At 26.5% G+C, this 144,179-nt stretch overlaps 4 protein-coding genes and 2 long non-coding RNA genes across 12 annotated transcripts in view; 4 read left to right on the forward strand and 2 right to left on the reverse strand.

Moving 5' to 3' along the window:
* Nucleotides 1-11,911: 11,911 nt before the first annotated feature.
* Nucleotides 11,912-12,771, forward strand: LOC135924826 (uncharacterized). The gene is made up of 3 exons (XR_010571420.1): nucleotides 11,912-12,000; nucleotides 12,042-12,215; nucleotides 12,332-12,771. It is a non-coding gene; the product is annotated as an uncharacterized LOC135924826 (long non-coding RNA).
* A 15,165-nt stretch (nucleotides 12,772-27,936) lies between these two features.
* On the forward strand, nucleotides 27,937-103,752 carry LOC135923925 (LIM domain and actin-binding protein 1-like). Of its 7 annotated transcripts, none has more exons than XM_065458944.1 (11): nucleotides 27,937-27,972; nucleotides 33,593-33,818; nucleotides 94,341-94,578; nucleotides 95,159-95,219; nucleotides 95,523-95,604; nucleotides 102,170-102,364; nucleotides 102,422-102,851; nucleotides 102,891-103,063; nucleotides 103,107-103,219; nucleotides 103,261-103,409; nucleotides 103,453-103,752. In XM_065458944.1, exons 1-11 carry the CDS (start codon nucleotides 27,952-27,954, stop codon nucleotides 103,565-103,567), a joined length of 1,803 nt encoding a protein of 600 aa, XP_065315016.1. In that variant the 5' UTR covers nucleotides 27,937-27,951; the 3' UTR covers nucleotides 103,568-103,752. The 7 variants fall into 7 exon arrangements, with proteins under 7 accessions (XP_065315016.1, XP_065315010.1, XP_065315011.1 ...); XM_065458938.1 differs by having other exon boundaries at nucleotides 103,261-103,384; nucleotides 103,428-103,752; XM_065458939.1 differs by having other exon boundaries at nucleotides 94,341-94,572.
* Nucleotides 57,729-61,460, forward strand: LOC135923131 (uncharacterized). The gene is made up of 2 exons (XM_065457720.1): nucleotides 57,729-57,864; nucleotides 57,934-61,460. Exon 2 carries the CDS (start codon nucleotides 57,934-57,936, stop codon nucleotides 61,402-61,404), a length of 3,471 nt encoding a protein of 1,156 aa, XP_065313792.1. The 5' UTR covers nucleotides 57,729-57,864; the 3' UTR covers nucleotides 61,405-61,460.
* A 3,981-nt stretch (nucleotides 103,753-107,733) lies between the features above and the next one.
* On the forward strand, nucleotides 107,734-109,417 carry LOC135924882 (uncharacterized). The gene is made up of 3 exons (XR_010571434.1): nucleotides 107,734-107,884; nucleotides 108,995-109,045; nucleotides 109,122-109,417. It is a non-coding gene; the product is annotated as an uncharacterized LOC135924882 (long non-coding RNA).
* An 8,169-nt stretch (nucleotides 109,418-117,586) lies between these two features.
* LOC135924255 (piggyBac transposable element-derived protein 2-like) lies at nucleotides 117,587-118,822 on the reverse strand. The gene has a single exon (XM_065459307.1). It carries the CDS (start codon nucleotides 118,820-118,822, stop codon nucleotides 117,587-117,589), a length of 1,236 nt encoding a protein of 411 aa, XP_065315379.1.
* Nucleotides 118,823-133,269: 14,447 nt separating this feature from the next.
* LOC135925437 (ubiquitin-conjugating enzyme E2-17 kDa) overlaps nucleotides 133,270-144,179 on the reverse strand; it is a 15,136-nt gene continuing 4,226 nt past the window's right edge. Inside the window, exons 4-6 of the mRNA XM_065460754.1 lie at nucleotides 143,679-143,756; nucleotides 143,517-143,622; nucleotides 133,270-133,823 (exon numbers count right to left, since the gene is read on the reverse strand). Of these exons, the coding sequence (XP_065316826.1) occupies nucleotides 133,684-133,823; nucleotides 143,517-143,622; nucleotides 143,679-143,756 (324 nt within the window). The 3' untranslated portion in view covers nucleotides 133,270-133,683. The remainder of the gene's footprint in view (nucleotides 133,824-143,516; nucleotides 143,623-143,678; nucleotides 143,757-144,179) is intronic.

Genomic DNA, 144,179 nt, shown 5'->3' on the forward strand with positions numbered 1-144,179 from the left:
TCATAAAATGTTATCCAAGCAAATTGGCTAAAATTTAGAATTAGAATTGCTTATAAAATATATCTAAATTATTTCCTCAATCTTATATTCAAATTTTATTAAAATTTTCTAAAAATATACAATGATCTACATCAAAATATACAGAAAAAATATAAATATGCTAGATCCGAATTTGACAATAACTAGTTTTCCAAGCATAAAGATGGTTTCTTCCTTCAAAGACATTCAATTCTTCATTATCACATTTATCCCTTTTGAGAATAACTGCTCACATGAAGCCGAAGATCTCTGAATGGACAATATATCAGTTGTTATTTTCGACAACACGGGAAAAAGGTTACTAAATGGAAAAAGGATTTTCCTAATCAAAGAATAAGAACTCGTCAACATAATTTAGTTATTCATCTGCGGAGTAAAAGAATATTGGAAAGAAGCAGACATTCCAGAAAAATGTTTAGACTTTTTTATAACACCGAAAATTTGAAGAGATTTATCATACCAATAAAAAAATTAAAAATATAATTAAAAACTATACTGTCTAATATGAAAGTTCTACAAAAGAAGTTGATGTAACAGAATTCAAGGCTTTATTGGGAATTCTTTATTTAGCTGGAATTTTTAAATCTAAACATCAAAATAAAATAATTATATTTATTAGTTTATTTTGTTAAGACGTTTCCCTTTCCATTAAACTTCTTATCAGAAAATTTAATTTATGATTTGATTTATGAATATATAAAAATAGGAAATAATAAAGTAAAACTAAATGATATCCAATATAAAAATTTAATTATTTCTTTTTTATTATTTATTTACGATTTACGAATATTAACAAAAAAAATAAAATATTTACGAAAAATTACGAATATTTATAAATAAATAATTTCAAATAATACGAATAATCTCAAATAATATAAATAATACAAATAATTTCAAATAATTTCAAATATACGAATAATAAGAATAATTTCGAATAACAAATAATTCGAATCGAATAATAAAAAGTTAATTCATATTCTATTCGAATTTCGAATAGAATAATGAATACACGAATCAAATCGAATTTCGAATAACAAATAATTCGTTTTAGGCCTATTTGAAACTATATATCCAAAGCGTGGAAGAGTTGAATGAAATTAATATATAATCTTCTTAAATATAAATATTTATTTACTTTGGATCAAAAGGATGCGTCCATTCTTCGTTAAATTTCAGACTGGTTATTGAGGAAATTACAATGTTTTTATTCTCTGAATGCAACTTTCCCGTGAATATAAAAATAATTGTTTTTTATTTGTTTTTGACAAATCTTTCTTAAACTCTCTGGTGATTTTATCCTTCTTTAATGTAAATGCATTTTGGGTTTTCAATGTTTATAAGGTTTGAATAAATTAATAAGAGCCAATTAATAAAGCCGACAAATTTAGGGGTTTTCTCAGTATCTCTCTCTTCATTTCATTTCTTATCAAATTAGGAAACAAAATGTTTTCAATAATATCAGATAATTTTCAAATATCGGGGGCATCTCCATTTTTTCGATAAGCCGTTGAATTCTTTTAGCAATTCTGTCATATTGAGGAATTTCATTGTTTAAAATTTGCTCAATAGATTTTAACACTGGCTATCATCTTTGAGTCTAATAAAAATGGTACTTATCATTTGAAAAATGAATAATGGTGAGAATATATAATTTTTATTGCTATTTTATAAAGCTAAGTTAATTTTGGCTGCTAAAGTGATCATGGGATATTTTTCACTATTTTCATTCTGAGCTACATTCTTGCAAAATACCTTATTGTTATCTGTATAAAAATTTAAAATTAAATAGCTATGAAATTTATTATGTTATAAAATTCATATTTTTTAGTAACACTTACAATTAGAAAGAAATATTATAATTGAGAAAACCAAAATACTATTTTGAATTGGGAAGACCATCATTTTACAATATCTGATCAAGATAATTAATATTTCTGATATTCGTATATAAATTATTCTTAGATAATTACAAAAACTATTTATTACTAAAATCAATTTCACCTGAATAAACATTACCTTATTACAAATTATTTTTACTAAGCTGACACCTACATTGAGTTTGCTATCTAATTTATTGCAAGTGATTTTAGCTATAAAAAGCTTATTAAACATTTTCAAGATTATTAAGAAAATAATTTAACTATTTACTGCATGATCTTTTTTCGTCTTAGGAATTTTTCAGAGACTCCTTCTGACGTGTATATTAAGAATTATAATAATTTTTTTTTAAATTAATTATTTTTTATTTTAAACACATGGGTCACATAAAGTACATAATGTTGCAATCTTTTGGAATACGAATGATAGATTATATTATCAGGCCCTATTCTAGATTCCACTATAGAACGTATACGATTTTATTCAAAAAATACCACATAGCAAAATATACAATTATCAAAAATGTTCATAAAATTAAATGGAAGATAACATTTATAGCTGGAAGAAATAAGTTGATATATAGCCAATTATGCTTGTTTAATGATTGAGCAGTGTAAAACTAGCAAATAAAGCATTAACAATATAATTTTGGTTAAGATGTATTTTTAAATACCTTAAAAACTTTCCAAATTAATCGCTTATGTTTTTCCCAATACTAATAAACCAAGTTATCATTTCTTATATAACTACTCGTATGTTTAACTGATTTAATAATCTTTAATGGTAAAAAATTGATTCGCAACTCGATGTGGATGATCTAAATTGATAAAGAATATTTGAAAAACACTTGAAAATGCATTTTTTGTATTGGTATAGAAATTTGACAAAATCTTATGTAACACAATTCATATAATTTTCTAAACTTTTAACAAATAATTTTTTAACAATTTCAATTTCAATTATTAATCTCTCTTTAGTAATATTGGTTGCCAATAAAGGTTTTAATTGTTTTAGGTCTATAAAATTAATGGCTATCTTGATTCAAATTTTATTTTAGCTAATTATTTTATATAAAAAAATTGGAAAATGGATCTTCTTCTTTTATGTATTCTGCATTTTTAATGTTTCTCTATACAAGAACTTTATTTGGTAAGACCCATTTTGGTATAGATTTGATTCACCATTCTTTAAGTTATGGATCCCACAAGGAAGGCAAAAAAGTGCATAAGCTTCGATTAATTATTTAACCTATACGTACTTATAAAACTTTAAAGAAAATCTTCTTCCATTATTAATAACTCTTTTTGAGTGAAGTTGGTATTGTTGTTCTGAGTTGGGTCGATTTTTAAAAACGACCCGATAAAAATTTTAGCCAAAATAATATTATTAAAGTCTTGTCATTTGGCAAGTAAATGTCCAGACCTTCCTGCCATCTATGAGCTAGTATTTTTTCCTCAAAACATAGTTTCTTTTTGCAAAGAACTATTCTGTACCTAATAAATTTTGTAAAAGTCATTATATCACTGAAAAAGATACTATTTAACTAAAAAGGCTATAAATTGGTATGAAATATGATAAAACACTTTTTATGGGCATGAAAACAAAGAGTAATTAATATTTTTAGCATTTCACAAGTATAACACATTTGAAGTAAATTTTTGCATATTTGCCATACTTTCACAGACTCAGGTCTGACTCTTTAGACCTTTCTATGCAAATGACATTGAACCCACCCCCCCACCCTCTGTAGAAATTATAAAATAAATACTGACTATGTGTGTTCGCTATTCAATGACTAAATTAATTCGTATTCTCTCCCCATGACCAATGTTCAGATATGCGCTCAAGAATCAAAGCAAGGTATATGAAGCTATCATAATATGTATATGTTAAGCAAAAATACGTTGATGATAATTACTTTATTACCGCCTATAGTGCTGACTTCTAAAAATTATTTTAGAGAAATAAGTAAAAAACATATATCGTATTACCTTTAATAATAATATTTCAATAACTACATCTGGTCAAATTAATTTTTAAAGTCATCATCTATTAAATTTTTAATTTCCAAAATTTGATTTGTTTATTGTTGTTACTGTTGTTAAAGGCCATTGCCTTCACCAAATTTCGGCTAGTTAATTTCGATGATGTAGTTCCTTAAAACACCGTTTAACAACACTAGTTTACATATGTAAATCTGAATAAATAATTTAAAAGTTGAGTTTTTTAAAAAAAAATTATGAAATTTTGCATATGTAACCGACATGATAATCAATTAATATGTGTAATATCTTATAAAATTGACTGGAGTTTATAGGGTAGGTATTTTACATATGCTTGGAGTATATTTCCGATAAAATCATTTCAAATTTAAAAATCGCGGTAAATAAATTATTTAAAGTTGGAAACAAAATAATTTGTTGCGCGCGTTTATAAATTTGATGATCCGATTTTGCAAAAAATGCATTCTAGTATGTGTGAAATACCTATCCTATCATTCAGATAATTTAGTCATGAACATTTGATTTATTTTAAATTTATATACTAAAATTACACTAAATTTAAAATAAATTACCCTTGAGCCCATTATGGACTAAAGGCTGGCTAATATAACTTATAATCTAAGATAATCATAAATTTGTTTTGTGTGACAAATTGTTGAAGGGTCTAAATTCTAAAAGAAGTGAACCTAACCTTTTTATTAGTAATTAATCCTTTAAAACTTTTTTTAAAATATTTTAATTTAATTTAAAACCATTTATTGAGACATTAAAAAATGGGAGTTACTAAGATCTAGACTTGTTGTGCATTAGAGTTGCCATTTTTTTAAAATGACTTTACTGGGAGTAGAATTCAAAAATAATTACACAATATTTTTTGAGACAATATAAAATTAAAAAATTTTCCAAAATTTGATTCAAAAAATATCTCAAAAAATGGCAATATATACAAAGGGATGTATTAGCAGAATAAGGCAGGCAGTGGCACGCAGTGCTCCCACCGATTTAAAAATATTTAAAGTGTCCACGCCATAATTTTTTATATAGGGGCACTATTTAAATTTTCTTTATAATAGTATTTTCGCATATTATTAATATTTTTTATCATGAAATAATCATTATAAAATATTTTATAAACAAAATGATAGTAAATTAATGTAATTTAATTCAAAAACGGACTTTACGCGCCCTAAATAATCTTTTGATTTTTACTAAATGTAGTGGGTTTGTTGTCTAATAAATGAGTATTTTATTGGTATTAAGACTTAACCTCACGGGGTAATTTGGTCTTAAAAAATTTATTTTAATTTTTTTAAATACCCAAGCCGGGCCGAATATTTTAAATAGTCTATTTTAATCGGTTCTTAAAAAAGAATATTGCCTTGCTAATAATTTATTGTCAAGGAAATTCAAATAAAAGTTGTAAATAATATTACAATTTAATATAGAAAATTATTATCATGGTAGAGGAAAAATGTAGATAGCAACTTGATAAAAATGCAAAAATAATAAAAACTATTGTCCTCCTGCTAATTCGATAATATACCTTTTCTTTAAGACCATCTGCTAATACTAAGTTGTTAAATAATCGGCATTGGTTATTATTTTTATACCTAATTGAACTGGAATCGAAAGATGCAAAGGGGTTAGGTTATACCTTACTAGATCTTCTTAAATCAGTTGCGTTTTCTGAAATTATTTTGCGAAAATTTTTTAAGAAATCTGATGCAAAAAAGCAAATTTCTGCACTACATCCAACGATCATTCATTGACATTGTTTTTTTAGACACAATATATAGATTATATAGCTAGTATTACAAAAAAGTGGTTGGATCTAATAGCATCTGAATAGGGCCAGTTGCTGAAGATTGGAAGGGTAGGGGAAGTCGGGGGTATTATGAGCCCAAGGTTCTAGCTAACCTTGGGGAGCACTCAACTCTAATGGTTAATTTTTTAACAATATATAACTTCACTATGAATATCAATTATAATTTTTTTTTAATAGGATCACATATAAAATTTTTATAACACAATGTATGACTTATATCCTTAAACTCACTTCTTTAAATGTTGCAATTTATCAAAAATAATAATGGTTTTAATTGTCGGATAACTATTTTATATAAAAGAATAAATCCCATTCTTATAAAATTAATTTATTTGAATAAAAATATGTTTAAACTACCACAAATTAAATCTTAAAGATATTGATGGTCTGGAGTAGAGGTGGGCGCGGGCCTAATTTTTTATTCACGGCTCGCCCGCTCACGGTGGCAATAAAAAATATTCACGCCCATTTACGCTTGCCACTAAAAAATTTTCGACCCGACTCGCCTGCTCACGAAAGGCAATATTTTAATTCATGTCCGAAAATTCACGGTGTTTTTAAATTTTTCAAAACTTTAATGCTATAATTTTTTACACTTTTTTGAATTTATTCTATTTATTTCTTTAATTCCATAATCCATAATAACAAAAAATAAATACATATTATAAATCCAAATTTTTACTTAGAAAAGAAGAATGTCTATTTTTTTTATTTCAATTGTGTACGCCTTTCCTCAAATAGGCGATTGGCTACAGAAAATAACCTTTCACTAGAAACCGAATTTGCCAGAGCTGACAAAATTTTACTCTCTAATTTTCTCAAAAAAGGAAATAAATTTTCCTGCTTCCAAAACTTCAAAATATTGCCATGATTATTTGTTTTATGGGATGAATCTTTTAAATTCACACAGCTTTCATCGGTAGATGTTGATGCTTCATCAGATTCATCTAAAAATATGTTTCATTTAGAATATATGGTTTTTTATGAATGTAGGATGAATTAGGAAAGTTATAAATGACAGTTGGCATTGACTTATGTATGTCATCTTTATATCATTTCACATTTTTAACATTGTTTTGTAAATATCTTCCTTTTCTTCGTCTATTTAAGACTTAAGGCTATTGAAATTAGGATCTAGAATTAAGCCTTCCTTAAGTGCTTGAGAATAAATTTTAAAGTTTAAGTAAAAACGCGACAAAACACCTAAACATAAAAAGAAAATAGAACTAGGAGCGTGAAACCAGATGTTGTTTATAAAATGCCCGAATATTTTTTGTTTTAAAAAATTTTACTTTTATAAAAAAGAATTAAATTAAATTAGAAAATATGTATTATAATTATAAATTTGAAAAAATTAAAATTTCTGGGATTCACGGGAAATTCATGTTCACACCCGATCATGGCCGGGAAAAATTTTGGGAAAGCCCGTCACGCCCAGTCACGCCCAGTCACGCCTAATAATTTATAATTTATTTACACTCACGCCGTGACGACACGATGGGTCACGCGTAATACGGCCCGCTCCCACCTCTAGTCTGGAGCTACTTTTCAGAGATTCATAAGATCTTTTAAGTGCCATTTTTAAATTTAATTTAGCATATTGAAATTTGATATTTATTTGATCTTTTCTCAATTTTTTTTTCTTCTCATTTTTAATAATTCTTTTTAGGAATTATATTTAATTTTCACAAAGGGCTGTGCCATGATTTTCATTGAATATCAATTCAGCCTCCAACGTAACTAAATAAACTCTATTATATTCTTTTATCCACAAAGTTTTCATCAAAAAAGTGAGCTCTATGAGGCATTTGAATTCGTCTCGATTTGAGCCTTCAATATTTTACATATATATTACGCATGACTAAATATTTTGCTCATAAATGGCAAAAAGGCTTAGAAATATATTGGCTTTTATTATCTGCAGACTTGTTATTAAATCCATTTAAAAAGATCGAATCCCGATCACAATCTTTTCAAAAAAAAAGGAAGATCGAAATCCAAGATCGACCTTTTTTAAAAAATAATTTAAATTTCTGAAGGAAATTACTGATCGATGCAAAATTAACTAATATAAAAATAAATTAAGTATGGTATTAGTGTAATTGAATAATATATATAAGTATAACAATTAGAATATATTTATTTATAATTAAAATTAGCCTTTAATAATAAAATTTTTTCAAAGTTATTAACATTTAAACATCAAAGTCTTTCATTAAGCACATGTTTAGCTTTACCAAACAAGCGCTCCACAGGAGCACTTGTTGGCAATGGTGTGTTATATTCAATAAATATTTTTTAAATTAACATAAATATTAAAAATATTCATTGAATTATCATTTGAATAAAAAAAATTTATTAATGGAACGAGCATTTTGTGATGAATTTTTTCCTAAAATATCTTTCATCCATACATTCATTTGAAGCATCTGCATGTGGTTGATCCTGCATATTTTTCAAATGGGCAATTAACCTTTCTTTTACCAACAGATTTTGTGCCAGATTAATATATGGCCAATTTAGCTTAATTTTTGGGAGAATTATTGCTGCCAATATGTTACTATCATCATATAGTGAAGGAAATTTATATTAAGAAATGATAATTAATTTATAATACATCAATAGAGGATGTATTATCTTTTAAATCTATTTAGGAGGACATTATTAAAAATAATAAATAAAATTTGTAGGCTTTAAATTTCCTTCTAGATAAAATTTATGAAATTGTTGAAATATAATGGCTATTGTTACTTGCAACTATTGTTGCATTTAAAAAATTATAAAAAAAGTAAAATTTTCATTTTTTAAAGAACGCATGTTGTTTTTTTTACCATTAATAATATTTATTTATTTCAAAATAATTTTCTTTTTATTTATAAATAAATATATTTTTTTTCATAAATAAAAATTATTTTATTAAAAATTAGCTCTCCATTTTTTTTTATAATTAATTAAAGTCAAATATGATCGAATTAAACCCTACTGGAAATTGTGAAATAGATACTATTGCAGGTAAAAAATATATTTTTTTAAGCCAAATATTTTTTATGGTATTAGTCCCTCCTATGATCGAATCAAGCCCTCCAAATTATTGACTCTAAAAGCTTTTAAAAGAGTCAACCTTGAAATAAAATATTCTTTTAATATAACTTATGAAGATTTCAATGTTAGTGAAAATTTATGTAATTGTGGTTTCCAGCAGAGGTATCTTTTACCTTGTAAACATATTTTCAGATACAGGGAAGATAACAATATCTCCCTCTATGATGATTCCTTATGTGCTTTAAGGTGGTGGAAGGAATACAATTTATACCCATATTTAAGTGAAAATAGTATAAATTATGAAGAGGAAAGCGATGATAATATTGATATAGAAATTATTACAAAAAATACTAAAAATAAATGTGAATTAACAGATATAGAAATATATAAAATGACACAAGAATATTTTCAAAATAATATTGGCAACTTTATTAAGGAGCTACCAAATGACCTGATGATTATATGCTTTCAGGAATTAAAAGAAACATGTGAAAAGGTATGTAACCTAGAATATCTTAAAAGCAAAAAAAGAATAAATACATTGGAAAACAAAGAGAATATTAATAGTTTACCATCATCTTCTAATTCCTTAGTTAGTTAAAAATTTAAAAATGCCTGAAAAAAAAAATAGAAAAAAATGCAGTACACTATTTTTAACAAAAAAAAGCTTTAAATAAAGAAATAGATAATGAAATCGATCTTTCTATAATGCAGGATATCACGAATCAAGAAAATCTACAATTATATAAAGAGAATCTAGAACTACCCAAAGAAAATCTACAATTATCCAAAGAGAATATAGAACTACCCATACAGGATCAATTACAATTACCTAAAACCTTGTCATTTCACAAATTGCATTCAAAATTATTATAATTGTATCTATTTTTATTATAATAATATATTTAAATAGTGTAATCATATTTAAAATACAAATGTTATGAAAAAGAAATAAATATTTGCTAAAGAGTCTCAATTTATCCAGTTTATTGTAATGCTTATAGTATAAAAAGAATTAAGATATAATCTATTTATCTAAGTTTTGAGTTGTTTTTTTGGTCATTTTCATGGAATTCTTCTGCTATTATCTATTTTTAGTGTAGACTAAATATATATTGTGAAAATTAGATTAAACATGAAAAATTTAATTAATTAGGAAAAAAACATATTTATAATTTATAGCTTAATAAAAATATTTGCTTATGAAGAGTCTCAATTTATCCAGTTTATTGTAATGCCTATAGTATAAAAAGAATTAAGATATAATCTATTTTGTTTTTTTGGTTATTTTCATGGAATTATTCTGCTGTTATCTATTTTTAGTGTAGACCAAATATATATATTGTGAAAATTAGATTAAAGATGAAAAATTTAATTAATTAGAAAAAAAACATATTTATAATTTATAGTTTAATAAAAATATTCTTATGAAGAGTCTCAATTTATCCAGTTTATTGTAATGCCTATAGTATAAAAAGAATTAAGATATAATCTATTTATCTAAGTTTTGAGTTGTTTATTTGGTCATTTTCATGGAATTCTTCTGCTATTATCTATTTTTAGTGTAGACTAAATATATATTGTGAAAATTAGATTAAACATGAAAATTTTAATTAATTAGGAAAAAAACATATTTATAGCTTAATAAAAATATTTGCTTATGAAGAGTCTCAATTTATCCAGTTTATTGTAATGCCTATAGTATAAAAAGAATTAAGATAAGTTTTGAGTTGTTTTTTGGTCATTTTCATGGAATTCTTCTGCTGTTATCTATTATTCGAAATTATAGCTTAAAAAAGAAAATTTAATAAAAAAATATTGACGTTAATTAATTATAAAAAAAAATGGAGAGCTAATTTTTAATAAAATAATTTTTATTTATGAAAAAAAATATATTTATTTATAAATAAAAAAAAAATTATTTTGAAATAAATAAATATTGTTAATGGTAAAAAAAAACAACATGCGTTCTTTAAAAAATGAAAATTTTACTTTTTTTATAATTTTTTACATGATACGTGATATTAAGCGCACTAGCCCTAAACGTCGTACATATAGCAAAAGTTATATATACAACAGAGCAACGCTTGGTTCTCTTATGAAAAAACCCATCAAACTGGGATAAAAAATGCGAAAATAATTAAGAGGACCATCCACGATTTTTGGGCAGGCCGCAGTTACCTGTGCGCGTAAGTGGCAAAGCCACTCACTTAAACGCCCATGGGAAGTAAAAGGGACAGATAAAAGCCCATGCCCGATTAAGTAAGTTTTGATTATGGAAGGGTCATATTGGCAGTTACAATTTACAATTTAAGTCTTAGGAGTAACTATAATGTTCATATAATCTGTAAATAAATATGATTAAAATAAAATAATATTTACCGTTCTCACTTCAAATTTTCCACCGGAAGTATGTTAATTTGATCTTTATAATTTTTTAAATGCAACAATAGTTGCAAGTAACAATAGCCAAATATAATATATGGTGGAATGGAAGTTGATAAAATATGATGTTAATAGATATTTTTTAAAAAATAATATTTTAATACAATTTCTAAAATTTTATTTATTGCTTTTTAAGTAAAAAAGTAATTTTTAAAAGGATCGGGATCGAATATTAAAAAAATCTAGATCACGATCCTTAATTTAAGTCAGGATCATAAATCCGGGAAAATTGACAAATTTAGGATAGAAATCAGGATCGGCGCTCTTTTGATTCGATCCTTTAACAACTCTGATTATCGGAATCTTGAAGTTTTGATCAATAATTTACTGGCGAAATTAAATTAGCAATTCTCAAATCTAGTCGTTTCAAAATTGATTAGAATGGGGTAATGAAAAAATATAATTGCATATCTTTTCCAATAGTTATCATTAACATTAAAAAAACTCCACCTTTTTCTGTTAGATTCAAATTTGAATTTTAAAATAATCAATTAAATTTGAACCATCCTTTGATCATTTTTTGTTAAGTGTCATAATAGTATTATGAGACTTATAAATGGGATTTTTAAAATCTTGTATTGATACCAATTAATTTAAGATTGTTAATGAAAAATTATTATTATTCAGTTCATACAACCCTTAAAATGATTTCTGACATATCAGATATCTAATATAATCATTCTCGTGACATGCGGTTTCGGTAAAGGGCCATCTAATAAAAAGTTACTAAAATGATCTCTAAAATATGTATTTGTTTTATTATTTTTGGTAAATTAACTGTACAAGTATGTGCTACAATTTTATTTTAGGTACTAAAATAAACTTATATAATACTCGCAAAAATTCAATATCATGTTACACTTGCACAAGTCCACCTTATCCTGGAGGTGGAGTTGACTTTGACAAAGATATGTGTAAATCTCAAATTTGTAATGGGCTGATTGACAAGCAGAAATGTGTTAAAATTATTGAAAAAATAGAAGGTGTTTTATAAGGATTTGAAATATATTTTTGATGATTCCTTATTTCAATTTTTATTATATAAATTTTATTTAAAAAAAAAACAAATTATTTTATAATTTTTTTTGCTGCTGCAAAGGTCAAACAAGATATACAAGAGCTTGTCTAGATGTTATATATAGTTCTTCTCACAGAGAAGAAATTCCTGCAGACACATACAGGGGTTGCAGAAAAGCTTCCGACAAAATATCCAGACCTGGAGATCCATATGTTAGACAAAAACCTAAATTCTATGAAAAATCTTTTTGTTTTTGTGATGAATGGGACAATTGTAATAGTGGAAATTTTGTTTATATAAATATTTTCATTCTTTATATTATTATCTTTATTAACATTATCTATTATATTATTTGATTCCTTAAATAATTTTTTTTAATTATGCATTTAAATGTAGTTATTAAAAAAATTACTTAAATTAAATCTCTACAATCATTTCAAAATTTTTTGAAATTATTTTTCTACACATTCAAATAACAAATTTTATATTATATGTATATTTTAGTGTGGATGCATGTTAAATTTTTTAATAAAGGACGAAGTATAAATTATCAACTCTAGTTATTTGGGGCTTTGAACCTGGATCATAGGTTATTTTTATTAATCCAAATCATTTTCAAAATTATATATAAAAAGATATACCAATACCATCTTTTTAACCAATTCCACTGATATACAGTTTCAAACTCTAACATATATTAGTTCATAAAATGGTTTGGCTTGAACCATTAAAAAGTGGTTCAAAATTTTTACATACAAATTTATTAGAATTATTTAAAGAAACATATTTACAAATTTTTCTATCATTATTCCCTAAAAAATATTATTAAGCCATAAACGATTGAAATATTTTCAATTATATCTATAGAGAACACTTTTATAAATTAACTTGGGTTGTTGGCATTGTCAAATAGGAATATACAAAAGCATCCAAAAATAATTACTACACTTATATATAAACTGATTATAATAATCTCTAAAAGAGTTATGATATGGTTTAAACAATTTTAGGCCAGGTTTGGATAGCTTTTAACACTTGAGTTTATTCTGTAAATAATAATTATGGTTTGGTCCTTGCTATTATGATAGGTATCAGTCAATAACCAGAGTTGGGCAGATCCTTAGAAAATAAAAAATGATGATATAAGTATCTTATTATAATAACAAAAAGATACAAAATATAAGATGCTTTGCTAATGATAGATCTTTGTTACAAGATTTTTTTTATGCAAAAATTTCTAAATTCTTTGAGCACAACAAAATAGTCTGATGATTCACATATAATTAGACCTGTGCGCTGGCCACTGACCTTTTTTAGTTACACCCAAAATGCCGCCGTTTAAGAAAATCATGCTGGTGTGCCGCCAATAGAAATTTCTTTCACATTTCATGCCTTTTTATTCTAATAATTGGTCAGCATCATTCTTGTAATTTTTTTAATGTCAATAAGGATTTTGATGAATTTTTATTTAAAATCATAATTATATTGAATTCATTATAGAATTCAATCAATCTAAAATTCCAAAAGTTACCATAATTATACATATTTTTAAAATGGATGCATCTACATTTAATAATTCTATAAATAATTTTAGTATCCTAACTCTGGATAATAAAAAATCTATAGTCTGGAAAATTTTTTGCAAAATAATTATAGAAATTATTACTGCTCTAAGATATAAAACTGCAGAGGTTGAATTTGAATTCGAGGAAGATCAAAAAAATGTCTAAGTACGTACAATAGATTTAACATATCTTGACAGCATTGATCTATACCCAGATACCCGTTTTCAAATTGGCAATTCCAATGATAATAACAATAATTCTACACATATGAAAACCTTAAAATTAAATGTCCCAACATGTTGGCATAGTATATGCTAGAAAGCATATTTGGATTAAATAAGAATTTAATTAATAATGTTTTGAATTTCTCAAATTATGAATCTGAGCTGGTAGAAGAACGATTAGTTTCAAAATTTAAAGAAACAGTCGAATTTCTTTACAAAAAGGGCCTACTTTAAACTTGGCGTTACTTTTTACAAGTGAAATTGAAACAAATTTAATAGTAAATGATAGTGATAGTTCTGAAATCATTTCACTTAAAGAAAATATGCTAAAAAAACTTGCGTTACGATTTTCGGTGTGTAATCTGCAAGTAATAATATATAAGTATATTCTTTTATTTTTTAATTAAAATTATCTTGGTATTGGCTTCTCTTTTAGATCCAAGATTTCAAAAATTGACAATTGTATCAAAGTATTTAATAGAGCAAAATTGTTCAGCTTCAGAATTTATAATAAAACATCTTAAACTTATAGAGAATAATGATAATCTGGTATAGGAGGATCAAGATGAATTATTTAATTTAAGTATTTGACAAAATTGGCAAATAAACATTCAACAAATATAAATTATGATTCCAAGTTAGGTGACTTAGAAAAAGAATGCTACAGTTTTCTTGGAAAACGATATTCACAAGATATGGACGTTCTAAATTTTTGGAGAGAGAAGAAGAGTAAACTTCCCAATCTTGCCAGGCTCGCCAAAAAATCTTTGCATTCGGGTAATTAGCACACCTAGTGAAAGAGTTTTCTCTACCGCTGGATTGACGTTAAATTCAAGTGGATGATTATTATCCCGAAAATTTAAATAAAATAATTTTTATACATGATAATTATAAAATTACGAAATCGATTTTGCATTTATAATGAGTTTTCTATTAAATAAATATTAAAAAATATGCCGAGATATCTGTAGAGTAATGTATATCCGTATTTTTTTTAAATAATAAGCAATTAAAAAAATTTATGTTATAAAAATTTATAACTGTGCCGATTTACGCCGAATTTGTTGACGGCGGCTAAAAATCGGCGCGCCGCCGGCCTTCGATAGGATTTTTTGAAAATTGCCCCGGCCGCCGATAGTTTAGTCGGCGCTCAGGTCTACATATTATTAACATCACTTACTCCTGCAACTTCTATAAAGGAATATTGTATGACCCAAAAATAAAATTGGAAATTGAGAGATGTATAAACTAAATAACAGAAATACATAGAGTAATACCATATGTAAATATGCTTATTGTTTCAATGAGCTAAAAGATAAATGACATTAAATTTGAACTTATACTATTCTTCAACATATTTTATTATTCATTCCATAACTACCCTTTTAAAATGTAACTTTTTCATGTATTTAATTAAAAATATAAAGAAATCACATAAATAGAAATTTTATTTATAGCTGGCGATCTTTGCTTATATAAAATCCAACCTTTAAAAAAATCTGAAGACCTTTTTTTAAAAAATCAATGGTTTAAATGTATGTCATTGGGATATGGTGCGAAATCTCGCAATTTTAAATCATTTATTGAGGAAGATTTTTAAAATTCTTGATTAATGAAAATGTATTCCAGCATGTTTAGGATACCTATATAAATTTCATACCACTTTTTCCATAAAATGAAGACTTGAAGACTTGTTCAAATCATATGAACATTATCTGAAATTCACAGTGTGGTCACTATACATTATGAAATACTTTTCCGGTCAAAACAGATTTTAAACATTTAAAAATACCCTCTAGTAAATGATTTAAAATTGAGATTCTGAATTTCCATGGATTTCATATCTCAATACAACATATAGTATTACATCAATACGGCAAATCTTTTCCCGCGAGTGTCGATTACCACTAAAAAATATTTCCGCGAATGCATTACCACCAAAACATCACGAATGCAATTTCGCATAAATATTGCCACGAATGTAATAGTAATTTATATATAAATTTATTTATATATGACAAATGATTAATATAATTAATAGAAAATATCAAAATTCCCTTGATATTTGTACATTTTTTCTATTTTATAATAATTAGTTCATAAATAATATATTTTTAGTCTTTTTAAATATTTTGGAAACTCATTTTGTAACCTTTGGGATGTGCAGGGCCCATATTTTTTTTTGCCGGATTTTATTTTTAAATTTTAAATTCTAACAAATTTACCAGGTTTAAAACTCTGTCAAAGTGAATAGAGACCAATTTTAAAAACCCTGCAAGTTGACCCGAATCTGGGCTAAAAAATTTAAAATTGTTAAATAATCTGATTTTGTTTGTTATCCCTTTCGGTGAAATAATTTTTATTATATATTAACATTTTTTTTTATATCATATTAACATTACATTTTTTTGATATCAATTTGTATTTAAATTTAATCGAACATATTTATTTTACATAATTGGTTATTTTTTGATTGTTAAAAAAAAAGATATAAAAGGAAAATTGTTTTTGGTTAAAATGAGGAAAAATATAATGCAATTTATAATAATAAAATAAAAGAGAATTCTGTCTTATTCTAATAATATAAATAGACAAATCTATGTTAATTTCTTCAAATATAATGTTTTCTCTTAGGAAAATGATAATTAGAATTTCTGTGATAATGATAATTAGAATTTCTGTGATAATGATAATTAGAATTTCTGTGATAATGATAAAAGCAATTAGTGATTAGTACTTCATTTAATTTCATTGAAATAATTTTAATTTTTGTTTATAAATTAAAAATTTCGGACAGGGCCCGGGTTAAATTAAAAACTTGGAGCGGGATCGAGTGTCATTGGGCTCAACCGATCATTTTTTATAACAATCTTAAGAATAATGGAAAATATTTAATTAAAAAAATTAAAGTAAAATTGATGTTATAAATGAAATTTTTTATTAAATTTATCAACAAGGAATCCAAAATAAAATATAGTTATGCTTATTTCTACGATAAAGAATGAGTAAACAAATTTTTTAATAAAATAAATCCAAGTTGGCATAATAACTATAAAAAAGTTATTATTATATTAAAAAATAAAGATTGAATATTTTACAGGTGGGCCTAACGGAAGACTGGCAAAAGTGATTATCAGGCCTATAAAAGTGGACGGTATGGAAGCGCAGTTCCCCCTGTAAAATTAAATAATTAAATTTATTAACCGAGGGGGGAGGTGTAAGAACGATTGCATCCAGTTTTCTTCCGGGGGGTAAGCTAAGGTTAGAGTAAATTTATTAAGAGAGGGTTATCTATTAAATTTATAATGAAATAGGAAATAATGTATTGCTGTAAATAAATACAATAAAATATAATATAAAAGATAATTTTATTTATAAAAAAATTTTCTTACTAATTTTTAATAACAATTGTTTTTCAAAATTTTCATCTTATACAGGAACGCTTGGCAGTTAATATGGCATTAGCTATATTAAAACACATTCTACAGGGGCAGATGAGGGGATTGCGGTATTATACTTTAATAAGCAACTTTTTTAAAGAGGGGAATTTATTAAGAACATTTATTGTTTTGTCCTTTGGTTTCAAAAAATTGAATTAGTTATCCTCCTCATCCATTCTCTACTCTATTTATAAAAATATTAAATTTATCATTTATAGCATTTTTATATTGTAAATAAAAATATAAAATCCTAGGTATAGTAGATTCATAGAAATCATTTTTATATTAAAACTTTTATATATCATATAAAAGTTAAATCCCTGATTAAAATAATAGTGATAAGATTATAATTTAAAAAATGACATTAAAAATAAATTCTAAATGAAATCAACCAATTTCTATCTATGTATATGATATATAAAATTTAATGATTTTTACTTAGAACAATCTAAAATAAATTATTAACTAGTTACTTAGTTATATTATATAAAAGAAAATAATTAATATTAAAATCAAATGTCTTAAAATTGGAGATTGAAGATTTTAAAACTGATATAGTACTTTTTGGGCACTATTGAATTAGTTCCTTCAGTATAGGATGTTACTGTAAAATGTTTAACATATTTGGGCAATAAATTTTCAGAATCAGATGATGATGAAATAATAATATCCATACTTATGTTAATCTAATAAATTAAAATATAAACAATCATATTGAAATTAATAAACTATAATAATGGCTTGTAAATAAAATGGAATGTGAAAAATGAAAAACAGCATTAAAAAATATAAAAATTATTTAATTAGTTTCATTTTTAGTTACACGTTTATAAATATCGAAATATTTTTTATAAACTCATAATTCTTATAATTATTTATACCATATAATTTTCAATACATACAATGTTTACTGTTTTTTGTCCGTGTAAATATATACATTTTTAATCTATTTAAATTAAAATACTTAAATCATTAAATAAAGTTTTACTCTTGTTCCTATATCATGACGTTTGTAATATTTAGTGAAATCTTGGAGAAAAAATTGAGATGGCAATGAATAAAATTAATAACCTAAAATAGAAAGAATTATATATAAAATTAAACACCTTTGAATAAATCATCCTTTCATTTATTTCATCAAATAACAAAATTAAATACAAAGTTAAATCATAAAATTAAAGCAAAAAAATATTTAGAATTAAAGGTTAAAAAATTAAAAACAATAAAAATGAAATGAACAACTTGAAAAAAATTAAAAAATAAAAGTTCAAAATCTTAAAATTATTCCAGCTTCAATTCGGCGCAGTGTCAATTCAGTGAGGCGTCAATTCGGTGCAGTGACAATTCGGCGCGGCTTCAAATCGGCGCGTATTTAATACAGTTGCAATTTATTAGTAAAAAACGAAGGGATCATTAAATAGAAGTCATGTTGAGGGTTGGATATCAAAAAAAATTCATTTTATAAACAAATATTTATAGGTAGTCGGCGTAATTTTTGTCAAAATCGTCATTCGAAAATAATGATCGTATAAGATCATACAAAATACCATTCAATACCTGTTATATTTTATAAATAATTAATAATTTTTTCTCTAAAAATGTTTTAGTAAAAGTCATTTTTTGAACCTAGGAGTCTCGAAATCGTGGTTATCGATGGGGCTAGTCAAATCAAGTAGTTTATTAGGCTTCTTATGAAATAAAAAAAAATTCAGATTTTAATATAAATTTAAGTAGATGTTTTATTTATATAATATTCTATTTACAACTATAACAAATAAAATATTTTTTTTTTTTGGCAGGGTTTTGTATAATTGAATAGCATGACAATATGCTTGAATCTTTATCTAATATGTAAATAATATTATTATGATTTTTTTAATACCTTTTTAACAGATAAACCATAAAACGTTTTACTACATGAAAAATATTAAGCAATTTTATTTTCTTCATCCTCCTCAAAAATTTTTGTTTATTATCTTGGTCTATCTTGGACATATTGCCAGCCATTTTATATTTTTTATAATATCTTTAAAAAAAATTTGCAGGTAATAAAATAAATAATAAATTTACTCAAAATTTATCTAATTACATATTTAAGTATATAACATCATTTGATTTTATTATCAGGCCAAAATTATATCCTGAAAACTAAAATGTTCATATCCAATAAAATGTATTAATTTGAATCATATTATATTGTCAATTATAATAGATAGATATATAAATATGTTTGCTAGATATAATTAATTTTAAATACTTGATCCTATTATCAGGCTAAAATTTATTTATGCAATATATATTATATCTATTACAATATCACAATATATATATCACAATATATATATCACAATATATATATATCACAGTATATATATATCACAATATATATCATAATATTTATATATATCACAATATTTATATATATCACAATAATATTTATATCACAATATATTATATATATATGAAGATCTTAATTTGCAAGATATTTATTTAGGTCTTATATTTTATTAAAATTGAAATATATTATGAAAATTACATTAATAAATTTATATAATAATAATTATTTTATATATTACATTTATAAAATATTATATTTTAACCTGTAATAGATGATAAATTTCTTGATTCATCATTTTTCTACAGTTTTATAGCTTCTTCATAATCCTTTTAGTAAAAATTTTTCTATTTTGAATTTTGCATATATAATTACATACCACAATAATATTATAAAAAATAATTGATTAATTGCTCCAACAAGCCACAAATCTACTCAGGGGCCTCACTAGCCTCTACCATCTCGGGGCTAAACTAAATAAAAATATAGGGGGGGGGGGGAGCGAAGCCCCCCATACTTTCTATTTTGCGGGCCTTCGGACCGCTTTTGCCTGGCCTTGAGTTTTATATTAATATATTATACACTTTTAATTGAAATTTGCTAACTCTGAACAATTCTAAATTTCATCTTCTGCCATTTATAATGTATACAAATAATAAAACAATACAAGACATTTCTAAATATATTATTTTTTAATACAAAATATTTATTCATTAAGTATTTTCGATTGCGATTTTTGTCTAAAGAATTACAAGTGATAAATAAGGTTAACCTCAATTGATAATGGTTTTTAAAAATCATCAGGACGACATAATTCTAGCAACCTATATTGACAAAAGGTCATTAAATATAACGTTGTGTTACCATTTTAGACAATGTTTTATAGAATTGACTAATAAGGAAAAATAGGCCTAACCAAATCAATAATTCTTAAAGAGGATAATTTAAACGACTAATCCAAATCATAAGACTATATGGGATAATGATAAATACTGCCAAGTCAACGTATAGCAATTTTAAATACTAACCTAATTTGCTAAATACAGACTAAAATTTATTAAAATGTAATAAGACTCTTATTATTTAACATATATTATAACGGAATCACGTGGTCGAGTCCGGCCTCGTAATCACCAAGTTGGAATAAGAAAAATATCTGAACTTTGTTGGGATTTGATCCCAGAACCTATAGGCATTGCAAGGATTTTCCTAAGGGGGGGGGGAATTAACAAATTACTAGGGGCTTCACCCCCAGACCTTATTTGGGGCGGTATTCGGCCTGATTTTGGCCGGCCTTCGGCCGGGTTACCTTAGTCTATATATACTCATAAAATATTTTTACAAGATAGGAGGTTAATTTTAATAAAAAAAAGTAAGTCTGGAACAAATATGAAATATATTTTTATTAGTTTATATAAAATATAATAAATATCTTATATATACATTAATATAAAAGCATGGTAATAATTTATTCCAAACAAGTATTATAAATTTATTTATAAAAAGTAAGTAGACATATAGTTGATATTCCTCTATTATATAGAATTAGTTACAAAATACTAAGTAAAATTCCATTTTACAGACATATTTGAGAGTTAGAGAATATATTACAGTTAATATTATAACAAATTTTACTAATCAATGCTCTTGATAATAATTATAGCAACAATTTGCATTCAATTATTTAACACCATCTAAATATTTTAAATTAAATAGGATATTATAAATTAATCGTTATATTATTCATCCCACAATGTCTTTAAAAGATATTTTCTGACCTTATCAATATTTTATAGTTTTCTGTAAAATATAAAATTCGCTATATTGGTAAAAATTACTTGATTGTCATATGGTAATTGATAAAATTAGATATGCTGTAAATCTATATAACATTCCACTGTTTGTATTGTGCTATAATTTTTTTATTAAATTTTTGATATAATTTTATCAATAGTTTTATAATTATATTTTACTTTTATTAAGATAAATAAATTAAAATTACTCACTTTGTAAAAAATTATATTTGATATATTATATTATTTAGTAATTTATTATTAATAATTATAATACATTTCACTTTTCTCTTAAGACTTATCTTTGGCTTATATTCCATTTCTTAAAAATCATTTTTGGTTCACCTTTTTATATATAAATGCTTTTTTCCAAAAATGTATAAATTATGATGAATAGTTTTATAAAAAAATATCAACTTTTACATTCTTTCTTTCAAATTATTGTTTAAGATATATGCATACATTTTTGGGGGTCAGGGAATAGGGGGAAGACAAGGGGGGTATTTTTTATTAGTTTATAATGACATTCACAAAAAGTGATAAATTTCTGAAGGGGGGGGGATTTCCCCTTGCCCACTACTTGGCTACGCCTATGCCAGAATCATCGAATTGGTAAGCGACGCTCTAGCCGACTAGGCTATAGAATATTTATAATAGTCACCAAATATATTTTAAAAATAAATTTTCCAAATGAATTTATTAGGTATTAGATTAAGGCGATATGGTGGTTAGACTTAGATGACATTCAGAAGCTAGATGAGCAATTGAGAAAATTATTGTGAGATATTATATTTCTAATATATTATCTTTCCATTTTAATGATAAATAAACAACTAGACAGTTGATTATTATTGCTCATCTAAATTATGTAATCAAATGATCTCAGCACCAGGAGTAATATTCTTAAACTACATAGCTAAGCAAATAATAGATGCTGGTAAATTTGCAATCATAGCCATGACACCAATGACATATATGTCATTGCATGACACTCACTATGTAAACTATATTCATAATTTATTATGTTATATAAATTGATAAAACCTAAACACTAAAAATGTTTAGAAGAAATAATTATGCAAATATATTGAACCTTAAGTTATTCACACGGTAAGGATGCCATATTAGAAATTAAACATTTTGTATCTATGAAATAAGTAACAAAGTGATATGATCTATATTATTGTCGCACCATTGAAATATTATAACTTAAAAGAAAGAGTAGTTTGTAATAATATCAAAAATATACTCATATTAAAAATTTAACTAAAAACTGTTTTTCAAAGAAGAAAAATATTCCTAAAAACACGTAAAAAAAAGAGAAGTAAAGATAACTAATAAGATTACATCCATTGTGAGATGAATAATAAGATGTTATATTTTTAAATAAATAGATGGCTTTAAAGAATTGAATGCAAATTGTTACTTATATCAAAAGCTTTTATTAGTAAAATTTATTAAAATATTAACTGTGATATATTTTATGACAAGTCTGTAAAATTGACATTTTACATAATATTATATAACCAATTATATTTAATAGAGAATTATCAACTATATGTTACTTTTTATAAAGAAATCTCTTATACTTAAACCTTAAAAATATTTTTAGGAAGAGGCATGGTAATTAAATTTAAAAATGAATATAGTTGATTAGTGATTTTGAACTCGGATAATTACAATATTAAATTTGTTAATTTCAATTTATAAATAAGTATATATATCTAATTAGGGTTAAAAAATAATTTAAATAATAAAAATCAATTAAGCTTCAACTGTTAATGCTAAATTAATATTTAGACATTATGAGTGATATTGATATTCCATTTTAAACACAGAATTTGATTGCAAGCTAATATAGTGAATATAATTTATATGTATTATTCTAATTCAATCTAGTCTAATAAATAAAATTGGACTCATTTAATAAAAATTCAGATAGTCTTATTAATTTTTAAATAATAAAATATAATTTATATGAATTAAACTAATCTTATGATTAAAATAGCACTTATTTAATAAAAATTTAGATAGTCTAATTAATTTTTAAATAATAAAATCAAATCTATACATAATACTTTATAGAATTATGAAAGAAATTGTTCAGGAAGCTATCAAAAAATTTTTCTAGTTCAGTGGGATATTAGGAAGCCATTAAGAAAAATTTTTTTTTCACTTTAGCGGGCTACTCAATTTTTTCAGGGGGTAATAGCACCTACGCCCCCCCCCCCCCCAGTGACGCTACTAATTCTACTAATCTCAGTGGTTGTAATATGGCTAATATGATATTAACATATATATAAGCATTATATATCTATCTGAAACTTTTCCAAATATAAAAATAGATGTATAATCATATAATGTCCATTTTGTAATGCTTAAACTTTAAATTTTTTAATACAACCTAATAATATTAGGTGAAAATATTGTAATTCTCGTCAAAACCAAGTCATGACAGATAAAAATTCAAATTGCTAAAATAAATTATTTTCATACCCAATTATGGATATTATAGATTTCTATTTTAGAACAAAATTTTAATTTTTAATTGTTACTGGTTTTAAAATAAAATTCATTCAACCGACAAGCACCTTGCGCCGATTAGCTGGTCTCACCTACTCTGATTTCTTTGGGGACCAATTTATCATGTTATATATGTTGATTCACAAAATTAAAATTATTTTTTAGAAGTTAGGAATTAACAAAAGAAAATTAGAGATTATTTTCCAATTATATCCAGCGATTGTATTAATTTAGAAAATAATTATTGACTTAAAAATAGATTTTCTAGACTGATTCATTTTATAGATTTAGTAAAAATCTAGAAAATAATTCCATTAATTATAAAAAATAAATATCATTTTTAAATCAGGGTTTCGAACCGAACCGCGAAATAGGAACAAACCATTAATTTTCTAACCTAACCGAACTTTTGTAAAAAAATATAATAAGAGCGACCCTAACTGATATAAATATTCTTGAACCAATTTAAACAGTTCACAACAGTTTTTTTTAAATAATTAATAATTATTAACCTAAATTTGAAATTGTAATTTTCCTTGGGGGCAATTTAAATTCGTGATTTTTTATCAAATTAAAATTTTTTATACTTAGCTATTTCCATATCAATAAATACCAAGTTTATTGTTTTATATACTCAATTTAATAGAGATTAGTCAAATTACTAGTTAATTAGATAAGAAATAGTCTTCATGATCAAAAGATTTTTCTCTAAGAGGAATATTTTAAAAAATTCAAATTTATAAAAACCGGAACGAACCTAAAAGAACCGTTATAAATTCTAAACCGAACCTAACCTAAATTATTCTTAAAAAAACCGAAATGGAACAAAATCTTTATAAAATTTTAAACTAAAAACCGAACCGAACTGAACAGCTGTACTTAAGAGTTTGAAACTGTGGTTTAAATAATTTGATCTTTTATATCAACATTATAGTCTGCGAGGTAAGACCCGGCAGTGCCCGGCACGTACCCGGCCCGAAAATAATCGGGCTTGGACGGGGCCTAATATTTTAAAAAAAAATTTGGGCCGGATCGGGTCGGACCTTGGGAATTTTTTTAAATATATCTTAATTTATCAATTTTATACTGAATTTTTTATGTAAAACAAAAATATTTGATTTTATTTATTGAAACTAAGCGATATATAACATAAGTCTTTTATTTTGAGTAATTATAAAAATTAATTTTTTAGTAAATTTTTTTAAAAAAAAATTCAGGTTCGGGCCGAGCCGGCAAAACTTTTTTAAAAAAATTTCGGGTTCGGGCTGGGCCGCAAAACTTTTTTAAAAAAAATTTCGGGCCGGGCCGCTTGAAAAATTAGGCCCGATGCAGGTCAATAATCAACATATCTTACATGGCAAGTTGGTCCACCAAAGAAATCGGTGTAAATATTGGTTTGTTAATTTTTTTTGATGTTATTGAATTTTTATTGATATTACAAATTTAGTAAATAAAAAAAAATGTGAAGAAATAATTAATAGGACAAACATTCTAAATGACCACTATTTAATCATTCTTTTATTTTGTACTAATAAATTCATAATAAATTTTAATTGAATTAGATACGCGCCGAATCGAGGCAGCGCTGAGTTGAGGCTGCACCTAATTAACGCCGCGCTGAATTGTCGTGCGTCAAATTTTTTGCCCCGAATTTACATGGAATCTTTCTGAACATATCATTCGCATATGAAAAATATATAAAAACTCTCCTGAACCTGATAGTTTGTGAATAAAATTGCTTCCATAATTACTTATGTTACGTTCCGAGATAACGTTAATAAATATATTGTATGGATTAAGAGGAAATTGTTAGATATTCCGAGAGAATTTGCAGAGATTGTTAAAATAGTAAAGTGAATGTTGTAGAAGTGAAATTTAAAAATAAAAAATAAATATTCAAATATACTAAAATATAAAAACTAAATATTAAATTTAAAAATTACCATACAATAATAATCAAAATACAAATTTAAATATTCAAGTACAATAACTATTCAAATATACAAATTAAAAAAACCAAATACAATAATATTCAAATATACAAATTTAAAAAATACCAAGTACAATAATACAACATCACCCTCCTTAAATATTATCTTTCTATAGAGTTTTTATCCTGTTCTCCATCTCCCCGCACCGATAAAAACGCGTTATTATTTGATGTTAAAACCGCTGTGGGACAATACCTCAACTTAGGCATCCCCCCACAGGACCAACACTCTAATCTGCAAAATAATGCCTGAAATGCAAATTTTTTAAAAAGAGAGCATTTTTCTACAAATAGTGAAAACCAAAATTTTTATGAAAATTACTATAACCAAAGGCCTAAAATAAGTGTACCAAAAGACCTCCAATAAGTTTATGGGGAAAACTATCATCAAATAGTGACACCTTCTCCCCCCCTCCTTGTCACAATCTTAGCTAAGCCTATGGAACAGAGATAAGGGTTCAAGAGATTCTAAGAGTTGGCCAAGCCTAATTTAATTGAGATAATAATTAATTTTACTGTGACGATTGGCGGAACAATTTGAAATACAAGCAAACTAATTTCTACCTTTAGGGTCAGGGACTTCTGCACACCCTTTACATTTATGAGGTAAACATATGTTGCAACCTATTCTTATTGTTACCCTCAACTCCTAAGCATGATGTTGGATATAAAAAATATCTTATGCGATATTATTTTTTATGTTGAATACACAAGGGAAAAAATGATTTTTTTATAAACAATTTTGTTTTAGACTTGGCAAAGTAATCAATAATATTACAAAAACGTTGAAAAAATTTTAAAATTGATAATGTCAATTTTCTTTAATCCAAGAAAGAAAGAGTGATTTTTAAATAGATTTTAAACTTGATAAAATTTTTGGCCCAATAGATGAGTATTACAAACCTTCAGTAGTTTAAAATAATTTATGCCAATTATAATTTACCTTTGAGTAAAAATATTAAAACTTTAAGATAAACCAAATTTTATTATCTATTTTAATTTCTTTGTTAGTTAAAAATTTCAATTTATTTGTTGTGGAATAATGAAAATTAAAACAATTCCTTTTAAACTAATCCCAACCGTTTTGTAATAATCATTTACTACCCAAACTATTTTACCCGGTTTAAAGTAAAGAATTTATTTTAAAAAAAAATATATATAAAACTGTCCAGAATGGTTTTGTGATACTTTTCTATTACTCTAAACCTGTTAGCAGGTATAAAATGAAGTTGCTTAAAAAAATTCAATTTTTCTCTTGTGGAGTAAAGGAGATTATTTTTATCGATTTACACTATATCCAAAAGGCAGTGTTGCTCGTTACTTCCAAAAGTAGCGAGCCAAGACTAAGGTTTAAAAAAAGTAACGAAAAATTTACCGGGTTTTTTATTTTCTGGTATGGTGAATTTTTTTAAAATAATATATCTATTCTTAATTTTTATAGTTAGTAAAGAAAATATTTTAGGCCCGGGCTGAGTATTGAAAATTTTTTTAGGCCAGGTATATTAAAAAAAATACATGGGCCGGGTCTGGTTTAGGTGCAGGTCTCTGATATAAATATTATCAATAAAAAAAAATGAATTTTAATTTTAAAAGTATTTTATAACAACTGTCCTACATTTTAGTATATCTCAATTTTTAAAGTGGATTTTGAAAATTCAAAATAAAAAAGTCTTACTCAAATTTATTTCAAAAAGTTTATAGTATATAAATTATAAAATAATTAACTCTTAAACATATGTCACTATATTTAACATATTTACGTTTTATTTTTAAAAATTATATCTGCTTTTTAATGTTCATTGTCATTTTTCATTTATTAATAATCTTTGTAATGAAAAACAAATCACAAAGGGTAATGTTTAATGAATATATTTATATGTCCAATAATCTAATATCTGTACAAGGTGGCCGAATTTAATAAATTCTCTAATTATAACTATAATTAATATTTATAATTCAAGATATCTAAATATTTTTTATTATAAATTCACTGAAACGCTTTAAACCTGGGTTCAAAAAATAGAACTGATGACAATTCGGATTTGCAAAATTTATCTAAACAGGATTCAGGAACGGTTTTTGGTTTGAAAAATAAATCCAAAAACTAGGATTCGCTACTCCGGGTTTAAGTTCGGTAGCTCACCTGCGGTATTCTGCTTCCCCGTTTTATAGGGAAGAATATCATTCGTGAGAGTGAAAGGGAGATATCTGACAATTCATAAATGAATGAGCTGAATTTAGGTATGCAATATTATTAATGATAAACTTATCAATGGCAGAAAGCCATTTAAGGCAGGGACAAATTTAGAGTCCCTTGAGGTCCCGACCTTTAATTTAAGTTTATATAAGATTTTAATGATAGATTAAAAAAATAATAGTTTTTATGATTTGAAAAATTATTTTTCTGAATATATTTTTTTTCGATATTGATAAATATTAAAATATTTGTCATTACTTCCATCTGTTTTATATTAAAATTAGAAATGAAAACTTTTTATATAATAACAATATAAATTTTTTTTTTATGATGAACAATATATAATTCATAGGGCTTCAAAAGTAAATTCTTATTATATAGTAAAATTATCTGAATAAGTAAGTGTATTATATTGCTTTTTAATATTTAGTAATTATATCTAATAATTATTAATACTTAAAAACTATATAAATTCAAAAAATTTTAGATAACTTTGGACTAATCTAATTTATCTAATTATTTTCTATTCAAATAAAGTGCTGAAGAAATCTTAAAAATCAAATAAATAAACAATACTATAGTGATAGACACATTTATAATAATCTATTTTAGATATAAATTATTTCTTATAAATTATATTTAAAAATAAAATAAACGAGGCGCTTCCCAAAGATGCTATAATTGTATGAGATCTCCATTTGACCTTTTCTATCCATTGTAAAACACTTAGCATCAGCATTCAATTCCTAACACTAGTTTAAAATTAGCGCTTGAGTTAAAAATAAGCTATTATAATTGTTTTCAATTTCACCGTAACCAATCCATCTTATTTTGGAATCGCATTTTCCAAAGATGCCATAAAGTCTATTTGACTCCTTTATTATTCTATCTTTACTAAAAATTATATGAAAAGCTACAGCCATCGAGTCTCATATTTGAAATATGATAAAAATTTATTTTTATAATGATAGTAATCTTTTTAGATTTTTCGTTTATTTAATTTTTTTATTATAATTGTTTTAGTATTCTTAGATCCTTCATTTTATCTTGATTCTTGATATACAATTTGGTAATTCGTATTTTGATCATAACTTTATATTATTTTTTTACTGTTTACAAAACAGATTGAAGATTCAACTAAAATACTTGCTATGCATTAGATATTGATATTGGTAAACTTAATGCTCAAGACTTCATGTGATGTAGATTCATATCAAAATGAAAATATAACTCGATTCAAAATATAATGTAATATCTATAAAGATCATAGAATCATAAGATAACAATATTTTGAATTGGAGAAAAAGAAACCTTAATGTATTTAGACGTAATTGAATTTTGAATTACAATTTAAAAGCCTATATTTAAGAATCGGCCTGAGGCTTGCCATTATTTTTTTTCGTTTATAAGTATATTTTGTTTTATTGACTGCAAAAACAGATTGATGAATTAGTAGGAACAATCAGGCATTAAATATTAGTTCACCCAGATATTTAGTGCTTCAATTTTACTTCTATCATGTTGCTTCTTGGAATTTTTTTGGCAATAATGCTTTGTTTTTTAATTATTTTGCCAATAATGCGTTGTTCTTTAAACTATCTACAAAACGAGAAGCAATAATAGATACTCATTAATTATTGATATAAATTTCATCAAATGTTTGGCTGATTTAACTAAGGAATATATATCATCATTTTTATTTGGCTTGTATTTCGGTTACTTTTTTATGGCTGGCAAAAATGATTGAAGAACTAATTAAGGCATTAAATATTAACATAAACCAGATACTTAGAACTTCAATATTCTCCGTTCTGGCATGATACTAATTTTGACGATTTTTTTCTTAATTTTTCTTCCTCTTTGAACCATCTGCCAAGCACAATAAAGCAATAAAACACCTATGGGTTAGCATTATTTTCATAATCTGTGTTTCCAAAAGCTTGTCTAACCATGCTTAAAGCATGATGTCTAAATTTTCAAGTACTGTACTATATACTAACGCCAACCAGATATTCAATTCCAATTTTTTTTCCAATGACTTTTTTCTTTATACTTTTTACCAAACGGATCAAAATAATATACAATTAAGTACTAAAGACGTGTCCTGGTTCGTTTTATTTTTAAACTTACTGTTCAGCCCAGGCTAGATTTTAACTTAGGACCCCCTATTTTGGTTCTTTAAATGTGTACAAGCTGGCCTATTTAAGGAAGACTTAATCACTATCGATAAGTTCACCTTTTCAATTTTTAAATCTAAATAGAATGAAAATTGGGCAAAGAGCATAATTTTAAAGATTCAAAAAGTTGTTCTATTAGTACAATATATAATTTTATATTTTTTGTAATTAAGTGTCTATGCCATGCCTTGGTAATGGTGTTTTATCAAGTAGGATAACAACCAACTTCATAGTGATTAACTTATAATATATGCAAATTAAAACAAATTGTTCGAATAACCTATATAGTTCAGTTCTATTAATGACAGGTCAATAATCGGAAGGTCTGATAAATCTTGGAGAAATTTTTTAAAATTATATGAAAATGAATTTGATAAAAAATAAAAAATACAGGAACTGTAAAAAAATTGAATTTAATAGTTAGTTACCGGAATTATAAATGTACAATAAAATAAATATAACTAGCTATTAATAAAATGTAAATGCTAACTTTGGTTTTATTTTTTTGGAAGCTATATGGATTGATAAATAGAATATGTTTCGAAATAAGATGAACCAGGACACGGCCTAAAGAAAGGCATACATATCATTATACTTAAGTGTTTGGTAGTCATTATAAAAAAATTAAAACTATAAATATATAGTTATAAATTATAGGGTAGTTTTATATATATTATATATACACTTTACCTTTATATCGTAGAAATTATCAAGAATTACTACAATTATTAGTAACCATATGATAAAATTTAAAATGAAGACTCTCGAAATATCTAAATAAGTGACATTAAGCTTTTTTAAAATCCAGAGATATATTTAATGAAAAATAATCAATAAAGATGGTTTCAAGTTTTATGATTTCTTATTAAAGCAATAAACAGAAAATTTAAGAAAAGGAAACCGTATTTATTAATGAATGATCATAGTAGCAGGCTACAATTTAATCATTAAATGCAAAATAAAAAAAATATATTATTTAACAAAATTAGACTCCAGAATAAATATTCTCTATTTTCTCTGTCCGGCCTAATAATTATTTTGCCCTGCCCGGCCCAAATAAATTTTTTTTAGACGTTACTTACCCCAGCCTAACCGGACCAGGCAATGCAGATCTCTAATGATTACGCAATAAATATATTATTTATAATGTTTGTATCATTGCAGATAAAATATAATTGGAACATTTTTGATATGATGATATAATATATTTTAAAAAATATATTAAAACTTATATAATAGGGGGAAAATTAGGAAATTTTTTATAGTAGTAGTATAAAAATCGAGTTGCAAAAAGTATTCGTCAGAGTATTTATTTGTGCAAAACTATTCGTCAAAGTATTCGTATTTAAACACTTATTTTGGAAATTTTTTATTAATTTATTTATATTATTTTTTTTATAATCAAATACTTTTTCTGGAATGTATTTGTATTTACATTCAAGCATTTTTTAGAATTGTCCAACCCTGGTCGTGTCTTATATTTTTATGAAATTTAAGGATTATTATTATGCTATCTAATTGAGATTTTTAAAAAAATTATAGAAAGGGAGGGGGGGGGGTTGATAATTTTCCTTGTAAATGATACAAGTAGAGATCTGCAAATCAGGGTTGGGCAGGACCGGGTCTTTTTAAAAATAATTTGGGTTCGGGCTGGGTTGGGCATAAAATTGTAAATATGATATCATTATATTTTATCAAATAAATTGATATATTTTAAAATTCTTGCAAGAAACAAGACGCTAATTATTTTTATTTGTAGAATATTTTATTTAGTATTAAATTTTTCTATATTTAAATATATTCGGGCCGGATAGGGAGGTCAAATAATTTTCATTTGTATTTCAAATTGGGCTTTTTGGGAACCGGGCCGGGCCTGAGAAATTAGGCCCGATGCAGATAACTATCAGGGAGTACTCTACATGAGATTTTAGCGTCATTGGCTTAGGGGTTTAAAGATACCTAAGCCGAAAGCCTTCGTTATTTTAGTTTTGCCATAAATGAAACAAATATTTAGTTCTATAAAATAACTTGTATAGTTTTTAATTTGCAATATCTTTATATGTTTTTGATAATTTTACCATATTAAACTGGATAAATGAAGTCCAAAATAAGTGGAAAAAATGGGATTTGAAACAAAGGAATTAAAGAGTGAGGATTTGCATCCGCAAGGAGCATATACCTACCCGTTTAGCACGTTATATAGACGTTAAACCCACAAAAAAAACAAATCAATCGAATAATTTTATATTCTTACGAATTGAATAATTATTTCGTATTCTTTCGAATCAAATATTTCTTTGTTTGAGTACGAATAATAATTATTTGATTCATCGAGTATTCAATTCGAATTGAAAATTATTTTTTTTTGAAAAAATATTTTCAAAAGGGAAAAAATGAAATATTAATTTATATGGCAATAATTAAAAAATTAAAAGTTTCAATATTTATGTAAATTTCATATATTTAAAAACAATATCGAAGTCTATGAATAAAATCGAATATCGACTAGTTACGAATATTGACTATAATTTTGAATAATATATAATATCTAATAATTTCACTTATGAATAATTTCGAAAAATCAAATAACTTCGAATAACGAAAAGGTTATTATTTGATGAATAATTTTTTCCGTTAATCCGTTATTTCTTATATTCTGTTCGTTATTGGGTTATTCCTACTAGTTACGAATAAAATCAAATAACTAAATACTTCAATAATGGACCCCTATGGTATCACATATAACATTATATCAATAATTCATGTGCGGTCTCTTAACAATATTTGAACTTATCATGCTGTTTTGCTTTACATAAAATTGGTTCACATTGGATTAAATTCAGTTTCGATATTGCTGATTGCAAAAAAAATTTTGTTTTAGTTTAAAAAAATAACATTTATAATAAATGCTATATAAGTACAAATCTGGGTAATATCATTTTAATTTACAGATAATTTTGTTTATTTAGTAATATATTTTATTTTTCTTACTGCTAAAGATTTTATATTGTTTTTAAATAAGTTTTTTAAGGGTATAATTTTTATTCGTGATTTTATGAGTATACAAAAATTAACTAAAATATTATATTATTTATAAGTTGACTATGAATAAAGGGAAAGTGTCTGGAAATCAGATAAATATTTATCCATTCCAAAGTGATTCTTCAAACAAAAATGTTAAACGAGGAATCCCTCTGCTCAGAAACAATGATCATCAAACAACGCCAACAGTAATATCTAAGATGAATTTTCAAGATTTAACTTTCCAACCAGCAAATCAAGTTATGCAAGCTAATACCCAAGAAATGTTATCTCAAAAAAGAGGTAAATAAACGATATTTTTATTTATTTATTTATTAAATTTTTGATTTATCAGACCGAACGTAATTTTTTTTGTTTAAATAGATTTTTAAAATTACCCCCCCCCCCCCGTATCAAATTGAAACAGAAGATTTATAATGATTTCAGATATCGTCGGCCTAGAATTGGAATGATCCACTTGCGCAAATGTTCAAAATGAGAAAATCAACATTATAAAATCAAATATAGGAAAACCTTATTGATCAATTTTGACAAAGCTATAACTTTGGCAAAAATTAAAATTTTTTAATCTAGTTTTTATTTATATATATTGGGAATAAATAAGTTATTATCCACTTCTAACTCAATGATAAAAATTATGGACTTACAGGGTTTCCCATTCAAAAAAGGAAAAGACCCATTCAAAAAAGGAAAAGTTTCAATCATAAAAGGAAAAGGTCCTATCAAAAAAGGAAAAGGGTTAATCATAAAAGGAAAAGGCCCGAACAAAAAAGGAAAAGTGTCAATCAAAAAAGGAAAACTCTTAAAAAGAAAGGAAAAAGTCCGATCAAAAAAGGAAAAGTGTTAAACAAAAAAGGAAAAGGTTCAATCAAAAAAGGAAAAGTGTCAAACAAAAAAGGAAAAGGTTCAATCAAAAAAGGAAAAGTGTAAATTGGAAAAGGAAAATTACCAAAAGTAAAGGAAAAGTGTCAATCAAAAAAGGAAAATTCCCATTCAAAAAAGGAAAATCGTAATTTTTTAAAATAAATTACTAATTTTTCAATTTTTCTTAAATTTTTATTTATTTTTGTCATTCCTTCTTATTTTATTTCTAACTTTTTGCTATTTCTTTACTTTATTTGTATCTTTTCTCAATTTATTTTTCTTAATATATCTTTTCTCACTATATCTTTTCTCAATTTTTTTACTTCTCATTTTTGATAATTCTTTTATATTTTAAAATAATTTATAAATTTAAGGTCCATTTATTTAACAATTCTTTACGTTTTTTTTTCATCATACATACAATATTCTTTTTATGATTTTTTCATTGTAATTTTTTAGATATATTTCTAACCTTTTCAATCTCTTCATTTTTAATCTTTATTTTTTTGACCTATTCTCAATTTCTTCTCATTTTGATAATTTTAAAAATAAAAATTTAAGAATGATTATTGTATTTAATTGCAATTCCTAAATTAAATTAATCGTTTGGTTATAAATGTACCTTTTAAAATTAAATAAGTTTGAACTGTAATACCAAACGATATGTAAATTAATAAAATATAATCATTTTTAAATTCTTATAATTGAAATTATCGAAAATGAGAAGAAAAAAAATTGAGAAAAGCTCAAAATAATAAAGATTAAAAATGAAAAGATTAAAAAGGTTAGAAATGTATGTAATAGAAAAAATCATAAAAAGAATATTGTATGTATGATGAAATAAAAACGTAAAGAATTGTTAAAAAAATGGACCAAAATTTATAAATTTTTTTTAAAAATGCAAATGAATTATCAAAAATGAGAAGAAAAATAAATTGAGAGAAGATATAATAAGAAAAATAAAGTAAAGAAAATCGCAAAAAGTTAGAAATAAATTGAGAAAAGATTCAGTAAGAAAATAAATGAAATCGCAAAAAATTAGAAATAAAATAAGAAGGAATAATAAAAATAAATAAAAATTTAAGAATAATTGACAAAAAATTACGATTTTCCTTTTTTGAATGGGAATTTTTCTTTTTTGATTGCTTTTCCTTTCCTTTTGGGAATTTTCCTTTTTCGATTGACACTTTTCCTTTTTTGATCGGACCTTTTCCTTTTTTGTTTGACACTTTTCCTTTTTTGATCGGACTTTTTACTTTCTTTTTGGGAATTTTCCTTTTTTGCTTGATACTTTACCTTTTTTGTTTGGGCCTTTTCCTTTTATCATTGAAACTTTTCCTTTTTTGAATGGGAAACCCTGTATATCTAAAGAATTCATATTACAATAAAGCGTTGTTTATTCTTTTTTATTCGACTATGAAAATGTTGTCCACGGATCAAATTTTTGTGGGTAATTTGAAAATATCGCAATGCGGCGAAACGATAACTGTTTAAGGTGCAGTTTACTCCCCTTCACGATTAAAAGGGCGGAGAAGAGGCCGCTAATAAGCAAATATATTGTCGGGAATTACAGTAAAATAAAATAATAAATATTTATAAATTGGGAATTAATATATTATCAAAGTTAAATAAAATAATAAATATTCGAAAATTTGTAATATCATTAAATATAATTTTTTGGTAGAAAATAAATTTCAGAATTAATATATTATAATATTCGAAAAGATTATTATTAAATATAATTTTTGAAAGAAAATGAGTTTCATAGAAGAATTATTCGATATTGGTTGTATTAGGAGGAAAATAGATAGGCTTACAAGTGTCAAAAAATTATTTGGGGATATTGTTATTAAAGTAATCGCGGATATTATATATTCATTAATTCGAAATCGTTTTTCAGAGGGATGACGTGATGCTTCTATATTATTCAAAAAAATATAATGATTCGAGTATATGAATACGTTTTCGAAAATTAATTCGTGGTGGTATATTCAATTGTAATCGTAAATAAAACGAATTGAACGGCGTCCTCCTATGGACAAAAACGCTGCATTTCATTATTCTTATTCGTGAGACGAATCAAACGTCGTCCTCCTATGGACGAAAAAGCTGCATTTCTTATTGGAAGTTCTTAACAAAGACGAATCCAATGGCGTCCTCCTATGGACAGAAAGTCGAATTTCTTAATTTTTATTATAGGGGTAAGGTGATATGAAATATTATGATTAATGATGATATGATACGAATTTTCTGTCAATTAAAAGCAGGGTTGGCATGTAGGTCAATTGACTGGAGGAATTTTTGACCGGTCAAATTCAGTCAAATACTCTAAAATATTATTGGCGAATAAATATTTTGATATAAATAACTAGTAACGCCATTCGTTACCTTCATCTAAAGGTAACGAGTAACGGTAACGCGTTTCTTTTTTTGAGTAACGGTAACGCGAAATGTTACTTTGATCGTTACTTTTTATTTTTTCTTAAAAAATATCAATAAAAAGAAAAACATATTTTATTGTATCAAAAAATTATTTTTATTTATTTTTTATTTTTTAATTCTTAATATTAATAATTTAAGCCGAGTTTTAATTCATATCAACCACTTCCAACATTTTTTTAAAAATTCTCGTTGTTAAATTATCAATCGAAATTAATATTCAATCAAAATTCAAAGTAAATATAATGATATTATTAATTAATTTATAATTTATTTTAAAAGAATATTATGTCCATAGTACTTACTTCTTCAGATGAAGAAGATTTAACCCTTCCCTGGCCCCAATTTGAATTATATTTTAAACCAATTAAGAAAATTAATTTTACCTCTACACTTTGTAAATGTAAATTATGTCTCAACGCAAATATTTCAACGTCAATGTCAAGTAGCTCAAATATAAAAAAACATTTGAAGGTAAAGAATGAATTAATATTGATTCCTTTATCCAACACACACACTAGAATATTTTCTAATAAATTTTTTTTGATCAGGAAATGAATGAAGATCTCTGTGAAGATGATCTTTCAAGCTTTTTTCAAAATAAAGATATTTCCTTAAATATTTTTATAATTCCCCGAATTGAAATTTTTGTTTATTAAATATAACACCACTCTCCCAACCTCTGCGCCAATTGAACGTGTGTTTAGCACGGCGAAAGCGCTCATGTATATCTGATCAAAATTTTGAAAATCAATTGTTGTTAAAAATAAATAAAAAATTGTTACATAAAGATGTTATCTTATAATATATTATTTTTGTATAATTTTATTCATAATATAATTATACTAGTAGATAGCCCGTCAAAAATGACGGGGAATGAAAATTTTCTTCTTACTTTTATGCTAGATGTTACCTGTTATTTGAAAATAATATCCAATTTTTATTCTTTTTACCCCCTCCCCCCTTTAGGCCAGGTTCAATCCATTAAAACTAAGTGTAAATACTATGGTTTGAGTAAAAATAAATTTAAAGCATTTACTTGATAATACCAATATTATTTGTTAAATATTACTGATTACTTATACCTAATATTTAATATTAAGAAAAATTCCCAGGCAAAGTCCAAAGCTTAAAAATTCTTCCAAGCCCAATGAAAGATCATAATAATTTTGGTAGTTGAGAACTGAAATAAAATATTAAAATAATCATAATGAATTTAAAAATACAATCAAAATTTAGATTTTCATGGGCCTTGATTTTTTGATCAGGTCAAGCCCATGCCTTCAAAAAAATTTGTTTTGGGCCAATGTCTGACCTATAATTAATAATAAAAAAATTCTCAAGCGTCCAAGCTCATAATAATTTTGAAAAATTTTCCCCAAGCCCAGCCCAGTATAATTAATAAAAATATTTTCCAAGCCCAGCCCAACCCATAATAATTTTATAAAAAATTTTTCTCAAACCTGGCCAACCGATAGTAATTTTCAAAATTTTTTCCCAAGCCTGGAGATAGGTAAATCTCTAAAAACCATATCTATTTTTTAGTTTATTTTAACCCAGCTCACCCCAACCAAGGCCAACTCATTAAGACTAAGAGTGAATACTATTGTTTTGAATAAAAATATATTTAAATTAGATTTTACCTGAGGGCCATATAAATATTCTGTGTTAAATATTACACCTATGCCTAATATTAAAAAAAATTCCCAAGCCAGGTCCTCGCACTTGGTTTTCTCAAACCCGCAAAAGACCATAATAATTTTGATAGTTGAGGACTGAAATAAAATATATAAAAAGTCACAATGCATTTAAAAATACAATCAGAATATGAAAGTTGCATGGGCCTTGGTTTATCTTCAAAAGAAATTTTCAGGCCAATTTCTAGCCCATATTTAAAATTAAAAAATTTACAGGAATCTTAAACTATAATAATTATGAAAAATGTTTCTCAAGCTATGTCCAAGTCCAAATGGTGAAAATATTTCTTAGCCCAGGAAAACCCAAATAATTTATTTTGAACCAGAAAAATAGGTCTGATGTAAGGGGTTTATAAGAATTAAATCTGTCTAATTTCAAAATTATCATCAAATGAAGAGTAAATATCTGATTTACCTATGATTCTACTGGTGAGCTCCTGGTATTTATATGAAATTCATGAATACATATTAAAGTACCATGCTGAAAATATGTTCATCCTAATTTAAATTTTAAACAAACCAAATGATTTATTACTTAGTTACAAAATATAAAATTAAATTTAAGAAATTGTTATAAAATTACAATAGAAAAAATAAAAAGATGTGTCTAAGTTAACAAATAATAGGAGGTTAACTTCAATCATAGTTTAATTATATATAAGTAAAACTAATAGGTTATACATTTAATCAAAAATGTTATAATAAGTTATGAATAACATACATTCTACAATTATGAAGTTATGAGTAAATATACAAAATTTCCTATCTTATGAGGTGTTATTTAAAAATTTATATTTATTTTGGGGTTATTCTAAAATTTTTCATTATTTTTATAAAATATGTTAATGATATATTTAGTAATTATATTTATGTTATTTATTTGTATTTGTAATTTATAATCTAAAAATTTATTCTTGCTAGATAAGAGTTTTGTGTTACCAAGGTGTGCTTTGTCCCTTCCATATCTCTCTTATCTTTCTGAAACCCTAATATAATGGTATAAAATCCTAAATAAATTCAAGAATTAAAATAGTATTTAAATAAATCTCTCCTATTGAATTGGTACTTGATGCATTTAAAGTTCTATTTACCCCTAAATATTCAGGAATATGTATAATATTAGGTGTGTATTCAGTGCATTCAATGCACAGGCAAAATTTTAAAAATGTCAAGTATTAATTAATTTACGAAAGTTGCATGGGACATGGTTTTTTGATCAGGCCTGGCTACGTTTGTAAAAAAAATTTCAGACCTACCTATAACCCATATTTAAATTCAAAAATCTTAAAGCACCTTTATTTTAAATTTTATCCAAGATTTCCATCACATTTTTAAATTTTGATATTTCTAATACATGCTCACGGTATACATTGCAACAATTTTACCTCTTTTTCTCTTAAATTTTAATATTTATATAAAATTTATTAATAAAGTATATTTAATACCATGCACACAAACTAAATAATTACCCTTCAACCCCATCAGCTAGTATGGTAATAATAAACGGCAGAATTTTAAAAATATCAGCTATTAATTAATATATATGTAATTAATATTTTAAATTTAATTATATTCAAGTTGGTGCATGCGTAAAGAGCATACGCCTTTGAAACTTTAATATATATATAATTAATATTTTAAATTTATTTATATTCAAGTTGGTGCATGCGTAATGCATATTGCCGAAACGGGAGGCTTGTGTTCGATTCTCGTAGAGAGCAATTAACATTACACTAATAGTCTCCTTAAATTTAAAATACATTAGGGAGATACGAAAACGATCGTGTTTTGATTATGGAGATAAAATTAACATTACACTATATAGTTTCCTTAAATTTAAAATACATTAGAAAGATACGATCGTGTTATGATTATGGAGATTATATATATTAGATATGAAAATTTTATTATAAAATGATCTTATTTTATATGTTCTTTTTGTATAGTTTTATTTTATTATATATTGTCGGAAAAAAATAAATATTTTTTTGCATTATATATAACTTAATTTTTTTAAGTAACGAGTGTTGCTTTTTTGAAAAGTCGGTAACGCGCGTTCCTTTTGTAAAATGGTAACGAGTAACGGTAACGCGTTCAATTTTTCAGATGTAACGAGTAACGGTAACGCGTTTCTTTCTTGTAGTAACTTTTAAAGCACTATAAATAACTAGTATGCATTAAAAGCATGTTTATCAATCTTCTTAGGTTACAATGGATTTAAAAAAAAATTTGCATCATGAAGGAATTGTTTTAATAATAATGTTATATTAAAATTTAAAATATTTTGTAATATAAAAAAAAATTTTTTTTATTATACTAAAATAAATATAATAATTTAGCGAAGTGAAGTCATGCTTTATTTTTTAATAAATTAAAATTTTATTTAATATTTAGAGGAGTATAAATTATATTAATTCTCATTTATTTTATTTCCACTTGCTACATTTGAATTTATAAATTAATTTTCTTTTTAGTTGTTCTGGTCAGATTTACAAAATAATTTATTCAATTCTAGTAAAAAGCTTTATATTATATTATATTTTATATAATATTAAGCCAAATTATTGAAATAATTGGTTGATAATTATAAGATTATTAAGATTGATTTACTTTACAATAATCAAAATCTTTTATAGTTAAATCTTAATATTGGTTGATAATTATAAGATTATTAAGTTTGATTTACTTTACAATAATCAAAATCTTTTATAGTTAAATCTTAATATATTGGGGATTATGGTCAAACCAAAGCATCAAGTTTGGAAGCATTTCCAAGAAGAACGCAATGGTAAATCAGTTAAAGCGGTATGCAGGTTTTGCACTTATTACACACGTTGATAGAATGGTCAAACATTTATTAAGCAGCTGTACTATGTGCCCTCTCATAATTAAGGAATAATTTTATTCAATTTTCAAAATATCAACTTCTACAAAAAATCACACAAATGTAATTTGTAATACTTCTAACTCTAATGAAGAATTGGGTGAAATTAGTGGGAATGATTATCAAATTGACAATATTTTGTCTTGTGACTCAGGAAGATGTGATTCCATTATCTCTGATCAATCTACAAGCAAGACGATTAAATGTAAATCTCAATCTTGTATAACCAGTTTCATTGATAGAATGAATCCCAAAGAAAAAAATGAGCTCGATTATTGTTTACAAAGTGTTCCACATCACTGAAAATCCCTACATCCAAGAATTTTTTAAAAAAATGGCGAAGACAGCTGGTTGGATATTTTCTAGACAAAGCATCAGGAGATATGGAGGTGAGAGTTGTAGATACAATTGATAAAGCTCCTTACTTATCAATTGTAACAGATGGCTGGAGCAACATCAGAAACGAGAGTATTGTTAATTTTATGGTGATGACACCTGTTTCAGTTTTATACAAAATTTTAATTACTGAGGAAATACGTCATACGGCAGATTATATTGCTTAGGAATTTAAAAATGTAAATGAATTGAATCCGATATTCTTGAGTTATTGATAATGCCGCTAACATGAAAGCAGCCTGGAAATTCTAAAATCTGAATCTGCTTATAATCATATACAATGTTATGGTTGTGCAGCGAATACAATGTAGTTATTCTTTCACGATTTTGAACGATTGAACGACTTCTGTTACCATGTTTCAATAATTAAAAAAATTGTTAAATTTTTCAAGAATAAACACATACCAGCTGCAGTATTTTCCCGTAATAAGAATCAACATGGTATACCATCTACATTAAGTACAATTAGCCAAACAAGATGGGCATCGTCAATAAAATATAAGGAGAAAATACAAATATGTAAGACAGCTCTGAAAGCATCAGTTGTTGAAGAAGCTGTATATGATATTTGTCCCATAGAAATTAATATATTAAATGAAGAAATATTTTGTACAAAAAATTTAAAATTTTTAGCAATATTCCAACTAATGTTAATTTGGAAAAACACATAATACAATCATGTCATGATTCTATATTTTCTTCACCTGAAGAAGAAAAAAAATTAAAGTTATTGTAAAGAGAAAAAATGATTTAAATAGATATGCTCACAATGCTGCTTATTTATTGGACCCCCAATAAAGGGGAGCACCTTACTAGTACTGAATTTGATGAAGCATATGATATAATACAAGAATTAGGTATTTTAGGTGGTGATAATCAAAATATTTTAAGTGTTATACTAAATTTCAGAAGTAAAAACGGCATATTTAATAGCCAAAATATGTGGAAAGTGGTAACTTCCATAAGAAACAATAAGATTTAGGCCTCAAGTTGGTGGAATGCACTTTGCTCACCTTGCCCATTAAGAGAAATAGCTAATATTTTACTAACATTTCCTAGTTCGACTTCTTCTTTAGAAAGAAATTGTCGGTTTGGGGCAATATTCATACGGAAAACAAAAATCGATTGAAGACTTCTACAACAGAAAAATTGGTAAGAGTATATCATAATTTAAGATTGATTAAAAATATTAAAGAATAATGATATTGAATTTGAATCGGAACAAAACTATGCCACGGAGGGCGAAACATAACTATGGAATGAATTAAAAAATATTATTAAATTTAATATTACATAGATTCATTATATTATATACAAAATAAAGTTAATATTGGCGTAATAATATTTAAATTTGACCATATTTGACCGGTCAAATACGATTCAAATCGAATGACATGAAAGATTCAGGCTAAAATTCATTAATCATTATATGGATCACTGTTGATATTTTTGGAAAATGATGTTCAACAAACCCGTTGGGAAACAAACTAATGCCTCAGGCTGTATGATATGACGACTACTTGAATATTTAAACAATGATGTTTAACCAAGCCGCGGAGAAGCAACTATTGCCCGAATATTATGGGATTATAGTGACCGACAAACCTTGGAGTTACATGAACATCAGAATTTAAATGATTTTATAAATTATTGTATACTATGCAGTGTTGTTAAACGCTACTTTTAAAAGTAGCGCGCTATTAGCTACTTTTTACGCTACTTGATTTTTTTTTTAAATATTTTTTTTACGTAACTTTATTTCCACAAATAAAATATTGATATAAAAACATGACTATAATTTGTTACATATATATATAATTTTTCAATAATAATAACATTTCGGTACTGTCATCCCCAAGTCTAGAGCGAAGATCAGAAAGTATAAGCTTTGCCATACTAAATAATCGTTCAGCACTAGCACTTGAGGGCAACGCAGTATTAAATTTAATAAACAAACTTTTTATATGAAAAAAATCATCAAAAATATTTAAATTAGTATTTTTCGATTTAAAAAAAGCATCTAGAGGTTCAATAATATTATTATTATTATTATTTATTTCAAAAAAATCGTCTATGGAAGGCTGCGGTTTCGATCTTGCTATAGTATCGTGGTTAGGCATGCCATTTTTTAACGTTACCATCAGCCTATCAAGTTGCCCTTTAGATTCAGTCAAATTAATGTATGGCCAATTTAACTTGAAACTAGGATGAACGATAGCAGCTATTACATTATCATCATCATACAGATCTTGAAATCTAATTTATATAAAGCGATTGTATTTATAATAAAAAGAAAATTTATCTGAGATTTAGATTCATTTATAAAAAAAATATTAAAATAGCAATAAATTATGGTATATAAAAATTTTAAAAATATAATTATTATACACAAGATAATTAATAATATATTAATTTTGAATTTTATATTAATTAATAATTACTATATATTAATATTATAGATTGTGTTGTAAATTAAGCTAATTTAAATTATGGCTAATCAAGCAATAAATCATTTATTTTATATAATTGTATAATAGTAAATAAAAATAAAGTTTTGACCTTTTCTCAATGCCTTTTAGCATAGACTCTACCAGTGGTTGGCAAAATTTTAGATTATTGATTCTTTTGAGCTTGGTAATTAATATACTCAGTGTGGGCACATAATATCCCATGCTCATATTATCTTGCCCTTCTAAGATTTTAAGTGAGGCAGCAACATATTGCATAACCTAAAAAATTAAAATGGTTAAATATAATATAATATTATTTATTAATTCAAAATACTTCAGTATATTCTTTAATAAAAGTATGCTCCTCCACATTAAAATACTGTATTCCCATTTGATCCAATATATAATTCATTTCCATTTTTTTCTCATCTAGAAACAATGCTAAAAGTTTCATAGCATTGTAAACACTATTCCATCTTGTAGTGTTTGGTGTCAATAAATAACGTCCTAATTTTTTTTTGAAAATATCAGACGTCTTTCCAAAGAGCTTGGCATTTAGAAAATGTAGATCTTGATACTCTTTTAAAATCCTCATTTAATAATGCTTCTTCAGCATCCACTGTCGCAACTAAATTTAGGTTGTGGCAGGGACAACGATGATGGCTAGGTAACATAGAAGACTTTATTGAAGATCCTAAATATTATAAATTTTATTTTATATTGGTGAAAAATTAAATATATAATAATTTAAAACCAAGGATGTCATGAACATCAATTATCTCAAACTCCATTTCATCATCCTCTTGTTTTCCATCTTCAATATTTTTGTCAGGAATATTACTAGTATTGTTATTATTATTATCTTCCCCAAATATTCTATATTATTTATATCATATTATAAAAAAATTATAATAAATTTAAAACCTGAAGGCCTTCAGGAAATTGGACCCATTATCCGTAATCATCTTACAAACCTTGTTTTGAATTTTGTAAGACCTATGGATTTCTGCAATAATATTGGCTAGAATGTCATAAGTCTGACAGCCAATTATTCTCTTTAGAGCTAACGCTACAGATTTTCGTTTAAGATTTTTGGGATCAATCCAATGTGCAGTTACTCCAATAAGCTCTAAAAATATGACATATTATAAATCAGAAAATAAACATTTTTACCTTCTATTGTGAGTCCAGCAATCTGCCGTTGTACAGACGTAGGAGACATCTGATAGATTTAATATCAAAGATTCTTCATTCCCTTAAAGCTCTCCAAAATTCTTGCCATCAATGTCTGCCGGCAAAAATATCTTGGTCCGTGGAGAAAAAGTGTTTATCATCTTTATAAAAGAATCATTATCCACCAAGGATAATGGTTGAACTGTATCTATTATAAAGTTCATAATGACTTTGTCAGCCAATTTTTGGGATACACCAGGTGTTGATGAATCCAAATTGGTTAATTTTGTTTGTATTAAATTTGATTTGGAAGTGGGTTTATCTTCTTCCATTACCCCAAAATTTTTGAGATATTTTTCAATTTCTTTATAATTTGAAGTGTGCACAGTCTAAAATTATAAAATACTTAGAATAAAAATTATGTAGGAGATAAGTAAATAAAAATGATTGAAATAACTATTTTAAAATGTTTTAAATAATTTAGATAAAATTTATGAATATATAAAAAAATTGATTGGTTTTTTATTTTAATTTATTTTAAAAATTAAAGATTAGCCTATACATTGATATTAAATTTGTTTAATATATTACCTTTAAATGTTTTTTCAAATTAAAGCTGCTCGTATGATTTGAAGAGATAATTTTGCGGCACATCTTGCACCGAAACCGATATCCAGTATTAATTTTTTCTTCAAGGTTAAAGTATTTCTTGAATTTTGGGAAAGGATCATCTATATTTTGCTCATTTTCCAAAGAAATTTCAATATCTTTAACAATCTCACACATAACAAGATTTATAATGCTTAATATAAAATGTAAAATGAAATATAAAATAAGATAAAAGCAAGGACATACCAATAACGGAATTTCAAAAATATATAATTTAATGAATGCGCGAAATATAAATAAAATACAGATTGCTATTTAACAACTGTTTATATCTAATATATAACACTATGTATATTTTTAATATAAATTTAAATTTCAAAATTAAATTAAATTAAATAAATGGATTATAATTTTAGATTTTATAAAAAATATATTTTAATAATTTTTAGATGTATTTATTATGTAAAATTGAAAGTAGCAAAGTAGCGCGCTACTTAGCTACTTTCTAAATTAGTAGCGAGCTACAGCTATCGCTATTTTTTTAAAAAGTAGCGCGCTATAGCTACCGCTACTGAAAAAAGGAGCGCGCTATTTTAACAACACTGATACTATGCAACGTAATGTTGTACCATTTTTTTTAATATAAAGACGCTTGACCGAATAAGGGTGGGCGTGTTTTATTCACATAATGTAAATAAAATTTTTTAATAGCTGTATTAACATCGAAAGAGTTTTATAATTATTAATATTATTATTACATTGAAAAAAAATTGTAAAAAGATCACTTTTTTATTTATTCGTAAATTTAATGTTTAATTTATGTTTAAAAAAATAATAGTTGAAAATTAATTATAGTGTATTGCAATCAGAGGCGATACTTTTAAATTGAAATAAAATATTTGATATTTTTAAATATTGAATTTTAGTAAAATTTTCATAATTATACCAGGAGAAGTCATGTCACTTCACAATGGAGCGTTGTTTATTCTTTTTTATTCGACTTATGAAAGTCTTGATAAATTGAGCAACTTTCTAAATTGGGTAGAAATCTTGGTCCCAAAGGTGTCCAAATTAGACATGTTTTAATGTATTTTTAAAATTGAAGCATTATTTTTAAGAGATGGACTTCTTCATTAGCTATAATTCTTCTAGTTTTTAATTCACTCTATAGCTCATTGTGGGAGGGGATATTAGGTTTGGGCATTCTCATAAAAATTTCTAGTTAAACGATTCAGCCGAGCGAGTTTAACCATGACTCAAGTCGAGTTTTTAGTCAAAAAATCGATTTGTTTTTACAACTCAATCATGAATTGAACTTGAGTCATGAACTGAGGTCGAGACTTGAGTTCTGAACAGTCTTGAACAATGGATTAACTTAAATTTTATAAAACTTGATTAAGGGAGATGGGGTTAAGTAAACTCCGGGGCTTGGCAAACCACTTAATCTCATTTTAAAATTAAATATATCAGAAGGTTAAAATTTTATCCTAATATAGTTTTTATTAGTTTACATCTATAGACGAAAATATTTTGAAATAATAAATTATTAAAAATTTTCAAAAGATATTTACATGACAGAAATTTAATTTTTATTAAAATGTATAATCATTTACATGTAAATTAAATTTTATAGCAAAGTTTAAATACTCTTCTTTAATTTGGGAAAGTTTTATGAGTATTTATTATGTCTAGATATTATTTCAATCATGAATGGTCAATTTAGAGCTATCGGGGCTTGCTAAACCATGCACGTCTATGGCAGTTAATAATGAAAATAAATTTAAAATCTTGAAAAAGCAATTTTATGGCTGTTTATGATTGGTATTTAGGATTTATGCTAATAAATCCCAATCTCTCTTTAAAATCCATATTTTTTTTATGTCCAAAATGTTTATTAAAATAACCAAAATTAAGTTTCAATTTTTATATATAATTAGCTTCATTTTATATGTATTATGATATTTTGAACAATAATACAATAAAATTATTCTATACATATCATTATTAATAAATAAAAATTCATTTCAATTTATTATGGCTTAAAAATACTAATGGTTTAGGAAGTTACTTGAAGTGATTTGCCTCACCCCGCTTTATATAATTAAAAAAAAATGGTTAAAAGACTCTTAAAATATTTTTATAAGGCACCTTTATAGAGTATAGTTTTAGGTATCTAATCATATATTATAATTTATATTATCTAAAAAAAACCAGGAGCCATAGCCAATTTTGTAAAAATCGGTTTGACTAACCCCAGTCTCCCCTACTTATATAAGTGCTGTTTATTATTGATTGTGTCAAACACAGATCCGGGGCTTGGGTTTAAAAATCGACTAAACCAACTATGAGCACGTACCCCGAACACAGACCCGGGGTTCAGACTAATATATTTTAAGTTGTTTTTTCTTGACTTGAAATCTAGCAAGCAATATAGTTCGTAAGGGTACCAATCAAGCCTTCATAGGCCTTACATTTACTCAGTATTAATTTCGCCGCTTTTTTGATATCTAACATAAGAATTAATGTTTCATCTAAAAAAAATTCCCATCGAAGCGACAAATAAAATCGCCATCCCAATAGTTGTATTTTCTGATGAAACTTCGCGTTATCTTGAAGAAAGGTTTAAGGAAGGTTTCAATTTCCTTTAAATATTTAGCCTCATTGGCATTAATATAATTCATCTTTTGGAAGATATTTTTCCCCTAAACGTTTAATGGCATATAAATTCTAGTGTTGTTAAAAAGCCCGATTTATTTCGATTTCAAAGGGGCCCGATGAAGATTTTATCTAAATGGTATTAAGAAAGCATCGAGATTTTGCGAATAAATGTTCAAGCATTTCTGACAGTTATGTGCAAAACCTATAGCCTTACTAAATGTAATTTAGATTATTAACTTAATCGGGCTATTTTTTAAAAAAATTTCCGAATCGGGCCTTTTAACAACACTAATAAATTCTTTAAAATAAAATATATTATAAAAAATACATTTAAGATTATGCTTAAATTACTTTATTTGTTTTAGATATCATTCTTATAATTCTATCTAGTGACCACGTCGATGGGTAATCGAGTGCCACCAGAGATATCCATATATTTCTGCATAAACCTGGGCAACAGGTGAAGTGTTTTCATCAATTTATGTATTTTTTCTAATATGGGTCAAAAATAATAAGCGAATCTTGAACGATTTTAATAACATAAGTTATGCATATATGAATATAGAAGGGCATATTGTATTTATTCATATAATGATTGATCATTATATCTGCTGCACTTATGATATTTTTAGCATTATCATGAGTCACCGCCATAACCTTTTGAATCTCATTCAAGAGATTTTAATAAATAAATGGCTATATCTTGTTCGTCCACCGTGCGGGTGAGGCAGTTCTATTAAATCAAGAAGGTAATTTTTATTTTCCATCAGTTATATAATGTATATTAATTGAATTGAACAATAGGACTGATTCCTCTCCAAATATCCGTGAAAAAAGAATTTTGAGGTGCCCAGATATTTCGTAGCAGTTTCTCTTGTCCATAATTTTTTCGTTATAAATATAAAGCAAAAATATTCTTGAATTCCATAGTCAAATTTGTTGAATGATATATTATTAATAATCAAATGCCTAAATATGAGCTTACTTAAATGTTTGTTTTCCTCTGGTAGTAGTTTTCTTATACCCAATAGTTTAGGCATTACTTCAGTTTGGCAAATGCGTGGGATATTTTAATATGATTTATCAGGTTGGCTAAAAAATATTAAAAATAGATTTTAGAAATATATTATAATTCCGTATGGAGATTGTAGAATTTATCACGAGAATACACATTTGCGCCAAGATTTATTAGGTTGTGTTGGAACATATTCTTTATATTAAAACTGTTATTATCTATTGGTAGTAAAAGAGCCTTTAGCTATTATTGAAATAAAGAGCTATCAGATATGACAGATAATTAACTCAAATTATTCTCTTGGCTATCCATAAGCTCTTCAGTGTATATAAGATCTGTCTATAATAAACAGTTATGATAAAAAAATGCCCACGAGGCCGTAGCTTCGTCAGTCCGCCCCTGGTCATATAATAATTGCACTAAGAAAAATATTTTAAATATTTATATATTTTTTATATGCTTAGACAATATTTTTAAATTTTATATTTATATATATATTATTCCTTTTCTTCCTCCCCAGCCCTCTTGATGAAAGAAAAAATATTATTTACTTTTCTTTTTCGGATCGCGGGGTATATTATTATTATTTTACTTTTTCTAAACAAAAGATAGGATAATAATTTGTACAATTGATTTTTTTTTATAATATACTATTTTTTAAAAAAAATTGATCCCCATTTTAGATATCTTTTAATCGTATAAAAATCAAACATTTTGATAAATTAGTGTTATCCAAGTCAGCTGGGATTCTGTAAATTAGACTAGCAGTATATTCCTACTGTTTTCTAAATCAGCTGTAACATATTATATTTTAAATAATATATTTTTATAAATAAAAATATATATCAAGATCATCCGAATCTGTAGGTTTTGGTATTAATATTTGTATTACATTATGAAAATAAAAAAATTTATTTTTTTGAGTTGAAGTTTTTCCTATTGTCATCAAAAAATATAATTATGCAAGATATTACAAGAAAGGTTAAATAGTCCTTTAGGGTTCTGGACCCGAATTCTGGTTCAGAAATTTAAAATTGTTTGGTTGGGTATTTTGATTCACCGACCAAACCCCATTAAATTCGGGATAATATGGACCGGGCGGGTTCGGACCTCTTTTAGAAAATCGATTTTCGATTAAGTTAATCTTATCAAAATTTCTGTTAAATAGAGTTTATTCCTGAACCCAAATTCGGGTCCACAACCCTAGTTATCAAATATTTATTTTTCACCCCCCCCTCCCTCCACTGATTGAACTTTATATACACCATATTAAAGTCGAACTAGCCTTATTTTATACCATCCATCATCATATCAATATTTGGTGCTGATTATATTATTCCTGACCCCCTTAGTAATAGCTTCACCTATTGAGAAGTGGTGCTTGGCTTGATATCTATTCAATAGATCTAATTAGCTATCGATTGATAAATAGCCATATTCAAGAAAAAACAATTTAAAATATATTGGTCTGCACTGTGCTCAGGCTGGTTTAGTCGATATTTAGACCCCAGCCCCGGATTTTCACAATCAATCAATAAAAACACTTATATAACTAATCGAGTCATAAAATTTAAGTTAACCTATGAGTTCACGACTTAAGTTCAGAACTTGAGTGATAAAAATGAGTCGACTAATCGACTCAAAATTAGACTCGAGTTTTGAGTCTAGTTATTGCGACTTCGACTTGAAGTTAGGAGAACTCGACTATTTTAAGCATTATTACATTCCCTTACCAAATAATTGATGGCATATTTAAAAATATTGTGGTAAAATATTTTATATAATTTATTTTAATAATTGATAAATGTTATTTAAAACGATAGTTATAATTTATTGTAGGACTAAGGCCTTTTTAGCCTTTGACATTCTTTGACGATTCCTTTTTTGACCTATTGGAAATTTGTCTCATTAGGAAATGTATAAATATTACACCTAACAGCTAGTGCTGATAGGTGTTCGAAATTTTACTTTTTAAAATTTGGGTATACGAATAAAAGCTTATCAGTCGTCTTCGTGATTGAAACAAATTTCATTCACGTTGAATGCATCTTTTTTTTAATCAAAATCAATCCATGTTTTTGAAATTCTTCGATGTGATTATTCTTTCTAATAATATAAAAAAAAGAATAATGGCAAAAATGTGTAATAGTTCTTAATGATATAGAATATCTGAATAGCAAATATACAAATATTAATTAATAAAAAAAAGGTTTTATTAATAAATCCCTTATTTATAAATTTAACGTCCGAAAACACATTTTTTTACTATAAATATATTTTACTTTTCAAAAAAAACCTTAAATTTTAATATATATACATAAATGATAAAACTGCAATAAAAGGAAGACATTACCGTGAATGTATTATCGCTAATGCATCATAGCGAATGTATTATCGTGAAGGCATTAGAGCGAATGCATTATAGCGAAAATATTATCGCAAATGCATTACCGTTGGATTATTATCGAATGCATTATAGCGAATGTATTATCACGAATGCATTACCAAATTATTATCGCGAATGCAATACAGCGGATGTATTATCGCGAATGCAATAACCTAAAAACTCGGCTATGCCGTTTTGGAATTGGGTATAATTAACCGATCTACACTTATTGGAGTAATTTGATAAATGCACTCATTAATAATTTTAAATGCAAATAAAACAAAAAATAAAATAATACCCATCAAACTAATCCCTTACAAAAATTAAGTTTAGTTAAAAAATCACTAGAACACTGTATGGCTGATATGATCAATTTCTGTCAAAATCATCATAGGTCCGAAAATAATTGTATCTGAATTTACAAGATACGAAATGATAGTTCAAACCCTTACCTACAAAATTTAATATAGTATACTTTTTTCTCAAATTTAATTTTAGTAAAAAGAAAATTTCTTATTTCAAACCGTAAACTCCTTATCAGAGTAGGGAAAGATGAATCAAAAAGTTTAAAAATGAGTTTATGGGGATTTATTTTTAAACATTCAAGTATTTATAATATGGTTAACCTGTCTTTTGGACCTCGATTAAAATTCGACTTTTAAAATATGGATCTAAAATAAAATCCAATTGATATAGTGGTTGCATGATAAGTCTTTGTTTTATAAGTGACCTCGTTTTTTTATAGGTTTTTTGCATTTGTATAACCTTCCGAAGTTGACAAAATTTTATTAATTTTAGGTTCTATAGACCAAATTTTATTATATCAGACTTTGAATATTGATAAGAAAATATTTATTTGCATATAGGGATTTTATTTATTGATAATAATTTGTTTAAATATGGTTGGTTCATAGACATATACTTAATTTCATCATATGATTATAAGAAACTTTGTATCATGATATACACTGATTTCCATAACATTGTAATGTCTTTCTTTAGAAAATGTCTAAGCTTGATATTTGCAGCAAATTGCACAATATTTTAGAAACTCTTTTACACATAATTGGAAAATATTATCAATAGATTTTACATCATATATTATAATACTACTCCCTTTTTCCCCCACTCCCTTCATACTCTAGCATATCAAAATTAGAACAAAGGAATACCAAATACAAACTGCCCTTTTTAATTTTAATGCCAATCTTGAGTTTTAACCTTATCCCCCTTGGTAAAAAGGCTTGTTCGCGACAACACTATTTGAATGGTTAAGCGTCCTTTTATTATTGGTAGTTGGTAGTGTTGTTGAAAGGTTCTATTTGAGTCGATTTCTAAAATGGCTAATTCAATATTTTAGCCCGAAAAATATTGCCTAAGCCTCAAAATTTCACTAATAGATGTCCAAATCCTTTTGCCATCTATGAGCAAAATTTTATGGTTTGAAATTTTTTTTAGAGGTATATTGAGTTAGCCGTTTTTAAAAATAGGCTAAAATCAAGCCGTTTAACAACATTGCAAGTATAATTATCATTAATATTTTAATTTCTTCGTATAGGGCTAATTATTTATTCGAGCTTTCCTGTTGGGAAGGGGAGGGGGTGCTTCTTAATAAGAAATTTCATGATTAAAGCAATATTTCTGCATAACATAAGGATTTTCATGATCTAAGCTTCCTGAGAAAGATATCTTACATTGCTATCATATTTTTTTACAGGGCCTTGCTTTCTACTGTAAAAAGAGTCAAAAAAAAATCAAGAGCCTTAGCTCTATTTTCAAAAAAAAATGTTTTTAAATCCAAGCAACCTTAGCTTAATTTTCAGGTTCAACTAAGTCTGTCTAAAGACCGATAAATATAAAATTGTAATTTTATACAAACTTCCCGATATAGCAACTGATGAATTCATTTAAGATGATGCATTCGCGATAATGCATTCGCGATAATGCATTCGCGATAATGCATTCGCGATCATACATTTGCGCTAATGCATTCGCGTTAATGCATTCGCTATATTAAATTTGCTTTAATATTTTCGCGATAATTTATTCGCTATAATGCATTAGCGGTAAAACTTTTGCTGCAATGCATTCGCGATATTGCCTTCGCGGTAATATATTCGTGATAATGAATTCGCGCGATGTAATGTATTCGCTATAATACATTGGTGATACTACATTCGCGATACTATTTTCTCGGTATTGCATTCGTGCTAATGGATCCGCTATAATATTTTCGCTGTATTATATTCTCTATAATGCATTCGCGTACATTCGCGATATTATAAGGCATTAGCGGTAATATATTCGCTTTAATGTTATTTCGCGGTAATCGACATGCGGTAATGCATTCGCGATAATACATTTCGCGCTAAAATTTTCGCGGTATTGGCATGTAACCATAAATTTGTATAAAAACTAAATAAAACATAAAATAATATAATTTTTTATTACCCATAAATATAAAAAAAATGCAAATATAAAATATAAAATAAATAAATTTATATTATATTGTAATTAAGTTCCTACCCATCCAGCATTGTTAAACGACAATTCGGTAGGATCTAATTAAGCTGCGATTTATTTAAAAGTTATATTTTATTAATATAAAAGCAAGTTTTATAAAATTAAAGATCGTGTTGATGGTTGATTCGCAGAACATTTACCCTATTGATTATTGTATAAATTTTATCCTGCCAACAGATTATGGAATTTTTTATATACAAGAACAAATCTTATAACATAATATTGGTTACAGGTGCATAGCCAGGAATTTTCTACGGAAGGGGAAAGCATGCTTTTTTTGCAGTTTCTTCCTTGTAGCGCAAGAAATCTCAGAAATAATTCTATTCAGCAAATTCTCTCTCTATGGATATCTGAACATTTCATACACTTTAGAAATTTTGCCTAATCATATTATTAGTAGGATAAATTAAATAGAATTTTTTTTGGTTGATAAAATTTATACCCATTAGTGTTTAAAGTTTAAAAAAAATGTAAGAAAATATACTTTTGTATCGTGGGATAAAATATTAATGCACAGGAAGAAATACTTATCTTTTTGCTAAAATTTAAAATAGAATATAATTTATTTGAAATAGAATACTTTACAAATCACGATCCATGAAAGCTTAAATATTTTGCTAGTTGAGCGCCTGTTAACTATATGATTATTTCAGTCTATATAGCCCAGTAATTGAATATTGTTTGTAATTCAAATATAAAAAGGATATAATTAACATTAATAATTGATTTAATTTTTAACCTGAATGATGATAAGTAAATAATATTTTAAAAAAAAATAATTTCTCCGTAATTTATAGAATAGTTAATTTAATAGTTCAAAGTTCTGATCTTTTTAATATTTAATTGTTTCAGTCTTTTAAGTTGACATATTTGATAAATTAATTTTTATATGGAAGATTTGTAAGAAGTTTATTTCCTTAATTTTATTTGTTAATTTAGCATTACAGAATAAGCTCATAAAATTAATTTATATAAATGATGATTTAATTTTGTGATCTTTATGGGGCTTAATTTTAAAACTTGGCCCAGAATTTCGGGCCCAATCGATCTTGAAATTTTTTTTTATTTGTCCCCGAAAAGCCCTACCCGAAATAAAAATTAATTGTTACTTACGTCTGAATTTAATTAAATATAGAAAAATTAAGTATTTGTTTAATTGTAAAGAAAATATTCTACAAATAAAAGATTGGAGATCTTTAATTTAAATATCAGTAGATATTCAATTCTAATTCCCATTACTATCTTATTTTAAGATCTTCTGTTATTTTTCAATGCGGAAAAGACTTACATTTATGTGTATAATAAATAGGTGTGAAGTGAGATGAAAATAATAGGAATTTGTCACGATTAAAGTTTGATTTATCATCTTCATAACTAGTCTCGTTTTATTTAATAAAAGTAGAGCAAATTGAATTAAAAAGCTCTTGTTAATCATAAAAGAAAAAAGAAATGATTATATGGTTAGTTTATATTTGCAAAGCAAACAATATAAACCATTTGGCATAACAAGTAAGTCTTTTTATACTTGACCTTCAATTGTTCATTTACAAATCGTCACAATAATTTTTGAGATGTGATATCTTATATAAAATATTCGCTATTTTTACCTACATATAATTTTATTTACCAATAATTGTTTTTTTTAATACTATCCACCGAGTTTAGTGAATTGAATGTTTATTATTATATTAGATCAAGGTTTTTAAACCAATGTAATTATTTTTAAAATTTATATAAAATATAATTATTTTTTTCTTAAAAAATGCTTATAAAATTGATGATGAATGCGAAAAGAGCGATTAAATCGATATTATAACTATAAGACCCCGATTTATTTTATTTTCAAAATTATATAAGTAAATTGTAAATTGAAATAATTTTCCTAAAAAATTGTTTTTGCTTTATCGCATTTACAAAGGTTAATTATAATTTATGTAAAAAAATATTTAAAAAATAATTTAACGAAAACAAAAAACAAAATCGATGACCTTACAATTATTTCATGATAGGAAGGAAATATATATTTTTTAGATATAATACATAATACAATGGAATAAATCGATTCTTTCTTTTCATTTTTGTAATTTCACTTTTTAAATTGGAACATGAATTTGTATTTTTAGTTAGACCAAACCAAGATAACAATCAACTCGTTCCTTATTTATTGTTATAATAACTATGAAAATAGAATACCTTTTATAAAATGGTGTCCTCTAAAAGATTTGTCATTTTATAAGTATTATATTATATCCTTGATATCATTATTTCTCTTTATTTTTTTATGATTAAAAATATTAATCTTTAAAATTTATAATTATGTTAGATTTGGAAATGATTTTATTTCATCAATATAAATTTGATATTTTTTTGGTTTTAAAATTTCTATACTAATAATACTTTGATATCATTACTAAAGTAGGCACTCGAAATTTATTTGATTTTAAAATTACTATAATGTGGAATAATAATGGTTTAAATTTGTCTATAAAAAAATTCCTTATATATAGTCAAGATTTAACATTTTTTAGTCATTACACCTATATGTTATTATATTAACCCGAGAATATAATCGAATTTATATTACAGAGACAGAGTTAGGTATTTAAAATATTTTAACTTTATAACTAATATCTCCTTTGCCTCATTATAAATATCCATTATTCTATGAAATACATCTCTAATTTTAAATGTTTATTATTAAAAATTAAAATTTGATTAAATCAGGATATAAATTTATAATTTAATTTAAATTTTAAAGACAAATAGAATATAAACTTAACTTAAGTTATCATATATACACCTTGATTTTTTAACATGGATTCATGATTGATTAATTAATTATATAATCGATTAAGGAATTGGTTTTATATTACGCATAATAAAGTTTTCTTAAAAAATTTATGTCATCTTACAATATAAGATTATGTAATTTTTCGTTATATTTTATTACCTATATAATTTTTATGAAACAAATATTATATATTATAATTATGAGAAAAAAATAAACAAATAAATAAGATATTTACCTTTCAGGTAAAGTCAAAAACATTAAACAATTTTTTTTTATATTTCCATCTATTATAATTATTAGTTTTTTTTCGATAACAATAAATAATTGTATCAAAATATAATCTATTAAATATTTTAAAATTTTTATTTCGATAAACAAATATTATCCACTGTTCTTCACATACTTATCTATTGAATCTTAAAACTTTCCACAATTTAAAGAAAGTAGTAATTATGTTTTTTTAAAAAATATATCTCTTTAACATTTAGTTTAAATACACTTTAAATTATTAGATGAATATTCAAACATCCACACAGGATACCGGTCTATCAGGGTATTCATTATCTCCAGATTCTGTTAGGAATGAATCATCAGATATTTCGTCATTTACTCCTTCAGTCAATAAATTTAAATGGTTTAGTTCTGACAAAAATTTAAAAAAACATGATAAATATGGAAAAACTGAGGCAACAACAGACTTTCAGGATGTAAAATATAATAAGAAGCACGACAACTATCATCTCTCAACTCATGACCAAAACTTTATATCCTCCATGAGCGCAAATGATAAAAAGAACCAAGTCAGTGATTTTTTGTACGCTAAATCTCCGATGTATGATTACAAAGAGGGCGTATTATTCCAAACTAATTATAATTGGCCAGATAAAAAAACTTTCAAAGATGAAAATGACTATATTGTTCAGCAAAACTTTGAAAGAGATGGATTCCAAGAAAGTCATGGAAAAATGGAGAGAGAAACTGGAGACAAAAGAGGCACCATCTCTCGAGAAACTTGGTCAAAAATCGGGAAAGACAAATCAATCCGGGAAGAAAATTTAAAATTCCAACATTATGGGCCTATATCCAATTTACCTACTGCCTTACCCCCAGAAAGTAAAGATAAAATTTTATCAACTTTATATGGCGATGAGCGAGCCGGAAAACTTTTGGAAGAGCAAGATTTAGTCTATAATAATCGTTCTATATTTCCGAGGAATATTGAAGATGTCCTGAAAAATGAGAAAAGATACGATGGGTATTCACAAGAATCTGATAAGGACAAAGTTACGACAACTAAAGAAAATATAGTAGAGCAAAGCTATTGCGATGAGTATATAAGTCAGTCTGGGACCAAGCCTTATATCGTACAACAAATACCAACGGAAACTTTATATAGAGAAACGTCGGACAACGGAATCACTGAAAAGTACTACCGTAAAAATATCGAAGATGAAAATATCACCTATTTTGGGCATCCTTCTTTGGCAGCATCCACCATCAATTCTTTTACCGAAAATACATATGCATTTGATAAAGAAAAAGAAAGATTGAACAATAAAATATCCCTCACAGATTCAAACGATCACATGATATCCATTCACGGCGGTAACAATAAATATCACCGGCAGAATAATACAAAAGAAATATCCGAAGGCACTTTTAAAGAAAAAATTTACAAAAAAAACAAAATGATCGAAGAAGAAGTATTTCTGCCAAATGGTTCTTGCTATTCATCCACGGTCGTGCCCCTCAAGAAAAATGCATCGGTTCAATATGAGATGAAACCCTCTTACAGGGTTGTGTTCGAAAAGCTGACTAGAAAAGAACGGATTACTGAACGTGAAGCTTTGGACAAGGAAAACGCGGCGACTCAAACATACGTTCCATTCCTTCCTCGTCCATCTCCGCCCATAATTAAGGAAATCAGTATGTCAACTCCTTCTTTGGTTGATGAAATCCAAATCCAAACACCCACACCCCCTCCACCTATTATCATCGTTGAGAAATCTGAAGAAAATTACAAAGAACTCTCCAAATCTTTAGGAAATATTGTTTTGAGTATCAGGGATTTGAGTGATAAACTTGACAAAAAACTCGAAGAACCTCCTCCTATTATTTTACCTCCTATGATACCCGAGAAGGCTAAAATACCAATATATATTGATTCCGATAAAGATACAGTATTCCGACCAAAGGTTGAAGAGGAGCAAAAGATAGATCGTTACTATATAGAGACGGATCGTCCTATTGCCAAGGTGATTGACACCCCCATTGTTAAATCACAAAGGAAAAACATGAAAACACGAAAAATTAAAAAAGTGAGGATGGAAGAAACTGAAAACATATTGCAACAATATCCCGATTACCAAATTAATCGCAGTAATTTTTACTTCGGGGACGGTTCGGAGGCTGCCTTAGAAACTGGAAAAGGAAGTTTGAGTAAAGCCACTCATTTGCAAAATGGAGATATCGCAAAAGACGTATCAGAAGCATACTACGTTAAAGCATCTGTTAATGGAGGTCCATCTAATTATAAACAATATATGGCTTATGAGCAAAAAGCATCAAGAAAATTTGAGCTTCCCAACATTGAATTACCAAACGAATCGGACAAAAAGATGATAGATCAAAATTATGGGGGAAACATATATAAAAAGTTGGATTCACCTGATGGAAAACTTATAACTCATACACATATGATGAAAGAAAAGGCTGAAAATACACCCGATAGTAAGGCGAATATTATAGAATCAGAAGATGAGCCTGAAGTCGTAGAATTTTATAAAAAGACACAAACTCACAAACACAAAAAAATTGTTATAAAGTCTGACGCTGGGGGCACAGAAAAGATAATAACGGAAAATATATATGACCCACCTATTATAATTACTAAAAGCTCGAGATCTTCCGACGGTAATGATAACATAAGGATAGAAAAGGAATTTAGTCACGAAAAATCCAATTATAGAGGTGATTCTTCGCTCTACAATAATAGACAAGCAGAATGGGCTAACGAGAAATATAATTCGAATTTTGGGCCTCAGAATGAATCATTCGTTTCCACAAACCTGTCTTCGAAAAAAAATGAACAAATATTAGACGATGACTCCGGCATCGTGAATTCATCGCCACCTTACCCTCCTTCAGTGGGAAACTTTTCGCCTTCTTTGAGGAGAGATTATAATGTTAGCAGGACACCGGAAAATATAACGTTGATACCTAATAGGTTTAGAGATTCTTACCAATATCGAGAAGGGGGCAGTAATACAAATGTAGACAAAGAAGGCAAATATTGGCATTTCAATGAATCCAACAAGCAGTATCCTTATCCAATAGCTCCTAAATATAGAGATAATTGGCATGGAGGTTATAGGCCAACAAATTATGATAAAGCCTGGGAAGATTTGAGCGAGAGACAAAGCCAAGTTGATGACAGTGAATCATTGCGAAATTTTTCTCCCAACATCGATAACAATTACAGAACCAATAAACTTGGCCCAAATAGATTAGATATTGAAAAAATGTCAAAAGAAGAATTTAAATATAAAAATCCCTATCAATATTCCTATGATCAAGTTAAAGAAAATGGGTTTAACTCTAATTCGTCACCCGAACGTGGTCCATTTAACGAAACAAATCACTATCGATCCGATTTTCAACCCAATTTTTATGTGCCAACTATTCCAGCCGTCAGAAATGATAATAGAAATACGCAAATAATTGATAGGGATGGTAATTTGACATTAGATCAAAGACCTGATGGCAATTTCGAAAAGTGGAAATATGTGTATAAGGATGATAAAAATGGTGAAATAATTGAAGAACAAGGGAAAAAAACTTTTAATAAAATTTCTGCCAATAGCAGAAAAGAAATGGATAAAGAATTTAAAGTTATTAACACTCCCGAAAAGAAAAAAATAGATTTTTCTACAAAATTTTTCCCTAAAAACAATTATGAAAATAAATATCGCATTCAAGCCTGAATGTTAATTTTATCAATATTTTAATATCTTTTTCAATGAGCGTTGGTTAATAATTTAAAATTTTTTAGTTATAAAATCATGATTAAATTTTTATTTATTTTATTTTCGAAATAAAGTTTATTATTATCGATTTTCATATTCTCAGATTTTAATGTCCACTTATTTAAGTATTTAACTTTGATAATTATTTCAGCTATAAGATTCAAAAAAGGCATTCTATAAGAATATTTTGCTTGTTTTCTAATGGCTTATTTCAATCCTTAATAACTCCAAAATAGGTTAAGTTACCTAGTGTCGGTCTCCCTGCGAAACCTCGTAACTAACATTTTTTAAAAATTTTTCAAGGATAAAAACGTACTTTAGGCTAAATCTTCGCAAGCAATTAAAAAAATATAATTTTTAAGTGCAATCCAATTTATTTAAAAAATAAAATAAAGTCTGAAATATAATTCTATGATAGAAAATTATAATATTTTAACACTGACAAAAAATATTTCTTTTATGTAATTCATTTTAATTTTTATTAAAAAATTTTATACCCTAAAACCAAGACAATTTTAGCATTTTTTCGAATATTTTTAATAATTATAATGTATATCATGAGCAATATATCAAATAAATGCTATCCTATTCTATCAGATTTGTAGGTGTTATAACTAGATTAATTATTTGTTGGTTTTTATATAATCTTTTTTTTTGCGAGTGAGGGCTTAGAACACGTCAGATCAAGCACGTAGTATCATTTATATTAATTAAAATATACGTTATTTTATCGTTACTTATATTTATACTACTAGATAACCCATCAAGAATAGGAATCAGGAATTTTCCTTTGTTTGATGACAACTGAATTCTAAATTTCCTCTTTATTTTATATTTGTATGAACAAGAAATGCGCCTATATTTTAAAGAAAGGTAATTAAAATAATTTCCGTTATTTCGATATTTGGTGACACTTAATAATGAGACATTAATCAAGACGACATTTATCATGACGGCATTTATTATAACGATACTTTATCACTTAGTAATTTGATAACATGACACTTCATCGTGTTAAAATTGAACCTGCGACACTTTATCATGCGACACTTTATCATGCGACACTTTATCATGCGACACTTTATCACGTGACATTTTATCATGATATCCTTGATCACTGAATTTTATTTATTTGAAAAGTTAAGTTTTGATGATATATGATTTTTTTTTATTTTTTCGTTTCAATTTCGTTATTTAAAAAATTTTTTTTTCGAAAATTAAAAAATGTGATATAAAATATAAATATATAAAAACATTATATAAGCATAAGATCAGTGAATGGATATGCAGTTGGATTTACATATTTCAAGAAATATTCTCTGCTTGAGTTAAAGATTTTCATTGAGGTTGCAGGAGATGTAAGAAAGTTTTCGCCTAAAGTTTTTAGGAAAAATTATACTTCAATGACAAAGTTACCGAGAATAGAAGTGACAAAAGATAAAAATATGGCTTTTCTAGGGAAGAATATTTGAGAAGTTTATGTCAAATCAGTCTATACTAGTATAGTCCCAAACTATTGATAGTCGTCTAGCCCAGTGAGTCAGTGTTATTTTATATAAACGTTTGCTGACTAAGGTATTGAGTCCTATCAATTTTAGCATTGATAGTATGAGAGCAGTAGATAGGGTCTTATGTATGATAGTATTTATTGCACGATGACGCGGATGTCTGTCTTTTAAGTATCTGCAATGTAATGAATAGGGTCCTTTACTATTGAGAGTCTTGCATAAACTGCAGATGTGTGGGATGACTATATTTGTCTTGAGACTAAGGCCAATTATGATCCATAGTTCTTGTGGTGCCCATATTCTTACTTAATTATCATCTTATCTATGAAATATAAGCAATAAGAATCAATTTCATTTATAGGCTTTTAGTAAGTAATCATAAATCAATATATCACAAATAAAAATATAAATATAAATATAAATAAAGAATTTAATTGCAGGAAATATGGACAATCGTTTTAAAAATGTGATTGAACCAAAATCCCATAATTTAAAACAAACACATCTATAAACTCGTTTTTTAATATCTTCAATTTATGAGAGGTATGGTGTTGCACCTTTGAGATGATTTGATAAAGGGTCTTATATTTGTGCATATCTTTTTAAACCTCTCTAATCAAAGCATATGGCAAGAACATTAGTGAATTACGTATAGCTATTAAAATTAGTGCTTTAAACGTTACTTAAAAGAACGTATTATCGTTACTCGTTATATTGTGAAATAAATAACATGTTATTCGCTATTCAAAAATAGTAACTATTAGTGTTACATAAAAAATACTAAATATTATATATAAATACTCATTTTATTTATTTTTTCTCCCATAGAAAAATTATACAAAAAATAATATATTTTAAGATATTTTTATAATAAATTTTATTTATTTATAGCAATTGATTTTCAAAAAAGCGCTTAGTCCTCAACAGAGCTTTGGCTGTGCCAAACACTACAACTGGCGCAGAGAATGGGAAGGTTGTATTATATTTAATAAAAAAAAATTTAAATTGGGAGAATTTTTTAAATATATTATAAATCTTTATTTTCGAAAAAACTTATTAGATAATTTTCATAGAATCTTCATTTAGATCCTAATCAAATTTTTTTATCTTTACCAGAATTTTAATCTCAATTCATATTTTTACCTTCATTAGAAATTTGAGCTGCTTGACATCGAGGTTGAAATATTTGAATTAGAGTACAATCTCCACTTAAAAAGTGCGAACTTAGTCCCCTCAATTTTCTTTATTGATGTTAAAATCATACTTGTGCCAGAGCAGAGTTAAACCATCTCTATTTGAAGAAATAAGCTAAAAAAAAATTTCCCATATTTTCTTTTTCTAAGAAAAGAATTTAATGTGAATACGTTGCCGTTACTCAAAAAATATAAAGGTGTTAACTCATTACACGCTACCATTTAAAACTAGTAACGAATAGCGTTCCTTTTCCCAAAAAATGTAGCAACGTTATTTTATTGATGTTATTTTAGAGTACTAATTAAAATATATAATATATACACGGTTGTAGTTTACAGGGTAAGATATTATAATAAAAACAAAAAGTTAAAAGAATGAAACAATATGTGTCTTTATTTTTACATAATATTTAAAAAATAAATGACGATTCATTAATATATAACTGTTATGTTCTACCTCCCCCCCTCTTGTCCCGTATTTCTTTAAGTTTTTCACCACTTATTTCTTTTGTTTTCCCATCGTCCTTTTTTTTATATTGATATTATACCTTATTTTTATATTGCATTTGAAACTGGTTCTTACCAGTTTCATAAGATTGTATCGCAATTAAATAACAACTTTTTTTTCCCTTTTTGTTTTAAAAATTATAAAGGTTGAAAAGAAAACACCTTTTTGGAGAATTATTTTCTTTCGTTTTGAAAATTTATATTTTTTGGTAACATCGATTTTACTTTGTCAAATAAACTTTGAAAATAAATAAACTTTGAAAATATTATTTTAACTACGTTGTCCAAGTGATTCCATCGACCATCCCGGACCCCCGATCACGGACTGTATTTTTCCCATTCAGACTGGGGGACCCATCGGTCCAAATACTACAATAACAAAACAAAACACTACAAAAATACATATGGTAAAATTTTAATGTAATTTTTTTGCATTTACAATTTTTATATTACTTAAATTTTTTTATATAAAATACAGTTTAATATTTTTTTCAAATATTTATTATATGACATCCTGTTTATTCTAATTCACAAATGTTTAATATACGACAAATTTTATATAGTAACACGAATAATACAAATTCATTTACATCAAATCCTGATCCTATTTATTCTAATTCAATACCTAATATATCTGCTACAAATAATTCCCATTATATCAATTCTCCCGTATTGTATAAAAACATTGAATATAGCCAGAGAAAAAATATTTTTCTTAGACGAGACAGGCATAAATTTACATGTTGTACCTGTTTACGCCTAGCTAACTTTTGCATTGATTAATTTTCAAAGATTTTAGGAAAAAAACTCTATATCTCCGGCTCCAAGAAAAATCTTTATCTCAGGCAAGAATATCTCTAGATCCAATAATATTTTTATATTTATATTTTTTTAATCTTTATCATATAGTTTTTATATATAATTATTTTTAAATTTTTTGCCTTTTAAACAGAATAAAAATAAATACATATTTAGAAATAGAAAATATTTTCAAAATTTAACTTTTCAAATAAATAAAATTTAGTTATCAAGTATATCATGATAAAGTCTCGCGTGATAAAATATTGCTAGGTGGTCTAAAAGTATATATTTATCGCTTCCACTAAGCATAAATTTTTCAGCTACATATACATTTATGCATTTGATTTGTAATTTATGTTGTAAAAAGAGTATACCTTTGCTAGGTACGAGTTTTGTAATAAAAAATCGAAAATAATATATGCAAAACCCTCACCGAACCAGTGTAATTTATTTTAGATAAATAACAAATGCATATGTGTAAATGAAAATGTATCGAAAAGATTTTTTTATTTGTATGTAAATAAATTTTGCTGAGAATATAAAATTGATATCTTGAAAATAATTTTATTTGCAAATATTTTCCAAATAATTTCTGCAGAGAAGTACTAAATATATACTTTTCTAATATATTTTAACAAAATAAAAGGAATGATTCTGAATTATCTCTCATTAAAATATAGGTACAATTGTTGTTCATTCTTTATAAAATAAAGTGGAAATTTCTGATTCATCATTATCAAATAAAGGAAAAATAAATATCTGATTCCACAAAGTCATTCTTGATGAGCTATCTCCTCTTTAATATATCGCTTAGAAGATATTTAAATATGCTTAGGTTGTAAAATCGCATCCATTTTCCCTCTGCTTTAAATCTTTAATTTTTTGGAATCGTAAAAATTTGGCAATTTAAATAGATTATCTTCATAGATATTTTGAATTTTAAACATTTCTATTATATTTAATTTAAAAATCAGCAAAAAATCGTTTATTATCTAGTGACAATAGTTAGGTATTTATTAATAGGGATCTTTGAAATAATATATTTTAATTTTAAGGATATAATGTGCGCCGCCGCCGATGATTTTTGACCACGCTGAAGCCGCCGCCAAAAAAGTGTCGGCGCTCAACACATTGCCGCCGATGTAAAAATTCGGTGGCGTGGAGGCGTGATACATATTTTTTATTATTAAAAATAAAATTTTTATATATTATTTATGTATTGTAACTAGAAGAAAAATAATATTAAAAATTTTTGAATTATTAAAATATGATTTTATTTTTTAAAATTAATAAATATTATTTGCTATAAATTTGATTTGTAGCAATACATATAATACACGTTTGCTCACTTTGGGCAGGTCCGTGACAACGTGCTAGATAAGATAAGATTAGGATAGTAAAACAGAAAAGGTATTGATATTAGTTTTAATTTAAAATTCAATTTTTTATTAAAATTCATATACAAATATGATAAAATATAATTATTTAAAAATTAACATTAAAATATAAAGAATATAATAAAATATGTCATATATCAATTTAAGTTAAAAAAAAATACAAATGAATGTATCTATAATATATATAAAAGCCTTGTCACAAAATCATATCACACTTTTCATGTCCCACTTTTCATATCACACTTTATAATATATATTAAAAAAATCATTAATTTTGAAAAGTGCCTATGGCCCAATCGGGCAAGAACTTCGCTTACAGGATTATTGGACTTGGGTTCGAACCCCGTTAAATGTTTTTTTTCTTAATCTGGTAAAATATTTTTTTTTCTTAATCTTACAAAATTAATCTATAAAATATGTTAATAAAGTATATATTTAGTAATTTTAATTTATGTGTACAATTAAAAAGTCTTTTAAATTAAATTTTTATTCATTTGTATTTTATAATTTAAAAATTTATTATTGCTTGATGAGAGTTTTATGTTAAAACCCTTAAGAAGTATCCATTCCACATTGAATTTTATACAACTTTATATCTCTTAATTAGGTGATTTTTATGCATAAGTAAATATTTAAATCTCTCTTATCTTTTCTGAAATTGGCCTTTCTACATGCATTCCATAGTTTTGTATATTTTCTCATAACTTCATAATTTAATTGTAGAATGTATATTTTTCATAGCTTATTATAATATTTTTGATTAAATGTATAACTTTTTTGTTTTACTTATATATAATTTGACTATGATTAAAGTTAACCTCCTATTATTTGTTAACTTAGAATATCTTTTTATTTTTTCTATTGTAATTTAATAACAATGTCTTAAATTTATATTTTGTAACTAAGTAATACATCATTTGGAAGGGTGGTGGTTTGTTTAAAATTTAAATTAGGATGAACATATTTTTAGCATGGTACTTTAATATGTATTCATGATTTTCATATAAATACTAGGAGCTAACCAGTAGAATGATAGGTAAATCAGATATTTCCCCTTCATTTGATCCTAATTTTGAAAAATTTTCCCAATAATATAAATGGCAAAAAATTATATACATATTATACAGATTTAATTCTTATAAACCCCTACATCACACCTATTTTTCTGGATCCAAGAAAAAAATAAATTATTCTGAGTTTTCCTGGGTTTGGGAAATATTTTTTACAATTAATATGGGCTTGGAAGTAGCTTGGGAAACATTTTTTAAAATTAATATAGTCTTAGATTCCTGAAAATTTTTTAATTTTTAATATGGGTTAGAAATTGGCCTGAAAATTTCTTTTGGAGGCCAGGCCTGATCAAAAACCAAGGTCCATGCAACTTTCATATTCTGATTGTATTTTTAAATGCATTGTGACTTTTTATATATTTTATTTCAGTTCTCAACTATCAAAATTATTATGGACTTTTTGAGAAATTTTTCCCAAGTGCGAGGACCTGGCTTGTGAATTTTTTTAATATTAGGCATAGGTGTAATATTTAACACAGAATATTTATATGGCCCTCAGGTAAAAGCTAATTTAAATATATTTTTATTCAAATATAGTATTCATTCTCAGTATTAATGGGTTGGCCTTTGTCTGAAGTAGGGGTATAAAAAATAGATATGGTTTTTAGAGAATTACCTATCTCCCGGGTTGGGAAAAAATTTTGAAAATTACTATGGGTTGGCCAGGCTTGGGAAAATTTTTTTTATAAAATTTTTATAGGTTGGGCTGGGTTTGAAAAATATTTTTATAAATTATATTAGGCTGGGCTTGGAGAAAATTTTTCAAAAATATTATGAGCTAGAATGCTCGAGAATTTTTTCATTATTAACTATGAGTCATACATTGGCCTAAAAAAATTTTTTGCTGGCCTGGGATCGGCCTGATCAAAAAACCTAGGCCCATGAAAATCTGATTTTGATTGTAATTTTAACATTATGATTATTTAAATATTTTATTTCAGTTCTCAACTACCAAAATTATTATATTCATTGCACTTGAAAGAATTTTTCAAAATTATTATGGCTTTGTACTTTCTGGGAATTTTTTTAATATTAAAAATTAGGTATAAATGAATAGTAATATTTAACAAATAATATTGGTATTATAATTTAATTTAACCAAACCATAGTATTTACACTTAGTTTTAATAGATTAAACCTGGCCTGAAGGGGGGGGGATTAAAAGAATAATAATTGGATATTATTTTCAAATAGGAGGTAACAACTATCATAAAAGTAAGAAGAAAATTTTCATTCCCATTTTTGACGGGCTATTTTTATAAAAAGAAAAAAAAACATTAAAAAAAAAGAAATATCAAATGACGAGGTCAGGCCATGATGTTTTAAATATTTGATAATTAGATCTTTTTATCGATACGGCCATTTTCTGCTTGAGTTTGTAAAATGGAGAAAGCTATGATTTTTTTATTGATTTGGATATTGTTTTGATTATTCTTTTAATCTTAATTTTTATTTTAACTTTAAAATATTTAATTATTTTATAAAAGAATATTTAAATAAAACTGATCTTATCCCACATTTAGAATTTTTTATGGCATAATATTTTTATTATTAACTTTTTATTATGTAGAAATATGACATTATTTTAGATACAAAAGATTTACCAGATAAAACAACACTTAGCCGGAGTGGATTAGATGATGTGTATTTATCAATGAAAGCATACATATGTCAACAAATTAATATAGGTCCTAATTTTTTGCTATAACTTTTGATATGTGGACCGACAAATATAGACGGCGAAATTATATTATCTTTACTTTTCACTAAATAGATAATAATTTAAATATTCTATTTTATACATTTGCGACACATCATGTTACTCACCCCTGAAACTATTCTTTCCGAGATAGAAAAAGTTTAAGATGAATTTGATTTGAGGTCCAAGAAAATTCAAATGGTTACGGTTGCAGGACCCAATGTAAAGAAAAGTGTTCGTCTAAGAGAATATGACCGTTATTTATGTTTGGGGCATGGATTACATAATCGACAGTCAATGGAATAAAAAAAAAGTTAATAAAATAGAAAATCTCATTAAAAAAGTGAGAGAAATTATATTTGTCTTAAGATTCAAAACAACGGTTTTTGAAAATATAAACGATATCGAAAATAGAAAATGTTTTGAATCGATATCATTTACATCGGATATTTTAGATTTGGATGATAATGATTCTTTTTATGAAGATCGTTTGAGGTTTGATGATGATAGTGAATATCAAAAATCATATGAGAAAAAACCTTAAAATTAAATGTACATGTTGGCATAGTATTTTAATAATGCTGGAAAGTGTGACTGACGATAACAAAAAGCCTATAAATATTCTATTAAATAGAATGGAGAAACCGGATCTCAAATTATTTAACACCGATTGGGACATGGTGCATGAAAAAAAACTGTTGAATTTGTATACGTCCAAAAAGGAGTTACTATAAATTTATCCTTATTATTTCGTAGTGAAATTAAATATCATTTAATTGTAAAAGAATATGATAATCCTCCCATGCATCCCTTAAACAAAATATGCTTACTAAATTTTGATCATAGATTTCCAATAACCGATCTTCAGGTAGTATGTTAAAATACATAAATTATTTTTTTTATATTATTTCTCTTTGTTTTATTTTACTTAGGTGTTAGGAGCACTTTTGGATCCTCATTTTTAATCTATAAACATAGTAAATGAATATTTAAAGGAAAAAAATATTACTCCGGTGCAATTTTTATGTCAACACGCTACCTCTCTATGGCCTTACACGGACGAATTAACCGATTGTGAAATGATGGAAGTTGCTTCAAAATTCGATTATCTTACATTGCTACGAAACATTCATCTATTCATAACAATAATCTGAAACAACAAGACTATTTAACTAGTTTAGAAAAAGAGTGTTATTCATTATTTTCGCCTTATAATCTTAAATTTTTGGAAGAAAAGAGCATTGGATCTTCTTAAACTTTCAATATTAGCTAGAAACATGCTGTGCGTTCCAGCTACGAGCACACCCAGCGAGCGTGCATTTTACATAGCTGGGCTCACTCTGAACTCTAGAAGATCATTATTATGTCCTATAAATCTAAATAAAATTTATACAGGATAATTTTAACTTAATAAAATCATTAAATTATATTTATAAACATAATAAAGCTTAAATTTTATTTTATAAGTGTTTCCAAACAATTTATAATTTTAATTTAAAAAAATTTAAGTTAGAGAAATAATTGACGCCGCCGTGCCGCCGTCGATTTTTGTGGCAGCGTCTAAATCGATTAAAAAGAAACGCCTCCGCCGATAATGCTGTCGGCGCACATGTCTAGATATACTCCAACATCATTTTAAAAAATATCTTCTTCATATAATTTATTTATTATTTTGTAGTATCTTTAACTGATATTTGTAGAATTTTAGCCAGATATCCAATATCTTTAATTTACGTTTGAAACTATTTGGAATTGGATAATAATTCAGAAATTGCAAAACATCCTTTATTTTACTTTATTATAAAATCCTTTTATATCGTTTGTTCAAATTCACAAATAATGCAAATATAATAAATAAACATTTATAAAAATAATAAATAAGCAATTAGTGTCAATCAGCGCCGTGCCTAGACTTTTGGCGGATTAAGACAAAAAATAATTTGGCAGCCCCTTAAGAAAATACAATTTACCTAAGCTTTTTTGATAATTCTTTGCAAGAGAACTAAAAGCATATATACTTTATTAAATTTATAAATATTTTCTATTGAAGTTACAGAGAGATTAACAAGTCGGTCCTGTGAAACTCGTAAGTAAGTTTTAATTAATTTGAGCGATAAGTTTCTCTATGCGGATGCCACGGTAGTTGGAAAGGTTAAAGTAATCCTTAATACAATGGATATTGGTAAGCCTCATTTAACCCATTAGTGTTAATATAGCGTAAAATTTCCAATGGAGTTTTAATGGGATGCTTGCTTAATATTAATGTATTCACTAAAAGTTGTAATTTTATTAGTAGATCTTGCTGATTAATATCGCTTTCTAACATATCCAGATCTGTTAATAAATTATGTAATTGACAACATTTTTCTGTCTGGCACATTTATTAATTCTAGTATATTGAATAAGAATCTAAAATGATTTTTAAAGAGCTTTAACTTCTGGAAACGTTCCTCCAACGAATTTTTCGCTTGATCTAGTGATACATTTAAAAATTCAATCTCATATTTTTTTGAAGATCATGTATAGGCGTGTCATCTCCTTGGTAAAAAAAAATGTTTTTGAACTTTCCGTCTATAAATTAATGTTAATGAAGGAAAGTACTGCTCTTCTATAATCATTTCCAATTCCTGTGCAAGCTTTTTCGCTAAGTTAAGGGAATTCTGAAAACCGTTTTCCTTAAAGCGATAAAATATCTTGAGTATTTTCTATAAGTGTAATAGTTCTTTTCAATTCAATATTGTCACCTTGCATAACCTTACTTGCTAAATTCACCTGGGTTTATATATAAACCAGATGACAAGAGTTACCAAAAATGAAAACTGTCTTAATTCTTTAGTCAATAAAATGGCTCATGTGCAACATTTGGACTCATTAGATCGGGTAGTCTATTAGTGCATCAATATCACCAACCTAATTTTTAATGACCCTTGCACTCTCCACCTTACGCTCCCATAGCGTTTCAGGTGACAGGTTTAACGTAAAATTATCTATATGATCCTTCAAAATTTGCCATGGTTGAAACGAAACGAAACAGAAAATATATATATTCGTTGGATGACGCCAAAATAATTTTGTGACTAATGATGATCGTGTCATGTCATCAAGTAGCAGGTTTAAACTAAGGCAATCACAAGACATAAAAGAAGCTCTCCGATTTATTTGCAATATTCGAGCCCTTCATAACATTTTCTCATATTTGATATTTGATCCATTATCGCAACCTTGTCCACGACATTTTTTTTTCTCTAATTCCAATTTTTAAGTTATGGATAAAAATAATTCTACCATGACCTTGCCAGTACTGGAATCAATTTTTATAAAGCCAAAGAATCCCTCATTTATTTTAACGGAGTTGTTAAGATCTATATATTCTATAACTACCGTTAATTGCTCCTGGTAGATTATGTCTGATGTGCAGTCTAATATTACAGAAAAGAATATTGCGTTTATAGCATCAACAATACTATTTTATCTCCTATCAAGTTAATAACTTCATTTTAAATGTGATTTTCAAGGTAATGATTATGAACTTCACTATTCTTAATTCGACGATTGTTGTCGAATGATATTAAATCAATTTTCGATAAAAAAAATTAAATTTCTTAACTATAAAATAAATGAAGTGTTTTTTTTACTAAAATATAAATCAAATTTTTTGTTATAATATATATGACCAGACATGCTAAACTTTTTTCAAAATTTATACATAGGGGAGACTGGGGTTATGTAAACCCCGGGGCTTGGCAAACCACTTAATCTCATTTTAAAATTAAATATACCAGAAGGTTAAAATTTTATCCTAATATAGTTTTTATTAGTATATATCTATGGACAAAATATATTTTGAAATAATTAATTACTAAAAATTTTATTTAAGAAATAAATTATTGATGAAATTTTCAAAAGATTTTTACATGACAGAAAATTTTTATTAAAATATATAATTATTTATATGTAAATTAAATTTTATTACAAAGTTTAAACATTCTTCTATAATTTGAGTAAGTTATATGAGTATTTATCAAATCTAGATATTATTTCAATCATGATTTGTGAATTTAGAGCTAGCGGGGTTTGTTAAACCATACACGTCAATTATGGCAATTAATAATAAAAAAACTTTCAAAATCTTGAAAAGGCAATTTCATGGCTCTTTATGATTGGTATTTAGAATTTATGCTAAGAAATTTTAATCTCTTCTTAAAATTCATATTTTTTTATGTCCAAAATGTTTATTAAATTAGCCAAAATTAAGTTTCAATTTTTATATATAATTAGCTTCAATTTATAAGTATTATGATATTTTGAACAATAAAACAATAAAATTATTCTATACATATCATTATTAATAAATAAAAATGCATTTCAATTTATTATGGCCTATTAAAACCAATGGTTTGGAAGCCCCTTGAAGTGGTTTGCCTCACCCCGCTATAGGGGCTTGTTGAACAAAATTTTCACTTTTATTAAAAATAAAATTTAAAAAAAATGATTATATTCTTAAAATTTTTTATAAGGCACCTTTATAAAGTATAGTTTTAGGTATCCAATCATATATTATTTTTTATATTATCTATAAAACAACAAGAGCTATAGCCAATTTTGTAAGGTTCAACTAACCCCAGTCTCCCCTAGATTTTTTTACAAAAAAAAAGAATAATAGATTGCTTGTATGTAGTATATACAAAAAAAATTCTAATTTTCAAGAAGCTAAAAATAATTGGGTTAAAATTACATAATTCGGAGGGCCCTAAAATTATCTAATGCTCGCCCCCCCCCTCGTCTGCACGGCCCTGCTGTTAATACGTGTTATTACTTCTTGCAATAACTCTCTGAATAATAAAAAAAATTGGTCGGCTTTTAAGGGTTAATGAAGAGTATATAATTTTTATAATTTTCTGCATGTTTATTTTTATTGCATGTTCCAATTGTAGTTTTAGTTGCGTAGTGAATTAGTAATTGGGATTACATTTTCAACATGAGAAATAAAGCCTAAGTATCAGACAAGTAATTTTCAGAAAAAACTTTTAAAATTGAAATTTTAAAAATATTGTCTAACGGATCGAAAAAAATTTAAGAGATGTGAGTAAGGTATTGCGGAAGATTTTAGAAAATTTTTAAAAATTGGGGAATAAATTAAGGATTCATTAATGAGGTATCTTTAACAAAAGATTAAAAAAATTGAGTCATCAACCTAAGCAAGAAGATTTTTATTTTAAAAATTAAAATAAAATAAGACACAATTATATTTCTAGGGGAACGATCCATCTCTAGCAGAGATTTTCAAAGCCCGATCATTTAATTTATAAGTAAAAAAATGCAAGACCTCGCAAATCTCTGATTTTTCGTAAAATTTTAATAGACCACCCCGGACATTAAAATTATGATATATTTTTTGAATTTAAACTAAAATTTGAATTAGTACTATTTGAAAATATATTACAATATGCTTATTTCCTTGTATTTTAAGGTTTCTCTTACTAAAATACTGAGTCTATAAATAATATAGTAAATTCATAAAAAATTAAACAGGTTATTTATAATATAATCCAGTTACAAATATACAATACAGATATCAATCATAATTGATTTATAAAGCAGTTTAGAAATGGATAACCATAGAAGTGAAATTTAAGAGCTTTAATTGGCAGTGGGGGAAAAAATAAGATATAAATATTATTTAACACGCCGGGAAACTTGTGCAATTTAACGGGCTAAAGCGGGCTGGACCGAGTTCTACAAATCTCTGATCTCAAATCTTGAGATCATCGCAGCTTAAGTGGGTGTGTTACTACTGTATTTGCTGATTATGCCACGCTGACAAAAAATTTTAATACATTAGCCTAATTTAAAAAATAAAGAATTACAGTTACAGGCATATCCAACCCATAACGAAGTTTGGGTTCATATAAAAATTGGGGGTTAAAGTTTCAGGGGTTCGTAAAAAACAATAATATCGGCTCATTTTGAACCTTTAAAAACCGGGTCCTTTTCTCATAGGAAGTTATTAGAATTCTGTAAAGAGGAGCATATTTTTTACTAATAAAGAATAATGAGCCATATATAAATTAAATTTAAATATTTTCATTGATTCTTTCCTGCAAAATTATATCTATGAAGAATGAATAAATTATATGGTTAAAAACACTTTCATAGATAACTGGGGTAGTTGGCACCCTCAAGTTTAATATAAATATAAATTGAATAATACATAATAACTCATTAATAAACAATAATCTTTAAAAGTGCTAGGATAACAAAAGTTTAAAACCGGTTCACATACACTTTTGGAAGTTCGGTTCATGTTAGAGGGTTCTGTAAATAATAACTGTAACTACCGATTTAATGGTTCGGTTTGAGCTTCTATAACACTTTTGAATAAGAAGATGTATAACAGGCGCGTAACCAATGAGGGGGGATTTTACCCCCCCCCCATCGCAAATTTGACTGTTTTCATAAATATCATTTTAAGCAAATAAAAAATTTACCCCCACCCTCCCTCCCCCGACAAAATTTTGAAATATCAATCAGAGTTTATCTTTGCTGCTAGTTGCATTAATTAATTATTTTCCTATAGCTCACTACTTTATAGAAATTTAAAAAAACCAAATTTAGTTTTGGTTCAGGTTATTGATTTGGCGGAAAATGTATATGAACAGGTAAATAAGATAGATGAATATTTTAATAATATTTCTCTAGACGTTCGAAAGTTAAATCTTATGATATAACACTAATTAAACCTCATCTAGCACTTAGGCAATTGATGAAATATAAATGTAACTCAACTGAAGAATATTATATCCATTTTCATCCCATTCTTAGATACTTTTTTATCGCAAATTAAAGTTTTTTAGATAAAAAAACAAATCTTTAGCAATCTTCAAATTTTATTACCTAAAGACCCTTCTTCGTTTTCTGATGCCACTATTGGTAAAATTAAATATTTAGTAAAATTTTATTACTATGATATTGATACTGAAATCAATTTAATCAGTGAATTCGAATTGTGGTATAAATATTTACTAAGTTTGGCTATTTTACCTAAGTATGCTATTGATGCGTTCAATCAGTATAAGAAAACCTTGGCTCAATTTCCAAATATTTTGAAGTTGTTATATATTCTTGCATATTTGCCTATTACAACATATGAAAGGACCTTTTCCAACTTAAGGGTTGAAAATTTATTTACGAAATACTACTTCCGAATCTCGGCTAAATGGGTTAGCTATGTTAAATATTCACAGAGATTTGGTTCCAACTAGAAACGAAATTCTTGATAAATTGGCAAATTTCCGGCGAAAATTAAAAATCGCATTATAATTATAGTATATAATAAATTTTTTGAAAAATTTAGTATTTAATAAGAAGTTGTAAGAATTTAATTTTTAAAAAAATTTCTAGTCAATATTTTATACGATTACATGTCAATACCGCGAAAATTTTAGCGCGAAATGTATTATCGCGAATGTAATACCGCGTAAGTGTTAACGCGAATGTATTATAGCGAATACATTACAGCGAATGAATTATTGCGAGTGCATTATCGCGAATGTATTATGGCTAAAGCATTATCGCGAATGCATTGCAGTAAAAGCTTTATCGCGAAATAGCGAATGAAGTACCGCGAATGCATTATCGCGAAAATATTAAAGCGAATTTATTATAGCGAGTGCATTATCGCGAATGTATTACCGTGAAAGCATGATAGCGAAAGCATTATAGCGGATGCATTATAGCGGATGCATTATAGCGGATGCATTATAGCGGATGCATTATAGCGGATGCATTATAGCGGATGCATTATAGCGGATGCATTATAGCGGATGCATTATAGCGGATGCATTATAGCGGATGCATTATAGCGGATGCATTATAGCGGATGCATTATAGCGGATGCATTATAGCGGATGCATTATAGCGGATGCATTATAGCGGATGCATTATTGCGAATGCATTATCGATCGCGAAAATATTAAAGCGAATTTATTATAGCGAATGAATTATCGTGAATGAATTATCGTGAATGCATTATAGCAAATGCATTATAGCGGATGCATTATAGCGGATGTATTATAGCGGATGCATTATAGCGGATGCATTATAGCGAATGCATTAACGCCAATGCATTGGCGCAAATATATTAGCGCGAATGTATTATCGCTAATACATTATCTTAAATGAATTACATCAGTTGCAATATCGGGAAATGAGTTTGATGAAAATTATAATTTTATATTTAAATTTTATATTAATTGATTGATAAATAGGCGTTTAGTTATATTTTTCAATTAAATTTGGGACAGGATAGGCTCAGCCCTAAAATTTAAAATAATAGCTAGGCTTGGGACTAAAAATAAATAAAAATTTTGGATAGAGCTTTGGCTGAAAAAATTAAATTTGCATGCGTTATTTTGAATAATTTTGGCTGTATTTTATAAATTGTTTTATACGGAATTTATGACTAGTAAATTAATATAAATGCTTATGATTTTACTACGGATTAAAATATAATTTAAATTTATTTTTTAAAATCATCTCGGGTTTTGTAAAAAAAATATATGCTGTTATACTATTTGAAACCGTTGTTTAATATTGACTGCTGTTCTTCTACTAAGGGCAGTTATTTAATAACACGTGCACCCGTTATAAAACGACTGCTACCATAATTTTTTGAATTCAAAACCATTGGTGATCCCTTATTTATTTTTAAAATCAATGTTTTAAAATAATAGGGATAAAATTGATTTTGATTGTTAATAATATTCATTTCTTACTCAAAAACACTGACGGCCATTTTCTATAAAAATGAATGTTTGAAAATAACTTGGATTACTATGACTACGATTAATATATGATTGCTAATAAATTAAGTTCTCGCTTAAAAAATATTGGTGATCATTTTTAAATAAAAATTGATTTTTTGGAATTAAAATGACTGCGATTCAGGCGCGTACGCAGCGGGGGTGGGGCAGGGGGACAAATCCTCCCCCCACCCAAGCCAAAAAATGCAGATGCCGGATATTTTTCAAAAATATTATTGTTATATTAATTTATATATTTGAATATTTATTCCTATCTCATATATATATACTAGTAGATACCTCGTCAAAAATGACGGGGAATTAAAAAATTTTTCTTACTTTTATGCATGTTACTTGTTATTTGAAAATAATATCCAATTTTTATTCTTCTTACCCCCTCATCCATTCAGGCCAGGTTTAATCCATTAAAACTAAGTGCTATGGTTTGAGTAAAAATAAATTTAAAGCATTTACTTGATAATACCAATATTATTTGTTAAATATTACTGATTACTTATACCTAATATTTAATATTAAGAAAAATTCCCAGGCAAAGTCCAAAGCTTAAAAATTCTTCCAAGCCCAATGAAAGATCATAATAATTTTGGCAGTTAAGAACTGAAATATAATATTTAAATAATCATAATGAATTTAAAAATACAATCAAAATTCAAATTTTCATGGGCCTTGGTTTTTTGATCAGGTCAAGCCCAGGCCTGTAAAAAAATTTGTTTTAGGCCAATGTCTGACCTATAATTAATAATAAAAAAATTCTCAAGCATCGAAGCTCATAATAATTTTGAAAAACTTTCCCCAAGCCCAGCCCAATATAATTTCTAAAAATATTTTCTAAGCCCAGCCCAACCCATAATAATTTTATAAAAAAAAATTTTTAAACCTGGCCAACCGATAGAATTTAAATTTTTTTTCCAAGCCTGGAGATAGGTAAATCTCTAAAAACCATATCTATTTTTTAGTCTATTTTAACCCAGCTTACCCCAACCAAGGCCAACCCATTAAGACTAAAAGTGAATACTATTTTTTTGAATAAAAATATATTTAAATTAGATTTTATCTGAGGGCCATATAAATATTCTGTGTTAAATATTACACCTATGCCTAATATTAAAAAAATTCCCAAGCCAGGTCCTCGCACTTGGCTTTCTCAAACCCGCAAAAGACCATAATAATTTTGATAGTTGAGGACTGAAATAAATATATAAAAAGTCACAATGCATTTAAAATGGTTTTTTGAACAGGCCTGGCTATGTCTGCAAAAAAAATTTCAGACCAATCTATAACCCATATTTAAAATTCAAAAATCTTAAAGCACCCCTATTTTAAATTTTATTCAATATGATTTCCATCATATTTTTAAATTTTGATATTTCTAATACATGCTCACAGTAAACATTGCACCAATTTTACCTCTTTTACTCTTAAATTTTAATATATATAATTTAATAAAGTATATTTAATACCATACACACAAACTAAATAATTACCCTTCAACATCTATATAATTAATATTTTAAATGGTGCATGCGTGAAACTTTAATATATATATATTTAATATTTTGAATTTATTTATATTCAATTGGTGCATACGGTAAAGCATATGCCTTTGAAACGGGAGAGAACAAAAAATTAACATTACACTATATAGTCTCCTTAAATTTAAAATACATTAGGGAGATACGAAAACGATCTTACATGATCATGGAGATTATATATATATTAGATTTAATTACATTTATTTTTCACATTCATCTACTATTTTATCAATTAATTTCGATTTCAAGTTTTCCTTGGCGTAATATTTACCTATTATTTTCAAATTTTAGTGGCTTAATATTTATCTAAATTTCTAGTCAAATAATAATTCCCTGAAACTCCTTGTCCAACAGGGAGAAAGAAATTGCAAGCTTGTCCAACGAGATCTAGTCTCCGCCATCAAGCAGTAACAGCTTTTATGGAGTTAGAAGAGTCGATTATTAATGTTATTACTGAAATATCGTAATGTCTTGAAAGAAATATTTCCTCAGAAGCAAGAAAATTATTGGTTTCAATACTTATTCCAAATTTTTTTCCTCATTAGAATGTATTATTTAATTATAAAACTATTTTATGTAATACTTTTGAAAAACTTGACATTGACTTGATTTTAGAAGATGAGAATAGCGCAGAGCATTTTATTAGAACTCAAGGAAATTAGAGCTAATGTTAATTCATATTTTAAATGTTATTGTTGAGTCAAAAGCAGAGCTATACTTATTTAATATTTGTCCCGCTCGACTTGCAGCAAGCAAACTCATCGTCAAAACATTAATATAAGATCAGTAGAAGAGTATTATAAAACAAATGTCCCCTCTCTTAGATACATTTTAAACACAAATAAATGAATGATTTTTAATTCATCATGCAGCACTTACCAATCTGCAGATATTACTTCCACAAAAGCCTTCCCAACCTTTTTCCATGGTGATAAAAAAAAAAATTTGGTAAATTTTTATCATGAAGATTTAAAGTAACTTATGATGTCTTATTAGCTGAATAACTATGGTTGATACAGTCCCAAAAAATGCTATGGATGCTTTGCATTATTTCAAACACATTTTAGATTATATTCCCAATGTATTAAAATGGTTATATATATATTAGCAACTCTTCCCATTAGTAAACTAATGAGAAAACATTCTCTTTTTTATGAAGAATAACAGAGCCCTGCAGAGATACCATTTGCAGGGCACGGCCCGGATTTTTTTCAAAATTTATTTTGGCCCAGCCCGGTTTTTTTTCTAAAAAAAATTTTCAGGCCCAGCCCGGCTTTTTTGAAAATAAAGTTTAGGCCCCGAATTTTTTTACAATAAATTATTATTTTTGATTTTTATAGCTAATAATGGCGATTTCAAATATTTTTAAAATAAACCCGGCCCGGATATACTTTTTAAAAAAAAATTCGGGCCCGTCCCGGGTATATTTAAAAAAAATTAAAATACGGTCCGGCCTGGGGGCCTTACTGCAGGTCGCTGAAAAACGAAGTACAACTTCTGAAAGTAGATTAAATGGTTCGGATCTTTTGAACATAGGCATTTAGAGCCAAGCAAGGATGAGATAATTGAAAAATTAGCTCAAAACATACAAAATACAATTATTCCTAATAAACTTTTTGTGTGTTAATTTATATTTCCAACATTTAAATTTTTTATATTATATATATAAATTTTAAAGGCTGAAAATATTCAAATTTCAATTTTGGGCCATTTATGTGATTCATATGGTGGTTATATTTTATATTTTATAATTCACATTTATTTTATAGTTTTTTTAATGCCGGTTTATATATATAATTTTTTATAATTCACATTAATTTAAAATTGCGTAATAGAAAAGTTATTAGTCCTAATAAATTTATGCTTAATATTTTTAAATAACTATATTTCTTAAAAAATTTTATTATCCCCTTCCCCAGACAAATTCTTGCGTACGCGCCTGCTGCTATTAATACAAAAAATTTAAGAAGCAAGAAATCCTATCCCTCCTTCTATTGGGCGTTATTTTTAAAATATAATTTAAATAATAAAAAAAATAAATCTATAGTAAGGTTGTTATAGAGATAAGCATCCGGCTGTAGATCAACATAATGGGAACACGTCTAGCCAATTTTTAAATAAATAAAGATAAATGAGGGTCTTAAGTTATTTTTTGTCAAATATTAGTATTTCAAATTTTATAAAAAACGACTTAACCTAATTTTTAAATATCAAGTGACGTGTTATAGTTATAAAAATTAAAAAACGCTACGTTAAATAAATATAAAAACGTCAATTAGGCTGGTTCTCTGGTTTTTTGAAAAATCTGAACTTGCTAAATGAGTTACAATATAATTAGAGTCTTAAAAATTTCCTTAGAGAAAAAGAAATTCAGTGAAAAATATGATCGACCAGGAACTTCCAAAAGGTAACAAATTTATGGTTGCTAATATATTTAAAAAAACATATTAATGATGAACTTCTTATTATAAAGTAAGTGGATAAGTAGCAAAGAATTTTAATACTTAATGCATTCGCAATAATGCATTCGCAATAATACATTCGCGATATTGCATTCGAGATAATACATTCGCTGTAATGCATTCGCCATAATAATTTCGCAGTAATGCGCGGTAATGCATTTTTCTATAATAATTTCGCGGTAATGCATTCGCGATAATAATTTTGCGGTAATGCATTCGCGGTAATGTATTTGCTCTAACACATTCGCTGTGATGTATTTACGATAATGTATTCGCGGTAATACATTTGATGTAATGCATTCGCGATGTTTTAATATATTTTTGTATTAAAATTATATGCGATCCCTCTTAAATAATCATTAATCGGACGATTTACATAGTCAGATACAATTAAATATATTTTCAGCTGTATACCGATACACTTTTCTTGATCTTGGGGGTTGCTTACCAGAAACATATTGTTCAATTTTTGCTTCGGTTAACGATTGTTTTAAACTTACAGCATCTAAAAATTTCCAAATAGAGGGATGGACTGCTATTTGTTTTTGGGATTCCTTCCAATGTAGCAGCGTATTGATTCCAAAGGGGAATTGGAAACCTTGGTGCTTGTCTCTCTCCATTACGAAGAATTTTACCAATATAATTCGCTTCATAATATGTAATATAATACTCTTTCGTTGTCTTGATAAAATAGTGTTTGTAAAAGTTCATAAAAGGCATCAACTACGTCATCCACGTGAACAAATACAAGGGAGAGCATTTGTCTAATTTTTATTGACATTTCCTGCATAACTATCTAAAACTAAATAATGTGCTAGTAACTCGCTATCACTTCGTATGTGTCTCCAAATCGCTTGGGTCATTTAAAAAAACCCCTGAGGGAAATGAATAAGTAAAGGCATTTATTTCCGCCTCTCAAAATTGATTATTACCGATATAGGATTTATATTATTTTGTAATCTTAATTTGGTGATAGCGCAAAAATTGTGGGTACATTCGTTTTATGATATAGGACATGGAAGGTCAAAAGTTGGTGAGAAATTAAGGGGGTTGTCTTAAACGTGTCATCCCGGTGACTGGCCATCAATGTAAGGTTTTGGGTGGTGGCGAATATCAAAATTTTTGGCAGTTCCGATTGCAAATGCTTGCAGTCATATTGAAGATTCTAGAGATATCGGATCTAGATCATAACTATTCGCCGGGCTAGAGAACCTATAATCTAGCCCGCTGAATGGTCCGTTTTATAGACGAGATGGGTGTAAGAGCAGCATGAATGGATAGGGAATCTTCTGCTATTGCAATGCTTATTTATTTTTTGAGGTGTATCAGTCACCTCAATGGTACGTTTTTTAATGTTATTTAGTCATTCGGGTTTTAAGGTCTCAGTGCCATCTAACACATGATTATGCTTATCTATATGAAGAATGACTTTAAGACTCTACACATTTCCATATTATTTTTTGATTTATAGTTCTCTTTCTTAAATATGTATTGATCATGAACAAGTTGTTTTGATCCACGTTCACTTATAACATAATTTAAAGGTTTTAAAAAAAAAGTAAACAATAGTATAAATGATATACAGAAATAAGATTATTAATATTTACCTTTAAACAGGAATTCTCATAAAATTAGGCGTGAAAAGGGGATTTAAGATTTAACATAATCTTGGTTATTCTTACTTATAAAATTTATCAGGGGGTATATTGTTTTTTTAAACTTTTATAATTTTTTTTGTTGTCTAAAATTAGACGGGAAAAGGGGGATTTAAGATTTAATATAATTTTGGTTAATCTTATAGTATTTATCAGGGGGCATAATGTTTTTTTAAACTTTTATAATTTTATTTTCTATTAGTATATTTATAATTTCAATACCTAATATAAATAAATAAAAAGATTGCGCGTTAATTCGTTTTTGATTATTTTAAACCTTTCTTTTTCATTCTTTCTTCTATGCGCAAAATCTCCAGGCTTACATAATATTGGCTACTAATTAACATACCTTATAATGTGGTAAATTGTCCACCAAAAAATCGGTATTTGTTATTTTTTTTGGATATTATTAAATTTTATTGATAACATTCAAAATAACTTCTATTTAACCATCCTTTTTTATACTAATAAATAGCAGCTGTATTCGATACTCGCCGAATTTTCCGCTCCGAATTGACGTGGAATCATAATTTATGATTAAAATTAAATGTAATTAATATAAACGTGGGTTAGAATATTAATAAAAAGATTAAAAAATTTTTAGATATTTTATTATCTACAAAATTGTTAGACTCAAATATTTATATTTAAAAGGTCAAAAAACTCATTTTTGCTGTTTAAATTTCATATATATATATATAAGTTAATTTAGCCCAAATGGTTTTACTTCATTATTTTCATATCTCCATGGGTAATTTATAAATTTTTTTATTATTGGATTTAAATAAATTCGACCAAAAATGGACTAATGAAATGATTCAAATAGTTATAATCTGTAAATAACCCACCAATCAAGTTTTAAATAAAATAAAACGAATCCTCACAAATGTCATTCGCCTTTTTACATTGTCAAAATTATTCCAAATGCTTTAAAGCGCAATTTAGTATATTAAGAAAATCATTTCATTTAAAGTTTTTATGAATTTTATATAACAAATAAAATATTAATACAATACCACAAAATGCACAAGAAAAACATAGAATTGAATATATTAAGATTAACTTTCAACCAGCTGCTCCCTTTTTTCATTCTCATTCAATTCATACTTTTTGTTTTATAATACACACACATAATATGCTTTTCATTAAAAAAATATTTTATAAATATTACAAAAATTACAATTGTGTAATATAAAATCAATATTTTTAAGAACGTTTAATATAAGTCGATTATAATATATATATGAAAATTGATAATTAATATAATGGTCATCAAAACATATGATTTAGACGATATCTTTTCTGATATTCACAAAGGTTATATATTCGAATATTTTATGTTCTTACTTTTTCTTGATTTTATTTTATTATGAAATTGATATGTTCAAAAAAATGACAATTACTTTTTTTTAAAACTCTATAATGATTTAAATAAACATTTTCAAACCATTATGAGTTCTTTATAATTTTCTTTTAATTATAGCCTAAATGAAGTTAAAACGGGGGGGGGGGAGACTTTATTTGACTTCCATCCCTTAAAATTTAAAGTGCGCCTCATCCTAAAACTATACCAAATTAGATTTATATTGATAGTATCAAGTTTTTATTAGGTAAAACCTTTAATTATATTTATCCCCCACTCCATCTCCCTATAGAATAGAAATAATAAACTATTAAATAATAATTTTTAAAATATAATAAATATCAGCTGAGAATTTTTTTGATGATAACTGTAATCTAAATTCACCAGAAAAACCATTGTGTAAAACCCAGAGTTGTTAAACGCTACTTTTAAAAGTAGCGTGCTACCGCTCAAAATAAGTAGCGCGCTATTAGCTACTATTTTTTAAATGTAGCTTTAGCTACTTTTTATAAAAAAAATTTAGAAACAAATTTGTTTTATTTTTTGCTTATAATGTAATTGTATAATAAATAGTATATAAAAATCAACATTTATAAATATCTAATATATATAATCTACATAATCAAAACACGATCGTTTTCGTATCTCCCTAATGTATTTAAAATTTATTGAGAATGTTAATTTTTTGCTATCTACGAGAGTCGAACCACGTTTTTAAGGCGTATGCTTTAGGCATGCACCAACTTGAATATAATTAAATTTAAAATATTAATTATATATATATTAATTAATAGCTGATATTTTTAAAATTTTGCCGTTTATTACCATAACTAGCTGACGGTGTTGAAGGGTAATTATTTAGTTTGTGTGTATGGTACTAAATATATTTTATTAATAAATTTTATAAAAATATTAAAATTTAGGAGAAAAAGAGGTAAAATTGTTGCAATACAGTGAGCATTAAGAGTATTTGAAATATCAAAATTTAAATTTGTGATGGAAATCATATTGGATAAAATTTAAAATAGAGATGCTTGAAGATTTTTGAATTTTAAATGTTTGACATTGGCCTGAAATTTTTTTTTTGCAGACATAGCTAGGCCTGATCAAAAAAACCAAAGCTCATGCAACTTTCATATTCTGATTGTATTTTTAAATGAATTATGACTTTTACATATTTTATTTCAGTTCTTTACTACCAAAATTATTATGGTCTTTGGCGGGTTTGAGAAAATTTTCTCAACATGATTATGAGCATGAACCTGTTGGGAATTTTTTTATATTAGATATTAGGCATAATATTTATATGGGTCTCAGGTAAAAGCTATTAAATATATTTTTACTCAAAAAATAGTTTTCACTATTAGTCCTAATGAGTTTGTTTTGGTCTGAAGTAGGATTGAGCGGGATTAAAAAGAATAAAAATGAATATGGTTTTTAGAGATTTACCTATCCCCAGGCTTGAGAAAAAAATTTCAAAATTATTACGCGTTGGCCAGGTTTGAGAAAAGCTTTTTAAAATTATTATGGGTGGGGCTGGGCTTGGAAATTATTTCTATGAATTATATTGGACTGGGCTTAGGGAAAATTTTTTAAAATTATATCAGCTTGGACGCTTGGGAATTCTATTATCAACTATGGATCAGACATTGACCTAAAACAAATTTTTTTGCAGGCCTGGGGACCTGGCCTGAAGGGGGGAGGGGGTTATAAAGAATAAAAAGATATTATTTTCAAATAACAGGTAACAACATCATAAAAGTAGGGAGAAAAACTAACTAATTACCCCTCAACCCCGTCATTCTTGACGGGTTATTAGCTAGTTAAAAAAATTTATATAATAAAAATAAATATTATGGTAATTTGTTGCATTTTAATAATAAAATCATTAGATTATCATTCCCAAGTCAAGAGCATCGATCAGAAAGTATAAATTTTGCCTTACTAAATAATCTCTCGACACTAGCACTTGAGGGCAAAGGAGTATTTAATCTTATAAACATATTTTTAATATAAGATAGATTATCAAAAATACATTTGAGTATTTTTTGATTTAAAAAAGGCGTCGAGTGGATTTTCTATTATACTATCTTTTATTTCAAAAAAATTATTAGTGGAAGTCTTCGCGTTTGTAACTGGGCCATCTTTGTTTAGGGTGGGACTATTTAACTTCACCATGAGCCTATCGCGTTGATCTTTAGCATCATAGGAATTGATATATGGCCAGTTAAGTTTAAACCTAGGATGAATCATTGCCGCTAATACATTTTCAACATTATATAGGTTGGGGAATCTAAAAGTTAGAGTATTTAATCATAAAATTTTATAAATTTTTTAGCTTTAAACATTAAGTTAGAATAAATTATTCAGTCAAAATCAAAACAATATAAATTTTATTTACCTTCTCTCAATGCCTTTTAACATAGAGTCTACTTGGGGCTGGCATAGGATTAGATTATTCAATCTCTTTAATTTGGTAGTTAGGATACTTAAAGTGGGAACATTATACCCTATCTCCATATTATCCTCACCTTCCAAAATTTCAAGGGAAACAGCCACATATTGCATAACCTAAAATTAAAATATGAAATTGAATCATTATTAAAAATTACTTCTGTATACTCTTTTATAAAGGTATGCTCTTCATCATTAATATATTGAATTCCAACATGATCACAGAGAAAATTCATCTCTACTTTCCTCCAGAAAAAATGCTATTAATTTGATTGCGTGTTATACTGAGTTCCATCTAGTATGGTCAGGAGTTAATAAATTCCTGCCTAATTTTTTTTAAATATGTCTGAGCCTTTAGAAGATTTGTTCTGCATATTCCATAGAGTTTGACATTTATAAAAAGTGGATCTTGATACCCTTTTAAAATCTTCATTATTTAGGGCTCCTTCAGCATCCACTGTTGCTATCAAATTTAGATAATGGCATGAGTATCTCTGATGATTCGGTAACATTGAGTTGGAGTTATTTGAAGATCCTATAGAATATTGATTAGATTAACATGTATAAAATAATTAAAACCTTCTTCTAAGATCTCATTAATATCAAGAGCATCAACACCTATTTCCTCCTCTTCCAATACATGTTGACTATTATTCTGTATCTCATCATCAGCATTATCCTCACCAAATATTCTATATTCATATTAAATAGGACAAATTATTCATCCAGTTTTTAATAGAAATGTGTAGTAATATTTATCGAAAATGGAGTGGAAAAATCATTTGATAGGTATTCTAAATTTTTAACCTCAGGAATTATGATGTAACTAAGGAAAAATATTTTATCAAATGAATACATTGAATTCCCTATACTGTATGGCAATTAATAAATAAAAAATAAATATAGTAAAAATCTAATCATCCATGAAATATTCAAAAACCATATCTTATTAAATGTTAGATTAGCTAAATGACACTGTGCAATAAACTAATGAAATAGTCAATCTCTGTTTTATATTTTATTAGTTAAATTCACTAATTTTTTTTAAATTTGATATAATATTACTAAAATATGTGTGTATTTAGTTAATAAAAATTCTATATATAATGTGAAATATTAGACAACTTTTAAATAAATACTGAAAAATTTAATTAACAACTTAACTTCATTTAATTTTATTACTCTAAGTATTTTATAAATTAAATAATAACCATTCCATTCTGGTTAATTTACTGCCCCAAAAATCATAATTTAAAATAAATAATAAAAATTAATTTATAATATAATTTGAAGACTTTCAGGAAATTAGACCCATTATCGGTCACCATCTTGCAAACTTTTTTATGAATCCCAGAGACCTGCGGGCCGGGCCCTATTTTTTTTCGTATATTCTAAGACCAAATATTTTAAATCGCCATTATTAGTTATAAAAATCAAAAATAAATAAAATATATTTTAAAAAAAATCCGGGCCGGACTTTACAAATGGTATCTCTGCAGGTCTCTGATGAATCCTAAAAGACTTGTGGATGTCAATAATTTTATTTGCAAGTGCATCGTATGCTGGTATCCTATATCCTTTTGAAATGCTACAGATTATCTTTTTAAAGTCCTAGGGTCTAGCCAATGGCCTGGATTTAGGTTTATAATACAAATTGAAAATATATTTCAATTAATAAATCATAAAAACTATAATTAATTATGATATTATATTTAAATTTTCATGTTTTACTTACATTCATTATATTTTTTAAGCTACTTTCAAAAAAAGTAGCGCGCTAAAAATTAAATATAATTACAAAAAAAGTAGCGCGCTATTAGCTATGGCTACCAAAAAAGATAGCGCGCTACTTTAACAACTCTGGTAAAACCTAATTACTGATATGAAACCAATATCAAATATAAGGAAGTAAGTAGTACACGCCTGTGACATTATCACATTATATCATGCAATATTCTTAGTTTAAAAATCATTATTTTTTGATTTTTTAAAAGTAAATGAGAAAATTTTTAATATGTGTGAGTAAATATGGATTATTAAGTAACATAACAAACATACTTTGGTTCAAACCCCACCCCATAAAAATTTTTTTTATATTTAATAAAATTTTATTTAAATTTATAAAATTATAATAAATGTTTGAAATTTAAAAAACAACTATATTTATGTCTAATTTATTTTAAATAATAATTTATCTACAAGTATTTAATTATTTTTATATTTTTTTAAATAAATTGTATAATGTTGTATTTACAGCACTTGAATTTTATATATCAAGCAAGGAAAAAGATTCAGCAGATGCTGAGAATGTTTTGCAGACTATTATTAAGCCACGATTTTTAATATCTGTGTTTATTTTTTATTTAATTATACATATGATTTTAACAAATTGCTACAAAAAATTGATTTGAATTTAAGGAAGGTTATGAATAGAGCAAAGGATATTGTTGAAATATTAACAAATATCAAAGAGAATATGGATGAAAAATTTCATGAAATGTATGAGAAAGTAAAGGAGATTGCTAATATGCTTGGGATGTTTTAAACCTAAAGTAGTTTCTAAACAATCCAGTCTCTCAAAAATTGTTGCATCTACGATTGAGGATTTTTATGAAATAAACATTTTTATTCCCCTTATTGATATATTTTTATTTCAATTAAAGGAAAGATTTATTAGTCATAATATTATTTTTAAAAGATTTTATTTTCTTTTGCCGGTTGAGTCTAAACTGTTAATTACACTTGAAACACGAGAGGATATTAAGAAAATCTCCGCTGTTGCTTTATTAGGCTCATATGAAAAGTTACTTTTTTATGTTGAATTTTAGTATAAAAAGCGTGACAGAATAAAGTATTCTTTGACACCAAAAAATGCTCTGCAGGCCCTTTCCATGTGTAATTGCACTTTAGATTCCTTGCCTATCAAAACATTATAATTATAGCTACCTTACCAATTAGTACATGCACTAATGAACGGTCTTTTTCAACTTTAATAAGATTAAAAATTTAAAATACCGCTAGTGTAAAACGTTAAAATGGATTAGCCTTATTAAATATTTATAAGGAGATTATTCTAGATATGAAGCAAAATCCCAGTGAAAAGTAGACCTCTCTTTTTAAATTTAAATCAAAAAATTGAAATGATTATATTAGTTTTAATATATAATATTATAATCAAATTTTTTCTTTAAATAAATTCTTAGTTATAACCTTTATATAATTTTTGTATTAACTCTTAAAATTTATGCAATTAAAATTATTTTAATCAAAGTACTGTGTATTATTAATATTTTGATAGTCATATTTTTTTAAATACCATTATTTGCATAAGAATTACTTATGTTTTATTTTAAATAATAAAAATAAATACATGATCAAATAAAGGAATGTTAATTAATCTAAAGTATTTTTATATAATAAATAAAATATATGATGAAATACTCTCTAAAATTTCCTTCCCCCCATGAGAAATACGCCACTGGTCATTTGCATTGATGTCATGTTTGCCGTTGCGCCCCTGTTTCCCCTAAGCCTTATCAATGAATAACTCGAATCATTAATGATTCTTAAGATTATAGATACTTTATTGCATTGTAGTTCAAGGAAGAGAGAGAAATTCTCCTTCTTTATTAAATTTGCCGGTTATTATAAAAATCATTTTATATAATTAATCACAGCTCCTAAAGTATTATGCTAGAGAGCTACAGTTTTTTTATTTTGCAGATGAGGGACATATGAATCTATAATTTGCTCTGTTTTGTTGATGTTTAAACGTTTTACTCCGGTCTCCCCTACTGATACCTACATCGCATATATCCAATTTACATTTATTTATCACATTCATAGCAAAAATAAATACGCTTATGAATTAATATCGATTTCAAATTTTACTTGGCTTTAATTTATCTACCATCTTAAAATTTCCTACCAAATCATTTTACACTTTTTCACTGCAAAACTAAAGTATATTATTTCAAAAAAAGGACATCGATTTGATTGAAACTATCAGAAAAGCCGAAAGCATTATATTGGAACGTATGAAAATTAGGGTAAATGTATATGAAAAATTTCATAAATTATCTGTCATTGTTGAGCAAAAGTAGAGGTCTATGAATTTAAGATTTTTCCACCTCGACTCGCAACAAGACCAGCCCATCGTTTTGGCAGTCGAAGAATATAAATAAATCTCTTTATCTCCCTCTTGGGTACTTTTATGACTCAAATGAATAAAAGTTTCTTGATTACAGTTGGCACTTATAAATCTTCAAATATTATTCCCGCAGAATCTTTCCGAAACTATTTCAAATCTTGATAGAGAAAAAAAAATATTCTTAGATTTTTATTCTAATTTTTACAAACGGTTAACTTAATATTTTAGCCGGAAAAATATTACTAAGGGAGATTCCGCTAATAGATGTTCACAATTTTGTGCCATCTATGAGCAAAATCTTCAGGTTTGAGTATATTTTTCTGGATAAAATATTGAGTTAACCGTTTTTAAAAATCGGCTCAAATCGAGCCATTTAACAAAATTACTGATACTACCTCTTAAAATCGATTGTATGAGTTAGCCATTCTTAATATACATAGGGAGTTGACACCAAGCACTTATGAAATCATTGAAGCTCAACCCGAAAGAGGATTGAATTTTACATTTAACATTGTAAATTTATAATTTCTTCTTAGAATATTTTTTCTCATTTTTAATACACCATATTTTTTTCATGAATACTTTATAAATATATATACATGCAATAATTCTTAATATTTTTGTGCAAATCTATATTTCTTACATTTTTTTAAAAAAATATAATTTAATTTAAATGCTTAAAAAATTTATTTTTTTGCTAAGTTCTTCTTCCAGACCTTTATTTTATCTTGATTCATACTCCGCGATTGTATACATTGAATATCTTTTAATTAATTTATATTTAAATTTGTGTATTAGAAATTGTCAATATTTTATAGTAGTCTTAATATTATGAAACAAGATATTTTTAAATAACTCCTATAATAATTTTTATAAAAAAAATATACCCCTCTCCCTATTATTACAGCGAATTCCTGCGTAAATGCCTGGGGTATATGGTTAATTAAAGGTTTGAGTATGAATTAGGTAGGGTTAATATATTTTTTATAACAAATCTGATAGGTCATGTGATTGTAGACAGACTAATAAAAATTTTAATGAGGTAACAGGAATTTAATTAAATTGAAGTTAAATTTATTAAAAAAATTTAAATTTTACAATACTCGTCTAAATCAATATTCTACAATTGCAAAACTAAATTAATTATTTACCAAAAAACAACAAAACGATTTAATATATGTAAAGTAAACTAGATATTGAATTTGCAACATGTCTTTTCCATAACTCAATGTTTGTATTGGACGAAATTATTTTAATCTTTAAATTTTGCTTCTGCATTTAAAATGCCTTCAAGATATTTACTCAGTAAATAAATTAAACAATAAATGTGAAAAGATTTTAAAAAAATAGTAATCGAAAGATTACATAAAATTAGTGATGGGTGGACAAATATAAGAGGGGAATGCATTATAAATTTTATTATAGCAATGCCAAGCAGAATATTCTATAAATGAATTACAGGGACCATATATATAAGGGAATATCTAATTAATTTATTAAAGAAATAGGAAACACAAAAATTAACACTTCCATAGCAAATTAAAGATTTCCACTTAAAAATTAATGGCAAATGCCAAAAGGTTTATAAAATATGTAAAATTCAAAATTTTCTTGAATTATTTCGAAATTTAAAGAAAATTGATAAGGTAAAAATGCTGGTTTGTATAAAAGAAGATCTCCAGTTAACAACTTCTGCAAATGACAAATTGTTCGATTACAGATGATCAAGCTCTAATTTGGAATCGTTTTAATCTTCAAATGAAGAAAATGATGAAATTAATTGAAATCATATTATACTTGTTTAAATACTATGAATAATCTATATTTTTTAATAAAACATGAAAATAATCAATATTAACCTATAAATATACTTAAAAGCAAATTTCCCGTTTTTCCCCGTTGCTTCCCTAGTTTCCCCCAAATTTCTCCTGATTATTATTTCCTGGGAAATTAAACATATCTAGTTAGAGGTATAAATTATCTATAAATAATAATGTAAATGAAGTAAGGGAGGCAAGGGTTAGAGAGTTACCCGACAAATGTAAATGAAGTAAGGGAGGCAAGGGTTAGAGAGTTACCCGACAAATTATTTTTAAACCAAAATTTCCACTTACATTTTTAAAAAGATTAAGATTCCCAACTAGATTTTTGTAAAATAAAGAGATATTATCAAAAAAATATCATATAGTCTTAATCAAGATTTTGGATAATATTTGCATATAATGATATATGTCTTTAGAAAATCTATAACAAAATTTGTTTTTACTAAAATTAAAAATAGAAATGAATGATTATAACAACGGTTCGTCAAATAAGACAAACAATATGACTGCGGTGATAAGCGACGAATCAAAAAATGATTATGGCCTTGAGGATGATTCCGAGGAAAGATCATCAAAATTGCACAATATTTGGGCTCGATTTGAATCTGGTCAAATCGAAAAGGTCGAAATCAAGAAAAAGCAATCGGCCGAAATCAAGGAACTTAAAGCCGATATACGCAAATTGAAAATGTCCAAGTTTTTCTATATTAGTTGTCATATATTATTAAGCGTATTTTAAAAAATCATATCTGGTTATTACGTAAAAATAGCATCCGGAAACCTTCAGAACCCCTTGAAGACAAATCTCAATAAAATAAAATCTCCAAAACTCTCAGAATATTTTCTTTATACAAGGTTTTCAATTAAAAAATTAAAAGAGTCCGATTAAAAAAGGAAAAGATCCGAGTAAAGGTTCGATCAAAAATAAGAAAAGGTTCAATCAAAAGAAAAAAAACTCACACCTGCCCGTTGCCTGATAGCTTCAGTTGGGATGTGGAGGGGGGGGGAGTTTATTTTGGGGTCTTATATTAATATAATTATTTATTTTAGGAGGGGGGGGGATATTTTTTAAGCCATTAGAAACAAATTTGGAGTCCGAGTTATTGTCTGCGGGACATTTTGGCCGCGAACATCATATCCGCGGGACATTTTATAGGTGATATTTTGTGTCAATATGACATTCAAACCTTTGAAAATTTTACGTTTCAATTTTAAAGCTAAATTCTTTTTTAAATTTACCTATTTTTATAATTTGAATATTCCCTAACAAATAAAGATTACATGATGATTCCTCGGTCGATTCGGCATCTCAAACTAAATTAGAACAAATCGAAAACGTAAATTTGTATTTATTTATACACAAATATCATTATAATTTAATTATTTTGCGGTCATAGGCTAAGTAATATCATTAACTAAATAGCAAATACTCATTTTCTACTATTTGGCTTTAAGAAATTAAATGTTTGAAAAATTAAGAGATCTCATTACATTACATATTTTTAAAATGTTTATATCCCTTCATTAATTTTTATTGTATCATAAAATGCTTCTCGATTTCATAAGGATATAAATATTTATGAATTTCTAATCTTTTACCAAGCTAATTTAATAAATTGTTGTTTGTAATATAATATAAGGAAAAACTGTTGGAACTGGAGTTGATCAAAAGAAACCGACAAGAAGAGCTATCAAATTTAAGGCAAAAATTTATTAATTTAGGTAATTTTTAAAAAATTGCGTCTTGAATAATTCCACGTATAACTCATTGAATTGTAGAAGAATGGCCTCTTGAAAATTGATCTCCAAATAAAACATCTATAAAAATTGCTCAATTCTCTCAAAATTAAATTATATGGCTCTCGCTCCAAGGCTGAGCCAATTTTTCAGGCTCGCGATCCAAAGCTGAGCCGATTTTTTCGGCTATAAACTAGGCTAAGCCGTTTTGGAGGCAGCTTGAGTGGAGCGATTTTGTATCACTAACCAAAAGGAAAAAATTATTAGTAACAAGATCTTGGACAATCTTACAGGGTTTCCCATTTAAAAAAGGAAAAGTCCCAATCAAAATAGGAAAAGTTTCAATCATAAAAGGAAAAAATCCGATCAAAAAAGGAAAAGGGTCAATCATAATAGGAAAATGTCCGATCAAAAAAGGAAAGTTTTTTTTACTATATCTTTTCTCAATTTATTTTTCTTCTCATTTTTGATATTCTTTTGTCTTTTTAAAAATAATTTAAATTCTGCTATTTTTCTTCACTGCTTCTACTCGATTTTTTATCTCAGTTTTTAACAATTCTTTCCTCTTTTTTCATCCTACATAACAATATTTTGACTTTTTATGATTTTTTCTCCTTATATTGTAATCTTTTACATACATTTTAACCTTTTCATCTCTTTAAGTCATTTTTAATCTTATATTTTTGATCTTTTCTCAATTTTTTTTTCTCATTTGATAATCTTTTTAGAAATTATATTTAATTTTCACTAAATTTTTAGCAGACAATTTTTTTTATATAGAATTGTTTACATATCAAATTATTTAATTACAATTTCTAAATTAAATTAATCGTTTAGTTATAATGTACCTTTTTAAAATTGTAATAAGTTTGAACTGTAATACCAAACGATATGTAAATTAATAAAATATAATCATTTTTAAATTCTTAAAAAAATAAATAATAAAATTATTTTTAAAAAAGTGAAATGAGAAGATAAAAAAAATTGAGAAAAGATCGGAAAAACAAAGATTAAAAATGACTTAAAGAGATGGAAAAGGTTAGAAATATATGTAAAAGATTACAATATAAGGAGAAAAATATTAAAAAATAAAAATATTTTTATGTAGGATGAAAAAAGAGGAAAGAATTGTTAAAAAATGACATAAAAAAGTAGAAGCAGTGAAGAAAAATAAGAGAAAAAATATATAAATTCCTTTTAAAAAGGCAAAAGAATCATCAAAAATGAGAAGAAAAATTAATTGAGAAAAAATATAGTAAGAAAAATACAAATTTATAATTTTTTAAAAAAAAATTTAAAAAATAACTATTTTCCTTTTTTAAATGGGAATTATTTTGATTGACATTTTTCCTCTTTTGATTGGACTATTTTTTGTTTGACACTTTTCCTTATTTTATCAGACTTTTTCCTAAACCTTTATGACCATTCCTTTTTTGATTCACCTTTCCTTTTTTGACCGGACTTTCCTTTTTTCATTGAACCTTTTCCTTTTATGATTGACACTTTTCCCTTTTTGATCAGACTTTTCCTTTTATGATTGATACTTTTCCTTTTTTGATTGGGACTTTTCCTTTTTTGAATGGGAAACCCTGTAAAATTAAAAAGGGAATGAAAGCATTTATTCAGTTAATTTTATCAATGTTTAGATCATAATTGTATATTAATTTAATCAGTGTGGTAGACAGTATAAAGAAAATTGCTAAAATAGATATCGTGCTAAAATGAAAAATATAAAAAACTATGTATGTATCTGGTGTGCGCTAATATTTAATGCATGCCGTACTTTCAAATCCCCACTCAAGTATGAGAACTACGAAAAGAAACTGAATTATGAAAACTATGGCGTCACGCTCTAAGTATGAAGTGAGCCAGGCAAAATATAAAAAAATTGTCAAGATTGGCATCATGTAAAATTTGGTATAAATCTGATATTAAGACGCAGTCATCACTAATTTTAAAGCTTAAGACAACATATAATGCTTACAAAGTATCTTCAACGCTTGGAAACAGAATAAATAAAAATGAGAGTTAAAAAATATTAAAATTACTAAATTTGATACCAGGATTAAAGATAAACGAAAAATCTAGAAGCACCAAAACACATGAAATATTAGACTTGATGTGGTTGTAGCCTTGACACATTTATATTTAGTAGCGGTGACGGTGACGGTCATATAAAATAGTTATTGTGATAATATTAGAAAATATGATACCAATATAAGATGGTCTGGTTAGTGTAACATTGAAAATGATTAATGTTGTTAAACGGCTCTATTTTGATAATTTTAAATTAAGATTTTAGCCAAAGTAAAATTTCGCAAGCCTCAAAAATTCATTAATATATCTCCAAACCTTCTGCCATCTATGAATAAAATCCCAGGCTTACTAAAAAGGGTTATAAAAGCTGATTTTTACCTTCAAGCGCCAAAATCGAGCCATTGTTTAGTAAAAGTAATATAATATTAATAATGCACTTTTATCAATAAAAAACATCGATCCCATACGAATCATAGCGTCTTTGGAAAGCGTCATGGTTTTTATGTCTTTAATATTGTTATTCGTAAATTTTTAAGATTACATCAAGCACTTTTTTAAATAGAAAAATAAATTTGCTTGGTCATTTTATAAAATTAAAAAATTAAGGGGGGGGTGGTTTAAAAAAATGTAAGCGAATTTCTTTCTTGATATAAATATAAAAGTATTAAAAGAAAAATTTTACCTCATCATTTTTTTCATCCCACCCCCCCCCCCCCTCCTCACTTTAGCCTACGCCACTGCTATGTATAAAATAGATTAATTTAGAGAGTAATTATAAATTTTATTTTTAGTCAGGGCCGTAGCCAGGAATTTTCTGTTAGGGGGGCCAGCTGCTTACTTAGGGGGGCCACTATTTTTTTTAAATAAAACAAATAATTAAGCATTCATAAAAAATTTTTGCTATTTTTATTAAAAAATTATTAATGTTATATGAATACAAAATAATACTAAATATGAATATACAAAATAATACTATATTATAATACGACTATTTTTATTTTTAAATTTTAACATAAATAAATTAAAGGATAAATTTTGTGTTAATTTTTTTTCATAAGCCATCAATACTAAATTTTGCTTACTTTGATCTTTCATCGACCCTCTAGTGCTCGATAGAACTCTCTTTATTATAGAGAAAGAAGCCACACAAGAAGCCGTTGGTACCCCAATGATGATGGCTGCTGAGTAGCATTTATACAATTTCTAAATGCATGATGATATTAGGATATTTTCAAAATTATGTGTTTCTTTAACTTCTGAAGCTAATAATCCTTTAGCTATTTTCATTTCATGATGTAAAGTTTCCATATTTATGTTTAATAATTATTCTAATCGGGTCATTTTGACTGATATAAAATAATCACTATCAAAGGGGGACAAAAGTCTCTTAAGAGTATGGCCTGCTTTACAGGATACGTTAAACCGCCTAAAAAATTATGCAATGCATTGAACAAATTAAAAAAATTAGAAATGATAACGATATTATTATGCCAATTTTGAGCCACAAGATGCAACATGTGATTGTAGCAATGTATAAAAGGAACTTATTTATTTATTTATTTTTGAAGTAGGGTTTGCACTCCTCCATTTCGGCCAGTCATAACGTTTGCACCATCATATGCCGGGTTTATCATATTCGTGAATTAATATTTAACTCATTAAGTTGCTTTAAAATGCAATTATGCTTTCAACAGAAAGACACTGTAAATTAATATCCCTATTAAATTTTCTTGGACTTCTCCAGAAAAAATATATAATTATTCTCAGGTTTTCACAACCTGATGCATCTTTTGTCACATCAACCTTAAGACAAAAAAAAGGCATCTCACTTTTGTTATATTTATCTGAAATATAATCAAGCACCATATCTACCATAATAGATATTACTTCGTTTTGAATCTGGATGATGTATATCGCGTATTTTTTGTATACAAATTTTGTAATTTTATTTAATTCAGCATCTTTTTGAATGGTTTATGAAAACATTGCTATAAATAGTCCAGAAAGAATAAATTATGTTTTCTTTATTTGCAGCATCCGTAATTTTTGTTTACCCAATCCTACGGAAATGTAGATCCCGTATGTTAAGAAATATCATGAAATCTTGATTTAAGATTAGATTACGGTTAATTTGTTGGCTTACCAAAATTGTTGTTATCTCACTATTTTCTTTATAATGATAAAATATTCACCGATGTTTTAAATAACTGGGTATATCGGGCTTAGATAATATTATTTTGTCTAAGATCTTAATCGGACCATTTTTAAAAATCGGCCCAAATCGAGCTGTTTAGCAACACTGAACAATAATTACCAAATTTTATAAAAATTTAATAAGAACCTTTTTTATTTTAATAAATATTTACGAATCGGTATCAATCTGTTTCCTTAGATTTGATATATATATATATATATATATATCAAGCCTTGAGTAATCACTTGATTAGCTTCAGAAAATCCCGGTTTTTTATGATTTGCACCCAGATCTATATCAGAGACCTTCAAAAGATAATAATATTGTGATTGAACCATAATAAATAATTATCATTGAAATAAGTACAATATAAACCTTATAAGTAAGCGCCTATATAATGTTATACACAAACACACATTAAAATGATATAATATGAATAAATGATGATTTAATATTGGATTAAAACAGGATAGAAAGAAATTTACAAACAATACATGTTTTTTGAATAAATATTTAAAATTTATTTTAAAAATATAAAAATAATCAATTACAAAAAAAAATTTTAAATTTTGGGGGTCGGAAAAATTTATGGGGGCCAAAGATTTTTTCTGGAAGCTAGGTCTGGGGCCAATAAAAAAAATTTTGAGAGGGGCTGGTCCCTCAGGGGTCCCCGTGGCTACGACCCTGTTTTTAGTCAATCAAATATTCAAAATATAAAATACATCGCCAAAAAATGAACACAAATGAAATTACTCTTATTTTTAAATATAGATAATTTTAAAAGTATTAGATATTAAATGTTAAATGATTTCATATAATTAACCTTAATATGCCCAGTAAGAAAAAATTATTAACACACCTGGGCCGGACTTAAAAATATGAAACCAGGGTTAAGCCGAAAATATTTTTAAAGTGGCCTGGGAATTGGCGCCTATGCAGGTTTTGGGAATATATTAAAAGAAATCTATATTATCATCTAATTTCATATGTTAAGCAAAAAAAAATTATTAACACATCAAGGCTAGACTTAAAAATATGAAACCAGGGTTGATCCGAAAATTTATTAAAAGGTAATCCGGGCCTGGGAATTGGTGCCTATACAGGTTTTGGTGAATATAATAAAATAAATTTATAGTATCATCTAATTTCATATGTTAAGCAAGAAATTTACCTTTAATCATTATTTTCAGGTTAAAAGCCCCAAAAATGAGTTGCTCATGTGAGCATTCGTTCTATAAAGCCATATTTACGCGAAATAGGTGCCAAGAAAAGTTCATTGCCTTTGATTAGGTATTGTTGATAATATTGTCAATTAAAATACCCAATGATGGTATCATCGTTATTCGAAATAAACAATGTATATTTTATAGAATTATAGTAACATAATGTGATTTTGATTAGGTATTGTTGATAATATTGTCAATTAAAATACCCAATGATGATACAATCGATTTATTTTATTCGAAATAAACAATGTATTTTTTATATGAATTATAATAATATAATGTTTATTTGGTAACGTTATTTTTATGAAAATAATAACCAAATTATATATATAATAAAAATTATGATAATCCTTAAATTAAAGTGAGCCAAACTTCTGGAAATAATGTTTTGAATTTTATATCAATAATTAATTCGTATTTACATTTTAGGGTCTCGATCCGTTTGGTAGATAATGTGAAAAAATTAATTTTGGTTAAAGAACAAAATTGGCATCACACCAAAAAAATTATAAAGGCAATGAATATCTGGGATGCGCCAATATTTAATGTAGTGTTGTTAAACGTCTCGATTTTTAGGCTAACCCAATATTTTAGCCAAAAAATATTACACAAGTCAGGAGATATTTCTCATTACAAAAAAAGCTTGGACATCTATTAATGAAATCTTGATTTTGGCCAAAATCTTAAAATTCTCTTGGCTACCGAACTGGGGAGCTGTGTATATGTATAATAGGTAAATTTTGGGGGAACATTTTTACGGGGGTTTATATGCTTGCTGCTAAACACATTTTATTCCAAACAAATATATAGTAGTGAATTGTCTTTGTCATATTCTAATAAAGGTTTCGCGACAAGGAACAGTTGAGATCACACTTCCATCCAATATTTTACACCTATATAACACTCATGACCATATCTTTATGCAAAAATTTATACTAAAATTTATATTTCATTATCAAACCATAATAAAAAATATTTTTCGAAAAATATTTATAATTTTACTTGAATCGTATTTAACATGTTTAATTCACCCCCTTATTTATATATGAAATTTTATTATATATTAAAAATAATTTCTTTTATTAAATATAAGATAATGTTGAAGATAGAGCTATGACACCCAAGACGATCGACTTTGATTTTGAAGTAGAGAAAACGGGGAATAGTGATTTGAATCGAAAAGATTTCATCGAAAGTTTTAAGAAAAGGTTAGAATGTGGTGCTAACATACAAAATGATGACAATAAAAATGAGCTAATAAATAATGAATTTAGTCAATTTAAAACAAGTACAAATAATTACTATATTTTACAATATTAAAAGGAAATTTTTTATATTATTTTAGATACAAATCTAATCAAAGAAAGAATATTGAATGCGGCACGTGAGAACCTTGAATATAAATCAAAATATCCTATATTTATTGGTGAGAATCAAGATGATAAAGTAGAGTTTGTTTCAGAACCAAGAATTGACATTAGACCTGATTTGGTCAGACATACTGATGAAATGAGTCAATTGGACTCCGAAATGTCTAAATTAAGACAAGACACGGCGGGGGCAACTACTCTCTTTAAAGAGCGATTTGAGAATTATGTCAAAAATGAAAATACACCGACTCGCGATAAGAAAGAGGGTGTTTTTAATGAAATATTGGAATTGAGAACCAAAAATTTAAACAATTTAATGCCTGATATAGTTCAAGGAACCGCCTGTTCAAATAACCAACATCCAATTAAGGAAGAGATACCATTTTGTGTTAACACCAAAGATAAGTATTTAATATTTTAACATTCTTATACAAAATTTAATAGAATAGCCAAATTTAAGGCCCTAGAAATGGGTATAAATGAACAAGATAACAGTTCAGAACGTGCAATAAGAGAAATCACTCCTCCCAGAGATTCCGAAAAGGTTGTATACGAAAATGAACCACATATTATAAAAGATCCAAATTATGTTAAATCGTCCACCACAAATGATGAAAGTTCTTATGATATACTTTACATAACGATTACCTTTTATTATAGGTGTAAGCTTTCAAATTAAAGATAACGCTAGAAATTTGGCTAGTTATTTTGAAGCCATCCCTCAAGAACCCCTCATGTTGATTAAAGAAAATCCTTGTATCAAAAGATTTACAGTTGTCATTTTAAATATATTACTAATGTTTTATTTTGATAGGATCCTAAAATTAATATCACATCTGATATAAAATCTGAAATATGCTATTTATGTAGTCGAAAATTATATACAATGGAAAAAATGGATTTTAATAAAGGATCCATCCACAAAAATTGCTTTAAATGTAAATTATGTAATACCCCATTAAGGTAAACATTTTATTAAAGTTAAAATTGAAAAAATACATATTAGACTTGAAAGTTATGCAACTCATGATGATGATGTCTATTGCTTGCCACATTTTAAAAAGTTATTTGCCAATGAACCTGGTTTAACGCAGGCTAACATTACGCCCATCAAAAAATAGTGTCTTCGCTTTGTTATTTATTATCTTATGATCTTTATTTTAAGGATCATTTTTATTTATTAATCAATATAATTTTTACTAATGTTATTTTTTATAAATACATACAAACATTTTTATTTGATATGTTTTAATTTTTTTTATAAAAATATCCAATTAGATGTAATAAAAGTAAATACTAATACAAATCATCTTCTTGAAAATTCCTATATATAATGGGTGAATTATCGAATTCATTTAATCCATACAAATCCTTGATTCTCTGATAGCCTGGGGATGGAGGTCCAAAGAAAAAATTATAAGGGCTATCATATATGTCCGTATCTCCAATATTGTAATAAGTAACCGGTTGAGCCATTATCATTGATGTGACCATAACAACCTATGAAATATTATATTTTATAATATATTTATAATATCATTACTATTAAAATTAGATACAAAGAAATTCTTTTCCAATTCATTTTTAGCGTTGTTTGAAAAAATTAATAGCTCAATATTATTCAAATTTATAACAAACTTATAATATATTCGTAAAATACTTTGTAAGTTGTATTATTTCAATTATCAGTCAAATTACGAAAATTTAATAAAGATATAAAAAATATAATAAAACAACACATTTAGTAAATTTGATAATGGTAAAAAAATATTCATATAATTATAAACAATACTAACAGGGAAAAAAAGTTTTTTTTATGGTTTGAGAAAATAACGAAATAAGAGTGTTATTGGTATTATGAAATCGAAAGCAAGATTGAATAGGCAAAAAAATATCATAAATAAAATTGCATACTATATTTACCTTTTTATTAATCATAATGGTTAAGATTTTTATCCATTACGAAAAATTAAAAATTGGCAACTATTGCAAGAAATATTTTGGAATCAATTTATTTTTGTATATGATGTTATTTAGAGAATAAAGAAAGGAAGTAAATTGTTATAATAATTTGATAAAGGGCTTCAGGATCAGGGCATAATAGGCATTTTAAAGTACCATTTTGAAACACTTTCATGGAAGGTTATGCATAATTTCTAAACCGAATTGTCAATCGATAAGCAAATTTTCTAAATTAATTAAATCGCGCAATATAAATTTAAAGCAATATATGCCTATGAAACCCCATTACCACATTCCTTGTGGTTTTTCTTATAATTTTAAACCATATTCTGATCGAAAAATGGTTTCAAAAATAGGCTAACATCCTAGCCATATTTAGAGGTATGCGTGCTAATTTCTTTGTTTTATTTCATATGCAAATTGACGGTTTTCGCCCCTCTTATTTCCAATTTTTAATTAACCCTAAAAATCCTCATAAAGATACATTTGTAAATTCATTGGTAATACTTAGTGAAAATATATTGAACAATGATTTACCCAGTCAAATTCACCAAATCCTTTTTGGCGCAAGATTAATTGCTTTTACTAAGCCTGATGGTGGAGTTCGGCCAATCGCAATAGGGTCTTTTTTTAGGAGACTATTAGCTAAGATAATCGTTGAGCGCATCAAACCTGATGCTTCAAAAATGTTCCAAACATATCAACTAGGCTTTGGTACTAAAGGGGGATGCGAAATAGCCGCTCACTCTCTTCGCATATATATCGAAGATCCTCCTCCAGACGCCGTAGTCTGTAAGCTTGATTTTAAAAATGCTTTTAATTCTTTATCCAGAAAAACATTTTTAAACATTTTTTATGAAAAATTCCCAGTTTATGCAAGATTTATTGAACAGTCTTATGGCTGTAGAACCCCTCTCAAATTCGGGGAATATACAATTCCTTCTGACGAGGGTATTCAACAAGGAGACCCTTTGGGCCCTCTGATCTTTAGTTTAGGTATACATAACCTAGTTCATTGTCTAAAATCCTCTTTTAATTTAGATTTAAACATATGGTATCTAGATGATGGTACCATTTGCGGACCTTCTAAAAATATTCTTGCAGCGATAGATTATATAGAGAAAAATTCTCTAAACATAGGCCTTACTCTAAATAAAGCTAAATCGGAAATATGCTTTTTAAATTCAAATACTCTCAAAGTCCAAGGGTTTAAAATCATCAAAAAAAGTGAAATTAATCTTCTAGGTTCACCTTTAAGCAGTTTTTCCAACTGTGAGGTGTTCGTGGAAAAATTTTTCGAAGGCTTATCAGGACTCGAAACTATTTTAAACGAAATTCCTTCACACCAGAGCTTTTTTCTTTTAAAAAAATATTTATTTTTACCAAAGATAGTACATATTTTTAGATCTTCTTCCTTTTTTTTAAATAATGAAATTATTAATCGTGTTCATGAATTTTTTAGAAGTTTATTAGAAAATATTTTAAATATTAAATTGGAAGATTTTAATTGGGGTTTCTCACAATTACCCTCGAAAATGGGTGGTTTAGATTTATATCCTTTAAACCTTCTATCTCTTTCCTCATTTTTGGCATCGCGTTTGATGAATAACGCCATGATATCTTCTTTAAAGATAACCTTTTAAACTCAGCCTTGACAGCCTGGACATCTTTAGCTCCACCTGAAGCTGTCTTACCCACGATCTTAACACACCAATCTCTTTTCGAACCTTTAATTAAAAAATTTTTTAAAATAATCTCATCAAACCCCCCTTTGGAGTATATTCAACTATTACAGAATGCTGACTGTACTAGTGGCTATGAATGGTTGGAAGCATTACCAAGTCGTAACCTAGGTAACCTCTTATCAGATGAACAATTAAGAGTTGCCATAGGCCATCGACTTGGATGTAACATTGTTCAACCACATACATGCATCAAATGTAAAACATTAGTTGACTCCAAAGGGAGACATGGTCTAAATTGTATATATAGTCAAGGCAGGCATGCAAGGCATGCAGCAATTAATTTAGCTATTAGCCGTTCTCTTACCAGGGCCCGAATACCAAACATCCTGGAGCCTACAAATTTATCGTTAGATGATGGCTTAAGACCAGATGGTTTAACTTCCGTGCCTTGGTCTTTAGGGAAATCCTTAATTTGGGACTTCACATGCGTATCTTCTTTCCCAAAAAATTTAAATTCTAATCCGGTTGATATAGCCGAGAAAAAAAAACAATGAAATATTCCAAATTCACAAATTATATTTTTACACCGATTGTCATCTCTTCCCTTGGACATATGCCAAGTGGAACTTTAAAGTTTTTAAAAAATATAGGGGATAAGATAAGAGCCCTTACATCAGAACCTAAAGAATCTTATTTCTTAAAACAAAACCTCCAAATCATAATTTTAAAATATAACTACACATGTTTTTTGGGAACTTGTAGCCCCACCTCGGTTTTTATATAATATTTTATTTATTTTATTTTATTTTATTTTATATTATTTTAATTTAGTATTTTAACGCTATGTATTATTTTACACAAATTATATAATAAATCAGCTTATGGAAAAAAAAAAAAAAAAAAAATATATAATGGATTATATTATTATTTACATGTGTAATAAATGTAACTTACCTTATTATGGTCAAAATATTTTTAAAATTTTTTGTCAATTATCTAGAAATATAAATATATAATAGGGTACAATTTTTTTGTATCAAATACATACATTATGTGATAAAGGGTTAGAATATTTAAAAAAGTTGTTAAATCCGATACGTCTTTTGTATCAAACGGTATGAGCAATACTTTTAGAATTTCAATGTTGTACACATATTTTTATAAAATCGATTCAATTTTTTTTTATCGCTGTGACGATATTAAATATCAAATCAGGGTCTATATATCATGTTTTTAAAAAATATCGGATCGGGCCGATATTTTCTAAAAACCCGATCCGATATTTACATTGTTTTTGTTTATAGTGTTGTTAAACGGCTCGATTTGAGTCAATTTTAAAAACGGCTAATTCGTTATTTTATCCAGTAAAATATTACGCAAGCCTGAAAACTTTGCACAGAGATGACACGTTTGGACATCTGTAATGAAATCATGAGGCTTAGGCAATATTTTTTTGGCTAAAATATTGAGTTAATCGTTTTTAAAAATCGACTCAAATCGAGCCTTTTAACAATACTAATTGTATGTAGAATTATATTATTTATTATACATAATTATATTATTTATTATACATAATTAATTTCATATTAATAATAAATTAATAAGAGGAACCAAAATTAAATTTATGTATGTTTATAAAAAATCGAATTATTTAAAAGAAAAATATGATGTTATATTATTTGCAACAAGAAAAGGATTTTAATATATCTAGCGGTTCATATGTAGCTGATTCAAAAAAATACCTTTAGATGGTAGAAAGGTTTGGACATCTACTCAAATTTCGAAGCATACGTAATAATATTTTGGCTAAAATCTTGATTTAACCTTTTTTTTAATCGTAAGGCGTTTAACAACACTATATTTAACTATGAATATTTCTCATATTTTAAATGTGGTTATTAACATTTGGAAAATAAAAAAAATTACACTTAATCATTGTGAAAGTTATCTGGTTTTTTTAAATGAAAAATTAATGTTTTTTATTATATTTGTTCAAGGATGGATGGTAAATATCGGATCGGTATCAATTATCGGATCGAGTTTATAGTTATATAGGAATTCGGTTAAAAATTTGTGGATCGGCAGAGCTTTAATTTTTTTAAAGCGATTTAAAATTTTTCCATTTCAATAATTTATTCTGACTGATGAATATATAATAGCTGCCCTTCTCTCTCGATGAAGTCCATTATTTGAATTTTAGCGAGGCACATCACATTTACTATTTATATTTTCAAAGAAATAATTATTAATAATATCGTAAGATTCAAAAATCCATTATTTGTTTAGCGGCCATTTTTTGAGGACGTTTTTGAGGATGTTGTTGGATATTTTGGCTATTTTGAACTTGGCGATTTAGTGGTTATATTTTAGGCCCACCTAGGATTTGTTTTTATTTTCAAGCCCAGAGATCGGTTTAAATTTATTTATTTTGGCCAGGCGCTGTTTTTCATTTTTTATCATATTTTTAAAATTTCGGTTGTATATTGCAAATTTTTTCAAAACAAAGTTAAAATATGAAAAGTAAATTTATGAATACTCCATTATAAGATTTTCCAATATTTTACCTTGATTAATTGATATTTTTTAAAATAATTAAAATGTCCCACCCGGAAAAAACCTAATATATTTTTTTAGAGGCTGTAATATTCTGCAGCAGCAAAAATTAAGAAAAATATGGAAGCAATTTAAATAACGATAAATCACGATTGTTTCTTTAAATTTCTTTTTGTTCAATGCATTAAATAGGTCATATAAATAAGATAATCTTTTGTAACTACTATATTTGAGTAATTGTATGGGTAATCCAATAAATTTCCTGTCATGTAAGTTAAAATCAATATTATAACTTTAATAAATACAATATTAATTCAAAAATTAAATATTTTTAAAAAAAATTTAAAGATCAAGGAATAGTTTATAACAGATGGTATTAAAATTAGTCAAAAATATTAGGTTCGTTTTACATTTACTATATAATATTTGGTTATGAACCCAATTTTCATATAATAATTTATTTTATTAAGCCTAGTATTGAGATGTCAAAACGTTAAAACTTGAAGCCTTCGTAGATTGTTGGAAATTATTTATTATGATCTTGCCTATCACCACATAAATGATGCATTGCGATGGGGTAAGCACCTTAGCTATTTTTTTTACCGCCTTGTCAAATTTTGATAAAGCTTTATGAAGAACGAAAAATTTTAATCATTGAATATTTTATTTTTTTTTAATTTTTCGTATTAAATTTATATTTCCATTTGCATGCCATTTATTTGAGTACACATTTGACTTCTATTTATTTTTTTTACCTTTAATAATTAAATGCTTTATAAGGAAAATTTAAAAAAATGTCATTGATCAACAAATTATGTCCATTAAAAATATATTTTATATTGATATCAATTTACTTTAAAAAAATAAAACTATTATTTAAGTTAAGTCAACATGACTTAAATAGAAATACAGTTTGATCAGCAAATTTTGATTTATATTATTTGCCGTATATAAAACCCCTCCTTTTGGTGACCTATTCGTAGCTTTTGCCCTATTGTTTTGAAAATATTTAGTGGTTTAGGTTTAAAGAAACCACAAGTGTTGTTACTACCGAATAAACAGGTTATTTAGGGCTATATCTATTAGTATTTAAGTTTTCTGTTCTGGTGATGGAATTGGTAGATAAGGAATAAGTGTTATGATATTCAGTTCAAATTGTTTCAGAGCAGACTTTGCAAATAAATATTTATGGCTTATTCAATTTTTTTTGATATTATTTAATTTGGCCATCGCCGGGGTAACCTAGTGGGTTATGATGTATGCTAGGAAACAGAAGTTAGGTTCAATCCTGGTAAGGAACATAAAAATTTTCAGGTTTTTCTTCGATGTGTAAAGACATATGGTAGATGAATTTCGGAGCTTAGAGATGACACCCCGGTCACCGACAGGCTTGGACAGCCGGGTGCTAAGGATACTCGTGCAATTAACAAAGATATGAATATGAAAGCTAGGGCGTTCCCTCCAAGCGACACGCAGGGTGTAGACCTTCATCCTGTGAAAAGTAAAATAAAGGTCAAAGCAAAGAAGACAAGGTTAGCAAGTTTGGGTATAAATTGTACTATGATGGAATTTTTAGCAATAGGAACGGTGTCGGCATCATCCTCAGTCAATATTTAACCTCCTCAGTAGTAGAAGTCAACAGGTGATAGACTAATGAAGATAAAACTCTGCATTGGTCAATCAATACTACACATCCTTTCAGTATATGCTCCTCAAACGGGTTGAAGATGATTTTTGAACTATCCTCGATGAAGCTGTAATGGAAATCCTAAGGATGACCTAGTCATAATTGGTGGTGACTTAAATGCGTATGTGGGGAAAGCAAGAGATAGCTACAAAAGGCATCATGGTGGTTTTGGATATGGAGAAAGAAATTATGAAGGAAAGCATGTACTGAAATTTGCGCAAGCCTTCGACCTTGCCTTAAACACCTACTATAGGAAAAAGGACAGTCATTTGATAACATATGAAAGTTGTGCAAGGAAAACCCAGATAGATTACATATTTATCTCTCGCAGATGATTAAAAGATGTAATAGACTGCAAAGTCATCCCAGGAGAAGATACTGACGCGCAACACAAGCTACTAGTCATGGATTTACACATCACAAATAAATCCACTCAAAACAAGATAAACTTGAACCATGCATCAAATGGGGTAGATTAAAATCAAGGCCAGATGCTTTTGAATCAATACAAACATTGAAACAATAGATTCCTCACAAGTCAGTGAAAAAATGTGGGCAGACCTTTCTTCCAGATTAATAGACACTGCCAAATCGACATTAGGCTTGACAAGGGGAGTCAATAAATCATATAAATAACTATGGTGGTGGAATGAAGAGATACAAACCACTATACAGGAGAAAAAAGCCCTATATAAAATATGATACAAATCCAAAAACCCAGATGACAAGACAAGATACAAAAAATCCAAGAGAATAGCTACAAAGGCGGTGGCTAGGGCCAAAGCTATTGCATACGATGACATGTATAGAACTATATACCAAAGAAGGGCAAAAAAATATACAGATTAGTCAAACAGCGTGGAAAGAATTCTAGGGATAGAAACGGAGCTCCGAAAGTAATCAAAAATAAAGATGGGAAATCGATAATAAAGGAGAAAGAAATAATGAATAGATGGAAAGAATATTTTTAGAGGCTTCTCAACTTTAATCCCCATACTACATCTAGATGAACACTCCCCATGTCAAAACCTTATACAGCCAATAACAGAACAAGAAATAATTACATGCCTCTAGCATATGAAAAACAACAAAGCTAGGGGTCCAAATGATATTCCAATAGAAAGCCTTAAAGGACTAGGAGATGATGGAATACATTTCCTGACAAATCGGTACAATAAAATATTGGGGAATGAAGAGATTCCTCAAAAATGAGGCAGAGCTATCTAGTTCCTATCTTCAAATATAAAGGGGATCCACACAATTGTCAAAATTACAGGGGCATAAAACTAATGTCACACTGTCTTAAACTTTACGAAAGAATCCTAGAAAAAGGTTAAGAGCAGGGACCCGAACCGTTATTTATAACGGTTCAGTTTGGTTACGGTTCAGTATGTAAAAAATTATAATGGTTAGTTACATATTTATCAAATAAAAAGAATAAATCTTCATAAATTGAATAAAAAAATCTACATCGTTTTATAATTAATGGGGATTCAGATATAATTATTGAAATTTTATTTAATTTAACATATGTATTTTATTGGAATAAGAGTATCGCCTCTGATGGCGATACTCTGAGATAAAATTTTGTTAACTTTCTCTTTATATTTTTTTTATTATTATAAAATTAAATTCAATCAAAAGTTTATAAAAAATGAAAAAGTGATTTTTACAATTTCGTTAATGTAATAAATATAATCAGTCATTTACATAAAAATTAATACATCTGTTAAAATAAATCACTTTTTCAAATAAAAATACATTAAAAAAGTATACATTACAACAGTTACGTTTTGGTTACGGTTCTTAAGAAGAAATTTATAAAGGTTCGGTTCGGTTCAGCTAATTATAAAGGTTTATAAAGGTTCATTACGGTTAGAAATTTTTTTTATTGAAACAACACCATCTTCTAATTTATTTTTATTAAAAGCATCTATGAATTATATATAAAAAAAATATATGATTCAAGATAACTCATTTTTAAATATATTATTTGAACGTATAAGTAATATATTTTCTAATATAAATGGATTCCTTTTTGTTCGTTGTGACGATAACACAAATTTTAGCCCCGAAAAAGCCCTTTCTACAGAAACTTATGTTGCGGGAACAGCCAGTAAGAGCAAGTTTGTATAATTTTGGACATTCAAATTATTTCCATTTCTAAAATATAAAAACTGAACCGGTTTAAACCGGTTTAATCGTTTTTTATAAAGGTTTTTTTTTACTCCTTCAAAAAATTATTATATTGGTTCGGTTATAGTTAAAATATTTATAACGGTTTATAATGGTTTAACGGCTCGTTACGGTTCACTCCGGGTTCCTGGTTAAGAGACATAATCGAAATAGGAGAGACTCAATTTGGCTTTATGACTGGAAGATCAACAACTGATGCAATCCACGCAATTAGGCAAATGAGTGAAAAATACAGAGAAAAGAACAAAATGCTACACATAGTCTTTCTCGATCTAAAAAAGGCCTTCGATAGAATCCCAAGAAAACTTATCTGGTATGCGCTACGCCACAGAAAGGTTCCCGAAAAATATATAAAAATAGTACAGGATATGTATATGGGCCATAAATCAACAGGCTTCACATTGCCGAGGGAGTTTATCAAGCGTCGGCTCTCAGCCCACTTCTCTTCATAACAGTAATCTATGTATTAGCACAGTCTATACCACAAACAGTCCCGTGGAATATGATATTTGAAAATGATATTGTGATACTTGCCGAATCCAAATGAAATGATATAAAGATTAGTTGGTTGGATAAATATCCTAAAAAAGCACGGACTAAAAGTAAATAGTGAAAAGACGGAGTATATGGTGATAAGAGGGGATGAAACAGAGAGCATTGATATAAATGGATGGCAGATATCGGTAATTGAAAGCTGTAAATATTTGGGCTCCACTATACAAACACGGCACAATAGAGAAAGAGATAAAGAGTAAAATTAATCAAGGGTGGTTAAAGTGGAGATCTTTATCTGGAGTCATAAATCGAATGGAAAGATTTACATCCATAGTACAACCAACTATTCTATATAGTTCGAAAACATGACCAACCAATTGAATCAGACGAGAGAAGTCTACAAACTATGGAAGATGAGAATGCTGAGGATGATTGCTCGGGTATCAAGAAAGGATAAGGTGCGAAGTACAATAATAGTAGGAAGTTTAAAGGTAGTGCCTATTAAGACTAAAATAATGGTGAACAGACTTAGGTGGTATGGGCACACAATGAGAAGGAAATAAGGTTGAGAGTTTGGAAGTGATGGGCAAACGTAAAAGAGCAAGGCCAAAACTTTAATGGGGCCATAAAGTTAGAGCCAATATGAAGAAGTATAAATTAGATAAAAGAGATAGTATGAATAACATAAAGTGGAGAGAGATATTGAAGGAGCTTACCACCAGAAAAGGTGAAAGCTAAAGAGAAAAAAAAATTTAATTTAGCCGACGATGTATTAAGAAAAGATATATAATTGAGATTTGGTGAATATCAGACGATTTGTTATTTAAAAATAATTTTGGTTTAAATAAATTTTTGAATAATGATTTAAGTTGATTACAATCAGACGATATTTATTATGTCACTAGTTAATAACCCGTCAAGAATGACGGGGTTGAGGGGTAATTAGTTTGTATATCTAATACTAAATATACTTAAAATATATTTTATAAAAATATTAAAATTTAGGAGAAAAAGAAGTAAATTTGTGAATCACACCTCATAACAGAGTTGTTAATCGCTACTTTTAAAAGTAGCGCGCTACCGCTATCGCTATTTGTCAAAAAAATTAGCTCCTATTTTTATTTTGCATATAATGTAATTGTATAGTAAATAATATATAAAAATCAACATTTATAAATATTAAAATATAGTTATTTTGATTATAAAAAAATTTATGTAATAAATTTTAAATATTTATGGTAATTTGTTGAATTTTAATAATAAAATCATTTCAATATTATCCCAAGTCTATTGCGACGATCAGAAAGTATCAGTTTTGCCTTACTAAATAATTTCTCTGTGTCTCACTTCAGCATTATCCTCACCAAATATTCTATATTCATATTAAATAGAATAAATTATTCATCCCGTTTTTAATAGAAATGTGTAGTGATATTTATCAAAAATGGAGTGGTAAAATCATTAGGTTGCTATTCTAAATTTTAACCTCAGGAATTATGATGTAACTAAGTAAAAATATTTTATCAAATGAATACATTGAATTCCCTGTACTGTATATAAATTGATGGATATTAATTAATAAGAAATAAATATAGTAAAAATCTAATCATCCATGAAATATTCAATAACCATATCATATTAAATGTTAAGCTCAATGACACTATGCAATAAAAACTAATGAAATAATCCATCTCTGTTGTAAATTTTATTAGTTAAATTCACTAATTTTTTTATAATTTGATATAAATTATGATATAATATTACTAAAATATGTATGTATTTAGTTAATAAAAATTCTACATATAATGTGAAATATTAAACAACTTTTAAATAAATATTGAAAAATTTAATTAATAACTTAACTATTACTTGATTTAATTTTATTACTCTAAATATTTTAAAAATTAATTTCTAATACTGAAGGCCTTCAGCTAATTGGACCCATTATCAGTCACCATCTTGCAAACTTTATTATGAATCCTAAAAGACTTGTGGACGTCAATAATTTTATTTGCAAGTACATCGTATGTCTGGCATCCTATTATTCTTTTGAGGGCTAATGCTACTGATCTTCTTTTTAAAGTCCTAGGGTCTAGCCAATGGCCTGTGATTTCCAAATAAGCTCTAAAAATATTTAATCAGATCAATTTATAAATATAAATAAGTGTTTACCTTCTGTTAGGTGTCCAACTATCTGCCGTGGTACATATATGAGATATCTCTAATAATTCTACTATTAAAGCATCTTTCATCAATTTAAACTTATCTGCTATTTTATTCACAAGTGTCTGGCGACATAAAATAGTTGTATTAGGTGATAAAGTTTTAATCATCATAGTAAATGATGGTTTATCAACCAAGGACATTGGCTGAGCTGTATCAATTATAAAATCCACAATAACTTTATCAGTTAATTTCTGAGAAATATTAGCATTTGTATTATTAATTAATTTTGTCTGAATGGAATTAGTCTTTTTGGATGTGGATTAACTTATGTCAAATATATTTAATGTTGTTCAATTTTCTTAAAACAATTAGCATGAACAGTCTTATAAAACAAATATTATTATTTTATGTAAAAATGATAATTTACCTTTAGGTGTTTCTTGAGGTTATAGCTACTGGATTGATTTGAGGAAATATTTTTTTTACATTTTAAACATATAAATTTGAAGCCAGTTTTTGTATTAATATTTATCTTGAAAAATTTTTGAAATCTAGGGAATGGGAAAGTATTGCTATGACTATGAATATTATTTTTTTCCCTGGTATCTTCCATTTCATTAATATCATTGTCTGACTCTGAATCACTTTCAACGATTTGGATATCCATATGCGATACCATTTTAAATTATTAACAGGTGATTTAGGTTTATAATACAAATTGAAAATATTAATTACAAATTGAAAATATATTTCAATTTCAAAATTAAATAATAAATCATAAAAATTATAATTAATTATGGTATTATATTTAAATTTTCGTGCTTATACTTACATTCATTATATTTTTTAAAGTAACTAAGTAGCTAGCTACTTAGCTACTTTTTAAAAAAGTAGCGCGCTACTTTAACAACTCTGCTCATAAGATATTCTTAATTTCTGATTCATCTATCATTCCTTCTTTCTTGAAGGGCAATATAATATATAACTAAGCGTGCCAGAGATCCCGTTAGTCAGCATTGCTGACTCCGTCAAAAATGACGGGGAATGGGAATTATCTCCTTACTCTTATGATAGTTGTTACCTGTTATATGAAAATAATATCCAATTTTTATTCTTTATAACCCCCTACCTTCAGGTCAGGTCCAATCCATTAAAACTAAGTTTAGATGCTATATTTTGAGTCAAAATATATTTAAAGCTTTTACTTTACCCATATTAATAATATTTGTTAAAATATCACTGATCATCTATGCCTATTATTTAATATTGAAAAATTCTAAAGCAAGGTCCAAGGCCATAATAATTTTGAAAAAATTTCCCCAACCCCAACCAAAGATCATAATAATTTTAGTAGTTGAGAACTGGAATAAAATATTTTAAAAAATCATAATGAATTTGAAAATACAATCAAAATCAGATTTTATGGGACTTGGTTTATTTGTTTAAAATCAATGTCTGATCCATAATTAATAATAAAAAAATTCCCAATCGTCCAAGCTGATAATAATTTGAAAGCCCAAAATAATTTATAAAACTATTTTCCAAGCTCAGCCCAATCCATTATAATTTTAAAAAATTTTTCTTAAATCTGGCCAACCGATAATAATTATGAAATTTTTTTCAACTTCCAATAAAAAAAATATTATAAAAATATTTTTCAAGCCCAGCCCGACCCATTATAATTTAAAAAAAAATTTCTCAAACCTGGCCAACCGATAATAATTTTGAAATTGTTTTCCCAAGCCTGGAGCTTCCAATAAAAAAGATAAATATTGATATATTTAAATTACTTTATCATAATATAGTTTCATATATAAGAAAAATTGAATTACAAAATTTAATATAGAAGGGTGGTGACTGGAAAGAACGTTTGTCTATCGAACGTTAAGTCAGTGGTTCGAATCCCGATGATGTATAAAATAAATAATAATTTAACATTAGAGATATATAGTCTCCCTCGATTTATTTAAAATTAAGATGATGGGAAAGTTGATACCAAAAATTAAATAACATTAAGGTTAAGGTTATACGAAAACGTTCATTTCTTGATTACGGCGATATTTATTATGTTATAATCGTATGATGTTAATTTTATATAAAAGAAACAATTTTTTATAATAGAAAGATACTTTTACTTTTTTAACCCTGTATTGCATGTACTATGTTAGAATAATTTTTTTTTGGCAAACTAGATTTTTTATTTCTCTAGATACTATGTCACTTTTTTAAAAAAAATTCTAAATTTCTTAGAAGATGAACGGTATGTGGATTTAAATACACATTATGCAATTAAGGATACAAATTTCAATTATTTCCACAATAATTTTTATTGTACTTTAAACTATAAATATATAAAATTTTATTTAAATATAACAAATATTAAAGGTTTAAACATTTTAATTTTCATAAAAATCTATAAAACAATTATTTGTGGGCGTAAAACATAAATATACACCACATTTTTTGCAAGATACTTTTGTTATAAATAAGCATCCTGGCATTTTACATCTACCCTTCTTATCATTATATTTTGGCCAATGAGCCGTGAGGTCTTTCCTAACCTCTTGAAGTGGTAAATATTGAGCTGGTCCTTTTTTACATTTTTCCCGATAACCAGTTTGAACTGATTTTCGTTTTGGAATATTGTTTGAAGTGCATTTGCCATATTTGCAAAGGACTTCCGCCACCGAAATTTTGAAATTGTACAAACTTAATCGATCCTTGCCTGCTATTGATATACTATTATAATCCCGTTTGTATAGCAACCAAGAATTTATAAGTAACATGTCGAATACATGAAATAAAATTCGATGGTACCATTTTCTTGATTTGGTATGAATTCTATATAATGAAAGTAAAGAATCCATAAGATCTACACCTCCCATTGATTTATTATAAACTTTAACAATGTTTGGACATTTTATCATTATTTTATCCTTTTTTTTTCTATCATATCTTTCGCAATCGATAAGAGGATGTGCACCTACAAAAGTGCTCAATAAGGTCACAGCACGATTGTCGTGCCACTTCACTGAATTTAATTCAACCCCGTTTATTATTGTTTTTTTTGAAACAAAAAATCCTCGTCCTTTTTTTTTCAACTCCTTATCTGTTGGGAAGTTGATATTTGGTAGTCGATTACCTCTGACCGTGGCCGCGCAAAATATCCCTCTTTGAGCGAGTACGACTTGCAAATTTGGTGAACAAAACCAGTTATCAAAAAATAATTTATAATTAATTTGCTGTGGTATATAAGAAATTAAACGTAGCACAGCATTGCCACTTGCTCCAACATCAGGCAATCCTTCCGCTGGTAGTATTTTCCCAGAGTATACTTCAAAATTATGGAGAAGGCCATCATCTCCGCATAGTAGAAAGACTTTATAGCCCCATTTTTTGGGCTTTTGGGGGTTATATTGCTTTAATCTGCTCATCCCTTTGTATGGAATTATTTGCTCATCTACGCAAATATTTTCCCCTATCGATAAAGATTTTAGTATATTATTGGTTATAGTTATCAAGGGTCTAATTTTATGAAGTGGGTCATGGCCCTCACTTCCAAGTGGAATAAATTTGTCATTATCATTTATATGAATGAATGATTTGATTTGTTCCCAGCGATTTAGGGTCATGACATCAGCCACCTTGGCCTGTCTTGTATTGGTGGCCCAGTAGAGACGTGCTCTGGGAAGTTTAATAATTGACATGTAAAAAATAATTCCTATAAATTTTTCTAATTCATCTATCGATAAATTCAAAGGTTTGTTGGAATTACATTGAATTGCATATAAATTTGATTCGTAAACAATTAGAGGTAATAAATCATTGAGATATGTATTATAATAATCCATTGGTTTTTTTACTTTATCAACCGTTGGGTTTTCTCCTTTCCACTTTGGAATAACTAATGGTAAATTAGTTAAGCAATTTTTCCAAATCATTTTTCTCACGATTCCTTTTTCATTATTTATATTTTCATCCTCTTCCGATTCATCACTCTCATTGAAATCTAGATATTTATAGATTATATAAGAGCATACATTTTAAATATACCTAAATCATTATTTTGGGTTGACAGAAACTCCTCATCAGACGATTCACTTAAATTTGAATCTTCACTATCATTAGGTATGGTACCACAATTCATAATTCTAAAAATATAAAACTCAAATAAAATACCTTATTTGCATAATGTGTCTTTAAAGCAACGTATGATTATTACAAAATATAATTATCAAAAATAATAAATATATATAAAATAATTTCATAAACATTAATTTTTACCTTTTATTTATCTAATTTTAATGTTTTGAAATTTGTCAAATATATTATTTATCCTTTTACGATGTGTAGAAAATTGAGAAGAAAAATTTTATAAAAAAATAGCCATTTTTAAAAATAGGGTTTAATAAAATGCGAAATTAAAAATAAATAATAGATCACGTGGCCCAAATTAAAATTCCAATCGAAGATATAGAATATGGCTTCAAATACACACCATGCAATTGATTTAAAATTTATTTATAAAATATTTATTATATAATTTGTGGTATGTGGCTTGAGATACACAGTATGCAATACAGGGTTAATCTTTTTCTTTTTGTTACTTTTCCTTTTATGTTAATTTAAATTAATAGTTTAATAAAGGAATTAAAATTTATATTATGGTTTAATTTTATTTCTAGGCACCAACCCAATGAGATGAGGGGGAGGGAGGGGGGGGGGTTTAAATTAAAAACACTACTTACTCTTCTATATATCAGCATTATCAATTTTTTTGCCTAACCAAAATATAAAAAAAATCAGACATTACCTAACTTAACCCCCGGGCATTGCAGCCCTCTAATTAGTATTTTTATTTACTATGAAATTTTTAGACAAAGTAAAAGATGGATTTAAAAAAATTTGCCTATTACAAAATCAAGTTTTATAAGCAAAAAAGCAAATATAGAAAACTAACGTAGAAAAATTAAATCGTATTTATGAATGACAATTTAATCATTAAAATTATAAGCTAAATTAAACATATTATTTAACAAATTTCGGTTTAAAAAAGTATTTTTTTATAATCTCTATTAAGCGCCCCGGGCATCTCTACTTTTTGTACTTACTCTCAGCTTGGTTTAATTTTTTCCCGGCCCAGACCAAATAAATATGTTACCCAACCCATGGATCACGCATTGTAGATTTTAGCCTAATCAGGAATTGCAGATCTCTATGTACATTCAATGGCAAATTATAATGTAATCAATATATTTATAACAAATCTAACAAATTAACATAATCACTATGGATACAGAAGAATTATTTGATTTTGATGAGAAAAATAAATTTATTATACCCATTTTTCAGGAAAGCCAAGCTATTGAAAGAAAATAAAATTCTCAAAATAAATAACTGGAAATAAAATAGTCCTCATTCTTAAAGCTAAGAAAATGCTTTTAAATAAATTTTTGGGAGATAGTTTGTAATTAATTTGTATAATCAATCAAATATTTATTCTTTATAAAATAATCCAAACAAACCATTATTCTTACAATTTTAAACCTTTTTAGAACATTACATTTTATGTCCATCCAGTGTCGTAGCTAGGAATTTTCCTTAGAAGGGGTTTATACATATAAAAGACTGGGGGGCTTCGCCCCTCCCCAGGCTTTTCTTGGTTTATTTTAAAAATCATATTTGTTTTTCTTATAATATAAAAGTCCTAAAATTATTGATAATTTTAATTAGTGTTGTTAAACGGCTCGATTTGAGCCGATTTTTACAAACAGCTAACTCAATATTTTAGCCAAATAAATATTGATCAAGCCTAGAGATTTCAATGTCTAAACCTTTGTATCATCCATGAGCAAAATTTTCTGGCTAATATATTGAGTTAGCCATATCGGCTTAAATAGAGCCATTAACAACACTAATTTTAAATAAAATACATTTCGACATAACTTTAATAGAAATGAATTTACAAATAAAAAGCGATTATTTAAAATATATATATTATATTGCCTTAATTATAAGTTATATACTTTATAACTATTAGTATTACACATATAAATTGCTGATTATAAATGATATAAATTGCTGATTATAAATGATATAAATTGCTTTATAAATGATATATTTAATAATTAGTAGTATTATATAACACGTTTAAATTATAGATTAAAATATTATAAATGTTAAAAAATTTTTATATATAACAAAACATAAATTTTATATAAACTATTGTAAACAATTTATAAATAACAAAATATAAATATTCATGCTATTTATTTGATATAGTCACTTGAGATTTTGAACGTATAATTTTGCTCTGGGGGGGGGGGGGGGGGTCCAAACCCGAAACCCCCCTCCCGTAGCTACGCCACTATGTCCATCGTGAAGCTCCCTCGTGCTAGGTTATATTGAGTTTCACATAAGAATTACATAAGTAGCATATTAAATGACTGCAAGATATGTAAAGATATAAAATTTATATATCTGATATTTTTAAGAGTCTGTTCTGTGCTTTATAAAATAAGACCACTCATAGACACTTTATCAAAAATAAAGCGAAATATTCCAATTCTTAGATTTTAAAATTCAAGTATCAATATTTATAGTTTAATTATCCAATGAAAGTACTAAATGAGAACGATTAGTATGAGATTTGTATATTAGGCCTATTCAAACACAAATCGATTTGTTACAAATCAAATAATTAACTATTATTTTATTTGTGTAATTACGAATAGTAAATTTTCATATTCGGTCAAAAAATCTAGTTCAAATAATTCAGTATTCGATTGTTTTTGAATAAGCTTCATGTATATAAACGGAAAAAAGAAAATAATTCAGATAATATTTCTCAAGAGGAAATTCTGCAAGATCTGGAGATGTGGCAAAGATCAATGGCTTAGTGTTGTTAATCGGCTTAGCCAAGTCGGCTCGAAGAGAGCTGCTAATTTTGGGTCGTATTTTTCGACCTCGACCCGACTTCAAGACGAAAAAACGACCTCGACCCAAAATATGGGTCGTTTTTTCGACCTCGACCCGAGTCCAAGCCGAAAAAACGACCTCGACCCAAAATATGGGTCGTTTTTTTCAACCTCAACCTGAGTCCAAGCCGAAAAAAACGACCTCGACCCAAAATATGGGTCGTTTTTTCGACTCAGACTTGAAGTTTGGTTGTTTTTTTCGACTCAGACTTGAAGCTTGGTTGTTTTTTTCGACTCAGACTTGAAGTTTTTTTTTAGGCCAATGTGTAAAAATATATTTTGCAAACATAAATTAAAATTTCAGTGAAGATGTTCTATAGGAAAGTGACAATTGTCATAATCGTCATTTTTGAACTTTTTTTAGACAAATGGGTAGCAAACATGTTAAAATAAAATTTCATTGAAGATGTACCATAGGAAAGTGACACTTGTCATAATCGTCATTTTTGAATTTTTTTAAGGCAAATGGGTAAAAATATATTTTGTAAACATGTTAAATTAAAATTTCACTGAAGATGTACCATAGGAAAGTGACAATTGTCATAATCGTCATTTTTGAACTTTTTTTAAGGCAAATGGGTAAAAATATATTTTGTAAACATGTTAAATTAAAATTTCATTGAAGATGTACCATTGATAAGTGACAATTGTCATAATCGTTGTTTTTAAAGTTTTTTTGACGCAAATGGGCTAAAATAAGTATTGCTAACATGTTAAAATAAAATTTCACCATAGGAAAGTGACAATATGAACTTTTTTCAATTTTTTTAAGGCAAATGGGTAAAAATATAATTTGCAAACATGTTAAATTAAAATTTCATTGAAGATGTACCATAGTAAAGTGACAATTGTCATAATCGTCATTTTTGAACTTTTTTAAGGCAAATCGGTAAAAATATATTTTGTAAACATGTTAAATTAAAATTTAAGTGAAGTTGTACCATAGGAAAGTGACAATTATTATAATCGTCATTTTTTAACATTTTTCGATTTTTTTTAGACAAATGGGTAAAAATATATTCTGCAAACTAAATTAAAATATCGTTGAATGTACCATAGGAAAGTGACAATTGTCATAATCGTCATTTATGAACTTTTTTCAATTTTTTTAAGCAAATGGGTAAAAATATAATTTGCAAGTGACAATTGTCATTAAAATAACTCTAATTTTATTATAAATTTATATGACTCTAAAATAACTCTCTAATAGTATTTAATTATATATATATATATTTAATTCCTCCGATTATATAATATATTTTTACTATTTATTCTACTTTATTTCATAATTATAACAAAATGATTTATCAAACTTATAATTTTTATAAAATATTCTCCTAATTTTATTAATTCCAACAATCTTGTCATAATTTTAATAATGAATACAAAAACATTCGTTTTTTTTTTGTTATTACAAAACCTTCCGCGCCGATTATCATATAAAAATCAATATCAACAAAAATCAATATTATTACTAACTAAATATATATTTATAATAATTGACATCTATCAATCATTTAAGAATAATAGTTTAAATATATATAAAATATATTATATATATATATATAAAATATACATCACGACCGCCCTAAAAAAACCAAGACGGGTAATAAAAAAAAACGTGTGAAATTAAATTTTTTACATTTATAAGTTTTCTTTTTCTTCCTTCAACATTTCATCTTCCTCAGTATCCATAGGATTGAATCTCTTTTGCACCTCAATTTGGTTAATCACTTTAGCTATAGTTGATCCTACTTTGATGGAATTCCGGCTTGTATTAGGTATTTTTCCATAATATTTATATTTATTTTCCATAGGTGAATTTGTTCCTACCACTGTCTTAACTTGTATATCATTTGCTCTTTTAAACTTTCCATCATAATTATGCGGTGGCCATGGTCTATTCCCATATTGTCTTTGACGAGATTCAATTTCATTTGTTTTATTATAATTACAATAAGCATTATCCTGCTTTATCTTATAATTTTTTTCCCATAATCTACTAGTCCCAGGAGTCTTCTCTATTTCACTAAGAGGTTCCTCCCTATCATGACCTTGTAGAATATGTACAGGAATACTACAATTTTTTATGAAATGACCATAGGACTGGCACCTAAAACATCTTTTATAAATACCCGCTTTATCCTTTTTAATGAATAATTTCTTCTTTTTAACTATTTTCACATAAATAGTTTGATCGGCTGTTTCAATTTTGTAATTCATCACGATATATATATTTCAATATATATATTTTTTTTTACTTTTAAATAAATATTTTTTTTTAAAAAAAAAATTTAAATTTTTAAATTATAATTACTGAATTTTTTCCTTTTTAAATATTTATAATTTGTAAATTACCCTTCTGTAATTTTTAAATAAAAACAATTATAAACAACACTCATGTTATTTATTTATATTTTTTTTATATGTTACTTTTTAATTTGCTTACATGAAAAAAAAATCACTAATTAATTGACATTTTTTTAACATTTTTAATACCCCTATATAATTCATATATAACATTAATTTCTCCATTTTCTATAATACACATTATTTATATTTTTCCCTTATGTGAATTATACAAAGGGGAAAAAAAAAACTTTTATGAAAACACCACTCATGTTTTTATTTCACAAACTAAATATTTTGTTTCTTTTTACTTTTATTTCCATATAAGACATTTTGTTTCTTTTTACTTTTCTTTCAATATTAAACATTCTCTAACTTATCATTAAAAACAATTTTTTTTTTTACAATCAATTCATAACACATGTTAATTTAAAAAAAACTCATATTTTCCTCGAAATTTATATTATAAAGTTTCCATTATCTACTATTATTCTCCCAATAATTAAGAATTTAGAATCACTATATCTAAATTATAAGAGTATTATAAATTTTTTATAAAATGTAACATATATACCTAGCGTAGATTTCCCATAAATCTGAATGTTCAAAAATTTTTTTTTATTCACTTTTCTCTAAAATGATAAGTATTTTATTCTATATTAATTTCTTCTCAGTTTATTCACCTTTTTGCTATACATATATTTTTAATTATCTAATTTATATTTCTCATTTATACTTAATTGTATAAATTTAACTCTAAATTGTTTAAGTACAAAGTAAGTTTGTTCTAAAGATTTATAGGAACTTTGTTTCCGGTCTTTATGGACAAATTTTTTATTTTTTTTTTTAATCATATACCTTAATAAAATCATTATGACGTACTCCCACAGTACCATCATCAAACTGTATATTACACAATTTATTCCCAATATTATCCAAAATAATACCTTTTTCCCATTTTTTTTTATGGTCAAAAATTCTTCCCCAAATAATTTGACCTACAGGAAATTTTATATTGCTTTTTCCATAAGATTCTAAATTATCGATCTCTTTTGATTTAAGAAAATCTAAAGGTAATCTGGTTCTTCTACCCAAAAATAATTCAACAGGAGTAACTCCCTCTTTATTTCTTGAATTATTATAATATAACTGGGCTAACCAGACTTCATTTTTCTCTTGTTTAGATTTCTTTAACCAATTTTTCACTATAGCTACCATTCTTTCAGCCTGGCCATTAGAACTAGGATGATAAGGTGGAGTCAAAATATGGTTAATTTTAATTGAATTACAAAAATCTCTGAAATTTTCACTTATAAATGCCGGACCACCATCCGACACAATTATTTTAGGAATCCCAAATTTAGCCCACAATTTTTGTAATAATTTAATAACAACTTTAGTTGTTAAACCTTGAACCTCCTCAAATTCAATCCATTTGGAATATGAATCCACAACCAAAAAATATGATTTTTTATCCAATTCAAAAAAATCAATGTGAAGACTATCCCATGGTTTCTTTGATTTTGGCCATACTTGTCCCATCTCTTTACGGGGCATAACGGCACATGTATTACATGGAACACATTCCTTTGTAATTTTTTCTATATCATTTCCCATTCCAGGCCACCACACATATTCACGAGCCCAAGATTTCATTTTACTTTGACCTTGATGTCCTGCATGTAATAAATTAATTATTTTAGCACGTAATTTCAAAGGAATTACTGCCCTATTTCCCCTCATTAAACAATCATCCACCACAGATAATTCTTTTTCAAATTTTTGATAAATTTTGTAATTATTTTTCCAAGGTTTTTTTCCCGTTAAAAATAATTTTATTTGTCTTAATACTTTATCTTTTAAAGTATAATATTTGAGATCTTCCCACGTTGTAGGACCTCCTTTTAACATATATGATAAAGTACGCACTAAAGCATCTTCTCTATCTATAATCATATTATCAATTATTTCAGAAGTAGTACAACCGGCTCCTAATCTTGATAATATATCAGGCAAATGATTTTCTCTTCCTCGCCGATATTTTATTTCAACATTAAAACTTCCCACAAGTAACAACCACCGTTGTAATCTTGGAGACATCATTAATTCTTTGTTATCTTTCTTGAACAAATGAATTAAGGGCTTGTGATCTGTATAAATCACAAATCTTTTCCCAATTAAATATTCGCGACATTTGGTCAACCCAAAAATAATCGCTAAGGCTTCCTGTTCTATAACAGAGTACCTCGTTTCAACTTCATGAAATATTCTCGAAAAAAAAATAATTGGTCTCTCTAAACCATCAATGACATGTAATAATGCACCTCCTACACCTTTATTGGATGCATCAACTGCAAGAATTATCTCCAAATAATTGTTAAAACACACTAAAATTGGTTCCTCACTAATTTTTCTCTTTAAATTTTCAAAAGCATTTCTTTGTTCAATTTTCCATTCAAAATTAACACCTTTTTTTAATAAGTCATATAATGGAGCTGCAATTTTTCAAAATTATCCACAAATCTATGATAATAATTTATCATGCCCATAAAAGACTGTACCTCAGCTTTATTACTAGGCTGATTTATGTTCAAAATATTTTTTAAATTTTTATCGAGAGGTTTCACTTCAATTCCATTAATTTGATGACCCAAATACACTATTTCGGTGACACCAAGAATACTTTTCTCTTTACTAGCTTTTAAACCTTTATCTTGAATTCTCTTGAAAACCTCTTCAAGACGTTGATTATGTTGTTCTGGGTTCACTCCAGTTATCAACACATCATCCATATAATAAAATACACCTTCCAAACCCTGGAAAACTGATGTCATTGTTCTCTGAAAAATCGGTGCAGATACACTTAACCCAAAAGGTAATCTACAAAATGCAAATAATCCTTTAGGCGTCGTTATTGTCATCAATTTACGAATTTCTTCTTTCAAAGGCAATTGTAAATAAGCTAATGAAAAGTCAACCTTTGAAAAATATTTGGCCCCTTTTAAATTTGCCAAAATTTCTTCAATTCGCGGCAATGGATATTTCACTTCCACAACCCATTTGTTAAGTGTTACTCTAAAATCTGCACATAATCTAAGTTTTCCGTTAGATTTTTTAACAGGTACTAATGGAGTAGCCCATTCACTATATTCCACAGGAATAATAATACCATCATTAACCCATTTATCTAATTCTTCATTGATTTCCTTTTTCCACTCAAAAGGAACTCTACGACACCCTAAGAAAATAGGTGAAAATCCCTCTTTTAATTTTAAATCCACTTGATAATCATTTAGACATCCCAATGTGTCCTCAAAAATTATACCATATTTTTCAACTAAAATAGGTATAGCATTTTTAACTCTATTAAATTCATTAATTTCATAATTAAATTTTTTATCATTATCAATTTCAATATTGATTTCAGATGGATTTGAATACATCATGGTTTTCTCATGATATTCGCCAATATTATTATTAACTATAGATTCTTTCATTTCACTCATTAATTTATTCATTTCTCTTTCTTTAAGTTTTTCTCTGACTTCATTAGCCATTATTTTTCTTTCGGCATTTTCTTTAGCCAATTCGCTATCAATGATAAATAAATCCCAATAATTATTTCGAGGTCCCAATTTGGCAATCCAATCCCAACCCATAATGGTTTCAACATTTTTATTCACTATCCATAAATCCAAAATTATAGGAATATCATGGAAAATAACATCCCACTGAGTTCTACCTAAAACTTTGATTTCAGATCCATCAAATTGTTTTATACACATATTTTGTCTCTCAACAATACCATTCGGCCAATATTTATAAAAATTTTCACTAGACATTATTGAAATACTTGCCCCATTATCAAATAACATTTCAACCATTTGTCCACCAAATTTTAAATTAATATGAGGACATGAACTCTGTTCTTTTGCTCCCTCAGTTATTAAATTTTTAGGCATTTTAATGAGTTGAATGACATTTATTTTAATCTCATTGTCAATATAATTAATATTCATACCTAAATTCATCACAGAATTTAAAAGTCTCTGAATTTCATTTTTGTTTTTATTTAAAATTTCCCCTGGATATATATCACTCATTTGATTACAATAATCCTTTTTATTCAGATTATTGTTTAATTTAAAATTTTTTATTTCACCAAAATGACAATAAAAATTTCCAACATTACAACTCTTTTTATTCAAGTTAAATTTCAATGTATAATCCTCATTCCCATGATGATTATCTATTTTAATATATATATCCACAAAATTTTTAATAAAATTATATATATCACAAAATTTAATATTTTCAAAAATTAATTTATCTATTTTTATATGATTCTCTTTCAAATCATATAGTCACTGTAATCCACTCACACTTTGAATACAATTGATAGCAATGTGTCCCATTTCTTCACATCGGAAACACATTCTATCATGATCTGTATTATAATTTTCAATTTTATCCACATTTTTAATAATAGGATTTTGTATATTTCTAACCACCGGTTGTAACACTACCGATGTTCTTTGCGGAAATCCACTTTTAAAATTGGCTTCTTTCACCATGCAATTTCTTTTTATATGTCCTACAAAACCACATCTATGACACACTATGTCATTTTTTTCACTTGGTTTTGCATTACCATTCTCATTTATTTTTCGGTCTCTTGAATAACAATTTTTACCGATATGTCCTCTTCTTCCACAGAGTTCACAACTTTCAATTATATTATTATTTTTAAGTTGGACACATCTTTGAACAAATTTTTCATATTTTCTTTCATTTCTCTAATTTCACATAAAATTAGAGATTCTTCCGTACTTTGTCTCAAAGTACTATTTTTATTATAATTTTTTACAATTTCAACAGGTTTCTCAATTAAAACCTCTGAAATTTTTTTTTTAAATTCAATCACTATTGAATTTAATCTTTTATTGACATCCTCTGATATATTATTATTCTGAGAAAAATTAAATACTTCACCAGTATCTAATACTTCCTCGGATTTTTCCTCCGACATAATATTCTTTTTATCATTTAATTTTTTTAATTCTAACAAAATTAAATGTAAGCTATTTTGGATATCCTCAGAAATATCTGGAGATTTCACCAAAATTTCAGAAATTAAATTTTCAGTATTAGTATTTTTTATATCATTTTCTTTATTTTTAATAGATCTTCTTTTTATTTTCTTAATTGCATGTTTCATTATAATCAAAGTTACATAAAACACAAAAAAAATTACTGCAGTAATGATATTATTAATTACATCCACTTTATTAAACTTTGAATTAAATATTTTATTAAAATGATCCTTATAATTCTGCATTTTATCAAAATCAGGCTTACGATGAACAGTAACAAAAGAAAAAGCCATAATTTCATTTATTATCCAAAATTTAAATTTTTATCTATATTTTTCTAATTTTAATCCAAAAATCCTACTATTGCGTTGTGTAATTTAAAAATCAAATAAAAAAAATTTTCTTACTTTTAAATATCCAGAATCCACTATAATTTTGAGGAGGTCCTAGAAAATATTTTTGTTGATTAATAACGTCTGAAATTTATTTTTATAAAACACTCTTGTTTTATTTTTTTCTCTAAATATTTCAATTTTTATATTTTTCTCAAACTTATTTTTTCCCTAATAAGTTTTAACGTATCTTGGTCAGTCGGCACCAATAAAATAACTCTAATTTTATTATAAATTTATAGGCTCTAAAATAACTCTCTAATAGTATTTAATTATATATATATATATTTAATTCCTCCGATTATATAATATATTTTTACTATTTATTCTACTTTATTTCATAATTATAACAAAATGATTTATCAAACTTATAATTTTTATAAAATATTCTCCTAATTTTATTAATTCCAACAATCTTGTCATAATTTTAATAATGAATACAAAAACATTCGTTTCTTTTTTTGTTATTACAAAACCTTCCGCGCCGATTATCATATAAAAATCAATATCAACAAAAATATTACTAACTAAATATATATTTATAATAATTGACATCTATCAATCATTTAAGAATAATAGTTTAAATATATATAAAATATATTATATATATATATAAAATATACATCAGTCATAATCGTCATTTTTGAACTTTTTTAATGCAAAGGTAAAAATATATTTTGTAAACATGTTAAATTAAAATTTCAGTGAAGTTGTACCATAGGAAAGTGACAATTATTATAATCGTCATTATTTAACATTTTTCGAATTTTTTTTAGACAAATGGGTAAAAATATATTCTGCAAACATGTTAAATTAAAATATCGTTGAATGTACCATAGGAAAGTGACAATTGTCATAATCGTCATTTTTGAACTTTTTTCAATTTAATTGAAGCAGATAGATAAAAATATATACTGTAAACATGTTAAATCAATTTTTCAGTGATGAAAAACTTTGAAAAAATTAAAATAGCCATGTTGTTAATTATTTTGGAATATTTTGAAGAAAATAAAAAAAATTTCGAAGTATTGTAAAGTGGTTAAAAAGACGCTTCATTATTGAAAAAATAGCGGAAACTCTTATAAAAACAGGCTTTGAAATATTAATTATAAATAAAATCAGTTTTCCAAAAATAAATAAGTATTATGAGATGGTTTGCCACCATGAATCTTTTTCTCGGGTTCTTCTACACTAAAATATTAATATAACATGTTTTACAAATAAGATTTTTACTATTTGATTAAATAGAGTTTAAAAATAATTATGACTTTTATCACTTTTCTATGGCTTTTATTGAAATATTAATTAACTAGTTTATAATTTATATTTTAACCATTTTCTTCAAAATATTCCAAAAAAATTATTAACATTGATATTTTAATTTTTTCAAGGTTTTTCATCACTGAAAAATTGATTTAACATGTTTACAGTATATATTTTTATCTATCTGCTTCAATTAAATTGAAAAAAGTTCAAAAATGACGATTATGACAATTGTCACTTTCCAATGGTACATCGTAAATGAAATTTTAATTTAACATGTTACAAAATATATTTTTACCCATTTGCCTTAAAAAAGTTCAAAAATGACGATTATGACAATTGTCACTTTCCTATGGTACAGCTTCAATGAAATTTTAATTTAACATATTTACAAAGTATATTTTTACCCATTAAAAAAATTCAAAAATGACGATTATGACAATTGTCACTTTCCTATGGTACATCTTCAATGAAATTTTAATTTAACATATTTACAAAATATATTTTTACTTATTTGCCTTAAAAAAAATTCAAAAATGACGATTATGACAATTGTCACTTTCCTACGATACATCTTCAATGAAATTTTAATTTAACATGTTTGCAAAATATATTTTTACATATTTGCCTTAAAAAATAAACTTCAAGTCTGAGTCGAAAAAAACGACCCAAACTTCAAGTCTGAGTCGTAAAAAACCACCCAAACTTCAAGTCTGAGTCGTAAAAAACAACCCAAACTTCAAGTCTGAGTAGTAAAAAACGACCCATATTTTGGGTCGAGGTCGTTTTTTCGACTTGAACTCGGGTCGAGGTCAAAAAAACGACCCGAACTATGGGTCGGGGTCGCGACGTTTTAACAACACTACAATAGCTCAATGAATAAACGCTAATTAGAAAATTATAATCGATGAATAACAATGCTTTCAAATATACCTATTTTTTATATAATATATAACGAAGACTCCTAACTATGAATAGATGAAAGCTAAAAGCCCGATGAGAATTAAAATCACAATCTAATTTATATCGAATCTCACTCCTAATTATGAATAGATGAAATGGCAAAATGCCCGATAAGAATTAAACCGAAAATTTAATTTATATCAGACCTACCAGCAGGCTCAGCTAAATAAGCCCGGGTACGCAGGCCGGGCCATATATTTTAAAACCAAATATTTGAAATAGTTATTATTAGCTATAAAAATCAAAATTTAATAAAATATTTAAAAAATCCGGGCCAGGCCTAAAATTTTTGAAAAAAACCCGTGCCAGGCTGAAAAAAATTTTTGAAAAAAAATCCTGGCCATCTCTGCAGGTCTCTGATTTATATAAATTTTCAATATATTTTGAAACGTTTTATTTGAATTATTTCATGATTTATGTATTCAATACGTTTCTTTTAATATAATTTTATTCTTTATACTTCGTTTTTATTTATCTTTGCATTTACTATTTTATATACTTTTTTATGCAATTCATCTTTCACGATATTTAAACATTTTTAATTTTTTGCTATTTTACTCCAGTTAGCAATAATCACAATATGATTCGCATGAACCTAAATAATTCATTATTCATAATACCAGTTAATTTTATACTCTTTTTGAAGAAATAACCATTGATTTAGAAATAAAATGAAAACAATTATATAATTTAAAATAGCATTCCTTAAAAATATTGTAAAAGTAGCTAGCTACATATTTTTATATTTCCTTTCAATAAACTTAGTAATCTTATGCCCTTGTACAAAGAAGGTTCTTCTAAAAAAATATTTCTGAAATTAAACATTTTTGTATGTAAATTTTTTAAAGGTTATTTATAGATTTATGTTTTGAAAACTTATATTCAATAAAAAACAAAACTGTTTATTTTTGTTAAAAATTATTTACACATTCAAACACTAAAACAAATGTTTTCAATTATTTCAGTATTAATTTGCCAAATTTCTATTATGAATATTTAGAAATGTAGGTTTTACAAAAACGAATTTTAATTATTATAATCAAATATCCTGATGTTATTTATTCATGTATATTTAAATATATTAGGACAAAACATAAAATCAAATTAAGTTCTTTACAAAAAAATTATAGGGTTTTTATTTTGTCATTTAAAAAATATTGACATGTTTTGAAGGGATAAAAAGGTATTTGTTTATGACTCCTTATCTTAATTAATGCAAACCGTGTTATTATAATTTAAAATAATAAATAAATAGCTAAAATTTAAATAATCAATAACATGACCTCTATCGAAATAGGTAGACAGGCGTTTAAGGTTTCGTGATAGCTAATATTTATATATATAATTCGTGCATTTATGACAAAAAATAAGAATACAAAATGTCAAATTATAAATGCCAAATCATATAAGAGATAAGAGAGCGTAAGAGGAGGTTTCGTTAGTGTATGGTATGTATTCACATGGCGTATTTTCGTGTCCATTCGCGTGCAGTTTCATTGTACTTGGTGCGATCAGTCTTATAAATGCGTGCGATTTCTGGCACCAAAGGATCGTCAGGGTTTGGATCCGTTAATAGCGAACATATCGATAGTAAAACTATTATATTTTGTATATTTGCAGCGAAATACAAAATTATGATTATATTTAGAGGGAGTGTTGTTAAACCGCTCGATTTGAGCCGATATTTAAAAACGGCTAACTCAACATTATAGCCAGGAAAATATTGCCTAAACGAGATTTCGCCAATAGATGTTCAATCCTATGTGCAATCGATGAGCAAAATCTTTAGACTTGCATAATATTTTTCTGGATAAAATATTGAGTTAGCCGTTTTTAAAAATAGGCTTGAATTGAGCTGTTTACAACACTATTTAGAGGGATATTGATTTTTAAGGCCGATCCGATATTACCAGTGTGATTTTTAAATTGTATTTAACCCTGTATTATATATAACTTATTTGAATACACTTTGACTTAAAAGGAATGTTTAAAATACATTTAAAAAGTCTCAATGATCGACATATGTCCGTTAAAATATATTTATATTTCAATTGACTACATTTTTACAATTATCAACAACGCAATATCTAATCATATTTTATTCCTATCATATTTTTAGATAAAACCGTTATGTAAGTATTAATTATTTCCATTATAAATTATTTTTAAAAATAAATTATATTTAAACGTGTATTCAGTGGCACATCATGCAAATATAACAATTATAAAAATCGCCAATCCAGAAATTTACCAGTGATGAAGGAGTCCAATTTTTTAGATTTTGATAGTTCAGTGGTAAAGATTTTTATGATTTAGAAAAAGAAATTCAGTTACAATAATAAAAGTAAATTGATGGAGATTGGGTTCCGAAAAAATAGACAAGGAAACAATACATATGCCATACCTCAAACGCGAGAAAAAATTATTTACTAAGTTATAATTAATTAGTATGGTTAAAAAGGAGAGTCCTTAGGATTTGCAACTTGAGTCGTAAAAAACGACTCCGACTCAAGCCGACCAAGGAGCCGCATGAGCCGACTAGCTTATTCGGCTCACTTAGTTGGCTTATGTAAAACGACTCTGTTGGAGTCGATTTTTATAAACGGCTAACTCAAATGTCTGGTAAATTGCTACATTTTGGATTACTGATTAATGTGAACAAAAATTATGATAAGAATATTTATGTCGAAACTTAGAATGGTTCTGGACCCGAATTCGGCTTCAGAGATCGAATTAATGATAACTCAGGAGTTGGCTCAAGTCGACTCAGGAATTAGCTCAAGTCAACTTTTGAGCTGAAATTTATTTATTTGTGAGTGTTGTTCAACTGCTGAGCCAAGTCGGTTTAGCCCTAAACTCAGCCAGTTTTTGAGTCGAAAATTAATTCAGGCTCAAGGCAACTCATTGAGACACATGAGTCCCTCAGAATTTGGCTAAAACCGGCTCAAGAGTTAGTTTGAGTTCAATTTAGAACTGAAATTTATTTATATGTGATTGAGACATTTTAAGAATATAATTATGTAGAATTATTGTTCTACTGAGCATTAATTATTAACTATTTATAATAAAATAATTTATTTTATTTATGTTAATATTTTATTATTATCAACATATGATTTAATATTTTTTATTTATATTTTGAAATGAAATGAAAGAAAATGGATTTATTTATTTGATGTTTCTTTAATAAAAAAAAATGATATGCTGTATTGTAATATTATTTTTGATCACGCCCAAAATTTTAAGCAGAAAATATTTTTTGCAGTTCAAAAAGATTTTTGAACATATTTTGATTTGATAAGAATTTTAAATCTTCTTTGTAAATTTTATTATAAATAAACAATTTATTAGGTGAAATCTCTTATAGTTTTGTTTTATCATTTTTGCAAAATTATCTATTTTTTAAGTATATTAAAAGAGTTAGTTTTTTTAAAATAATTTTTTTAATATTTATATTAAACTTTTTATGTAATTTTATTTATCTTTTTAAGGATAATATTTTAATGTGGCAATTCATATTCGTTATTTTAACATTTTTTGATACAAAAGGGTAAAAATATATTTATATTGTAAAGATGTTTTTCTAAGATCTCAAACTTACTCTTAGTTAGAATATATATAACTTCTTACAACATTTCAAATCTGAACTTACTCTTAAATAGACGTGGCCTAATTTCTTACAATTTATGGTTTGAATGACACTTAACGATTTTTTAAATTTTATTTTTATTAATTTTATATTACACTACAGAAAAATAATTACGAATTTTAAACATAAAAAGAATTTGTTTTTGCATCAAAAATAATAGAATGAATCATAATAATTTCGACGAAGAAAACTATTACAAAAAAAATAATGATTGTCATTTTGTAACAATATTTTTTATTTTATTATGTTTGTAAAATAAGCGACGCGATGGCATGCCACCCCTTTATGGGCCAGAAGCATTCATCCCAGAAAAAATTATATAGGAGAAACACTAATATAAAAATATATTAATACATATAATAATCAGTATTAAACTATGTTAATATATGTAACTTTCGTAAAAAATTCAACTATATATTGTTTACAAAAAAAATAGAGCTATGTCATTATTTAAAAAAAATACTATGTAATATCCTATAACGCTTTCACAATAACATGGAGTTCTCCCATAATTCTACAGCACTGCTCACTCCCGATTTGAATAGGATGGCGGAGGTGCTTGGCACATCCGGATGATCGTGGGCATCGCTCGATGTAGAAGATTCCCAGTGTTTTGTGAAGCTATAACATCTGCACCGTACAGCCCTGAGTTTTGCCGCACCACTTGGGATCACAATGTAGTGACAGGTCGTTCACTCCAAAACACTGCTGGCGGTAATCAGTCTACAGACACTTCTTTGGACGATCTTTTGGTAGTTACGTTGGAGCTACCATTATAATTGTCATGGCGGTCCTTCAATGGCAGCTTTGCCCCTCTAGCTGGCAATTCGCACTTGCTTCTTAGATGATCGTCCGCGTTGCAATTGAAGCAACTTGCGCCTGGAGATTGAATCATATTCTCCTTCTGTCCACTAGCAACGATGTTTAATCCACATTTTTTAGGGATGAGCCTCAGCTGGACGTAATAATCACTGATATCCACGAGTCGATATTTAGTTTATATGGAAACAATTTAAATTATATAAAAAAAAATTTTTTACAACACAAAACGTGGGAGACCTGGGTTCAATTCCCGGCCGGTGAGTCATGTAGCTTCAATTACATAGCGATATTTTTTTGTAACACATCATCTCACAATGTATATTTAGTTGAAATTTTTACGAAAGTTACATATATTAACATAGTTTATTACTGATTATTATATGTATTAATATATTTTTATATTGTGTTTCTCCTATATAATTTTTTTGGGGGATGAATGCTTCTGGCCCATAAGGGTGGTGTCATCACCTCGCTTATTTTACAAACATTTGTGTATATATATATATAATATTGTTGATTGGTAAAAAAAGGAAAAAATATTGTTATTAAAACAAAATGACAATCATTTTCTTATGATAGTTTTCATCTCTATTATTTTTGATGCAAAAACAAATTCTTTTTTTTACAATGTTTAAAATCCGTAATTATTTTTCTGTAGTGTAATATAAAATTAATAAAAATAAAAAATCGTCAAATGTCATTCAAACCATAAGTTGTAAGAAATTAAATTTGTTGATTGACATTTAACATATATATACAAATGTTTGTAAAATAAGTGAGGCGATGACAATGTTAAATTATAAATTCAATGAAGATGTTCTTTAGAAAAATGACAATTATCATAATCGTGACGCTAATGGGCAAAAATATGTATTTTTAACATGTTAAATTAAAATTTCAATTAAGATGTGCCATGTAAAAGTGACAATCCTCATAATCGTTATTTTTAAAGTTTTTTGATACAAATGGATAAAAATATAGATTGTAAATATGTTAAATTAAAATTTCATGAAGATGTAACATAGAAAAGTGACAAGGGTAATTCCATACCAAATCGATAACTTTTCGGCTCGACCTTTTTAATTTCGATAAAATTTTGTATACTAAGAGAATATCATTAGAAAGCATCGAATCCAAAATTTTAGCCTCCTAGTACTTTCCTGAGATATCAATGGTCAAAAGTGCCAAAAATGACGTTTTTTCGAAAAATGCGATTTTTTAAAATTGAGATAAGTTAAAAAATAATGATTTTAAAAATATAAGTTATATGTCAATTTATAACTCTATTAAGGGTCTTTTATTGAATATTAAAATTTTTTTCAAAATAATATTGTTGCGGTTTTTATTTAAGTTATAAATTTTAAACATGAAAACTCCAAGTGTTTCGCTTTCCAAATTTTTTTGAATTTAATATTTTCTTATTCTCTAACCTTATATCTATTCATAAAAAAAATTTAAACTTGGGACAGCCATGGGTTTTTTAGTTATTGCGATTTAAAAAATCAAAAAATAAATAAGGCGCTCATTTATAAAATAACGCGTTTTGTTAAAATTATTATTTTTTTTAAACTTTTTTCCATTTTAAACATAAATAATAAGATTTTCCAGCATTAATATTATGAAAATATATTATTTAGATCAATTGATAGACTTACTTATTATTATTATTACTTTATTGATAACTTGTAAAAATTATTAGTTTTTATAATAAATGATTAATTTCCTAAAAAGATAGTTACAATTCCTATATAAGAAAATATAATTAATTTCTGAAAGATAATAACAAGTTTTCATGCACCTGCCTTGATATTAATTAATTTTTATTTTACAAATATTTCAATATTAATTTTTTCTTAATATTATTTATGTATAAATATAAATGTGCAAATCCTTTTAAAGAATCTAAACACTTTTATTGTAAAAAGAACCTGCGTAAAGTTACGACGTGGATGACACAATTTCCAAACATTGAGGCGGAACACTATATTTGTGATAAATGTCGTAAGCGTTTATAACAAAAAAATATTGAAAATATAAATTCTGATAGCGAATATGTAAATAATATCCCCACAGCATCCGCATCAATAGATACAATCAATTAAACCTTAAACGAAATTGGAATATCTCCTATTAAGAAAAAAAAACTAGCTGAAAAAAATTATCCAAAAAAAAGATAGCAAAAATATCAAAAGCTCTTTCAGATATAATAATTAACAATCCAGAATCGGACACAAAAGACAATAATGATATACTAAACAATATGAAATTACATTATCCTAATTTATCTAAAAATAAAAAATATCAATTGCTGACCATTCTGCCTCCTAATTGGAGTGCAAATAAAATAAAAACGAAATTCAACGCTACATATCATATGGCATATAATTCCAAAATCATTTTAAAAGAAAAGGGGATTCTTTCAACTCCAAATCGAAAGCCTGCAAAATATCTCAATCAAAACAGTTGATATTGTTAAAAGTTTTTTTTGCAGTGATAAAGTTAATAGGGTATTACCTGGAAAAAAAGATTGCTTATCTATCATTGAAAAGGGGGAACGAGTGAACGCTCAAAAAAGGCTAGTTCTTAATAATTTAAAAGAATTATATAATCATTTTAAGGAGAGTAATTCAAGCATAACAATTGGATTTTCGAAATTCGCAAGCTTAAGACCAAAAAATTGCATATTGGCAGGGGCTAGCGGAACACATAGTGTATGCGTTTGTAGCATACACCAGAATATTAACTAATGATTTTAGGCTGTGAATTAGCAACATTGACTAAAAATGGTGAGGATATATTAACAACTTATAGAGATGTTATAGGCAGAATGATTTGCAACCCCCCATTACCAACCTGTTATTTTGGTGACTGTAGCGAGTGTCCTGGCTCGACACTCTTAAAAGAACGCATTGAAAAATTATTTATAAAAAATGATATAGCTCTTATTACGTTTAAACAATGGGTTTCGGTAGATAGAACAACTCTGGAGACTATTTCTCAATCTTCAGACGAATTTATTAATTAAGTAATATCTTTCATGACTTTTTATTTATCTATTATATTTACAAATTAAATAAATAATTTTACGAAATTTAAAATTATTAATGCTGGAAAACCTTATTATTTATGTTTAAAATGGAAAAAAGTTTAAAAAAAATAATAATTTTAACAAAACGCGTTATTTTATAAAGGAGCGCCATCTATTTTTGAAAATAATATTTATTTTTTGATTTTTTAAATCGCAATAACTAAAAAACCCATGGCTGTCCCAAGTTTAAATTTTTTTTATGAATAGATATAAGGTTAGAGAATAAGAAAATATTAAATTCAAAAAAATTTGGAAAGCGAAACACTTGGAGTTTTCATGTTTAAAATTTATAACTTAAATAAAAACCGCAACAATATTATTTTGAAAAAATTTTTAATATTCAATAAAAGGCCCTTAATAGAGTTATAAATTGACATATAACTTATATTTTTAAAATCATTATTTTTTAACTTATCTCAATTTCAAAAAATCGCATTTTTCGAAAAAACGTCATTTTTGGCACTTTTGACCATTGATATCTCAGGAACTATGAGTACTAGGAGGCTAAAATTTTGGATTCGATGCTTTCTAATGATATTCTCTCAGTATACAAAATTTTATCGAAATTAAAAAGGTTGAGCCGAAAAGTTATCGATTTGGTATGGAATTACCCACAACTGAATCGTTATTTATGTTTTTTAAATATTTTTGACGTAAATAGGCTAAAATAAGTATTACTAACATGTTTAAATAAAATTTCAGTTATGATGTATCCTAGATAAGTGACAATTTTCAGAATTTTTTTTAACGTAAATGAGCTAAAATAAGTATTGCCAACATGATTAAATAAAACTTCAGTGAAGATGTACCATAAAGAAGTGACAATTGTCATAATAGTTATTTTTAAAGTTTTTTGAATATTTTTGACACAAATAGATAGAAATATAGATTGAAAACATGTTAAATTAAAATTTCATGAAGATACAATAGAAAAGTGACAATGGTCATAATAGTTATTTTTAAAGTTTTTCACCGCAAATGGACAAAAATATAAATTGCTAACATGTTAAATTAAAAATTTAGTGAAGAAGCACCATAGATAAATGACAATTATAATAATCATTAATTTTAGTTTTTTAAATTTTTAAAAATGCAAAACATTAATACAGTCATGTTTTTAATCCTAATTCAAAATTAGTCGTGAATTTTTCGGGCATGAATAGGGGGCTCAAAATTGTCTCTCTCAGATGAGCATATCGGGCTCAATAAAACTGAATATCGTGTGTAAATAGATAAATTTTTAATGCGAGCGCAAGAGGGCGAGTCATTAATAATAAAAAATTTATGCGTAATGAATATCGTTTTAACTAAGAAACGCTGATGTCTAATTTGAAAAACAATGATTAGAATAAGGTTTATAATTGTTTTGTAAATTAGCAATGTTAAAGTTCACAAATTTGAATGGCCACTTATTAGTAAATGAATGTATTAAATTATGCAAATGGACGACGAACTCGAATGGTTTTATCTTTTAAATGTTTACAGAACTCAATTTACTATGAAGTAAAATTTAAATTGTAAAATGTATAAAAATAATGGAAGTGGTTGGTTAGAAGGGCATAGCTCCTAACCATTTTAAAATAAATCGCTCAAATTATATAAGCATATTTTATAGATTTAGTGGTTACTAGGGCTGCCAATATTAAATATCGGGTGGAACCGATATTTCGTGTTTTTAAAAATTTGAACCCTAGTATCACCAAAAATATGTTAGGAGGCTAAATTTCTGGATATTTCATCTTATATCTTCATTGTTTACCATATTTTTAAAAAATATAAGGGAGCAGGCTTATTTTATTTGTCATAGAATGATCAATTAAAAAGTTTCAAAAATTTATATTATTTATTGTAGTATTCAAAAAATACATAAGTTAAGATTATTTCTTAGACAATTTACACAATAAAATTAAAGGAAGATCGCTTATTCATTCCATCCCCAAAAGGGAGATAACTCATACTCCTACCCACGAGTTTTGAAAAATTGTGGCACACTCCAAAAAATAAACACTAAAAAACATTGTGAAAATAAAAGTTGGTCAATATAAAAATTTAGTATTGAACTCTACAGTGGACATAAGAAGAGGATGTATAAATCTTCAAGAAGGGTCACTTACACTCCATCCCTCCTGCTCCCACCTATAAGTTTTAAAAAATTGCGGCACACAGGTGTTTTTTTAAAATTAATTAAACAAAAAACAGAGTAAAAATTGAAAATTAGTCAATATAAAAATTTAGTATAGAACTCTACGGTGTAGATGAGGATGTATAAAACTTCATTTTTGTTTTTTTCCCTTATTATCAATTTTTTATTTAATAAAATATATAAAATTTAAAATTCAAATTAATTTCGTTTTATGGAAAAAGGTAAAAATGGCACTTTTTGCACCTTTCGCCTAATATAATAGGTAATAAAAAAGCTAGAGTTTAAATTTCGTTTCTGATCTAAATTATTGTGATATTTATATAAACTTTTATAGTAATGACAGAGGTGGACAAGAGGTGCGTGCAACCCAATATTTTTAATAATATGTAGGGGTGTGCCAATACCACTTTTTGGAGACCGATCCGATATTCCCGATATTAAACTGGTATCGGCCGATTACGGATCCGATATCTTATCTAATTTTGTATTCTGTAAAGATACCAATGGTTTTAATTTTTATTATACTTTTTATTAGTATAACATCTATAATTTAACTATACCATAACATGTCATTTAAATATATCATAAAGATCAGTTATAGTTTATATTCAATGCAATTGCAATTCTAATAATATATATATATTTTTTGAAAAATCACTTATTCATATAATAAGTAATAACATTAATCTATTTACAAAATAAGTAATTAACAAATATAATATAAAATTTGGAATAAATATTTAAATTAATATATCGAAGATTTCTTTTTAGAAATACCAAAATTTCCAATTTATCAGAGGTCAGCCTGCAGTGATGGGGACTATATCACTAGCTTCACTAAAAACAGATTCTGAAGAGATTATTGCACACTTTTATAAACAGAATGCAAAAAAATAACAATATGGCAGAATGTTTAATAACTAATTATTACTATTAAAATAATTAAGCATAAAAATGGATTTCGATTTTATTTATAAAAATAAATATTGGCCAATAACCGATATTTTAAAATAGGTGAAATATCGGCCCGATCCGATATAAAATATCGGTACATCCATAATAATATGTATCAGGTATTAAATTTAACATAAGAATTGTGTCATGTTTTAATAATGGCATATAGTAATAGTAATACGTTTCAAAAAAGAATAAGTGTTCCTGTTAAAAAGCAAAAACAAGTAAATAATTAGGATTAGGCTACATTAATAATTTATTTTACTTTCTTTATTAAATATTTATTATTTAGGTTTAATATTCTTTTATTAATATAAATAAATAAAACTGAAAAACGAATGTTATTATTTATGACTTTAACATCAGTTATATGTGTATATATGGAATGTCATCAATTATATTAGAGATTTGTCAGGGTAATGTGATATTGATATCCATTATCAAGATCTTGGCTCAAATATTACAAATATATCCAATCTAAAAGATATAAAGGGAAGCAAATATATATTATGATCGCAATCTGTCCTCACAAAACAAAGTTAACTTCAAGTAGTAATTGTAAAACTGAAAATTATAAAGCTTGCCTATATCTCTTTTTCAGAGTAACGAATGTAAAATTTAATTATAATATACCTTTAGATATCGTTAATGCTGGTGACCATTGAGAACGTAAAATATCTAGGCATATACTGCCATTACTATTTATATTAGGGTGATATATACGAGTGGTAAAAGCAACCTGTTCCAATTAATATGGTATATACATATTATATATTTTTATTTTATATAATATACCTTTGGTGGTTTGAATGGATAATCTGTAGGAAAATGAATAGTTAAAAAGAAAACGCCTCCTTGATATGGACTATCTGGCTGTATGTTTTATAAATTATGAAACATTTATTTTTAAGCAAATACAATAATATATATTGTATCTAATAATATAATATACTTTTTGATAATTTAAGAGATACAGATTAGAGGCCTGCAATAGGCAGTGATTAACCTGAATGCTTATCTACCCATTGTTTTAAAAATCTTTAACCTGCTCCTACTTTTATGTGGTCCTTTATAAAAATTCACTTGTTGACTCACCCACTTATATATAAATTTTATTTAACCCACTTTCCAATGCTATGTTTATATACTATTTTAATGGTTGGATTAATTCTCTATTTATTTAAATATAAAATATGCAATGTTATGAAATAAAAAAGTGGGCTAAAAACCAGCCCATATAGACCCCAATTATATATACTTTTATATATTTTATTTTCGTGCCCAGAATTAGTGACT

This window comes from Gordionus sp. m RMFG-2023, chromosome 2 (assembly GCF_954871325.1).
Source record: "Gordionus sp. m RMFG-2023 chromosome 2, tfGorSpeb1-WG-v2, whole genome shotgun sequence".
In the NCBI taxonomy this organism is placed as follows: Eukaryota; Metazoa; Nematomorpha; class Gordioida; order Chordodea; family Parachordodidae; genus Gordionus; species Gordionus sp. m RMFG-2023.

What these genes read in the sequence shown, in the direction of transcription:
- LOC135923131 (XM_065457720.1), top strand. Translation starts at nt 57,934, where the DNA reads ATGAATATTCAAACATCCACACAGGATACCGGTCTATCAGGGTATTCA.
- LOC135924255 (XM_065459307.1), bottom strand. Translation starts at nt 118,822, where the DNA reads ATGACCCTAAATCGCTGGGAACAAATCAAATCATTCATTCATATAAAT.
- LOC135923925 (XM_065458944.1), top strand. Translation starts at nt 27,952, where the DNA reads ATGAAAAACAAATCACAAAGG. An exon ending in CGCAAATTGAAAATGTCCAA is followed by an intron (nt 94,579 to 95,158) that starts GTTTTTCTATAT and finishes TAACAAATAAAG; the next exon opens with ATTACATGATGATTCCTCGG. An exon ending in ATTTAGTCAATTTAAAACAA is followed by an intron (nt 102,365 to 102,421) that starts GTACAAATAATT and finishes ATATTATTTTAG; the next exon opens with ATACAAATCTAATCAAAGAA.